The sequence below is a fragment of the Platichthys flesus genome, chromosome 15 (genome assembly GCF_949316205.1).
Source record: "Platichthys flesus chromosome 15, fPlaFle2.1, whole genome shotgun sequence".
NCBI classification, from domain to species: domain Eukaryota; kingdom Metazoa; phylum Chordata; class Actinopteri; order Pleuronectiformes; family Pleuronectidae; genus Platichthys; species Platichthys flesus.
The window spans coordinates 14,512,545-14,656,723 of NC_084959.1; the positions used below are offsets into that span (position 1 = coordinate 14,512,545).

The 144,179-nt window shown below is 41.4% G+C and overlaps 1 protein-coding gene across 1 annotated transcript; it reads left to right on the plus strand.

Annotated features, from left to right (window-relative positions):
- The first annotated feature begins 14,269 nt into the window (after nucleotides 1-14,269).
- Nucleotides 14,270-92,030, plus strand: pcdh1a (protocadherin 1a). Its single transcript, XM_062405758.1, has 4 exons — nucleotides 14,270-15,073; nucleotides 15,932-18,118; nucleotides 68,180-68,399; nucleotides 87,830-92,030. Exons 1-4 carry the CDS (start codon nucleotides 14,279-14,281, stop codon nucleotides 88,201-88,203), a joined length of 3,576 nt encoding a protein of 1,191 aa, XP_062261742.1. The 5' UTR covers nucleotides 14,270-14,278; the 3' UTR covers nucleotides 88,204-92,030.
- Nucleotides 92,031-144,179: the final 52,149 nt, after the last annotated feature.

Here is a 144,179-nt window from a genome sequence, read left to right on the forward strand (position 1 = left end):
GCAATTCACAAACAGACATTCACTGCCATCTTGTTATTGTTATGCATGCACAAACACTGTTTCTTTATTGTTATTATTTCATGTGCGTTATCATTTGAAAATAATAAACAGAAGTGATATCCTGCTTTAGCCCTCGCCTTGATTTCTTCAGAGGCCTGAATCTGATTTTGAACATTATTACAGTCATGAGATCTCATTTTGCTAACATATAATAATGAAAATAACAATGCAGTCAATACAGAGGCAGCCATATCTGTCCGAAGTCGTTCCCCTGGCAAACCCATGTATTTCCTCAAACACATCTTAAGTCTTATATTGGATTTGGTGCCAGGTCAAAATGAAAGCTTTAATATTAAAACCACATCAGACCTGATCATGAATTTAAAAGTCAAAATACTTTTGTATCTAAAAATGTGAAAAGGGGGCTTTTAGTTTAGTGTGCACGGTAGCTCCTCTCCATAGTAAATCCCTATTAAGATTTTACAATACCTAGTCCAATTTATGGTTATGCTATTCTTTTATTTACTACTTTGCTAATTTGGGTTTGGACATGAGTATATGCAAACAAAAAGTAGATGGCTATTTCCATGCATTTTGTTTTTCATTCCAGATGTAACCCAGTCAGAGTTTATCCAAGTTGCTAAGAGCTTACAGAACTGTGCTATTTTCCTGCAATTACTTCAACTCAAGCATAACAATCCTCAAACCCTCCCAGCCCCATTAGAGCGTGAGTGTAATCAGCTGAATTGTTTGGCACAATACACAGAAAATAATAACACAAAAAAAAAATTAAAAAAGAGCAGTTTGGAAAATAAAGCAAAATAATTCCATACACCACCCAATTAGATGATCCCTTAATTCAGCCTACTAAACCAGATGAATGCTATTGGCCAACCTATTCCAATCTACATTATTTATGCATGAATTTGTACATAAATTAATCATTTTAAAAACAATAAGACCAGAACAGTATGCATCTTAATCAGCCTCCTATCTCTCTCTCTCGCTCTCTTTCTTTAGGGTTAGCGGTTGGGCCGTGCTGCAAATGACTGCAGGAGTTCTTGAAGCTCTCTGTTCCCATATCTGAATGTTATTGTCGCTGCCGTTGCATGCCCGACTGTCGTGGGGTTATAATCCCAGCCCAGTGGCAAACATAAACAATGAGCGAGGGGAAGCAAATGCAAAGTAGTGTAGCTCCTGGCGTGGTTAGACACACTGCCGCAGCAGCAGCACCCCCCCCCCTCCCCCTCAGCCCCCTATAAGAGAAACAAACTGACATCCAACCCTGCTACATGGAACCTGGAGTATACGCACGGAACAAGATAAAGAGAGTCTAAGACAGAGACGTATTTACATGACAGTAACAGGATTACTCATCCCTACAGTGCACAGTAAACTCATTGCGCACAGTGTTGTAGAAAATTAATTTGAACTCATTCTCGTTGGTTTCCAGTTTGGAAGTCCGTGCTTTGTGAACAATGGAGTCGAGCCGTTTCCAAAAATCCCCTCATTTTCTCAAATTCACACATTGCCTTTTTTTTTCCTACAGGAGAGAGGGGAGTGATGTAGAGCCTTCCCCCCTCTTAATACTCTCCGCTTGATGGAGAGCCCATTCTGTTAATTAACCAAACCACACAGGGCCAAACATAAGTCCAAATGCTCTCGCTTGTTTTGATTTAAGTTCACTGTATAGTCTCCCAGTAAATAATAGCTACGAGACGGAGGCTGCGCGTGGAATCTCTGTGAACTTACACCTGCGTGTTTGATGCTGTGAGGGAAGCTGAGGGTCAGATCTCACTCAGGAAGAAGAAAGGGACTGGGTGTTAGTACGGTGTTAACCCATGGCCATCACCAGTCTTATCTTTCTACTCATACAAGGTTTAGCACAACCCCTAACCCTTTATCTTTATTTATTCTATCTGAACAAAAGTACCTGCCTTGTCCCCCCCTTACACACACACACACACACACACACAGTGAAGGCTAAATCATGACAGGACAGACCGTGACTTGTTAATGTGGTGCTGACAGCTTTGTAAACACCTTTTTTAAATCTCCTTAAAAATGCCAGCGTGCCATTAAGAAATCAGTTGTCAAAACGTTTCAGTTGAAAGATTAGACCTGCCCTCAGAAAAATATTCTTCCTCTCTTTCTTTCTCTCGACAAGAGATTTGTGATATTATCTACAGAATTCGACTCGGGTGTACAGCGGCTGACACATCTCGCACGAGAATCAATGGAAAACCTAAAAGGGCCGCAACACAAATGCAATAGGGACAACGTGACTCCGAAAGCCACAAAAGCAGTACAACGGAAACGCAGCCGCAATGTTGAAAATGAGCGGAGTTACTTACTGCAGTTGAGTATTTTTCTTTTTACTGCGTTCATGCGAGCTGTAGTTTTGGAAACCCTGGACAATTCAATCCAATCTGATGCTTGTGTATTTACGGGGCTAAAGGTGCATGGAGCAGCCACAGAGGAAGAACACACCTGAGCCGTAGCGTCTCCAATAAACAAGCTTCACACTTTGAGAGTAGACTGGCTTGTCCATGTTTTCACAAACAACGGCTAGACTTGTTTCCATTGTGTAGCATTTGCATTTGCGTTTTCCATAATGCGCTTGACGTGAGATGTCTCGGCCACCGTACACGTGAGACCAAAAAACATGAATTGGAGATACCAAAAAAATGTCTGTCCTATTGTGATATTACAAAAACAATATTTCCTCAGCCTATTGGACCATGCACGATTATGTTATTACATCATTTGTGCAGCAGAATATCAAACCAAAGCAGAAGTTAGTCATGTAGGAAATTTTACTGGAATTGGGCCGGCTACAGAAGAGACTTGCTTTTATGATCAAACTGTTACAGCTGAAGAAGTACTAATTAAACAAGGAATTAAAACTGAAGAAGATGAATGGATGTGCATACCCCATTACGGAATGAAAGGCCTAGGTTTGGAGATATTCCATAATTATCAATATATTTATATACATATTTAATGTATTAATTCACAAAAAACTGTTGAAATTACTTCAGTTAGGATGAACACATTTCGTAAATCAGATTTAAGGCACTTTATTGATTCCCCCCCACACTTAAATGATGACTCTGTATTGCTGGGCTTTCAGTCTCTGCTGAACTGTTCAAGAATCATAAAGTTCCTTTTCGCATCACTGCTCCTTCAATCCCTCGGTCAACCCATCTGTGACTGCTCCCGCTCCACAAGTGGATGTGCTACAAATCCGAATCCAACACGTCCTTTTACCCGCTGTCTGCCTGAGTAGAGAAAAGGAAATGTGAGGCAGGTAAAGGATGTTTCTCTCCATAGCTGAGGATGAAATATCCCCCCTGACTGGATTCATTCTCTATTTTTTTTGTGATGACATTTAAAGAGTAAATCCACACCGAATCACATTATGGTGGAAAACTGCTGCTGTGCCGGTGCCTGTGGGCTTAAAACGTCCAGCCTTGCTTCCCCACGATGTTTTCAATCACCTGTCAGAGGCACAACATCTGCATCGGGCATCGCTGACTGATGTGACCAGAGGCTACAGCATCCTTGACTATTCGTATCTATAGAGAGCAGATCAGCAGCGGCAGATATTTGCCCATTCTCATTCAGCGTGGATTTAGTCTTCAAATTGTGCTGCAGCTTTTATTTTACCTATTTTTTTCTCTGTTTACATGTAACATATATATTTGCATTATATCCCTATATATATGTGTGGGTGTATCTTTGCATCAGTCTGTTTCGAAAACTATTTGTCTTTTCTCCTTATACACCTGCAAAAATGTGTGTGTGTGTGTATGGGTGATAGGTGTGTTTGTGTGTGTGTGATTGTGGGGTGATAGGTGTGTGTGTGTGATGTGTCTGTGTCTGAGTGTGGGCACGCAGGGGGGGGGGGGGGCTCTTCCTCCAGGTGTGGTATGTGATAAGAGAATAGATGTAAATGTATACAGATCACATTCACACACCGTGTTACTGCGCACCGCAATGGCATTCAAACCATGAACTTGGAATCCTGCCATTCTGTCTGCCTCTATTCGAGAGCACTGAGCTTCAAAGTTTCCGGCAACGCTCGACGAAAATGCAGATGGGTCTCAGAAAAAAATTGCAAAACACTTAAGGGATGATTATATTTGTTTGTATGACTGATACAGATTTGTGAGAAAAAGGGAAAAAAAGGCAGAGCTTGGTGTGGACGATGTGCTGGCCAGCGTCTTGCATGGTGGGCAGAGTCTTCAGGGGATTCAGAGTTTAGGGGCATTCTCTCTCTCTTTGTCCCTGATGCACTGATTCCCTTCGTCTTGTCCTTGGTTTACCTCTCTCATACTCAAATATGGCCACAGAGAAGCAGATGAGAGGGAAACAAACAGACGTTCTTTGAGGTGACAAATAAAGGCTTCACATGACATAGGATCTCCAGACACTCTTGTACTGTATAACTGAAATGGCAGAGCTATTGTGTGGTTGAAGAAAGGCGATTTTTTCATCCTCGTGCTTTGTTTATCAATTTTCACACAGATTCTGAAACTTGTATTTGTCATTTAAGGTTTCGTACAAGTTTCGATTTGCTGTGATATTTGCATCTGTCAGAGGAGCTTCAGGGAGTTGCTTGAGCTGTTCCGGATCCATTGGCTCACAGAAATGTTTTTTTTTTTTTTTTCTTGGAGTCTCAGTTCCGGTTAGCGAATCTACCTGGACTACTGACATCCTGAAATAGACTTGGAAGTGAACTGTTGCAGATCAGACGATGAAATTCTCCTTGTTCCTGACGGCATCTCAAGATCGAATAGTCCCAGTGTTCTTCTTCTTTTTTAAAGAAGTGAGAGGGTTCACAAAATCCTCCTCCTTGCTCACTTTATCTCGTACAGTGACTTTTTGGAATAAATAGAATAATGATGCTCCTCTGACTGAGTGTGAAAGGTTTATTGGATGACGGATTATAAAACACATATGGGAAGTACAGGGATTTGGTTTGCAAAGACCTGAAGTGTGATTATATTAAAACATTGCCTTGGTTTCTCATTTTCTTTAATTTGATTAGTTGCTCAAAACACACGGCTAAACGATTTGAGAGAAAATATTCAATTAAAAAGCTCAAGATCGCCAAACTCAATTTCGGCTAACTGAAAAGATGATGAATTTAAAATTGTTTGCAATCACATAACCCCCTTTTCTAAATGAGGCTTTTGAACATGTTGATGTGAAATGTAATAATTTGACTCAGACGGCTGGTCACTCAGCACCGGAACGCCCTGTTTATTTCATTCCTCTAAGTGGTACCGTCTGTTGATGTGTTTTCTCACCACCACCACCTCCTCCCTTTCTATCTGCCCTCTTCTTCTTAGACTCACGGGCCACCTGTGAAAATACTTAAATGGTAGTATGGCTGGTGAAGAGCAGCATAGCATGGCAGTGCGTGGGCGGGAGCTCTCACATGATTGGCTCAGGGACGCGGCGAGCCTGAGTGGCAGCTCTTAATGGGAGCCCTGGAGAGGTAACCCAACAGCTGTGTGTTTGCAGCTAATGAGAGATGGGGGAGGAGTAAAGGATCACAGACTGGAAACACTCTGATAAACTCCTTGCTGGGGAATGGCTGGGGAAGATAGGAAATCAAGTTTTCTCCAGAGGACATTGCTGAAGGCTTTCCTTTGTGACAAAACCCGTGTTTGACTCATTGTTGCCGGCTCGGTGCTCAAAGCAGTTATGCTCACATGGCATCAGTGTTTGGGGAGAAAGGGGAGAGAGAGCAACCGTGGCGTGGGATGGATTTCACCTCTTACTGAGCCACACTGAGTCATAACCCTGAGCAAGAGCATCTTTTTTTTTTTTTTTAAGTTGGTAATTACCCTTCTGCAGTTTTAATAGATGCTGCCAGACCTAACGAGTTTATTCCACACACCAAGAGCATCGCCTCTTTCTTTTCCTGTGCAGTTGATAGGGGGTTATAGGGGGTCTCCACTGAACATTTCAACATGCACATCACTCCAACACCAGTCAGTGTTAAGATCCCATTCCCCCTGATTCCCCCCCCAGCTAATGCACAAGACTGTGATACTTCCCCTCTCTTTATTATAACCGCCTGAGGGTGGCGCCAAATGAATAAATAGTGGCCGGGGCTGCTTCCATTTTTGGCCCTCTCGTGTGGCTACATGGAATGCATATCAACAAGTAAACTGTCAGTGCCGGCATACCTGTTACATCACATTAGGACAAGTTGGACATTTTTACATAAACGTGATGGTTATTTGGAGCAGGCGTAAAAACAAGGAGTGAAGGATGCGCACTGTGATTACACGAGACGCTCATTTGAGGGGGGGGGAGAAGAAGCATCGTTCTCCCCTCATGTTTATGCTGACCCAGTTTGAGGAGATCTCCGTAAAGCTGTAGGAATCACAGTATTTCCCTGGTAAGCAGCGGTGTTGGAGGGTGAAGTTAGTGTGTGCTGCGGTGGATGGGAGCCCCACCTCCTCCCACGCTCTGATGAGTACAGAGAGAGAGAGAGAGGGAGAGAGAGAGAGCGAGAGAGGGGGAGGGAGGGAGGGAGGGAGAGAGAGAGAGGGAGAGTAACTAACAGCATCTCACCACTTGCTCTCTGGAATAAGCTTCAGATGGGCTTCTTCTTTAGGACCGCTCAGCTGTTTGCAGAATAAAAAAAAAAGCCATTTACGCTGCCATCGCTCAGACACGCGGTGCGTCCGAGGAGTGCGCTCTGAGGCATCAGGGGGGGAAAGCGCTTGGAAGAAACTTGGGACCAAAGGGATGCGCCAACGCGTGCGTTATTATAATCTCGGCGGGGATCAATTGGAGGACTGAATGAAGGATGACACCCGGTGGGCTCTCCTTATGGAATGAGACTGCTCGTTTTCCAGCCCTGTCTTAAAATAGCCACGCAAACCCGCTCAGAACTTACGGACTGACCGATACCGACGTTTCCACAGGACGACTAAAAAACGGGATCCTTACATTTTTTCGACGAGTAAAGTTCATGGATTTTTGGAAGTGATTGTCGCTGCCAGCGCTGTGATGGAGGTTTGAGGGTTATAGACACCTGCCTCTGGGAGCACCGGTGGCGGACGCATCAGCTGCGGACGGTTACGCGACGAGCGCACAACGAGAACTCTCTGGATCAGGTACTGAAACGACACCGCAGAATGCCCAGAGAAAGTTGGTCCCATTCTGTGGGGAATGTGTGTGGCGATATGAATGAAGTTTCTTCGGAAATCGCGTGTGACTTGAATGGAGTGATGCGCAGACCGCGCATGGTCCCGAGGGACTGTTATTACAACAAGTTGTCCGCGGTGCACTTTGCGATAAGAGGAGCTGACACACGCAGCAGCTGCTCGGTGTTACAGGTTGATGCGGGAGGCAACAGTCCAGGTCCAGATGTGTCTTAAGCGATAATGACTCGCCTCGCGATTGTTAACAAAAAAAAAAATCAGGCGCAATTAAAGCGCATCCGACTGGACTGGAGGTCGAGCCACCGTGCGTAATGGCCTCAAGTCCACGTACCATTGCACTTCATCTACAGTATGAATGTACGCGCTGCAATGTGATCTGGACCGGCGATCGCGTAATTGCATTTGATTTTTTATATTTCTACCGCTGTGATGCCGTGGAGCTGATAATCTGATCCATTCGTATCTAGCCCTCTCCAACTCGCCCCCATCTCCTTGTTATACTTACTGCAAACATCATCATACTAATTGCCTGTATCAGTGGATCTTTATTTGGAGCCCTGTTTACTCACGAGTAACGATTTCTGCGCAAATAGTCCTAATTTTGAAGTATAGTCTGCCGGCGTTATTAACCAATCGACAGTTTTCCTATTGAGGGGATTGGTGCATATAATTGGAGAAGGAATAGAATAGAAAAAAAAGAAAAGAACAACAAATCTTTGATCAGCGCATCCGCACGGGTAATCTCCTCTCTCCTCCAGTGAGGGTCTGGGGTGTTGCTTCTTGCCACTCCACCGACCACCAGGCACATTATAATGGTCTGCTCTACATAGAGATGTCGGAAGTTCCCACACACACTATAGACCGTCACAACAGAGCGGATCAGAACAGGCCTGTGACCCACTAGTAGCCCATATATGACAAACTGTCTGTGAGACATGGATCCATGAATGGGATGACCTGGGCTATATCTATCTATCTGTCTGTCTATCTGTCCATCTATCTATCTATCTGTCTGTCTGTCTGTCTGTCTGTCTGTCTGTCTGTCTGTCTGTCTGTCTGTCTGTCCATCTTTCTATTCATCCATCTATATATTCATCTAGTGTCATGTAAACTGTTTGACATTTGGTAAAGATCCTATCACAGAAAGGGCTTGAATGGTTTTTATGACACGACTGCCCTGACTGCTACTTGAGAGCACCAGCCTTCACAAACTAACACGAAAGCAGCCAAATATCCCTGTGAGGAAATCTAACCAAGCCTCTGCTTTTTAGTAACATACACAAAGCAACCAAAAAATCCAAAGTGTATGACCTGTGACTGAGTTCATATCTCCCTTCTAAACACGCCGGCAGTGCAGCCTTTTTGATAGCGGTGCATTCAGTGGGTGTTTTTATGTGCTACTAGTGACCCTCCATCAGTGTTTCTGTGTGTGGAGAAACCTGCACGAATAGCTAAATCAACTACCCATACCCATAACGAGTGTTTTCAACCAAAGGCCATTACTTTCTCATTACCAATAGCCGGGGTTTACAGCCACTAGAAGTGTGCAGGGTAAGATTTTGCAGTAAATTCCATTGGCAGATTAGCTGTAAGAAGACCCAGAGCTGTGATACCTCCCGTCATAAATCAAGCTAGTGGGAGGGAAATGGATTTCACCTGTTAAACTAGCCAAAGGCGCAGAGTCAGCCAATACATCAAATCACATCAGTTGAGAAAATCATTAAATTATCCGTTATCTTTCCACACTGTGGCGGAGCCGACGAGAGCACATCCCTCAGCAGAAATTCTTGGGCTTGAGTTGTACCAGGTAACAGGTGAAAACTCTGGTCCTGCAGAGGAGGCAGCCGACTGTTCCTGCTCCTGAATCAGAGGCTCCCCTGCATTCAGTGCCAGACCAAGACAAACAGTTTGCAGAAAACAGGCCATTTATTTAATTTACCTGAAATTGTTTAATCTTGGAGCTACAAGCCGTTGACACATCGGTAATTTCACAATTATGACTCGATTAATTCTACCCTGGCGTCATTTCTGCCGGACCTGCGGAGCGGCCAACTTAAAGAGCAAATGTCACCCAGTCGGTCCCTGAGTTGACTCAGTAGATAGTCTGTCTCTATGGTAACCAGGACAGGGGCACATTCTCAGCAACACAATTATATTGTTCATGTTCTAAATACCTGACTTTGAACATGTGACAGTTTTTCCTAATTATGTGTTATAACGGCATACAAAGTATACAGACACAAACTTCCACATGCTTTTCTAGCTTTTCTGCTTTAAGCCAAAAACTGACATTTAAATCTTAAAAATCAACAATAAATCTCCCTCAATACCTTCTAAGGAAATACTGATGATAGATTGATCGTGCTTTATAAATGTAATTTTTTTCATATAAATCTCCTATTCAGATTTACTTCAATATTTTCTTCCCTTCATTTTCCTCAGTAATAATTAAAATAAGCAAATTATATAATATCCAAATTGGTCTAAGCCAATATATTTGTATTTATTTGATAAGCACAGAAGCTGCATTAGGATTCAATTAATACAGATGCCTTGTGGCCAACACTGAGATTACAATGCACCAATTAACCTTATACTATGCACTCCTCTAGTCTATTAAATGTCAACATTCCTGCCAACAGTTTGACAACTGCCTGTGGTGGAAAGGAAACACACCAAAGCACTGGTAGATGCCGTTTTAGAAGACCGGCGGAACTAACAGGGTCTTAGCATGGGGTTGAAGACCCCTGCCATCATTAAAGAAGGGGATTGTATCCCTCTCGGGAACGAGGCCAACTGTGCGCAGTTTGACACAGGAAGGGATGCTAATTGTAGACATGTATAAGTTTAAATGATCTCTTGAACAATGGGGTCAGCTGGGGGGAGCACGATGTGAGGGCTCCAGGCAAGTTTCAATCAGACCTTGCAGTTTGACTGATGCTGAACTGCCACAGGAGTCTTTCACCTTCGGCACTGGCACTGGGTTTGGAGCCTTTAGGGGAGATGTGAGGCTAAAGGATTGCCTGCAGTTGCTAGGAAGAGTTTGGGTGTCCACTGTCATTCAAAATGGGACTGGAGGAAATTGGCAGACCTGTGCGATAAGGAAGAGATCAGAAGGAACAGGAGAGTAGGCTTAATGTGAGGAGACATCTGCCTACCCATTATTACAATTCAGGTCTTCTATATTTTATATATACAAGGGTTTTTTGCATCTTTCTTTTTATTTAAAAAAAAATCGAATGCAATTTTTCAGTTTTTATAGTGTACGATAATATCTATTTATCTATCTAGCTATGTATTTGCTGTTTATTTGCAAGACTATATTTAACAGTAGAGAGTGGAGCATCCATACGTCCTTCATCCATCAAATCCCTCCTGCATTTGACTGCATCGCCGACCCCCAGTGACAACACACTCTGAGGCGACAGGGTGGACAGGAGTGAGACCCACTGTCTCTTGGGGACACTCTTATCTGGAGAGGTCATTGGCAGGTGAAAGGGTATGCTCGGGTGAGCTTCTCCTGCCGCTTGTGAGTCTGAGGACTAACTGCCACGCTGAGCATGAGTCATGAAACACCAACTCTCCAGTCCAGTGTTGTGGCTCTTACACTTGGCACCCCTCATGGTCTTAATCAGCTGGCTTTTGGTCCCGCAGTGGCAGGCGGACTTCTGTGATGTTTTTTTTAAAGCCTCAATTTCCACTGCTGAACAATTTTAGCTTGACTGCATTCCTGCGCTGCAGAGCTAAACATCTTTGCATGAGGAGAGATAGCAGTGGACCCAGTTTTAGACGGTCTTTGAAGGTCCACTACCATACTGTGGTACAGGCTGCCTTCACTTTCTTTCTCTGTGCTGGAACCATCTGGACTATTGCATGATCACAGCGTGAGCCTATGTGCTGCATGATTTTTCACTGGTGGAATGTATGTCCTCTCTCCACACAGACAGTGAAACGCTTTGATTCTATTTGGAAAGACATTTCTTCAGAATATTATTTGTTGCTCCAGTGTCTGACTGAGTGTGCATGTCTGTTTAAGCAGGATGTTTTTTGCAGTATGCAGTGCATACGGAAATTACACCATGAGCTCTGTAAGGTCTGTAGAACTCTTATAGCTCGGCATGAAGGAGTTAGAGTGTAGGCTACTCTCATAAAACCTGTTGTACAGTTAGGGTCACCAAATAATTAGTCCGGTCCAAGTTGTCCTGAGGTGAAGCTACCACAGAGTTCTGTTCTGTAGCTTGCCATTTTCTAGTTATAATCTGTAATCACTGCTTAAAGTGAGCTACAGTGTTCGGGAGTTATTAGGGCGATTTTTTTTCATAGCCAAAAGTATTTCAATTTCTCACCCTCACATGTCCCGAAGATTTGTGTTGCAATGCCATATCCAGTTTGTAATATATGCCTCACTTGTTTGCACTCTTATTGTATAATTCAGTCCTAACAGACGCCAACACCTTAATCCTGGAAACAACAGAAAAAAACAGTTTTATTAAGACTGGTTGGCCAGGACTCTAATATGACACATACTAATATAGTAGAAAAGTAACCTCTTGTTCCTCCCTTGGTTTTTATGCTGAGTTATGTATCACATAACTCCCTGCATCAGCGTGTAGTCTTGTGGGTCTACCACACCATCTGGGATGGCAGATGATAACCAAGTTTTTCAGAGAAAAAGCGCTGAGATGCAGGAAACGTCACTCCTAGTTGTGTTCAGCAGTTTGAATTCACCCATTTTTGCTGCTCAGGTAGTGAATTTTGGTGAGACACGGAGATGCTCAAGGAGACCCACATCCTCCAGTGGCCAAAAAATCCCCTTTGTCAGAGATAAGAAAAAAAGCTAAAACCATCCTGTCAAGTTTTGATGAAAAAAAAAATGGGAGATAGCTGAGACATGTGAGATAAAACAAATTATAGGCATTGTGTCAATAATGTTGTGTCATTGTGTCAATAGCGATAAGAGTGATGGCAAAACCCATACTTTATGAACAACATGAATTTTAATGTAAATGTAAACAAAGGAAAAAGGAACACCAATTCGCTGTGGCTGCCAGGCACAGTGCCATCTGGAAGACAGGCATTAGGCCAACTGGAAGACATTAAGTCATGAGTGTCATCAACCATAACAATCATGTCCCTATCAAAGGAAGCCTATTCATTCTGGAGGCGGCCGTAATAGCAGAGGAATACTTATATCTAAACTAATTAATTAAAGTCCGACTACCGGATCCTCTCTAATCTAAAATACACAGTGAATATTGAGGGAGGAAAAAAAACAAAGGGTTGGAGGTGTTAAATATGATTATGTACATGTGACCAAATCATACAATTATTCTTTTTTTTTTACTAGATTCGTAACATCTCAGTACAACGCATGCCAATTTGAGTGACTCCGAATCTAAATGCTTGTATTTAATAGACATGTCTGCATGTTGATCTTTACGCCGGGACAGCAGTGTTGAAGATGTTACAGTTTCGTGTAGAAATCCCTCCACACACTTCTTAACTGACATCACGACTGATGATGTTTGGCTGTTAAGCGTCAGTTAGGTATAAGAAACGTTTCTTCATGTGAAACCTCTGATCTCGTTTTTTGCTCCCGTTTGCCTTTTTCCCCTCCGTTTGCACACATGTACCAAGAGAAAACACACCAGCTTTTCACGCCACATCGACTAGAGGCTCCCCTGAAAATGTAAAGAGGGACGCAATCGATATCTGCACAATTAGTACATCAATAACCTGCACTACCAAATTTAATGTATTCAAAGGGAATTGAATTTCTCATCGTATTTCTGTATGTTTGTGTTTTGCTGTCTGGCTTAATACACATTTACTTTGCCCCTCTCTGGATTATTATTTCATGTGAGGACCAGCAGGATGCAAAATTCAGATGTGAACTCTGAATAACACTGGCTGCTCATGCTCATGTATATTTCTATCTCTCTCAAAACCACACAAAGAAAGGATACAGTGATCCCACTGCTTACTCTCCAATCCCTACACTTATGGTTTTGGCCAGTATTAGATCAAGTGCCTGTGCATTATTTTATTTTTCACTTTTTTATGTTAAAGTGAGTGGATCATTCCTCTGTGTAACATAACGCTCTAACAGAATGTTACTTGCTCAAATAAAAACCAATATGTTAGTACCCCAATATTCTTTGAAGGCTTATGAAAATCTTCCTTTGACTGCGACAAAGGAACATTATTTAATAGAGACTGGTCTGGGCTGCAGTGGACACACGCACAGGAATGAACTCTACATGATCAAAGAGCAGGCACTCACAGATGCGGCACACACACTAGACTGGTAAAATGCTGCACCACTAAGTTTTTCAGGGCACTGGACTTTGATACTTAACCTCATGACTGCTCCCATTTCAATTACCAAATAGAACAACCCCCCCCACACACACACCAGAAATAATTATAGCCTAAAAATCACTGCAGCATGAAAAAAAGCCAGAATTCTTTAGCTGGAGGGAATACAGATCAAAGAAGACACTAAAATAATGGATCGTAATTACATAGTTGAAAAGTTCAAAATCAAACAATGATTGCAGTGTTTGAGCTCGCCAGTAGCAAAGGAGCATGGAGGGGGGGGGGGGTTCTTGCATTGCGGATTGTTGCAAGCCGCATGTGAAGCTAACGGCCAAGTTGCATAATCTGCATGAGGAGAATTGATCTCCCTGCCTCTGTGACCCTTAGTGTGCAACACCATGTTGTTAGAGGCCTGACTGGTAATGAAATAGATGGAGCAGTTTAGCTTTGTCAATAGGCAACATCACATGGCAAGTTCATAAGGATCTATTTCTGAGAGTGGTTTCATAGCGTTTGAACTACGAAGCTTCAACTCTAAATATCATGAAGTGGTATACTGAAATAATTATTAAAATAAAAATAATCTGCCCTTTTTTGCATGTAGCTCACTATATCTTCTATTTCCCCTACATTAACTTCTTTTCTGAATTCATAAAGTTTAGTTTTTTTACAGGTCCCACATGTTCGTCTAAATGTATGAATGTGACTTCCAGATAACATTTTGACACATGCTCTCTTTGTCGTTTACAGGCCCTTCTTCTGATGACCTAATGGAACTGAATTCACACGTAGTGCTTTTTGGGGTCCTGGTGCTGTGCTGTGGCTCAGCTAACGGCAGTATCCTGTACCGCGTCCAGGAGGAGCAGCCTCCCAACACCCTTATTGGTAGCCTGGCAGCCGACCAGGGACTGCCTGACTCGGGTCACCTCTACAAGCTAGAGGTGGGTGCCCCTTACCTCCGTGTCGATGGAAAGACGGGGGACATTTTCACCACAGAGATCCCCATAGACAGAGAGACCCTGAGGGACTGTCGAACGCTGGGTAAGGGTAAACCCTGCTACCTGGAATTTGAAGTATCAGTCACAGATCTGATACAAAATCAAAGCCCACGACTTATTGAAGGACGTATCGAGGTACAGGACATCAATGACAATACCCCACAGTTTCCCTCTTCTGTGCTCACCATCTCTGTCCCAGAGAACACGATCATGGGGGCACTGTTCTCCATACCCTTAGCCACAGACAGGGACTCAGACAGGAATGGGGTAGCTGACTACGCGCTGACGGCCGGTCCAGATGCAGCAACCCTGTTTGGTTTACAAGTGGCCGACGACAGGGGAGGGAAGCTCCCACAGCTGATTGTCCTGGGCAACCTGGATCGTGAGTTAAAGGATTCCTATGACCTCACCATCAAGGCAGTGGATGGAGGAAACCCTCAGCGCTACAGCAGTGCTTTGCTTAGAGTCGTGGTCACCGATGCCAATGATAACGCCCCCAAGTTTGAAAAGTCCACGTATGAGGCCGAGGTTTCTGAAAATAGCCCAGTGGGGCACTCTGTATTGCAGGTAAGATCTGTTCAATAACTAATTTTGAGTCATAATTTCCATCTCAAGTGCACAGTTGAACTGCAACCAATATTATTCAAAGAACATTGACGTACTGCTGTGAATTTTATGTTTAGCTGCTCAGAGACAGCAAATATCTGCCAATTTATCAAGATGATGTAGAAAAAGATAATTTTCCACTGGGTTTATTCCCTTGATAAAGTTTTAATGAATGAAAACAAACCAAATACATTTTACTCTTGTGTTATTTTAGAAATACGTTTTTATCCAAAATATAACCACCAGGTTTCTTGGAAAACCAAGCCCTGGTAGGTTATTGTTGCATCACGTCTTCCTATGTGTAATTTGATCCCCGCCAATTGCTATAATGTGCATTTTGAATATGCGCATTAGGACATTATGCCTGTACAGGTAATTAAACTGATTATTGCATTTGAGTTGCTACTCTACATGCAGATATAGAGCTAGAGATAGACAATGCCAGAGTGTGGGAGTAAGATGCTCTTTGTAGGATTTGCTCTGCCTACTGCTGCGACTGTCATGAAAGAAAAAAGCAGCCCCAATATTTCATCATGTTTTCATTTGCACATTTTCTCTGGGCCATAAAAGAAACAAGAACAGGGGGAAAATGCTTAGTGACATAACCATCGGAAGCAGATGGGAATAGAAATAATGAAATATACCTAAATAATGATGTTAACATGCAATGCAATTAAAGGATCAAGGTTCATTGATTAATATATTTATTCACTGGTCAATCGTTAGTCGAGAAACTCTTTCTCTGGCTTCCTTTTAATTATAACACTAAATTGTTGCACATTATTCATGCCTTTAACCATGGAATTCCTTTAATTGCAGGTCAGAGCAAATGACTCGGACATGGGCCCTAATGGAGAAATTGAGTACACCCTTCATCAGGCGGTAGACCCAGTGCCGAAACTCTTGCGAATTGATCGGTCCACTGGTGTTATCTATGTCAAAGGGTCACTGGACAGGGAGGAAATCAGCAGCCTGTCCTTCTATGTGATGGCAAAGGATAAGGGTCCTCAACCTAAGAGCTCAAAGACATTTGTTACCATTGAGGTGACAGACCAAAATGACAACGCACCAGCTGTGGAGATCCGTGGGATTGGTCTTGTGACACATAGTGAGGGAGTGGCGAATATTTCCGAAGACATGCCAGTGGGAACAGCCGTAGCTTTGGTGCAAGTGTCTGACAACGATGAGGGAGAGAATGCTGTGGTGACTTGTGTGGTTGCAGGAGATGTGCCCTTCCAGCTTCGCCCTGCCAGTGACTCGTCCAGTGACAACAAGAGGAAGTATTTTCTACAGACCACAACTCCTCTTGACTACGAAAGGGTTAGGGATTACCGAGTCGAGATCGTGGCCGTGGACTCTGGAAATCCAGCGCTCTCAAGTACAAATTCATTGAAGGTGCAGGTGACTGACATGAACGACAACTCTCCAATATTCTCCCCAAACTTGTTTGAAGTGAATTTTGCAGAAGAAAACCAACCAGGGGAAAAGGTATTGGATGTTATAGCGTCGGATGCTGACAGCGGCATGAATGCGGAACTCCTCTATAATATAGTGGCCGACTCATCCATCAAAGGTCTCTTCGAGATTGACCCAAATACAGGTGAAGTCAGAGCCCGAAGCCCACTTGATCGTGAACATAAAGAAAGATATGAGTTCCGTGTTACAGCAGCAGATAAAGGTTCACCTGTTCATAAAGGATCAGCGACAGTTGTGATAAACGTCCTTGACCGCAACGACAATGACCCCAAGTTCATGCTCAGTGGCTACAGCTTTTCAGTTTTGGAAAACATGCCTCCCCTCAGTCCAGTTGGTATGGTGACAGTCTTGGACCAGGATAAAGGTGAGAATGCTCATGTTCAACTCTCTGTAGAGCCTGATGGAGGGAAGTTTGTCGTTCAAAATGGAACGGGCACCATTCTCTCAAGCATCTCATTCGACAGGGAGAAAGAAAGCAGCTACACCTTCCGTCTAAAAGCAGTAGACAGAGGAGAGCCACCCAGGTCTTCGTATGTGGCTGTAACTATCAATGTACTGGATGAAAATGACAATGACCCTGTGGTTACTAAGCCCTCCAATTCCTCCTTCAGGCGTCTGTCTCCTCTGGCTTCCCCGGACAGCCATGTGGAAATAGTGGAAGCTGAAGATCTAGACAGTGGGCCTAATGCAGAACTGGTCTTCGGTATTGCTGGTGGAAACCCTTACCAGCTATTTCGCATCTCTCCTTCCAGTGGGGAGATCACTCTCGCAAAGGAGATGACCAGCAAACATGGTGGACTGCATCGCCTAGTGGTGCGAGTTAGTGATAGGGGCAAGCCTGCTCGTCACGCAACGGCCTTGGTCCACATCTATGTCAATGAAACCATTTCAAATGTCAGCTTAGTGGAGGCCCTAGTAGGACACAGTCTTTACACTCCACTGGACAGGGACATTGCTGGGGATCCTGACAGTGGCTTTGCAGCACAGCGTAGTAACATTTTATTTGGAAGCCTTGCTGGTGTGGCAGGCGTCGTCATGTTGATCTTGGTGGTGGTTTTCATTCGACACCGCATCCAGAGAGAAACTAAAAGTGGGTATCAGGCTGGCAAAAAAGAAACAAAGGACTTATATGCTCCCAAACAGGTACCAAAGAATACCAAAGGCAAACGAGGGAGGAAAGGAAAACCCCAAAAGTCCCCAAAACCACTTGGAGAAGACGAGGAAGTCAGCCTACAAAAGAGTCTCAAGTTCAACCTTGATGGAGTCAATGATAGCCCCAGGATACACCTTCCCTTAACATATTCACCAGGAAGCCCAGACATAGGCAGGCACTACCGCTCCAACTCTCCCTTACCTTCCATCCAGCTGCAGGCCCAATCACCCTCTGCCTCACAGAAGCATCAGGCTGTCCAGGACCTTCCTGCTGCCAACACCTTTGTTGGAACGGGAGGAGATGACAACTCTACCGGATCAGACCAGTACTCAGATTACAGCTACAAGACCAGCCAACCGAAGTACAACAACAAACAGGTAAAGTCATGCTTTCAATAATCTAACTGCTGCCTGAATGGTCTGTCAGTGGACTGGATGGTTGATTTGTCAAATTGTTTTAGGGCATTGAAGAAGGACAGTTTAATTTGAGATCCCCTAATACATGGTATACTTTTGAGCTCTCATTTAGGACTGTGTTTCAGCTCCAGTAGTAGTGCCATAATATACCAAAGAGAGAGTAGTTCAATACCAAATAAAACGTGTTATTATTGTGCCTTCAGTCCAGATTGTAAAAGCCTGAAATGATACTTAAACATTTAATGTGATGAGATGATGCAATAAGAAGATACAAAATGTCTTTCATCCCCCAAGTTGTTTTAACGTTAGAAAAATTACATTACCTTCCTTTTTTGTTGCTATCGTCACATTGGTAACACAAATATGCTCTGGGAAAAATGTAGGGACTCATAGACTCGTTATAGTATCAATGAATCACTTTAATGCAGTGACTTGCTGTCTTAGTATTAGATTAGCTTCCACTCTGGAGGGTGAAATTGGATTCACAAAAAGTTGCTCCAGGTATGTAATTCAAACCCAGACGGACCTTTTTTTTTAGGTTGCTAGTGGAGTTGAGCAAAGTCCATTTCTCAGTGACTTATTTCAGCTCTTCTGCCTGACCTCTAGTGCTCTGATCTCTGCGGGTCACTTGGTCTTATCTCCCCACTCCTTATGCTCTTATCTCCTGTTATCTTAAGGACATTTGGCAAGGTTTGAATCGCCATGGAAACAGAAACATTAATAGACACACAGGGGATTACGAGCAGAAAAATTGTCTAGGGACAGGAAAGTAGTGTGTCTGTAGGTTTCTGTGTCATCTGGAAGTGTGTGAATGTGCGTCTTGGACTAAAAAAATGTAAATGTGTATTTTTGTGTGAGCAGGAGGATCAAGCAGACTACTATAATCCTTAAATAGTATAATATTCTGTATAGTACTACAGAATATACGTTTATCTGGATCCCGTCAGTTTATCAGGACAGATATACCCCATCTCGATGCATCTCTTTTTTCAAAGTGATGACTCTACTCATTGAGAATCCTACGGATTCTCAAGGCCTAGAATCCGTAGGAAGCAAAAACAATACAACACAATTTCGAACTACCCCCAAATCCAAAGACTGCCTCCTACAGGGAAATACCCTCTCAAACAAACACAGTACACCAATGATCAGTAGCATAACTTAACTGAACAGTGACCATTACCTGTAAATCACACAAAAAAGAAGCAGCTCTATAAAAGCAATAGTCATGTTGCTACAGTTCTATTCAATTGATATCATAGACAGTTTGTACTGAAAATATGACCGTGATGCATACAATTCATTTTAATTCACCAAAACTTGACAATGACATGGGCTTTCAAGATTCTCCCATAAATTACATTGCAGTGCCGTCCAAACAAAGGAGTTTGACAGTTTCTCTGCAGACACAATTTGCCACGCAAAAATTAACAAACTTAAACGTGAAAATAAAAGATGCCACCGAGTTCTGAACGAGAGCAGGTGACACATTTTCTGTGGAGACAACTTCAGAGCCAGTCACACAGTTGGCTGGTTGGTAGTTTCAACAGATGCTCGCTGACAGCTGAGGTGATCACAGGCCTTTGTGGGTGGAGTCAGTTTGGAGAACAGTCACCAATGTCTCCTTGATGGACAACGTAAGGGACAGAAATGACTACGAGCCACAGGGTGTGCCTGGGTATTTGTGCGAGTGTGGTGCCAATCTCTGTATATGAGTGTAGATTTGCAGCTTATTGTGAGAGTGTTAATTGTAACTGCGGCGCAGATGTAGGCACTCAGCGCTTGACATTGTTCTCGTCTCCTCAATATGAAAACATGAATGCGGATGAGACATGACTCAAATGATTGACAGGCCTTGTAAAAACACGAACAGATGCTGAAGCTCATGTGACATACCTCAGCAGATGTTGTCTCATGTATGGCATCCCCTCTCACATCAGGAAGAACAGATTGACCAAAATATATAATTAAAGTAACTGCCAAGTGATGTGACAGATGCAGAGTGGTGCCCTTGCGTTAATTAACCGTGCTACTCACAACAATGGCTTTTCATTGGGAATGTGGTCAGGTGTCTGGATTTGTGCAAAACTTCTGTATATTATGTCTGAAATTCAATTCAGCTTCGAAACAGATTGTGAGCCTATGAATGGTAATGAGCTTCGTTTAGTTAAAATGACATTACAATCCTGTTTCAAAAAGGATTTGAAGAGTCGTACCACAAACACAATTTAGCTCTGTAACGATGTGAAGTATTATCAGTCTTTTCCTCCAGCGCCCTTTGGGCTTGAATTTAACACAGTTCACTTATGAACACCACTCTACTGTTGGGTGACGTCTGTGTCACTGTTTGATAAACTAAAGCAAGCTGATCTAGAAACTGTAACAGGACCCTTTTGAGCGGTAGATATTCAAGGTGAGGGCATGTCTAAAACATGATGATAGTTTTTTACAGAATTAGCAGGTATATACCGGAAGAAACAAATTCTTGCCCATTTCCACGCGAGAAGTTTTCTCCTCTGTTTTTTTTCCCCTGGTGCGTCACGTTCACCGTCACAAATACGACAAAAATGGAGGCGCTCTCTCACCTCGCTGTCTTGCCAAAGTCACACATTCACCCGGGTGTTTCATTTCCATCATCATGCCAATTGGAGCTGGAGCTGATAAAAAAACCTGTGTCTATCTCTGTGTCATTTGACCCAGGAGGGAATACCAATTGAATCCATTCCCATTGCAGAAAAAAGCCCAATGTAGGTGGATGTCGGTACGTGTTTCATCTAAATTCTACAAATTGTTGTTTTCTTAACCCTTGAGTGGGCCCTTTATATTTAAATACTTTATAGTAACATCAGGATTGGGTTCTCTCTACGGGGGCCGCCATTTTTTTAACAGTAGCCCAAACTGGGCTGCCAGAGGTTATCGTTCATGTTTGGAAGGGGATGGTGAGGTGAGGGGTTCTCAGCCTCAACATGCAACTTCACCAGTAGATTTCATTAATAAACACTGAAACTTTAAGAATTAAGGTTACAAGTAGTTTTAGGTTATGGTTGGAGTTTGATGTTTCGTCATGTGGGCTCAGTTAGCGCCTCAGGACCAGTGAAAGCATCATTCCAGGGCTCACAAAATCCATAAGGAGACCATACATGACGACATGTTTGCAGTATTGTGTTATCTGTCAGGGGTCTATAAATTATATTTCAACATAAACAAGAGAGCAGTCTTACACATGCATTATTATGGGTGGGGCACAGAGCTCCAATATTTATTTGGATTTAGCCCTGTTTGCTGCACCACTTTCACTTTGGACTAACTTTACAGTCATCGGTTGTTTTGTAGAAGTATACATTTACATTTTAAAGAAAAATCTACATGTATTAATGTTAGCCATGAGAACAGCTCGGGGGTGGATAGTGGAGGGTTTAAAAGCTCTTCAATTAAGAATGGCTTGTTGAGATTGCCAAATCCCAACAGATGTTGTAGATGTCCTAATTAGATTGCGGTATTGTCTCAGCACTTGCCAGCTATATGTGTGAAGCCATATTTGTTATGTTTTCTACACAAGGAGATAGCACTGTTATCAATTCAGAGACGTTTTCATATTCTCCCAGGACTCAGAAGGGAAATTTGCAGCCCTCTAATTGCTTTAGATTAAACCACTTTGGCACAGAATTCCTGAAATGCAGTTTCTGGGATATTGCATATTATGGAATCTAACACAGCTGGAGGAAGTCGGGCAAAAAATATCCATTGCTTCACAGCAAATATTAAATAATACTATTATATATATAAAAAAAACAGCAATTATGCCAGAAACTGACTTGAAAATCCAAATCCTGAACCACAGTTGTAACCGGGGCCTGTCATATGTTGTATGTGTCTTGAACCAATGAAATTCAGCTTCATGGACAGAGCTTTCTGCTGCCAACTGTTCCACAGCCTCTGTGCAGATGGAGAAAGATGATAGGCCAGAGTGAGGCTGATATAAATGGACTCTTTTTCATTGTAGTCCTTTGTCAACACCCTTAAAATGATACCACAAACACATTTGAATATGTGAAATGCTTTTTTAATTAAATTCAATTGAATTTAATTAGATTTATAAAGAGCAATATTAACTGGTAGTTTAGCATTTGTTTTCTTCTATTACCAATAAGATAAGAAAAAAATAAGCCTTAGCAACTGCAAATGTATTATCGTACAAAGCTAAAATATTTCTATAATAGATTTAACAAACCTGATGAGCCCACTGGTGATACGAGGGCTTTAGCATCCATGTGCTGAATTGAAGTCCTTACAATTGCTTTCACACTGCTTGCACCTGTTCGGGAAGTATTGTAATTAAAGTGGGGACATTGGGAATTTTCCTCAGGGTCTTGGCAAGTTACACTATCCTCTGGTGTATGTCACAATTGTGTTGTTGAGCCTGGGTAGGCAATTACAAGCAGCAAAATGTGCATATTTCATAGGAATTATTGTCAATGTGGCAATAGCCTGCACAGTTAAAATGCATGATGCACAGCATGTCATGTGCAGCTTGGAGAATCTGAGTTGACATTGCAGATGTTCTTCCTGAATTATGATTAAAAAACAACTCTATATTATAATATATTTATATAAACTAAAAACATGCACCCACATTTACTCAAAATTGGTGTGATGGAGTCATTGTAGAAATACATGAGTTGTTTGTTCATTTAAACTCGTATGTTGTTTAGTTAAATCATAGATACAGTCCTAATTGAAGATGCATGTCTTACCAGGTTGTCAAGCTGCTGCTGCTGCACCGTTGTATCTAATCATGACATAGTTAGCTTTACTTATTTCAAACCAGAAAGCTATAGGTCTGTGCACCCTTCTAACATTATCTTTCTAGGTTTGCTCCTTGTTTACTTCACTCCCCTTGTCAGTTTTGAATGTGTGATATTTTCATGATGGTTGCTGGAGAAACCAGTGACTTACATAAGCCATTAGAGCTGTTAATTAGCCCTGTTGGGTCTAAGAGCTGGCACCTTTCTTTCACACCTCACTTCCTCAGAATCTTACATTGGATGGAAACAAAGAGCGAGCGGTGAGGACCACTCCTGTGTGACATAGAAATTACGACTAGAAAGTCTTGTGCATCCACACTTGTAAAATCCATTTTTGAATCCAAAATGTTGTCTCCCGTGGGCTGTTTGTTTATCACCCTTCCAGTGCGCGGTTACCTATAAGCAGTCCGGTGGATTCTCCTAGCAGGAAAGTGGGAATGTTGAGTCAGTGCTAGACTTAATTAACCTGCTAATTTGTTAAGCAAGGCCCACACTTTGTGAACTTTAGGCATCCCTTTGAGCTGGGATTAACCCAATTTAGGCCAATACTGCTGTTTGAACTCAATAGAGGTGTATTACAGACGAGGCCGGAGGCATGATTTGCATTTGTTCTACAAGACTGTTACACATTATTCTCTGTTCCGTGTACTCACGACCGGAAAATCCCCCAAAAAATAATCAAAAATAAGTCATCTGCATTTCAGCGGATAGTTCAGAGAGTAAGGAGTGCAGTCGACTTATTCCCCCTATCTTTTCCCATCTCAGTTGCCAATCTGCCTTCTAGTACTTTCTACAAACAGGCGCGACACACACAAACATACACAGCTCTTTGTGCACCACCTATTTGCCCTGGTTGATTACCCAGAAAAAGAAGGCTTGGAGGAGAGTGTGGTGAATGGTATTGTTGATGCAGGAATAATATGCTTTTACTTGTATCACATGTTTTTCGCACGATTTTATGGCATAAAAACAGGATTTAATCATGACTTACCTTCATCATATGACACACCTATTGCTCAATTGATCTGTATAATTAAAACATCATATGTATTTGTGAGCTCCAAATGATCGGTTTTATGATTTATTTGGGTGGAAATACACATAGGCTCACGGCTATCAATGCTTATGCGAACATGATTCCATTTTCTTCTTGTTCTCACACAAAGGCTTCAGGCTATCTGCTGGAGGAGACCAGCGGAGGAGACCACCGGCTAGGTCAGGGGCTAGCCGCATCCAGATTGCTGCATTAGTCCAGACCAAAAGGATGGCACAAAGGGCTAGTCAGAGTGGAACAAGGGAGAAGGAGGGTGGGGTTGGAGGAGTGGATTGGTTAGCATTCAAGTCTTGTGTTAGTTTATTGTGTAAGTATATTTTAAGAGTTCATATATCAAATCCGCCCAGACAAAATGCAGTTTTATGAAAAATTAGATCTAAGATTCATTGCATGAGTCACGTAATTTAGTTTTTGATAATATTTGAAGAAAAGGATAATATTTTAGCTTTGATGAGGTGACCATTCTGACCCAGAAACAAGCACTAAAAGGCTGCTGAAGCCTGAAAGAGCAGAAGCCAGGGATGAATGTATGGTACTTTGATCCAGACCTGTTTGAACCAAGCCATGGCCGGATCAAACAAAGCCATATAGATAATAAGAGTAGATTCTCTACAGGAAAAGCTCTCTTAGGTTTGAATAAATATGAATTTGAATTCATGCACTGTAGCAGGAAGCACAGCGGGTGTAAAATAATGTGCACAGTGGACATTATATCGCTTAATACCTCATTTCCCTTTTCGGCTATAGGAGTGTAGTAAGGCCAGATCATGCTGTCACGTTCAAGTAATCGAAAGTTGGAGGCAAATACAGACAACAATGAGTAAAGTAATTTCATTACCTGCAACAGGAAGAACATGTCAGTCAAACACAGCAGAACTGGCAGACAGGCAGGATATCAATACCTGGTAGTCAGGCAAGTTGCAGGAGTAAAGGGCAAATCATGGAGATTTTTTGGAAGGTACTGCATCAGACAGATATATAACAAGAGGAGCGGGTGAAATGCAGAACAGAAGAGGAACCTGGCGGTGATCAGTCCTACAAATACTCAGACTAATAGCTGATGAGCTCAGTCGACAGGTGATAGGATGAGGTGAGGCAAACAGGGGAGAAAGGAGAGAGGCAGTAATATTCCTGAAAACTCGAGACAAGACGTAGCTGAGGCTGTGTCTGGAATATGACTGTGGGACGCTCAAGGGAAAAGGGAGGAAGGCTGCGAGGAAGGCGCTGGGACACTCGTAACTCTCCTGCCTTTAAACACTGAGTGCTTCTAATTTAATTTTGCTTAGGATGGCTGAGCAGCAATACCGACCTGGCAATTTCCCTTCTTTTCCTCGGGACAATAAATGAATTACAGCATAATGAAGTATTTGTTCACATCCTCAATTGATTCCTTGCATAGAAGTGTTATCAGGAAGTGTCACACCAGATAGATGCAAGAAGAATCTGAAAAAGTTGAACAATCTATCAAAAGGCGAGACACTAAAAGTAGCTGCTCTCCTCTGACAAGTAACTCCCTCTTGTTGTTCATCATGACAACTATCTGATACTAAATTTGGGCATTATCGACAGACTACAAACATTGTTTAATCACAAGCAATCAGATATTTACTCAAATAAAATGACCACATGCCGGCATTTGACGTCACCCATGTTATTTGGGAGGCTTTCAAAATGATGCAACTGTCATTTATCCAGAAATCTCAGGTCTCGCTGATATCAAGAGGGAAAAGGGAGAACATCTTTTGACAAGCAACTACGCTGGATACCTGTTTTGTTTCGGTGTCAACCTGTCAATAGCAACTAATCCACCGCAGTGTTGGCTTCAGGAAGAAGCACAACAGGAAAGACAAAGAGACCCTGGAAGTGAACACAGTAATAGAACAGTGTCAAGAGTATTATCTTTCATCGTCAGCTTTATCGTATCACCCAGGAAGAAAGCTGAGATGGGTTTGGATATTTTTTAAATCTCAAAATCAAGATCAGGTGGGTATTAAAGTCTTAATAAGAGATATTGATTGTAAGTATTGTGAGTATTATTATTTGGTGTAACCTGCGGAGAAATATCTACGTTTGCCACACAGAGCAACAAACGCTCAAGTGGAACATTTATTAAGGATTTCAAATATACTCCTCGTAGTTTAATATTTTTGATTTCGTTTCTTCACCCCGGAAATGAAGGCTTTGTCCCTGACCCATGTGATGAAGCTGGTGTTACAGCTCCAGAAGCTGAACAGGCAGGCATGTGTAGTGGACACTTTACAGACACAATTCACCATCGCCTGTTCGGTATGGATTTTTCATATAGGTTTCGGTTGGTGGCATATTTTGATGTGAAGTGCTTTGCACTGTTACCTGCTCGTTTAAGGAGAAGAAGGGCTACTATTGTAACAGGAGTACCCGGAGGGGTTGGCAGTGGATGTTTTGATAACACCAAGTAGTTCTGTTGTCTGTGAAAAAAGTTAAGTGGCCGATTACATTGTGGCCGATTACACACGGTATTATTATGTGGCCTCGCAGCCCTCGGTAGCTCTAGAACGGGCAGAATGATGACAGTAGTAATATATATATATACAGTAGATGTTAATATTCATTTTATATTCATAGCCACTAACCAGTATAATAGCAAAACAACTGTTTTTATTGCAAAGGCACCTTTCCTTCCATGAGAGATACTGGGTGTAACATTCTAAAATATTTCTGCGTAAAACCTGAGACACAAGATAACACTGCAACAGACACAAAGTGGATCTTATCTAAACCTCCTGATTCAAGCTTATGAAATTTTTAAAACTATTAAATACTGATCGGGCTTTTTTTATAATATTTTTTTATAGTAATTTGACTGTAGATGTCTAGTAAGCTATAGTCAAAATACTTGAACTCCACTCCCTCATATCTTCTGTGGTGCGTCTGCTCATTGCCCATTAAAAACCTGAACTAGGCAGGTGGAGATAAAGAGGCCAAAAATATTCGCATGACATCCCTAAACATCCTTTGAAGTATCTTGCCAGGGTGGAGAGGATGTGTGTTACCTTGAGTTACAGTCGACTGAGACGGATGTCAGACGCGCGATCTGGCTCCGCGCGGAATAAAAGATGGCACAGCTCAATAATCAAGGCTTATGCGGGAACGCTGGATGCACACGTCGCCCGCGATACTCAGCACATTTACAACATCCTGGCACCTTCCACGTAGCCCCTCTGATGCTGTCTTGTTTCATGTTCACTGGACCGCGGACATATCAGGAAACATCCTAATTATTCTGAAGCCAGTCGACACAGATTCTTTAAGTAAAATCCCATTTGATGCATGCGATGCTCATTAGTATGAAGTTTTCTGGCTCAGGAACAGCAAACCCAACGGAAGTGCCAGACTTATTGGCAGGCTCCAGGTAGCTGAGGAGGAGAGGATTAAATATTGACTGAGCCAAAAGTCAGAATGCGTGGATCAAGTCATGAAGTTGGACATGCTTGGTTTTTCACGTATTCAGCACCTCAAGTGCACAGCTGGCAGGAGGCTGCCTCACAGAGGGGCAGACTGAACAACTTCTAATTGGTCTTGCATGCAAAAGTTATCCAGTTACTACATAATTTAAGAATAATAGATTAAAATTACCATACCAATAACATATGCCACTGATTGACACAAATTACTGCACTGAAAAGCATATACGGTATATATACATTAATATAAGGTCTTACTTACAATGATCCCATTTGTATTTTCTCTTATTTTGTCTAATTTATTTGAGAAACTATAATATGTACTGTTTATACATTTACTAAACTTATATACATTGGTTTGAATGTGTGTACACAGTTAATATTAAAATGTTACCTACTATGGGTACCTGAGAGGTATTGAGTCAAAAATGTCCAAGTAAAGGAGCCTTAAACCGGAGGTATGATCAACATGGGGAGGCCAACAGAGACAGCACAGAGGCAAATGACTTCAATTAGCAGACTTGGCCTAATGGGCGAAGCATTCTTTGAACTAGGACACAGGGATTGATTTCATTTGCACCTCACTCTCAGAGTGAACGATCAGAGCTGGTCCTCTGAGACTGGTTTGTCCAATCTCATGTCTTGGTGTGGCTGGGATGACGTGTGTAGAGAATGGGATAAGACCATGTGCAGGAAGGAGTAGTGAACTTTTCAATATGTAATGAAATATATAAATATATATATATAACCTGAGATCACAGTGGACCTATATATATATATATTTATAGGTCCACTGTGATCTCAGGTTTTTGTAAAAGGCTTAAATCTGGCCTCTGCAGAGACTAGGGGAATTTGTCTTTCTTTGATTTTTGCAAGACATCAACAAATCTTAGTAAATGTACCAGCAAAGTTTGACACCAGTGGTCTTGCTGTTGAAGTTGATGCATGGGGACATTAACATAGTGTGAAACCTTTTATATTGGTATTAAACGCCATTAGTATGCCGAACAACTCAGCAGCAGGCTGATAGCGACTGTCTCCAAGATTTTAAAGCGATAATGACCACTTTTCATGAATAGCGCCCGATTCATCATATGCACTTTTAATTTAATAGTTATACATGAAACGTATTTTAATAATGTGATCATGTATTGATCTAATCGCTAAAAAAAGACCCATGCTGAAAGTCCTCCTGATGAATGGGCAGAAGTTTCTGTGCAGCTCGTCCCTGACTGCCAGCCACGGGTCCTCTTGATGTCATCAAAATGCCCAGCAATGCTGACTGGCCCTTTGATGTAAAGGGAAAATAATTAAAGTGTTGCTAGTGATCTATATACGTATTAAAAAGTCATGGTCTCTGCCTATCGATCAAGTCTGATGAAATGTCTGATGAAAAGCCCGCGGTTCAGAATGATCCGCTCTCATTTTTTTTTCCTAGGGCTCATATGTATGCGTTTGGCACATGGTCAGATTCCGTTTTTTATATTAATAATAAAATAAAATGAGTAACTCCTTAAAGTAAAGCTGTGTCGAGGCTCAGCTCCATGATGGCATTGCCGTTAGCTGAGATATTATATCTCCACACATCCCAGCCTTCTTACCTTCTGCCAGGCAGATTAGTGCTTTTATCAATAAGCAGCTTAGCACCAAAGTGTCCCTCAATAATATGCCATGGTATTTTTTTATTTTTTTCTCCTGCTGCTTTAACTCCTGGGCTTCTCTCTTCCTGTATTTTGCTCTTACTCATTCCCATAACCTCACATTTTCCTATTTCCACTCACTGAAATTCTCCACTTTCTTTAATTATATTAACCTCTGACTTGGAGAAACACTGATACGTTATGCATTCTCTTCCTCGGGTCAATTCAGGAACCTAGACACGGCCCAGGAGGACCAGGGAGCACTATCCCCTTTAGACATACTACCCCATTAGAATCCGGCAGTGCACCATAAAACCCATTAAGGTCCATTAGGGAAGTGCTCTGGCCCGCAAACACCTTTAAAATCAGCAAGCAACAAAGGTGCACTGTTACAGATGGTGTAAAACTTATTTGATTGGTCACTGGATTGCCATTTCTGTCCCTGAGGACGTTCGTTCGGAGCTCTTTGTCGGATATGATTACAGAACAAGCAGTTTTTCAAGCGTTTCTGCCTCATATTTTCGGACATGTTATTGCGATAAGTCACATGTTAGTAAATCATATTCATCCCTGACAGCTGTTTTACAAATACAGTGCAGTCATTCCATAATTTTTTTCTTCTCAGCAGACCAACGCATAATGCACATTACCCCGATAAATATGAATTAGCATGAGCATTATTGAGCTAAAACAGGTCCCCACTGAGATTGTACTCTGCCTGAACAGGCTCTTTCGCCCTCCCTCGGTCGGAACAATTGCATACAGCTGTGCGGCTTCACCATACTGCTTCTCATGTGATTAGCGCGCCGCTTATTACGCTTGATGAGCCTGACCCAAATCTTCCCGAGGCAGACACATTTCTCTTAGCGAGCTTGAAATTCAATATCCTAGATCAAGTCAAAGGTGAATCCCTGACTTGGCCGTAAATTGCTATTTCTGGTGCCTTTCAGTGAGGAACATCCGCCAATGTTGGTCCGTGACATTTAATAAACATTGTTAAAACGTCTACCAGTGTATGTGTATAGTGAGTTTCAAGGCAGTATGATGTGTCATATTCTCTTATTAAACTAAAAGTTTGCCTCGCTCCGTTTTGGAGCGCTGCCGAATGAATGGCAATTAATTAACGACTCTTTGTGACAATCTGTTGTGGGGCTATGATTCATTTCATGTATTCCATTATTCTACAACACACTACACACTCACAATCCACATTTTCTTTTTCTTTGGTCATACTGTTGAAAAGCAATTCTTTCAAAGGACTAGAGTATATATATTTTTTAAATTATACTTTATATACACATTATAGAACTATGTAACTAATTCTTCTGCAATGGAAATGAAGTGCTTCAGTTTTCCTTTGCATGACTGCTGCTCTGAAGAGAGCTGTGAACTTGTCCTGTAGGACTACGCTCGATGTGCTTCAGGGACAAAGACATTTAAGATTTTCTAATGTTTTCCCCTAAAGGGTTACACGGCAAAACGATCCATTCATAAGCCTGTAACAGAAAGAAAATGTAGTCTAAGTGTGAGAAATCGAATGTATTCAGTCTTCAAATGAAAAAAAAAAAGAGAGATGAACTTTGAAAGAATGGAAATCACTTGAAAAACGTTGCCTTAAGTGTTCCACTCTGCAATTTACTCTTTCCCATTACAGGTGGTTGTGCTCTCTTCATTCCTCTGGTATATTTTTTTTATTATTTTATCTCTGTCTCTTCTTTACACCAGGAAATTTGCAGATAGATAATGTCACTTGTGACCCTTTTAATTGTTTGAATATTCCAGTCAAGAAAAAAAAATTAATCAGCTTATAAGCAAAAAATAAACCGTGATATGGTCCTGGCCCTAGCAATCAAACTAAGATGTTGGATCAGAATAAAAGTGAAGAATTTTACAGGTGACGACCAGTTTGACTTTGTACAAATATCGAACACAAACAGAAAAGTGTTTTTTTGCCGTCAATGAGCTGTTGAATGCATCGTAAACCAGTTTAAGCCAGATGAGAGTGGCTGAGACCAGAGTAATGTCACCGTGCCTTTTACATTTCTGAGTAGAGACGTCTTAACAAAAAGGGAGAAAAGATAGAGGAAGAAAAAGGAAATATTCACAAGGAAATAATCTCATTAATTTTGACGTTCTTAACATTTTAAATGTTGCATCCGAGTTGTTTCAATAGAATCTCTCACTTTATTAGTGGCAGTGCTGAGATTTGTATTAGCAGCCTTGACATTGTACGACTATTGCTGTTCTGTCAAATTTCCATTTAGCTGCAGAATGTTGTGACATGGCCGGCTCTTTCCACAGCTATTCAGCAATTAGGCTCAGTTCATTTTACATTTACATACAACTGCACAATTCTTGAATAAATTGTATTACTCTTAAACTTGTTAAAAGGTGTCAGAGCTTTTGTGTTTACATGATAACAGACTACTCACCTGTAAACAAATTAAAGGACCATGTAGCTAGTCTAGGATGTTGTTATCAGCTATTTTCCTGGGAGTTCATCCGACAGAGAACGCCTAGTTGATCATTTGATGTATGGGTGACCAGATAAAAAGCACTGATAAGATAGTTTCGTAGTCTTTGGGTCGACATAACTATGTTTTAACTCTTTCTTCTATAGCTCCAGCTGAGCTAGGCTAATCATCTAATAAAGATTATTTTTGGTTTACTTAGCTAAACATTAGGCTATTAAGCCAAATCTAACACAATCCACCTTCCGCCTAATTTGCCTGCAACCTTACAACCCAACCTGGTTTGTTGTTCATGTAAAGGTGAGAGTATTTGTATTTTCCTCGTTTAAGTGTGTTTTGTTTCAGGTTCCTGAGGGCGATAGAAAAAGAGTCCTGTGGCTCCACACAACCCTGCAGCTCCGTCTTGTGAGGCAGGTGTGAGAGTCTTCAACTGGCTTATAGGCCTGTTCCGTCTGGGCTGCTGGTTTATCCTTTGATGTTGGCGCTTCAAGTTCCCTTCCTTTTGGGATTTCCTCGGCATGACAGCTGAACACCTCTACCGTTACCCGGCTGACATCTCCTAGATGTGTTGCATCAGTATCTAATAACAAGAAGGGTATTTTGCTTGGTTTGTCAAGGGCTTAGGTGCTGTCTGGGTTCCGAGGGGTTGGTGGTAGGTGAAGGTTAAGGATTTTTGGAATATGTGAAAATACACACAGTGTATATTTATTCTTCGTTGATAGAAATTAAAATAATTTTCTTTTGACAGCTGACTAGTCACAAGCGGACCAACAAACCCTGTCATGTCCTATAGCTAAATTGAAAGTGGATAAGATGGGGGAAATTAAACAATGATGTTTAAATCAGAGCAGAGTGAAATACAACATTTTAATTTATGGACTAAAACTGGAGAGGTCCAAAGAGGTTTTGGTTGTTGCATGGATTTGTTTTGGTTGGTTCCAAAACTAGCCTGTTACCTAACAGCACCTTTTGGTTACTATATGTGAGAGAAACAAACGATACTCTCAATTGCAGTTTGAAGTTAGCTACGTTAGCAATGTTTTGTAGCATAGGCTACGCTAGCTGTTTTCCCTCTCTCTGCCAGCTGCCAAGAATTGGTCCTAAATAAAAGTTGAGCTTGATTTATTGTTTGTTGGGCGTCAGCTTCCTGAGAGCTTGCAAATTGCTCATCCGAGTCAATGGTTACAACTGCCATCTCGAGACGACAAAACAGAGAAATGTCCAATCAGCTGTTTGATTAGCTTGGCGATGAGCATCTGTCACACAAGCACTTGTCCAATGATTGTTGATTAGCACTTTATTCCCGTTGCCAGCTTTCCTTTTTTCCGTTTTAAATCAAGCCACCGTTTTTTTCTCTCCAGCACAAAGAACTCTCCCAATAATTTTTACCCTCCCCATTCAGCATACAGGGACTCAACAGAAACGCGATTGCATAGCACAATGCCCTCTGACAAATTTGAGTAAACCCATGCGTTTCTGTTTTACTGTGGCTGCAGCAATCTCAGTCTATTCTATACGTGAAATATACATAGCAATGTGGTTTGGGTAGAAAATAAAAGATAATGAGAGATGAGGGAATCATCGTGCACGATGAAAAGAAGTCAACACCACAAATAAAGGAAATGGGGGGGGGGGGGTAATACGGTGAAGGAAAGAAAATAATTAACAATCCAGCTGTCGTGAGGCAAACTGGCTTGGCAGGGAAAACAGTTGCAGACATTGAGAAGAAAAACTTGAAAGTAAGAAATAGCATCCACATGGAGACCATACTTAACGTTCGGCAACTTGCTTGTCAGATAACTGCAAAAGCGGCAGAAACATCTCGCAGTTCGGTGCAGTAATTGCAGACTTACCTACGCACAGCGCACAGACAATTCAGGTTTATTACACCCGGTGAAGGATGCGCAGACACATTACCCTCAAGGGACTCAACATGCAATACGGTTGCCAACTACTCCACACATCCTGAGCCAAGGAACGTGTTCTTTAACCTCCGACTGATAGATGTTGTAGCGAGGAAGCAAGACCACAGTTGTCATTACAGGGACCACGTTTTGGGTAGACACTGAGCCAATAAAAGTTTGTTGAATTCTGCCTGTGATGCATCCAGGAGTGCTGTATCAGCATGCTGCCTCTGCCTCTTTGCAGGAGGTACATAGAGAGAAGAAAGAGGGGCCATGGTCCAGCTGAGCTATAGGCAACTATCTTGTATTTGTATCGTGAGTAGAAGTAAAAAATTCATCTTGTTGTCTGAACCCAAGGTTTGTAAATGCTACAATTGCGCGGATACACTTCCCGGCTTATAAATGTAGCTTCTGGGCAAAATGCTAATATCATTCAGGCATCTTTCCAAAGGAGATGCTTTTACTGCAGGCTATAAGCTGCTACCGTTACTGGGCCATACATTCGATTAAGTTCAGTGAGCATGTCCATGCAGGCAGACGAAATTGTGTGTGCGGAGAGTGCACCGTGGCTCGGGTTGCATCCTCATCTCCGGCGATAGGGGAGAGGGCAGGTGCTAGCAGAGGTTGGAGGATAGATGGTGATGGGTGGTTGGCTTAAGAATGGGGAGGATCGGGGGCTGGGTTGTGGGCCAAATCTGGTCCTTGCAGTTACGAAGGAAAAGCAAACTGATCTGACAGTGACAAATGAACCGTCTCCTCTTCCCCAACTGCCAGTGTTCTGCCTCTCAACCTCATTCCTCACTCTCTGTCCCTTCCCTATTCCCCACCATTTTATTCCTGAGCGCCCTCCACCCCTATCTCCTTCATTCTCACCTAGCAACCTCTTTTACTGGCTCACTTTCCCTTGTCCTACATATTTTGCTTTTCCTTTTGTTCTTCCTGCAACGCCCTTACTTCTCTGCCGCCCACCATTAGCTTCCCAATTCTATCTTTTCTTCTGTGACTTAAGAAGACTTGCTGGTATTTTGCATCTGAAGAGGTACCTGCTGCATTTTCTAATATAGTTCTTACAGTAGATCAGTAAGTCCATTTCTGATTCTAGTGGACAATAATTACTTCTCTGCTTCTGTTTCATGTCACCGATGTGACTAACATGGCATTTAAATGCTATAAATTGCCGCGGATGTATCAAAACTTTATTGCGTTTGAGTGGACTTGTCATAGCCAGGTGCCATTAAGCAGCATACACTGAAGTACCACAGAGGATGAAGGCATAGCTCAGCGGTGATTATTGTTGAGGTTTAATGACTGCCTTGCTCCTGTAAAAGACCTTCTGGGGTGCTGAAATGAGATGCCAAGTAGAGAACACAATTAATTGCTTGGCTTGCTTTTGTCCCTGCCCCATCCCCCTGTGTATTTGACTGAAACCTGATAAGATAAGGGCTTAGGGCCACCCTAATACCTTAAGTGACATGTCTATGACAATGTTACATATATTGTGGGGGCTTTGTTTGCCTTAAGTCTTTCATTCGTTGGTATTGGCCATGCCCTTTGAAACTTCTAATGCCTTGCAGGTAGATTTGCAGGGGTATTATGATTTCACTGTATATGGTATGACAATTAAAGATTATTATTTCATACTTGTTCGCCAATTGGTAGTGGGTAAAAAAGGCAATGGAATATCTGTGCGTGTACATCTCGTTACCTCCTCAGATACCTGTCAGCTCCATGCACACACACCTGCAGCAGAGGACATGGCAGAGAGAGGAAATCACCAATCTTTATTCTATGAAAAATATGTTAAAACCAGTAATGTGGGATTATTCTGAATATCCCCAATGAAATGGTTGTCCCTGCAGAACGGATATCCGGTTTGCAAAAAGTGCTGTGACTGTCAAAGCAGGATAGGCATCGGATATAACTTTCATCTCTGCGATGATAAAAAAAAAACATGTTAACATCAAGTCAGTCTCACTTAATGCACTATTGAACGTCAAAGCTCCTGGCGTCATGTAGAGTGTGTGTCCGTCACCTCTGACGCACAGACAGATGCACACTGACCTCGGTCTGACCTCATCAAGAAACACTGTAAACTCCATGGACACTGGGGCTTGACATAAGTGAGTGTTTGAGAGTTGAAAAGTTCAGAGGTCCATTTGTCACTATTTTCAGAATTAATACAAACCAGACAAACAATAAATGAACAAAGGAAATAATCCACAATTTAATCCATATTAAAAATATCCATTAGCTGCAGTTGGACACTAAAGACTTTATTATTTAATATTCAGCAATGTAAGCAGTAAACACCATAGCATGAGTTATAATAATATATTAATATAATAGTGTGACTGTCCCAGAAGATACAGTGCCACTTGCGTTTTTTTTCAAATAGACAGAATTACTGAGAGCACAACAGTCACTAAATGCAAATATCAGGACCATGTGCATGTGCACAGTCCCATAACAATACTATTATAATAAGACTGGTTGGGTTGTGTGTGTTTTTTTCTGCTTTTCCGCTCAGCGGCCAGCATAAATTTGATTTAATGTATGGTGATATAGGAAGGAGCGGGCAAAAGAATAGCAGGATAAATGTATGATATATGTTGTGTCCTTGTGCAGCCTTCGGTGACAATCGGGGATAATCAAAAGGAACACATAGGCTAATTTGTCCACATCAAAAACATGCTCAAGTGCCGAATTGACATGCATCATTCAGTAAAAATTCAGTCAGTGATGTCTGAGAAATCGTTTGGGATGCTTGGAGGAATGACTGAATGAATAGTGCAGTGCTCCGCCTTAAGCTAATCAGTGTAATTTAAAAAAAAAACACGAAAAGCCAGCAGAGACCTGCCTAATTCCCTGAGGTTTTGTCAATAGCCGATCAGCAATAAAGTAGCAGGTCTTCTACACTACGATAAGACTCGCACTATCAATTAAGGAATTTCTCCCACAGGCGAGCTGATACTACACCCAGAACACAGCTGCCCAACGTCTATGACAGTAAGTCAGTATGATTTTCATCCTGCATCTGACCGCTGAGGCTCAAATCCTGGCTAAGTGTCCATCTGGGTTTTCTGCTTAGACACATTTTCATCATGATTACTTACAGCAGACTCAAATTCATACCAAGGAGCTGCTGGAAATGTCACGACCATATACACTGTTAAATGGTGGAGTAAACACATTCTGTGAAGAAAAGCCACAGCACACACTCCTGTTTATGAGCATTAAAAATGCATTGGTGTTCTAAATCATTATAATGCAAATTCTGAGTCTGTTAAGCAGCAGTACCCTGCACACATTAGATGAGTGCAAATCCATCAGGCAGAGCAGAAAAAAAAATGTGTACCGAATGTAATTGGAATAACAAATAGTGGGCTATATTATTCAACATATGGTCAATACCATACAGATTGGAGTCAGGGTAGAAAAAAGCAAAATGTGCATGTTTGCGACACCATTTCCTTTGAGTAGGCACAATGTGCAGTGCCATTAAGACAGCACCTCACCAAGGGTAATGGAAAGTGTTATGAATAATAGAAGCTCAAATAAATACTGTTAATCAGTTAGAGGTAAAGATTAATAGTAAACAAGGCGATCCTTATTCCCTCCATACAATTTCAATATTTATTATTACATATTTATATAATATTTGCATATTTTACAAAACAAAAAATCCCTGCAGACAGCGTCGATTTAAAAAACGTGATATCCATCTCGTCTTGCTCTCCGTCGAGTGTCAGTACAAACAAAGCACTTAGAGTGAAGACTAAAGCATCGCAGTGTGGAATTTCAGCTCTCAACATAATGACTCTCAGAGGCTGCGGCAGCTCATATGGGGAGGGATTGTTTCTGGTTCGCAGTCATAGGAAATGTCATCTGGAATTTGACAAGATATGAAGAAGCAATCCCCTCTGAGGGCTCCACTGAACCGCACATTTTCCTATATTGTTCTCTTGTTATAATCAAGCCCTCGCGGATGACCCATGTCATTGTGCGATAAAACTAATTATTTGCCACAAGAATTATTGCGGGCTCGGCTGTCTCGAGGTCAGAATAACTGGCAGCCTTTATATACTATTAAACTGATTATGCTGTGTCACTGGCCAGGAATTTGCAAACTGTTGAAACAGAATTGACATCACTTTGCCAAGCAGATGACATTATTGTTATTTGTAAGCTCTGCATTGTCATGTAAAGATATTAACCAATATTTAATGTGTATTTGTGTATTTCCCCTCTAGTGTGGTGATAAACACAAATAATTAACATGACTTTAATAACATTTTGCCCAAATAGCAATTCATTAAACTAATTTTATAATGTTTTTAGTGGAGCTGCATAAAAAAAACAAATAATGATAATATTAATAAAAAAACATCTACAGTTCCCTTGTTACATTAACCTCCACTCTCAACCTCTTCACAAGAGAAAACAGATTAGTATCTTTTTTCATTTCTGAGTTTATTAGCCCCTTTGTAACTGCGTGTTCGCTGTGGCAGTTCAAATTAATTAGTTTGCTCGAAATCATAAAGCTAAAACGTTCCTTTTCCTTTTTTTCACAGTTGCTCTTTACAAATGGGCATGAAAAAAGTGGCCTGATCACAATGCACTCATCAGCTAATAATAATACGTGTTATATTCTAAACGCATGTTCGCTCATAGACGGCAAATCAACTGAAGACATAGCTTTTTTGTTTGTTTGTTTTTCCATCCAAAACGTACAGCTCAAGACTTGAGTTATTGTGGCTCTGCCTGCCAAAAGTCCATGTTTTGTGTTTCCAGCTGCCGAGAGGTTCGGCGGCACAGCTGGAGCGGGTTTCCAACTAAGGCATCTATTTTCCTCGGCACGTTGATATTTCCACGGCCGCACAGTTTCAGCTCCAGGGCATCCTACAGTAGGACAATTGTCCAGCTTCCACTTCAGTTCAAACAATATGCATCCACTGCAGCTGCATCCACCGCCGCGTAGTCGACCACTCGTGAATAATTCCATCATAATCAGTGAAATTTGCATCTCATATTGTCAACCTGAGATTCCCCTCACATTTCAGGCCCATGTGTTTATTGTGTGTTTGAGTATGTGTGTGTGTGTCAAGTGTCCAACATGGTAAGCAAGCATACTGTTACTGTTTTTAACTGCAGAAGACGAGCCAGATGTATTCACGATCACAGAGCATCCTATGTTCCCGACACTTGAGTTGAATGGATGCTGGAATAAGGAAAAAATACATTTTAACCAAAACATTTTTTCTACGCCAGCAGTTTGCTGCTTCTTTCCTTAATGCTGCAGGAAAAAGGTTATTTTAAAGCCACGTTGTTCATAAAGTGAAGTGAAAAGCCTGAAACACTTACTGCATTTTAAAGCCTAGTATAAAAAAAAAACAGCAGAGAGAAAAAGATCTGCTACACTTATGGATTTGTTAATCATTTTAACAGTACAACACTACCTTTGGCATTTGATGTTCTGTCTCCTACAGTTTTCAGTTACATTTGCCTGGCTTGTTGTTTTTTTTTATAGTTTTAGCACAAGCATAGCTAGCTATCAAATCACATTTTAGTTTTAATATACTTTGCGTTTGCTTGCCACCCAAAGGACTCTAGAGTTTCAAGCCACACAATGAGATGTTTGGAGACACACTGCTGGTCCTTTTTCAATTTTTTCACTCTAGGGTTGTGTTTTAGTTTGGAAAGGCAGGGACGGGCACTTTTGGAAATGATTAGGCAGAAGGCCACTTCCTGATTGTATCTTATCAGCAGTGAATGTAAAATGGTTTCCAAATCAACATTAACATTCAGCAACAATTCTACCTTTTCATAATGAAGAATGTTTTGTACACAGAGAGCGGTGACACCATGAACATATTTTTGTGACCTGGAGCTCCTTAGTGCCCATGGGTTGAATTTGCTCGAATCAATTTTGAGAAGATAATAGGTCTGTGGCCGATCATATCGTCTCCTTTATGCACTTAAAACACATTGGCAGTTTGGTAATGGAGTGGAGAGTGATAAGTGCCTTCCTTTATTGTTCTAGGAGAAAACTGTGCAGTGGCAAATTCTCACATCCTGCCGAGAGAATATGGTGCCAGAGGCAGATGATGTATCTGTTTAAGATGGATTCACACTTGGTTTTGATAATTCATTGCGTGTGGGCTGTCGGTAACTCGGTTGGTAGAGCAGGTCAACACCTTGCATGGCAGATCCATCAGCGTAAAATGTAAGTGTATGTTTTTGTGTGAGTGCAATGTAGAAAAAATCCCACTACCTAAAATAACCACATTGGCTAATACAATATTGAAAAAAACACCCCAAAGATCATTAATTAAGTAATTAAATGTAATTGGTGGTCACAAAGTAGTTTCTAATGTTGTTCAAGTTATTTTCCTTTTTTTGGTAAAACACTATAGTAACAATTTCTTACACATGATTCACACGTTGCCTTGTCTAAGAAAGGTTACGGATATTTCCCTTTTTTAACTGTTGACAGTGACACAACAGTTAAATTTCCAACCAAGGCTTGTGTTTTAATATCTGCTACAGCTCAACTTCTGCAGTAAAAACTGTTCTGTTTCAGGGAGTACATCCGTTGAAAATTGACAACACAACATGACATTCACAATTTAGGAAGTGTAAAACATTGCAACACTGGAAGCCAATAACTCATTTTATCTTTTACCGCTATACGATCATTCATTTTGCAGGTATCTCCAGCTGTTAGGTAACAGTGCCCCACCAGGGGCAGTTTCATGAAATTGATTATTACAAAAAGTTATTATAAGGTTCCACTATCTGGAGGAGAAAACATAAGCAGCTATTGCCCTTCTCCCCCTGTGGCTTGTTGAAACCAGAAATGCTTACCTAGGATATGAAGTAAGTAATCTACTTTTGAGCTGCTGAACAAAAAAAAAAGGAAGGGAAAACTGATTACTTGATTCGCAGAAGTGATATGCCCTTGTCAAGAATAAACCCCGACCACAGTATATTGGTAATCTGAAAGAAGCTTCTTATATCCTCTCTCTCAGTTATGTGCTTCCTTTGGCTATTTCCACCTTGTTAGCTGAGTAGCAGACAGCCTGCAGAGATGGATAAGCTCAAATACAAAATATCGCAAACCTGAACATTCTTTAGCCCCGACCCACGAGTATGTTAGAAGCAGTCTACACGTCGTTCTGTATGTACTTGATAAGCATATGTCCTAAATCAATATGCTGCAAATGTGTGATAAGCCTTACTGTTGACGGTAGCCCCTCCACAAAGCCCATGTCTTTGATCTTGTGGTCTCAGTGAATTTAACAGCAATGCTAACACTTCTTGATCCGAAGTCTTTGTAAATGTTTTAGGCTTATGGTTTGTTTGGCGAGAACTGAGTATCTCATTGCACGACTTCTGTTTGTGCTGAGCAAGAACTTGGTATCAATCGGAAAGAAGGATTTTGGTTTTGTACGCGAGAGAATTTGTATTCCCTCAACCACATTGTATCTGATCAAAGAGAGCCCGAAGCAGGCAAGTGATAACGGGGAATGTATAATATGTGATTGTGATTCATCTTTATTTTTATTTATTTTTATACACATTTGAGCCCCACCCTTAGCTTAGCTTTGGAAACTGTACATTTTATTCCCTCAGAAGAAGAGCTAATGGTTACATATTGTTTATTTCTTGTTTTTTCCTTTTGTTTAATATTTTTAAAAACACTGCAAAACCTACTGGATGAATGTCCTAAAAACTTGGTGGAAGAATGAGAATTAAAAAAACCATCACATTTTGGTTTGGATCCAGATCAGATGGCAGATCCAGTAACGTCTCATCACTTTCTTTAACACTGCAATATTCCTTTTAATATTTCAACTTTTTTGGCATTTTTATTGATTCAGGAGGGTAGGCACTGTCCCTGTGTGCCACTCTAGTTGTTCAAGTACCCATATCTTTCGAAGTCAACATTTCCACTTTATTCAGTGTGAAGGATGGTGCAATCTCACTCAAATTTGAAATCACCTTTTGTTGACCATGGGACTTGGGGAAATACCTTTTCAGAATCCATTATCGCCTTCAGTAACTGTTAAAAAATGTCATGTAATCTATACACGTCACAGAACTAGCCCCTGTCTTAGGTACTTGCTCCTTGTTTTGTCTTGACCAGTCCTTCCTCTGTTTGGCATTATTCCAAAATGTGTCAAGTTCACTGTCCTCCATGTTTGTTTGTGTGGCCTTCATGCAAATTTCCTGCCTCCATCTGTTGTGAGTGGATAAAAACAAAGCAAAGGCCAAAGGACCCCCGTTTCAATTTGATTTGTGGTACAACAGAATAAATGACGGAGCATGATATCATCAAGTGATATTGTTAGATTGCACAGCAATACCATAACCAGACAGGTTACACACATGAATGTTTTTAGCACTGTCAGAATACCGTATAGATTATTTGCAATCAACTAATTTCTGTGAATTGCTGCATGTTTCTCTCCAGTTGGAAACTTGTTTGTGTCTTTCAGCTTGTCTGCATCCCTGCCGGAAAAAAAGCCATTGACTCAGAAACAATTACCCTTGTGACTTGAAAATAATTCAATTAATTTCCTTCATTTCACATGTAATAATGCAGAACAGAGTTCGTTTTCCCCAATTCCTATGAAAGACGTAAGGTTTTCACAAGAGAACGCCATCGCTGTTGGCCTCTATTTTCTCTGCTTTCTTGGAGACGCTGTTCCATGAAAGTCCTTAATCTTCTCCACTCATTTGGGATGATTTATGAGTTTGCAGTGAGACCTCACGTTGTTCATCAAATTGTCCAGTGGACAGTGGGGTGGAAAAATAAGCACGCTCTAAATGTTTGCATGTGTTCTTCTGTGTGTTTCTTCTGCCAGTCACAATAGTGATGATTGAATGGGTTTGCGAAAGAGAAGGTGCCTCAAACATTTAGTTCCGATTTGACATGTATTCAATAAGTGCCCCAACCCCACTCCTGACAGCTTGACACCTCTAATCTAGATCTTGATGACATTTGCTGTTATGTCAAGAATCCCTTACCAACAGGATATATTTTAAGGAGCGGCGCTTTGATGAAATGCAAAAAATTCCATGGGCACAGTCTCTCACCTCCTCTCAGTCTCTTCTTCTTATCAAATGGTCCTTTGGTATGTTATTTTCTCCAGGAGAAGATAAGAGGTTAGATGATATCAGTGCAGTGCCCTCGCACCTTTCACAGTTATGGTAATGAGCGTCTCCTTATTGCAAAATAACTCTGCAAAGTCTTAATTGTTCCGCTGCCTTGAGCCTTTCAGCACGGATTGCAGCCCTTCCTTGGGCTTTCTCTTTGATAATTAAGGGTTTGTGTAATGTTTTCAGCAGTTAGGTCAAAGCTTATACCCAGAGCTCCAAGAGATATAGGGATCTCAGAGAAGCATATGGGTCAGGAAATAATATCCTGAAAAGTGATCTCCCTCCATTTCTGTTGGCTGTTGAGCACAAATATATATATATATATATATATATATATATATATACTACGTAAAGTCTTAAATTGTACATTTCAAGCACCTCTGCTCCCACATTCTTGCACATTTTACGTTAAAGTTCTCTGCCAGTTCCTGCATCTCACAGGGATTCTGTTGATTCCCCTTTGGACTTGAAAACTCCGGCAAGGATAAGAACCTCATAGTATGGAAAGAAATGGGTTTCGTCCATCTCATTCCAGCTTTTTACGAAAACACGCTGTCCCTCCAAATTAGTGCAATCCAGAATGATTTTCGTAATGAAAAGCTTGTAAGAAGGCTTGATGTCCTGCACGAGTCACTGCTATCCATGTCTGCCCTGGTTGCATCCTTATTACATTGGTAGCCATGCGGGGTGGCTAAAGGGCAAAAATACAATTTCATAATTTTTTGACATCCATATGTTGGCTGCTGATGGCCTGGCCTGGATTTGGGACTGTCTACAGATTCACTTTTTACGTAGCTGTCTGATGGTCAATCTCATCCTCTTCTTCAAACTCACTGTCAGACTCTGAATTGACAGAAACATGATCTTCATATTCTCTACTCTTCCCTTCATTGACTTCCAAAGATTTTCTCTCTTCAAAAATCATTTCTAAGGCTTGTTGTATCCCGCCCTTGTTGTATATAAAATATATATGTTTCATGCAAGACAGAGGATCTTGCAGGAAATCCCGCCCCCGATATGCAAATTGGGGCCGGATACAACAAATAAATAGCTTTGACAATCGGGCTCCTTATCACAATCCTTGAAAATGGCAAAAAAGAGTTTTCAGAATATGAAGATCAGGTTTCTGTAGATTCTGATTCTGACAGTGAGCTTGAAGAAGAGGATGAGATTGACCATCAGCCAGCTATGAAAAAAATCCATCTGCAGTCAGGCCCAAATCCAGGCCAAACGTTTTTTCCAATCATATCTTGATTGTAATTGATGTTTGTTTGTTTTATTGCATTATTTCACAAAAAACGAAAAGCACTCTTTTTCATAAATGTGATTTAACAGGGGTAAATAACAAATATTAACCATGTATGCTGTTTATATTGCTTGTAATTGGGATAAAGTAAACATCTGTTAAGTATTTTTACGTAAATTGTTGTAGCTGTATTGATTGAAAGACCGAATAATGCAGTGGGTCCACCAGACCCGCGAACATTGGCTGAGGGACCAAAACACGAACACCATACAAGGGTTAAGTGAAATCACTGTGGGGTGAAGCCCACTATACCACACTGAACTGTATGTGTCAAAGTGGAAACAGCATCTAAATCCAGACTATGCAGTTTACTTATCAAACACAGTTAAAGGAAAAACAGAGGAGCATCAATATTTGTGTTTATTATTTAATTTATGTCGCTACAGGAAAGAAAAAAAAAAAGCACAGCAATGAGTGGGTTGGGGTGAAGGTGAAGAAAAACTTCAGCAGGAGATAGGCGGTGACTGCTCACCTGGGGATTGGGTCAGGTGCAGATAGCAGAGACAGAGGGCAAGTGAGAAGTATGTGGGCTTGGCGAGTAGGAAGATGTGTGAACGCTCCTGTGTCGTTTGAAATGGAGGGGGGTTGCTAGGATACAAGGGAAGAGATCAGATGCTTGTGGAGAGCACACACACAGACACACACACAGAGACAATTTGTCGACTAGATTTGGTTGCACAGAAATTAGAGCCATTACTTCTTCAAGAAAACTAACAAGCCTTTAGCAATGTTGTGAAGGACCACTGCAAAATTAGCAGATAACCACCCAAAAACATGTACTGTAAATTCTACAGCCCGACGAATTTGACTCTCCTTACACTTAAAATGATTTCAATGGTTGCCTACAACTTTGAAGCTACGCCACTTGTTGAAAAAAGGCTGAAAATGTCAAGCATGACTTTGAAATCCACGGGCTGAATAGATATTTAAAAAATGAAACAAATACGTAATGTCCTCTCTCTCTCTCTCTCTCTTTGAAGAGACAAGTCTGACCCAGCAGACCACTCTGCAACATGTCAAAGGGAGAAATCACTACACACAACCTTATCAGCTCTGTGTATGCATAATTTAAGGGGGAGATGTTCGGTAATTGGCAAGGTTTAAATATCTTGAGCTATGGTAATTGAATAGTCTCCCCACTAATGGAAATGTGTCAGACATGCTCTTACACCCAGCAGACCGCAGACTGTGAGTGACGGAGCACCGGACCAACAGACTGAGACATGGGAAGGAAATTAAAGGAAATTTTGTCTTATTATTTGCTTGGGTGTAGAGAAGAAGATGTCATGATGAGAAGTGGTGGGTCATGTTGTTCTGCTGCCGTCGAGCTACTTGGAATTATTCCATCTCTTTCTTCTAATATTTATCGTATGATAAACCCACTGTTACCTCCAGGGCTATCAGAGTCCTGTTGGGTTTGTTCTCATCACAGCCCTCCTGGCTATTTAGTTAGGTCTGACTGCCGACTGAGGGAAACTGTTCTATTCTATCCTGTGAGAGTTATCTTTTCAAAAATCAAGAATTTTTTTTCGAGATTTGAGGTTAGTCTGACATTAATTTTAGCAAAGCTGCCATGGTTACATGTCAGTCAATATCTGAGGAAACCACAACAATATAAAATGCACTTTTATAAAATGGAAAAAGTCAAGTCAAAATCTTGGCATTGATCCCAGTTCATGGTAATGATGCCATGTCCTAAGTAACAAATCAGCTCAGGGCTAAAATATCTATATTTTGTAACAATAATAGCAATAATAGTAGTGATAAAACATAATAATGCCACTGGCTTTCTCACACACCCAAGGACAATATATATACTAAATGAAGAAAATAAATGTACAACAAGATGTGAAACTTAAACACCTTAATAAAACATATATAATACAAGACAAGTTATGAATTAAATCAAGGTTAAAATCTGATTAAAAGACAACCCCTCATTCATTGAATATTACGACAATGACAACATGACATTTGTTATCTACTCATCAACACTTATCACCACAATAAGTACAAAGATAGAAACTTTTGGCAACAACAAGTGAGATTTCTTTCTATAAAGTCTCTTCGTCTGTTGAAGTTGTTCAGACACAGACTATTACTCCTGTGTTTTTTGTAACAGTGAAAATTGAACCTGTCCCATCAAATATTTCTGTGTGATGAAGAAATGATCACAAGGTCAAGTGGTCAAGCCACAGTGCTGTTGCTGGTGAAAAAGGTATTTATGTTGCGTAAAATGTCAAAAGCACCAAGCATGGGCGCATCCAGGGATGAAGCCGGGAGGGGCCATGCCTCCTGCTGAAATCTGATTGGCCCCCAAAGTGTACCTGTTCTTTCAATAGTCAATTTTTATATTGTGACTATAAACTAGTCACAATAGTAACAATGCTATCAATAAATAAGATAATGTGCTTAAACAAAGACCGGTTTTCAAAATATATCAATGTTCTGTGGCTGATTTAGGAAAATCCTAGATCCTTTATTTTCACCCTTATAACATAAGAAACAAAACTCATGGGCTTTTTGTTAGCTCCAGCTTCCTCTACACCAGAAGTGTATCTTGTAACATTGACAGTGTCAGAGATGTGTATCACAAAATTTCCAGGACATTTTCCAAGAAAATTTTCAGGAAATTTCTGACATTGTTTGAAAGGATAACGTGAAGCTGAGCTGCACTGCTTTGATCTGCTGAAATGTTGCGATAGTCTCACGATATGTCACGCTCACGAGTCAAAATAGAGATTTTCCACAATGACTGCCGAACTAAGAGAGAACAGATTATACTCAGAAATAGGATTAGAACGCAAAGGATGTGCACAGATCTGCATCTGTTTTCTCGAGGATCAAAGCTACACTGTGGCACTAAATGGGTTTCTGTGGGTGCTCACAGCGTTTCTCTGCAGCTATTCTTTACAATCCTGAGTAATTGCTAAACTCAATACATCTTGTTCTTTATAAATCAAATTAACACATTGATCAGCCAGGAAGCTATCTAATAACAACCAAGAGAGCGATTAGAAAAAATAGCAACACCAGTCTTTGGTAAGTCTGCAGCACTTGCTTCTTTATTACAGTGGTTAATGCAAATACATTTTTGGGCCTTTAGAAATAATTGTTCTGCTAGAGATCTCTGGTTGATGAGAGCATATAGTTCACATCAGATACCTGTAGGGTAAAGTTAAAACAATCTTGTTCTATTATGTATGACTTATTATGTATTAAATTCCAAACAAACACATGAAGTGGTATTGCACAGACCCACATACTTTCTAAATAGGTCAAAATCCCCTCTGTTTGTAACAGAGATACACAAACACAACCTTTGTTTCTGAATTTGATGAGCTGAATATCATTAGTATGATGAAGAATTCTAGCTGGAGGTCTTTGTTGAACCATTTGTCTGTGGTGAGGACGAAATGCAAAATGTCAGCAATCTCTCCCGCCAGACAGCAGGAGTTGCTTCAGAATCGATGTCGTGAGGACGGCTGAACCTATTTCTGTTGTGATTGACTGGCACGTCAGCAGACGAGCAACCACCAACAGCTGCAGAAGTAACCCCACATGGGGTTAACGCTGTTTGTTCTGTGGTTAGATTTTTGTGGGTCAGGATGCAGAAGGCACATTACTTAGAAAGGAATATTTAACAATCTGCCAAACTGCATATCTGGGGACGCATACTGTTGAAACCAGGACATATTCATCTATTTCAAATATTCCTCTGGACACCTCCTGTGTCAGGGAAACCGGAGACTCGGGCTATATTTCGAGATAACTGCTTATCAGATCCAGCTGTGACAGGACGGGGCGTGATTTTCGTCATGTCAACGAATGAAACGGGGTTGGCATTCACAATACGATCATCGGGACAAAAAAGATTCATCAATATCAATATGCAAGAAAATCCTACCATGGCCAGGATGTCATTGAGCCTAGCTGAAGAAGGAATGTTTGTCTCCCTCCTCGAACTTTCGATGGTGTCACCTCGCAGGCTAATAGGCCCATTTTACACTCTGCTCTGGTCCAATATGCAAGCAATGAATCCCTATATGTGCTTAGAGAACAAGCCCAGATTCGACTGGTGGTGTCTAAATCATTACCACCAACAACAATATAATATATACTCCAGTATATCAGAGGGTCGCTCTATCGTATTATTCAGGCCATTTGTCAGCCAGTAGACAAATAATTGTGCTTCACGCTATTAAACTAAGAAATGGGAAAGTCATTGTAGATGGAGAGCAAGAGAGATGGGTTTGATGGGGGCTGGGAATAACAGTCTGACACGGAAGAAATTAATCCTCAATATCCACTGCTCCCAGTGCACCTCTACAATTGCAGGCTCCGTCTGTCTAGTCCATTCATGAATCACTGGGCGTACGAGACACGCAGGAGAAAACCACCAGCGCTCATAAATAAAGCAAGAACCTACTACTGTAGTGCCAATGAGTCATCCAGGTCTGTTCTCATTCAGTTTTGGAAAGGGGTGGAAAAACCATGACAAACCACTTTCAACTCTGGTGCAAAAAATATGCCGTGGGTGTATTTACTGTAAAATGGAACTTGCCTGCCTCCAACAGACCCAGGAGCCAGCGTGAAAGCTTAACTTATGACAGACACCTCATGAAAATGAGATAAAGAAACACATTTAATTTCCTCATATTGATTTAACGCGGTCATCTGGACTTTAGATTTAGAAATCGATCCGAGACAGATTACACTAGGTGGTTATGAGGCACGGAATGTTTTTTTATTTGAACATGTATAGACTAGATTTCCTGCCCAACTCACCAGAGACGCATCACATCAAAATGTCACTGAAATGCCAACAGGGAAATAGAATTTTTCTAATGTCTGCTAGAAGAAAACACAGCTTCATTCCTCGAGTGGTTGTTCATTATCTCCATCAAATAACACGGCTATTAAGCCGAGTCTATCTCATGATCCACACTCTTGAATTTCAAAGGCCATAAATGAGTTCAGATTGATACTAAGGAAAACTGAGGCTTTATTGTCAGTGTCACGGAAGATTTATTTAACCAACAGAAGTTGTGTAGTTGTGTCCCACTTTAGCGGCTTTGCACTCAATATCAGCAAGTCAAAAACTAATAATTAACACTGAACATCAGGAGTTTGTTGTTAATGGGCTCGTCATCTAGAGGTGAAGGTATCCAACTTGAATATTTAAGGACAAGCTGCAAGACAGGCTTGTAAAAGGGAATTTTTCCACTGGTCAAAAAACACACTAATACTCACTAACTGGCTTTTGGTTGCATGGGAATGGAAGCAATCTGCATTGACTCCTCATCAAATGACTCTGCAGTAGACACAGGTTTAATTTGGCAGTGTTGCAAACGAGACAGCAGGTAAATGTGTTAATTTAAGTAGACAACCAGATGAAGGAGCGTTTAAGTTTTTGGTGCTTTAGTGACGAACATTACCCCTCGGGGGGAAAAAACAACAACAATAGAAAGGCATGTTTTTCTACTGGCATTGAGAAAGGAGTCATGATATGAAATATATTGGTCGACACTGAACACCGAAATTGGAAGCAAGATTTGAAAAATTACTCAAAAGGATTCCGTAAGCAACTATCAAAATTTTAATGAATGATTGAGGAAAGCAATTTTATTAATTGTTTGATTCTTTTTAGCTTTGGAATAGTTATGAAAGTGGATTACTTCAAGAACTCGCCGCAACAATCAAAGAGATTAAGACTCCTATAGAATCCGCAGTCAGCAGGTCGCTACATGCTACAAAGATTTTGGATGGCAAGTCGATACGACCTCATTATTCACACGTTCTCAAGACATTAAGCACAACAACTTTCATCGACTCCGCAATGCTAAACCTACTGTATCTCTAAATGTTTTTCTAGCCACGGCTTGTGCTCAGTGACACCGTGAAACCTCCCAGGGTTCTCTGGCTCAGTAACTCAAGGAATTTTTCTCAAATCGGCAGATCGATATGTGGAACTCTTTACTACAGAGTTCACAAAAGGCTCACTCCTCAGGCCAGTGAAACGCTTATTTAGCACTGAAGCATAATAACACAGCTCCTCCTAGAATTTAATGTGGCTAATTTTTTGTTACTCTGATTGTTATCTGTTAATATCATGCATTAGGTACTGTAACACCTTGCTACATTACAGACAGGAGTCGCAAACTGTAGCTTCTAAATGGTACAGTGCGTGACACTATTCTGTTCAGTGAATTTTCTATTCTGTGTTTCTGTCACATAGAAGAGATGAATAAACATGAGTCGTCAACACATGTATGATTTTTTCACATCAACTTGAATTATTTAATTCCCACCTGAAAAGCCAGTGTCAGTCTCCTTGATAAGGAGCTGTTTCTTCATATGGAAAGAACTCAAAAGTGTGTTAGGTCGTCAGAGCAGCTATTTCGAAGATACAAATCAGATCAATGAATGTGCACAATGGATATTTAAACAGTTAAGAGACAATGCAAAGTCTTCCAATGCACGGGACACAAAGGCTGATAAAGCACAAATTCACCCTTAACAATCACTTCCCTAACCATTCATTACATTCATTAAGATGAGAGAGCGTTATCTCTCCAGGAAAGCAGAACTATGAATTGTGAAGCAGCTGTTTACTTTGAGGAAACCCTTTTGTAGGGATAAATATCAATACATTTAATTGATCATCTTCTGCCAGATATTATTGAACAGCAGGTTTTTTTCTTTCTTCCTGTGTAAAGACTCGGCTCATCTATCCAGTTGTTCTCTTGTTTGTATTATTAACTTAGAAGCCCGTCGTGACACATTGATCGAATAAAGGTCACAGGTTTCATATTACCGTAGGAAGGCCTCGGAAACATACCATGAGTTATTGGCTTCTGCAGCAACAATATGCCCATGGCTAGAGGAGCAAGATCCGTGCCTGTGCTGCCATCGGATTCCTGTAATCCTGGGAAGTTAATACCTCGAAGGTAGTTCTGAAAATGTCTAGCAGATGGTGATCAGCATTGACATTTAAGGTTGTTGTCGAATGTTATGAGCGAACAAATATGGCGTGCTGGTTTTTAGGGAGCCTATCGATCATTGTGACATATAACGCGTTTGACAACAAACTCTGCATTCAGACTTTTTCAAAGACTGGGAGCATGTTTTCATTTATAGATCAAATAAAAGGTCAAATAACTGAGCAAAAATCAAGAAAATTGAGAAGTCATAGTTGACCTGCCCCCCAGGTGCTCCCGGGGGTCTCACAAACCGGCGCTATTATTTAGGGTTATTGGAGTGTAGCCCTCTATCTGTTAGCGACAAAGGTTGGTCTGTGACTCTATAGTGCAGCAGCCACAAGGCTTTCAATGCGCTGATGGGCAGGGTCAAATACCATGATCTGTATTTATCAGCGGGATGCTGCTCTTGTGCTGTAAATGTGATTTTAAAGCTTCTTTATCCTCTTTATGAGGATTTCCAGTATTGCAGATCACATGCGGTTCTCCGTGCACTTAAGCTACTCTATCAGCAGCCCAGTAGGCTACCCATAACGCATACACCCATACAGACACACTGTCTCACACACACACACACACACACACATACACAACCTCTTTTCATTTTTTTTGCCATATCATTCAAAATCATGAAACAATCTGCTAAGTGCCTTTACGTTACTACTTTAGGCGAGGGGAAGTATTGTGGAAGAGTGCTTCATCTATCTTTGGTGCCAAAGAAGCTCATTCGTAAATCACTTGCTCGCTCTAATATAAGATTAGATCATATAAGACACCACACCATGTTGTAGATAACAGCACAGTGTGGATTGTATGGGAATAACACACGTATATTGGGCATTGAACTGCCAATCCTTTCCAGATATTTTAGAGCTGCTTCGGCGGTTTTATGAAAACAAATGGAGACTACAGGGAACAGTGTGTTTATTAATTTGATGCTGGAAGCTTCAATAAAACTTGCAGTTTGTTGGTAGCATCAGGGGAGGGATACTACAACTAATACTTCCTTTGTGGTTGAGTATAATTACAGAGAACTCAGAGATTCCTCTCTACTAATTTATGTGAAGACTAAAGCTTGGATCTCTAAAGTCAAGTTCAAATCAATATCCCGCTGAAAGCACAGAAAAATCAAATGGAGATCAATCGAGATCATATGCAGGATTGCGTTGTGAGGTTGCAGGCCTCTCATGGTAATTTACAAATCACTTTATGCCAAACTTGTACTAATGAATATCCATTTTATTAGACCGCGATCCAATAAGCCTCCTGCTCTCTTCTTGCACGTAGGATTCATCGATGTTGTCCCCTGGTACAAAAAGTGATGGCTGGAAATGCGTGGTTATAAATATCAGCTGATGTCAGAAGAATATGGAAATCTCATAAAACAAAGAGTTTGTTGATCGGGGCTTCAGGTTACTCTTGTTGCATCCCCCCCCCCCCCCAACCCCCCCCCCCCCCCCCCTCCCGAGCCTCCAAAGCCCCGGCACTGTCATCTTATTGTAGAGATGGTTTTCTAACATGACATTATACAAGCGTACAAAAAGCAAAAGGTAATACGTAAGTGAATCTACTTTGGCAGCATGTTCTGTAACCACCCAAACAGACTTCATAGGGAATAAAGAAAAGTGGGGAAGCTGGAGGGGGAGGCAGACGGCAAGGAATCATGGGCTGTCAGAACCGTGTCTGTCTAAGCTTCAGGAATCCAGGAAGCTAATGCTGTTTGATGTATTAACCATGATGGAGGGGGCAGCGTCTCTGTGTTCATGTGCAAGTCCTGCAAGGATTTGGGTACATTTTATGTGCGTGTGTGTGTGTTGGTGTGTGGGTACAGTCACATTATGGGGACTTCCTTGTGGCGAATCGTTTAATTTTAAGGAGACTTGTTTTAAGGTAAGCAAAAGGTTTATGGTTCTGCAAGTAGTAGTCACAATTAACGCTAGATTTATGCTCCAGGAAATGGATGTAAATCCATGTAATGTCCTCTGAAGTCAGGGGAGACACAACTCTGTGTGTGTGTGTGTTTGTGTGTGTGTGTGTGTGCGTCTGTTCTCATTGACGAGTGGAAGAGCAGGGAGAATTGATGTTGTTTGATGTATTAATCATGCATATGTGGGATTGAGTGGAGCTGTGATGGGTTGCTTGGGCACTGATTCTATCTGCAATCAGAGGCTCATTGGAGTCCCTTTGTGTAAATGCTTAACATTGTTAAGCAGAAAACGAAGAAGTCCACTCGTAAAACAGTTTATTTATTACCGAGTGTGTGCGGCATCTGAGACAGAGGGGCTGGCTACTTGCATCTCGTCCGTACATAAAGCACATGAGAAGCATCGTCTGCCATAAGCGAGTTTTTTTTGTTTTTTACGATTTTAGAGATGAAACGGGGGGAGACGGGGGTGTGTTTTCAAACGGCATCACTGTGTGTGTGTTCATCAATAATTCAGAGGACAAAGGTAAGACACTGATGTACCGTGCGCTCTGATGATTTATCCTCCTCTTGTCCACCCTCGTGATATTTCATAGATATCAGCTGGGGGCAGATGAATAACTGCATCCGTTCAGACAGCCCATTTATAAACGTGTGCAGTTAATTAGTTGTGCTTATTCTGTGCTCATTCAACCATCCATATCCAGGTACGAGCCGCTGCTCTGAAAGTTACCAAGGCGCAGGGAAATTGTTTGCCTTTCATCCAATTCACTTTGCCCACCTTTGCTATTGAAACCTTGTCCAAGAGGCACTCCTACTGTCTACAATTTAATCCATGTTGCCCGTGGATTACAAATGTGTTTCATTTGACACTTTAATTCACTGCCGAGCTCTCGTTCGGTTGCCAGGCAACTCGGTTAAGGTGCACACAAAGGATCATTATAGATTTCTTGGATGCAACTTTTAACTTCTTTAAATATATATTGTGCCACTCTGTATCCAGATAAGGCCCCTATTTGTTGTGTTTTCCAATGGCATCCAGTATCTCGCTCCCTCATGCATTCCCTATAATATAAAGCAGTTTTTTTTTTTTTTATTCAAATAAATAGGCTGCCTCGCAAGAAAAAATCACTCCTGCCAGTAAATTCACCGACTCTGGACTCAAGCCTCTCTGCGGTGCTATGAAAGAATCAAGCCGAGTGCCTCTTCTTATGCATCCATCAGACATATGTTACTAACAGGAGATGACAGCATGGCCCACAGTATTTAAATGGTTCATGGTGCTTGTACTCTGATGGCTACGATATGACATGATGAGCCATAAATATGTCAGATATGACTCAAATGAGCTCTGAAAGGAGATGGCAATAGACGTTTCATACTGGATATTCTGCTTTTGGGCTCTGTCTAAAGCCCATTGTTGGGCGCTCCACCAAAAAATTGCATCATTGGACTAATCAAATCTGTCATCAATATCATACCATATCTGTGTCAACTGTGTCTACTGTGTTCCCCCCACGGTAAAACCAAAGCTGCAGAGAGACTGTGACAAACACAAATCTGCTCATATTCCCTATGTTTTTGTAGTTGCGACTGTTTAATTAAGATTTCTTAATAACTTTCCTTTTATCGATATGGAATTTAAAATGCAATGCTACAGATGCACGCACTTCATGTACCTTGAAATTGTTTGTAACAGCCATGCACTCCCATTTGCCTGGAAATGGCAGATCAGTATGTTCTGGCTTTATCAGCAGGGAATCTATTTTTTTCCTTTTTTCTTCTGGATGGGAGTTGTAAGTCATCTTTTGTTTGAAGCCTGCAGGAAAGATCATTGCTCAGCTGCAGACCGCGGTTGCAGGAGGGAGAGAGCAAGGGGTAGTGGGATTCAAAAGGGAGATACGACCGGAGGTAGGAACGAGAGATGCGGGCGGATTACGCGCGCATGTTTGGCAAATGGGCGACGGCGCGGAGGGCAGGACTCTATACTTGTGTGTGAGTTTGTTTGCACTATCGTTGAGATGCAGTAGGTGGATTATAGAGTTCTCCTCGCAAAAAAAACAACAACAGACCAACTCTTAAAGGCCTCAACACACAGAGCAGCTCACTCAAACAGAGTAATCTCTTCATCTGATGATTTTTGATATGTTGTTTTTCTGCCTCGTTTCACTGCGCCGGGCTCTCCTCAATCCCCGGGTCTGCAGAAAGATCAATGTCGAGAACACGTCTTGCCTCGGCAGTGGCTGGGCACTTGTAGCCAGAGATGAAAAAGGTCACTGTGAATCTAATTAAGCATGATTTTTTTTTCGGTTCCATGATAAGATGGAGGAGCATGAGAGCTCCCCATCCACTTGCATCCACTGGATTACTTTGGGCGCAACAATGAGATGCAAACACATTTCTGAAATTGCTTAGCTCTCGGGAATCTATTGGCAATCGGTACATCTCGGACGCGGGGTAACAAATCGAGACAAGCAAGACCGTGAAAGATGCTATTAATAGCAGGCGCACACATGAGCACGCACACTGAAACACAGGATTGCGCGCTCTCATGCACGCACTAGAGGACAGCCAGAAAAAAAAAAAAAAAAAGTTTTAAGTAGGGTTGAAGGCTTTTTCATCCCTCTCCCCAATCCAATTATGCTCCAGTTCAAACAAATGGAAGTATATGCATGCTTCTCAGCCAGATGCTGCAGCAATAGAGATATTAACTCTGAAGATGGGAAGTTTGAGAGGCAATAAGGTACCCAGCAGGGAGTGGATATTGAGGATTAATTTCTCTCATGTCTGATTCTTTACTTCCCCCATCCACCCATCTTCCTCTGTGTCTATCTTTCCCTTCTGGTGTTATTAACTCCTGATACGTCTTTCAGGGAGACAGTTTGGAAGACGCTTATGTTACAGTATATCATAAGAAGCGGAGAATGAAAATGCATTGAAGACGCGAGCTGACAATCTGCAATGGATATACACTTCATGGAGTATCAGAGCCTCTGAGTGGGTACTTGACAAAAACCTTGCTCAATTGAGCTTACCCTTCTTTGCTGACATGACTTCACTGACAAAGTGTATACTGGCCCACAGACAGCTATTAAGGTGTGGTGACTGTGCAACTTCTGCTCTGGGCTTAAAAACACTAAATATTGATTGGTTTTCACAGATCTCGAAGCAACTGCATCTTGCAAGCAAGAACAAGTAGAGACTGTATTGTAAACTCCATGTGAGACAAGGCTCACAACTGATACCAAAAAAGCATTTTAGGGCAAAAAAAAACGATTTATTTCAGAGACGAGTGTGTTGTGGGACCTCTCTCGCCCCACCATCAGCATTGTTTGAAATCGCACCATTGACTTTATTCTTTTTCATGCATTTCCTTTTAAATTTATCCTGCCTTTAAACTGCGCTCGCATTTGATTCAGTTTTGTTTAGCGCCGCGGCTCTCTGTGATTGAATTGGAAACTTGCCCTCTGGATTTTATTGAGATATGAAAAAAAAAATACATAGCTGCAGTTGACCATTAGTGGGCTTTGAACCCATACGCTAAACATACAGAGATATCGCAATTTGCAATGCTGCCAAAGCCTCTGCTCAGCAGATGTGATCTGACTAACTGTGGGGCACATTCCAGACATTTAGGTAAAAATTTGGTTTCCGTTGCTTTTGGCATAGAACATTAGGGCCTCTCAACTTCAAGCCTGAATTCTGGCACAGGTTGAGAGTGTTGGATAATTTTGGGTATTTTTTTTTTTTTTACCTGCAGCACAGTATTAGAGGTCTGATTCATGTAAATGATATTTCATAGTTGTGGTAAAGGTTGCCTGCTATCATAGCATATTAACGCAGCTCCTCCTGCTGTAACCAGTGTGTTCTCTCTACCCACCAGTGAAGCACTCACTCTCTCTCACCAAAGAGGGAGTGTTTGTAGGATGTTCTCGTTTCAGAGGTGCCAAGTCACCAAGTGCAAATATATGCCACCTAAAATATACTTTATGCCTTAAAAACATACATATAAGCATAACTGCAGTGGTTCCATTGTGCAAGCAGTTTGAATGTTGCTGTATATAATAGCTGATGGTGAATACGATATTCTATGCAACATATATGAAAGTTAAACAAGATTGATAAATGAAAGACACTTCTAGTTCCCTTGAGCTGCTGCTCACTTACCCTGCATCCTCCTGGCCCGGTACCAAGATGCAATGTAGTCACTCTAATTCACAACACTTCTCTTCCAAGTGTAACCGTTGTTGTGGTTGCTTGGAAAAAATCCGGCTGAAAATGTTCTTTGGCCTCTGAGGGAGTGTTAATGTTAGGGCAGAGGATTAAGCAAAATAAACCAGAGTTTTCACAGTTTAATCACTCAAAGAGAAAAATATGAAACTTGCAATGGGAACGCGTCAGCCTGAACTTGGACCCTTTAACTGTGGGGAAAATGAAACATATAAAAAAAAGATTAAAATGCAACAGTATTTCAATAATTACCGAGAAGATATTTAAGCTCAAATTATGATTTAAAGCTTGATGCCGAATGGATGAAATGGTAGAATTAAACAGGTATTCAACCAACTGTCACTCTCCAGCTGTTTTCACTTGTTTATTTGGGAGTCTTCACCCTTCTTTTGTTTCACTATCTTTTCTACCAAAAAGTGGTATCTTCCCCTATATTCTCTCCTCCATTTATTTTTCTCTGCTTCTTGCTCGGTACACTGGTTTCTTCCCAGAGTGCCCCTCTGCTTGCAAACCCCAAACTCAAAAAATCGTGTTCATCCTTTAAGGTTTCTCTTTTGGTCCTGTGAGCTCACTCATATTAGCATATTTAGTCCCCTCAGCTTAAGACAATGAGAGTGTCTGTAGAGACACAACTATCTAAACCCTAAACCAATCAAAGTTTTAATCCTGTGCCCTTCCCAATTAAAATCTACCACTGATCCCTTCTCTAAAGCCCACCCCCCCTCCAAATTTCTCTTGACACCAAAGAAAATTACATTTGTGTTTTTCCCCCTTCCATCATCTTGTTTCATTATTTTAGAAAAATGCTAATTTGCTACTGGTGTAACGATACGTCATGGTAGACCATCATGGTATACTAACATTGCTGGTATACTGGTTTGCTGAATGCAGTCTTTCGGAGAATATGTGGTCCAGCCTGAAGATTGATGAACGCAATGTGAGGCCAAACTTCACAACAGGAACACTTTAAAGGGATAGTTCACTGAAAAATTGAAATCGTCTCAAAAGAGCATAATTTACATCAGGTTTTTAGCCTAAAAGTACCGTAAGTATTAATGCTAACGGAATTAATGATGCTATGGTCCAACTATCCCTTAAAGCTTAGAGCTGTGTTAGCAGAATGCCATGCTAAGCCTAGCTCAAGCTGTAGTGAGTGCAGAGGATGCACACATTTCAAGAATTAAGTTTTATTTTTACAAAAACAAGGTCCTGATATTATGAAAATAAAAAACATAAAAACATTTCTTTAGGAAAAAAGCGGCAAGGAAAACATTTTGTTGTCTCCTCCACAAAAGAGACAACCTCCTTCAAGTCTGTGTGGTTCTTTCTTCAGAACAGACAGTTTCTTATCTTTTCAAAATCCTGATGCTAGTGATAGTCTAATGCGCTGCTGATGCGCCGAAATCTTTAGCACATTATTTTTTAAACCAATACTAAAGAACAACAAGATGCTCATTCCTCATTCAGACGCAGGCGACAGGCTGATCTTCTGATATGCCCCCTATGAATTATGATTTTATTCTCCTAATCTCCCCAAAAAAAATCATCAGCATGATTTACGACAGCAAAGGAGAGGGAGTGGTGGATCAGATGTGCACAGTGTGTCCCCCAGATTTGCCAATCACCAGGGCTAGAAAGGGAAAACGTTTACAATTTTAGATGGAACAAACTTCTATTAGTGTCTGCTAAAAATAATTGAGGAGACCGAGCCACATGTAGTTGGAATGTTTCCTGCTTATTCCCTGTAATTAACCAATTATCATCATGTCACCAAATATCTTCTGTTCGTATCAATCTGATCAATCATCTCTGACTTGATATATCTTCTTGACATCCTTTCAAAGTCAAGGAAAGTATGTTATTGTAATTCAACTGAGGGTCATACACACAACAATTATTTGATCATTAAATATTGAGCAAGCAAGCTGTGAAACTTACAGAATGTATTATTGTGTCAGGTACATTAAGCTGTGGCTTTGAAACACCAGTCAAATCATGTTTTTTTTCCCGTTAATGTGGTTTTGGGTTTTGTCTATTTCCCTGTCCTTGCGTGCTTTCGCTAACCGAAGCCATTCAAATAACACAGAAAAGAGTTCAACAATTTATGCAGCGTAGACACAACTCTCCACTGTCTGTGTCAGAACAAGTGAAGTCATGGCATGCCAGAGTATTACCAAACTGGTGCAGGCAGCAGGGACAAACAAATACCCACCTTTCACAATAAGACCTGTGCAGATCCAAGATTGCTTTTTTGGACTTTTGATTTATATTTTTTGTTGTTGTGTGTTAGCCGCGCTTCCCACTCTCATCAGACGCTAAATGAGTGCAGCTTAGGTCAAACCAGTTAGGCGGGAGGTGTGTGTATGTGTGGCACCTGTGGGAGGGGCACAGCTGGATGATGCCCCGCAGCTAACAGCGGACCAGAAGCAGTTTCATATACTCTCTCGTAATGAAAAAAGAAAAAAAGAGAGACATCAATAGCTCAATGTGGGACAGAGGGGCTGACGGAGAGATTTTTGTCAGAGGGTGATGCATTCACACCAGCACTCCCACATCCTGTCTTATGGAATGGCGTGAACGGTCAGATTTGTCATTAGATGTGGCAGCTATATTCACACATGGCGGGTCCTGCTGCAGTAATACTTGGTTTTACTGTGACAACGTATTTCCGGGGCCTGTGCTCCCAGTGAAATGAAAGTCCCGGCGCAGGAAAACTCCACAATGTGCGGCAACGCAGACGGTGAAGAATGCAATTCCATTCTCGCCCATCAAGACCATTAAGGGCTGTGTGATTGTGTTTTTCATGCATTTGCTCCAGCCTCTCTCTCTCTCTCTCTCTCTCTCTCTCTCTCTCCATTAGCAGGACGTGAACAAAAGGGACTCCTGGTCTTTATCCACCCCGCTCGCCCCCCACCACCCCTCCCCTGTCTGATCACTTCATCCTCCACCCAAACCCATGCTGACTCCTCTGCACTCTCTCCGCCTCCCCGCCTCTCGCTTATGTTCTTCCCTCCCCCTCTCTAGCGTGTCCCCTAGTTTTCTGGTAGCTGTGTCTCTTTGATAATCCAAGACTCTTTGAAGACTCCAATTCCACGCTGCTTGCCTTGGAGCTATTGCACCTACAAAAACAACTGTGTGTGTGGGTGTGGATGTGGGTGTGTGTGTGTGTGTGCACATGTGGAGAGAGACACCGAGAGAGCGAGAGAGCAGGAGATGGGTTAAGAATGGAGGACATAATAGAGGAATGGAAAATAAAAATCAGTTCCATATGCATTTCCTTTGCGACTGCCTCAGTCCGTATGGTTTTATGCTTGCTGCATACACTGAGAGGTGCACTCGTTCATTGTCATATTTGTTGGTGCAGCTCATTTTTTCTGTGCCTTCAGAGGCAGCAGTTCATTGATTCCTGCACACACGCCCAAAATGCCAGAGACAGGATGTACTTGCAAGCGCTCTAACTAAATGGAAATTCTAGGTCCCACACTGGGGGAATTCTCGGGGCTGTCGAAGATGCTCATTTTGTAACTAACGCTGCAATTTAAATAACAGAAGATGGAGATACTATAGATTTACCATCTAACACCACTGGTTTGGCAGGTTGAACGACGATCGACTAAAATCAACACTTTGTCCTGTTGGCTTTCAATGAAAAAAATGATTTTTCTCTCTGCTTCTGTCAAACACTGCGGTGAAGTAATTAGAGGAAATTAGTTGGCTGTACTTAAAATGCCACCGTGATCAAAAAAATCATTACTAAAACATTTTTCTTCCATCTGCTTCCCCTCCACTTTGTATCACCGTCTCCTCCTCTTACCTTTCAGCGTGTCTAGCCGACTCTCTCTATTTTCCCCCCAGTGTTTCAGTCTCAATCTTTAGTCGCTCTTCTTCCATCTTGGTCTCAAGCCCTCCCTCCTCGTCTCCGTCACTCCGCCGCTCTTTGGCAGAGGAGCTTGCCACTGGGATTTAGACGAAATTGAATTGAATTATGAAGGAATTTCTCCGCAGCACGATTGGCATCATTTCCTCCACACAATAGAACATCATTCTCATATCGCTCAGTGTGGGGGAATGAAAATAGGCCGTGCACCATTCTTTCTCTCATCCTTTTAAATTGAATTTTTCATATCACAGGGGCACTGAGACATCAGCCGTTTCCTTTAACATGGGCAGAAAACCCATTTCATAATATCTGAGAGACACATAACTGTGATTCAATAGGAAAAAGTCCGGCTTCCAGCTCCAGTTCACAAACGATATACCTCAGCTCGAAGATTGATAAACAGAGCCACATAGGATTCCTTCTGCTTTCAAAGTTGGGGGCACTCCCACAGAGTAGTGTGGCTTCCCAACCGGTGAAAAACACTCCCTCGTAAACGAAATAAAAATCGGCTCGGATTTGATTCCTTCGAGATTCCTTTGTCTCCACTCATACACACTTTATCCTTCCATTTCTGCAGCCTCACATCTCACCACTTTATAGTCATTAGAGGAAAAGATAGGCCACCCTGCCTGCACCCCTAGCTCATCCTATTTTATCCCCCATTCATGTGTCTTCTTCAAAGTTGTGACACCCAGCCGTCGTGCTTTGCTAACCCAACAGAATTTTTCTGAATATTCAGCAAGTTTTGCTCGGCCACAGTGACTCAGCTTAAACAATACCTCTGTGTAATAAAAGATTTAAGTAAAACCATTTGGCTCCAAACTAACTGTGACAAATTGCTTGTTACCCACTGGAAAACAAAATGAAATATAACTTAATGCAGCGCGAGGGTACTTGCTGATTATTTCAGCTTTGGGAAAAATTGCATTTTAACATAACAATGAAATAGAGTGGAGATTAGTTTTAGATTAGTTTTAGAAGTAGCACATCATCTATTTTTCACTGCTCTGCACTGATCTACCACATGTGTCATCAGAAGAAAACGGATAAGTGGATTGATTAAAAGGGATTATTTAGTGATTGATTCATAAAAAACGATGCAGTTTGACTTTGACCCAGATATATTTTAGCAGGCTGTCAGGGAAGCATAACTGGAGACGCAAACAGATTGGCAGAAATATGGAACCACCCGTTTTTTTGTTTGAAGTTGAGAGGTAATAAATAATGTAGTGTTCTTTAAAATTCATATCAAATAGAGGGGAGAGTAGAATAACCACTTTCATTATTATTTGTATTAGTATTATTATTATTATCATTATAAGCAGTAGTAGTAGTAGCCTTTACTAACTAGCACTAGTGGAATTCTAAGTATTATGAGTAGTATAAGTATACTTGTAATAATAGAATCATCCCCTGAATTGTAATATGTGCTCTATTATTATTATTATTATTTCTAGTTGTAGCAGTAGTAGCGGTATGAGTATTACAATTATCTTCTGAGGTATATTTTAAAAAAGTGTGCTTGGAAGCAGGAGGCAGAAATTCAATTGCCAAATCTAACTCGCCTGCGACTCTGCTAGGAGTCGGCTCAGAAAGTGGCAGAGGAGATGGAAAAGCTTTCCCATCTGCATAAGTACCAGCAGCCGTGTGCACTGGCAATCAGTGAGGCTGGGCTTGATGACAGGGCACCTGACGGCAGAGTGGTGTCAGGTAGCCCCGGGGCTTTCACAATGGACCGGGGGGAAGTCTGGCTGCTGCGGGAGGCGTAGCACGGGGTTCCACTGTCCCATCAGGAGTCAGCGGTGCAAATCAGCAGAGGCAACAGAGATGCTCCACATTCACCGAAACGCTTTGCCTCTTGTTGCTTCGGCACAGCTATCCGCCCCGGGAACCCCTCTTTGTTCCTTCATTCAGGCTTGAGGCAAACGCATTATTTTCTGATTTCAAACCCAATCTTTAGGACAGACTGTCCACGGCGTTATCCGAAAGTGATTAGATATAACCGTTAACAATAACCCATCTGTGTCAGTTGCTGTGGAAACGACAAATTCACATATTTTCCAATACAGACACAAAGGGGCGAGTCGCGGGGCCTGGGTGAATAATGGAGATGTATCCTCGTACTCTTCACACCATAGCAATATCTAGTCTGGGTGCAGAAGTCCTCCATCACAGCAGACAACATTAGTGACAGAGGTGGTTGAAACACGTTTTTCTGCAGCAGCAGCAGCAGCAGCAGCCAGCTAACGGGGCCAACAGCTCTCTGGACACGACTTTAACCAAATATGTCGGCTTCCAATTGATGTAAAGGGCAGTACGGAAGCCAATTTTTTTTTTAATCGAATATAAAATCCACCCATGAATGTTTTTTTTTTTCTACTTCTTTTTAATCTGATTTTATAAATGAAATATTCACTGTGATGTCTCAGAAGGCCACAAATCTGATAGGGCGCGTCGTTCTCTACATAACCTTAACTGCACTCTAAAGTCTCTTTTTTTCCCCTCATGCCTTAAACCTAATTCACTCAGATTGTCGCTTTTGATTATCTCCTTATCACTTTAACCATAACCAGTTGTTAGCCTTGGCTACCCTGTTGTTTCTATATCTGATTTGGCAACTCTCAAGCAGGAACTAGTAACTGCAATGCGTTGTATAATCCCCCCCCCCCCCCCCCCCTGCATGTGCACTGAATGCGTGCGCCTATATTTTATGTTGACTTGTAGAAATCAATTGAAGGATGAGAGGGTGAGAAGGTCCAGCTCTTATGAAGTCAAATGTCTTTTATTTTTATATTACATCAATAGCTCCGTTAATTAACAAAGACTCCCCTCATCTTACATAACAACCTCAAACGCGAGCACATCAAAAGGCTTTTAATGCGCCGTTATTTTCCTTTCCTCCTCGCTGGGCCTGAGAGTGCCTAAAGAATATTTGTTTTCCGTGATGGCTTTTTAATTTCATGTTTTGTCACCTAAAAATGCAGAAGAGGCGACAGCCTTAACAGTGCGAAACTGAAGGGTATGTATGCAAGTCGCTGTGTCCACACGTAGAGGGAAATATCTATAACAATCAACACTTTGGCCTCTCCGTGTGCAGTTTGCTGCAAAAGTAACCAAAGCTTCAATGGTTTCAAAAGAAGATTTAACGGTGGTGACATGGAGCTGATTTTCTTTTATCAAGTATAAAAAAAAAATATATCTACTTCATCCGTTTATTGTAAAATACAAATACAGGAAATGAGATGAACTTGCTTTTGTGCAGACGGCTCATGTAATCACGATGTTGATTGGTTCAGGTACTGACCCAAGTCTTTTGAAGTATCGCAATTGCGAGTTCACAGACGGGGGGATAAAGGCAGAGAACTCACGTTCAGTGGCGGTGTACAGTACGTGTGCTATTTTTTTCAAGTGCATTATGTTCAAGGGAGTAAAAGCAGCACAATCCGAGCTCTAAGGGGACGCGGGTATTTTTAATAACTTAATGCAGTGGAGGATAGATGGTTTGCTGTTGTATAAAAAGGGGACACAATTGACCCAATTCATATTAAAGTCAACTTGATTACTTTTCATATTACACTTGACCATGAGATGCTCTTCATACAGTGGATAGTTATTAATTTCCAAAAAAGAAGACCTCCATTTGAAATTGGTAGCTGCTCTGACTTTTTTTTTGTTGCCCCAATCGATTGAAATATTCAGCTCTCAGCATGTGCAGCTGGAGTTGTATTTCTCTGGGAGGCCAAGAGAAAAATCAGGATTCCAAAGTGCTGCGGGAACTTTAGGTGGGCAGTGGATGATTGCAATTTTTTTCACTCTGTTAAAATGTGTCTTGCTCCCATTGTGAAGACAGAATCCGTCTGTATCTGCTTTAGCATTGCAATATTAGGCGTACAAATTAGGCCACTTTTGCCCGATCTAAATGGGGTTGTGTTCAGATGTCACCATAATTGTCCCCTCTTTCATTCCTCGCCCCGTAGCTTCCTACTCCTACCCACAATGCCCAAACAATCCCGCTCTCCCCGCCTCCAGTCTCCCAGAATCTAATCCTTCTGCTTGTCCCCTCCAGCCAAAGCGCCGTCCGTGTCTGCCTGACCAACTCCCCACTCCTCGCTCAGCTTCCCCCTTTTCAGACCGTCCGTCTTGCCGCATCTCTGCAGCCCCCCAAGGCCTGGCAAAGGATTTGTGCTCCGACTAAGAGGAGAATCTATTTCCCATCTCTGCAGCCCCAGCTAGTTATCATACCCAGGAAACATGCTGACTCTCTGGAGTGATGCCTTGAGGAGAAGTTTAAGCAAGAATCCATATTTAAACAACTAAATCCACCCCCCCTCACATTGAAATAGTGGCGGAGTCTCAGAAGCCTGCGATCATGTGTTTAATAATGCACCATTGAAATATCCAGCCGCATGAGTCAACGGCAACTTTATTGAAACAACACGGAAGCGACTGAGCAACAACTCAGTCTTATTTTCTTTTTGATGGAGGAGTTGCTCCGAGTTTCTCTCAGACTGTGACACTTGAAATAGATCAATTAGTCTGTTGTAAATCCTTGAATGAAAGATAAATGTTTAGTTATTATTTAGTATTTTTCAGCGTAGCACGTAGCTGATAAACACATTCCCAATGTAACTGAGTCTAGATGCACCAATCAAAGTGCATACTGCCTAAAACAAACTCCTTCCTTTTGTCATTTTAGTGAAAACCATTGCAGAAGCTAAAGTTAATATGCAGCCCGTGTTTGTAATTGTTCATTTCAGCCACCGGATATTGGTTTTCTTTTTTTGACTTATGGGTAACGTTCGAAGGGATGGGGTTTCTCTTTTCCAAGTCAACGTCTTTAAATCCAATCCAATCTGAAGAGTGGAAACAGTTCAAATATCCAAGAATCAAATTAAACCAGATGAGCATTCCATTTGTTCCATGTTGTGAGCGCTGCTTTATTTCCATTTACTAAAAGGTAGCAAGAATTTTCCATTAAAAAGAAGAAACATATGCCACTAAGCAGGCTCATTCTTGTTATGCAAACAAGGATTTGTAAGTCCATGATGCTTTCCGTTGCTTTCATTAAAACTTAATCTTAGCCTAATATAGTGAAATTTAAACTCAAATGTGACCATGTCAAACAGGGCCTGAGCGGGATGCGCTCGACGAACTTTGGATACAAGTTCCTTTAAATCTTAAAGTTTCAAAGAAACCCAAGACAGAATTTTATTATGACTAATGTAGAATCACCACGGGAAGAACAAAAACACATGAAGCAGCCCAGATCTTAAGATTTCATTATTAAGATGAAAGTCCCCGAAATGCATCTTTCCTGTGAAAAAAAACAGAAAAAAACATGACTTGATTGAAGGCTGATGGAAAGATGAATGGGTTTCTGGAGCCATTTTGAAGCCTCTTAATGGTATTAAGACCCAGAGCTCTAACCTAAGCTCTAAAAGCACTTCTCAATATCTGGTGTGTCTGTACTAAAAGGCTGATGGTTCCAATGATTTCTGGCATGGATTTGTTTGCCAGAAAAGTGGTTGAACGGTAGAAAGCACGGACCCGCGGTATCGATCTGGGTGGGCTCGTGCAGCAGAGGCAGGGCCCCCATTCTGCTGTATCAGTGCTTTCCTGACTTTTACAAGAGGTTGCTCACGTGCAGGGGGACGGGAGGACGGGGGGGGGAGTGCAATCGCATGTGCACCGCGAGGAGTCTTCTTTCTGTTGTGGATCGGTGGTAAGTAGCCATTAGTAAACTGATCTTCGGAAGAGGAAATTTAATGGTCTCCTAACTGTATTTACAAGCCATTCAATTTGATAAAGGGTGCGATCTTGAATGATTTATCATAATGCCGCTCTGTTTCTTGGTCTTCAAGCTATCCGATTCTGGATTTCATCAGTGCTTTTATTCATTCATTTGCCCTTTCATTCTCTCATCAGATCTCATCAGTGTGCAACAGCGAAAGCAGATCCAATGATATATTCTAATGTTTGCAAAACAGCGACTGTCACAAGCCATAATTCCAATGCTCTGTTTTTTTTGGTCTTCCTCCTCTCTTCTTTCAGTTACCCTTATTTGGATCTCCTTGGGATTCGTTCATAGTTAAATTGCATAAATATTGTCTAGCTTTCTGCTCGGTTAAACATCAAAAGCTGTGGAAAGGGGAAATATTAAAATATGGAGATAGGAAGTAGCTCAGTGGGGCAACTGATTAGTGTACCAATCATTGTCATCAGAATTCATTTGGCAGTGGCGGATTTAGGAAATTAAACTTTTGTCTGTATAATCACGGTAATAACAGCAAGAAAAGTGTTTTTTAACAACACTGGAAGACTCCCTTCGATATATGTACCTATAGTGTTTACTTCCATGTCTGCACACATGTATTTATTCATTGCCTCAGGAGATGGAAATCTGTTTATACATCTATATACAGACTCTGCCTCTATCCAAACAAATGTTATTGAGGAAATTACTGAAAATAGTGTTGTTATTTTTTGCAATACATTATCTACGCCACTTCCATCTGGAGCTCATGATAAGATTGAAAATGAATAACATAAATACACGTCTTTGCATTCTATGCCGTGGATCAACACCTGCTAATTTAGTATATTAGATAATGTATCGACGTGCCAGGATTCAGATTAATGTCTTTACAAAAATACCCATTTTTGTAAAGACATTAATCTATAAACTCAGTGTTCATTTTGTACACAATGCATACACATAATAAGATACAAATTGTAATCATTCTTTTCACATGCAGGATAGAATCATACAGAATATACAAACACATGCCCCATTTTTGAGATATTTACATTGTGGTATATTAACTTTTAATTGTGTGCGTGTGTGTGTGTTTTGTCTCAATTTGCTCAATTTCTGCTGCAGATAATTTGCGCACTTCTATTATTGGATTCCATAGCCTCGCTCTGTTCATATAGTTCCACTTTATGGAATCTTCAGAATAATGATAGAGCAAAAGAGCTATTTAATATTTAAGAGTTTTGAATATTTAATACTGTTTTCTAACTTTAAAGAGTGAACTTTTGGAGGCCAGAACTGCTCAGATGGCAGCGTTAAATTGTGGGCTTCCGAGGTGTACCTGTTGCCACACGCGCACAGTGAAGCCATCAGTCAATAAAACGAAGAAAGACAGAAAGTGTAGTTGAAACAATACTTCCCTCGTTCTAAAGACATTAATACGTTGTCACATTTCGTTCCTTTCGTCCAGCATCCCCATCGGCGAGTGACCTTCTCCACCGCCAACCCCGTGCAGGACCTGCAGGACGCCTCCCAGCACAGCTACTATGACAGCGGCTTGGAGGAATCTGAGACTCCCAGCAGCAAGTCGTCGTCTGGTCCCCGCATCGGACCCCTGACCCTGCCCGAGGACCACTACGAGAGAACCACTCCAGACGGCAGCATCGGAGAGACCGAACACCCGGAAAATGGTACGACGACAATCCCTGCCTTTCTGCCGTGTTCCCCATGAATATGTATTTAAGTGTCAATGGCTTTTAATTGGCTGTCGTCGTGTTGTGTGTCCGCGGCGGTGTTATTGTGCGATGCCTCTGTGAGGCTTGTTTGTGCTCTGTTTTTTTGGAGTGGAAGCCTGTGACGTTGTCCTGCTGTGTTTGTTGATGACTGTGTGAGGGGCTATTGGTTTTTAAGCGGACCTGTGCTTGGCTAGGTGCTTTGTGTGTGCATGTGTGTAGGTGCATGTGTGTGTGTGTGTTTGTGGTATCAAGGGCTAGCAAGAATTAGCAGTGCCTTCATCCTCCTCATCAGCAGGTCCTCTGTCAGACATCCTTAATGACCCTCCCTCACAAGTGTGCTAATTAAAAGGCCCAACTAATGGAGCATTTGCCCTCTAAATAAATCTGAACCATGACATCTGTGCAGACAACGCTGTGTTTACTCAAAGCAGCGCCTCGCCTCCAGTTGGATCCGAGTTGTTCTGCAGCTTAGGTGTGCAGGAGCCATCAATCCACGGGGTGACCACTGATGGTCCCAGCACAGGTCCATATTAGGGTGAGAAAGAAAAGAAAAAAAAGGAAAAATTCATAGCCAACGCCGTAGCTGCCAGGCATCTGCCAGCCATTCCTGCCGCCTTAAGCTGCCAAACATAATTCATTACCTGCCTTGTAACACACGATGATAAGTGATTCACATGGTGCATTTCCAGTTATTATAGTATTTTGTGCATTGCCCCGCTCTCTGGATTAGTCACTTTTACATGGTGATGTTTCCCTGCTCACCTTGACCATCTCAACTTTCTTCCTATATTTGTCTAGTGTGGTAGTTTGCTCTTTTAACGCACACTCTTCCTTTTTCCCCGAGCACAGGGTATGGATTTTGGAGGTGCGTAACAAGGCGCTCACTGCCCTGTGCAAAACGGGGCATGTATCAGCATGGACTTGATAGAGCTGTTGATCAACACTGACAGTTACTTTGTCACTGTCCGAGTGAAAGAGACACAGATTTATCTTTTGTCAATGGGACTGTACGTTCCAAGTGCGGAAAGATTTTCTTGCTTTTTTCCTGTTTTAAAGTGATGAGAGAAGGGAAAAAAAAATCCTATTTCAGTCTCAAGCACTCCCAGTAGCAAAGTGTTGCGGTATCAAAGGCTAAAATGTGTCACTGTCACGCCAAAACAGCAGACGACAAAGTTCTATTATTAGTGGTGTCTTGCATTGTGATGCATTGCCTCTTCCCTCGACAAGTGTGCTGGGTCTCATTAGCTGGCTTATTCATCTCTATTGCAAATGTTTACTGTTTATTCGTGGATGTCAATTAGTGACACCATATTTCAAGTGCATGCGGGGATGGTGGGCGTGTAGGTCCTGTCAATGTTCCCTCCGGCTCTGCAGAGGTCAGAGATTTCTTAACATCCCGTTTAATGAATAGTTTTATGTTTATAGCCCAGAAGCCAGCTGTCGACCGCATTTCTTCCCGACAACGTGTGTCAGATATGCATTTTCTTCTTTTACCCCCACGTTTCTACTGTTGTAAGTGTTTATTGTGCTTCTCTTGCTATCTGCCGAACACAGGTTTCTGTCAGACGAGGTGATCTTTGTTGTCAGCAGCACGAGAGCAAGATTGTGAGGGAAGATGGAGCAGTTAGAGGATGAAAAGATGGCACAAGATGGGGGGGGGGGGGGGGGGGGGGGAGATGTTAGATAGCCAGAGCGAGGACTCCGACAAGGAGGCAAAGCCCATAGGTAGAGCACGTAGGGCAGCGAGATGCAAAAGATGAGCCACTAACTGAAGGTAAACCTAATTAAAATGTGATTCCGACATCGGGGAGATAACAGAGAGCCTGCATAAAATGAGGGATTAGACAGAAAACTCAAACCCAACAGAGGAATCCCTCCCCGGCTCCACCTGAACAGTGACGTGACGTCTTTTTTTTTTAAAGGGTTTGAGTGACAGGGTGACAGGAGGTACTGGTGCGGAGCTTTATTCATTGCAGTTGCAGATGAGTGACAGGCGAAAAATGGGGAGGTGAGCATGATGTGTCATTCCGCTTAAGTTGGATAAAACTCAATATATGAACCTCAGACTGTCAGTCTTTCCATCGCTTGGCCTGAGAAATATTGACGTGGACGTTTGTTTTGTTGTGGGCTGACAGCGCTGAATCTGCATGTTGAGTGAGTGTCAATGGCCCACAGCAGAGCGTGATGTACAGCTTGTGATCCATTCTAGTTTCGTCGCTTGGTGAAAATATGGAATCAGTCAGACCTTCATTGTCTGCAATGAGGTCAACTTCTGCAAGGGCATGAGCCCGGTCCTCCCACTGGAAGGGCATGCCATTATATGCAATGTCTTTATTCTAGATGTTCCAAATTTAAAGTTAGAAACTAGTATATATATATGAAATGTTCTTGGTTCCAATTCAACACACAGTCCAAAGACAAATCCATATTGGATGTTGCCGGCTTGTCCAGTGTGAATTGGGATTCTCTCCCGCAACCCCAGTAACTCTTAAAGTATAAACAGTATAGCTGATAGAGGGGTTTATTGATTTATATACCGTATATATTCCTTATTATACCTTTGCAGAAAGAAAAAAAAGTCAGACTTCACGGTCCACTGATGTAGACATCAACGTTGTTCCCGCATGATTACTGGCTTTGGAATTAAGAGTAGTTTCAAACAACCGTAATGAAATTTCTAATATATGACATCTATGCTGCCGGATCTGCAGCAATTCATTTCTGGACTTCCTTTTTTCCCGTACGCCTGAATGGCTGCTTCCCCCACCCTCTCCTTTTTTTTTAATTTTAATTCCTATCTTCAGGCTTAGTGTTAGAGTGCACTCCATTTCAGTATCCCCATGTGTATTTTCCACTCTCATGTTCACGCGTGTTGCATTGCTCAACTGTTGGTTCATCTCATCGGCAATGTTTATTCATCAGGGGCACATGCATGTGTGTGTGTGTGCTTACATTTTGTGCGTACAGGATTGTGTGTGTGGTCTGTGTATTACTTATGTTCTGGGGACCTAAATCTGTTCGTACACTCACGTTATTGGGATTTGTGTGCGTGTCCTTAATGAAAGAGGTTTAGGTTAATTCTGGTTAAGCAAGTAGTAGTTATGGTTAATGTTAGATTGATCTCTAAGAAATGAACTTAAGTCAATAATGTCCTTTGAAAATATGGACATGACTGTGTGCGTGCATGAGTGTGTGCATTTCTTCCTATTGGTTGGTGTTGCACCGCACCCCGAGTCGCTAAATCATTTTGATTACAGTGCTATTTTACTTTAATAGACTCTCATCATAATCACTGAGCTCTGTAATTCTCTTTAAATTGATTGCTGTAGACAGCATGAAAACTGCTTATCTTGTATGTCTGCTCGCCGTCAAGATGCATGATTAGTCGTCCTCAGTGAAATCAGAAGGAGGCTGGTTTGTCCAATCTGTCCATCCTGTGTGTCTCAGACTTTGCTGATCAGATTGCAAATAGTGGCCGTGTCAAAGTAATTTAGAGTGTTTGTCACTAGTCCCATTCATGGCTATTAAATTAACAAAGCACTCTAAATAGATGCTGTTCTTGCGTTTATATATTTATATTTATCCAGCAAATGACTTAGAAGTCTGCATCAGAAGTCCCAAAATACTGGTTGTTGCCCCCCCCCCCCCGAGGCTAATTTACAGTAATTTGAGAGTAAGTAGACTGATGTTTAAAATTGTGACTTTTATTCACTGCAGGGCTTCATGGGGCTGCAGTTATATTTCTACCAATCAGAGGGTAGGGAAGAAGGGATTTCGCCAGTCGATATTTCACAACAACTGATAAAAAAATGTATTCCGCATACTAAACAATATTAGCCCAAGCCACTGTGCGTATTTTGAGCTCCATCACTCAGAACCGGTTTAACCTCCAGCTGCCCCAGAACCCTGGGTATGATTCAGCCGGGACCTATGATAGGCCTCCCCTCTGTTCTTGGGACACAAGTTTGACCAGCAATCCTGTCATGTCCAGTCCAACCCACATAATAATCACTCTTCTGGGGATCAGTGGTTAGGCATCTTGGCTGTGATATGGGGGCCAGCTCTGATAGGACACAGGTGGATTGAAGACTGGTACCAGCGTGCAAACACAGACACATACACATTCCCACACACACAGTCAACTGGCCACAGATGGAGGAATTTGGATGTGGCCGGTTGCCCAGTGTGAGGTCCGCCTGCATCTCCCCCTGCACGGACTCGCCGCCATATGGGCTATAGAGAAGGCTGAGATCAAATTGAATAAATGTGCATTTACATTATAATAAAGTTCTTTAGTAATGCTTGTATTTCCGGGCCTTAGATCTTCTTGACAATGCATGTAATGTTGTGTATTTATTCTTTGGAACTGAAGTCATCCAACATGGTACCACCATCACTTAGCCATCACTTCTATAATATAATGAGGTTACAGTGAGAGAATTATTTCAAACAAACAAAAAAATGTGAGGAAAGCGTTTGCAGAAACTGAGAGTCGTAACATCAGCCTAATGGGGCTTGTTTGTCCCATGAGTGGTGGCTTGGGCCCCTGCCCGGGCACCAATACAGAGTGCCGATGCAAGGGTGTGGGTTTCCTCAAGAAGATGTCCATGTTCCCTGTCAGAGTCCCTGTCTGTTTGTACTTTTGAGTGGAGCAGACCATGCCAGTCCCGAACCAGCAGACCGGCCTACCGTAAAAGTGAAAGGTCAAGGGACTTGCAGTTTTGTGGACGCTTCTGTGGGAAAGAGTCCCAACAAGTGCTCCCTCGAGGCAAGTTGTCACGAGTAATCCGCATATATCCCGAGCTTATTGTTGCACACGCATTATGCTCCGCTCACATCAGCTGCCGTTGTTTGCCTCCCCATCACCGAGATTGTTTGTAATTTTATTTTGGAACAAATAGGTTAATGGACGAGCCTTACTGGAGCAGAATTAAACTCTCTAACCTGAATACGGCTTTCACACCATGAACAATGGTTTACTGTACCAGTGGTGGCTTTATAGGACAATGCAGCTGAATCCAAAATGGAACTGATGATGTGTCAACTTGTCACAGTTTTGAACGTGCATGGATTTCCCTTCACCCAATGTGAATCTGAAAATGTGCTTTCGCCTGTGTGGTCACTAACAATACGACCGACATCCCAAAACTTTGGGTGCACACATTACGGCTTTTGTCAAAGGATCTCAGCTGGGCCAGACATTTGAACAGGGCTAGATGAAAGAAAGGACATGGTATCACAGCGCGGACCATTAACTGCAGCAAAGAAAGGAGTTTGCTTATTGTCTCTTATTGCGCGGTAACATGTGAAATGTGGATGGAGCCAGAGCAGAAATCCTATTATCTCCTCGAATCCACCTCTTACATTCAATTCCATATCACTGTCTTTTGCACATAAAGGTGATCTCTCTGTACTTTCATCATTGTGACCATCTGAGTCGAAATCTTCACTGTTAATAGCATGATTGTATCAGGACCTGCTATATTATTGCGCGTGGGTACCTGCCCTGTTAATATATAGTTTACATTTGGGTATTTTACATTAGGGAAGAAAAGTTCCAATGTTAAATATTAAAAGAGATATTTTAATGTCTTGAATAATTTTTTGAAAAAGAGAACAGCAAAACTCTAAAGAGATTCAGTGGAAGATTTCTTTAACATTTCCTCAGGACAGATTCCCTTTTGCTCTTTTGTAATTGAGGTCTATAAAACCCACTCAGTTCAATTTGCATGTACGAAAAAGCCATATGAGTGTTCTGAGTCATGGCCAAAAGGTAGAGTACACACATATAAGCGCACATTAGGCTCCATAAATAGTGCTTTTAACGCCATTGCTGCCACAATCTCCAGTTTTAGCACTAAGCTTGTAAAATGAATGAGCGAGCCAGTGTGGCTAAGCCAGTATCCCTAAGCTTTAGATGTGCTCATGTATTACTCTAACAAAAGTGGATGGCTCTCTGTACTTAGGCAAAAATTGGATAGTACACTGCCTTCTCTTGCCACGCCAGCGAGTCCGGGCAACAGCATGCTGAAGCAGCAGGTTTGGAGGTGGTAATGGGAGAGACTCCGGCTTGAAAGTACAAGTTTATAAAGACACCGGAGAAGAAAAATGTCTTAATTAGCCCGGTGTCAGTCGCAGCCATGAAAGACACTCCTTTTAACAGTGTCCACTCGTAAAGGTCCACAAGATCCCGAGCTGAAACTTTAATGGAGGCAGAAATAGAAAGTGGCGGTGGGGCTCTGTGGCTCTCAGTGGGTCTTACCCAGTCTCACCCCAGATGTGATTCGTAGAGCAGGTAGAGCGATGTGCATTGGGCAGGGGATGCTGGCTGGGGGCCAGATCCACTTTAGCCTCAGATGGTCGGGCAGCTGAAGCCGGCATCAGAGAAAGGCCCCGGGGGTCATCTCTCCATCATAGTGTGATGGGGACCGAGAGCCGCTGAACCTCCCTCTAACTAGTGTTCTGCCCTTCAATGATGGATGGCACTTGAGGGACTGGAATTGTACTGTATGGGTCTGACATGCATTTCCTTATTTCCAGTGAGTCACAGAGGAATGGAGCCGCTCTAGCTTTAAAGCTTTCTCACAGTCAGTTGAGGATATCTTAGAATTCTTTGCCGTTTAAGGACTTTGCCAACTCAGTGAGGAATACATCCTGTTAAAGTGGAAATTACCTTAACACCAAAATAGAGCGGCCCGATACTTTTGGGTTTGTTTGCTTATCTTTGCATTTCCCCCGTTTGTTTAGAAATGAAAATATCCTCCTGGTGAGAGGATCAATTCTTAATTTGCAATTTTGTGTTAACATGGTATATCATGCAGTCAATATCCTGCGTGCCTTCAGCAAAGAGAAAATCACTGGAATCTGTCATGCTTAACCTCACGGCCAAGTGTTACTCATTTTAGATGAGAGAACAGTTTTTTTTTTCCTCACTTCTACACAAAGACATCAACACATTTTTACAATGACATGACAGCTTCTTTTTTTTCTTTTAAAGCCACATCTTGATAATTATTTCCCAACTTCGAAAAATTTCCGGCTTTCCACGCTCACTTTTAAACCTACTTTCTGGTGCGAGGCGTCTCCTAAGAGCCCTTGTTCTCAAGCCAAAAGGAGAGTAATTCAGACAGAATACTGCATGATGATGCGGCTTGTTTCTGCATTTGTGCTCTAATTAGAGAGCGCGCTTGACTCTATTGTGAAAATGTAACTTTCGTTTTTGTCACTTTGAGAATACAGAGCTGCAACAACAGACATTTATCACCGTGCAAATCCATGGTCACCGTTTTACGTAAAGCAATCATGTGTTTTTTCATCTTTTCCCTTAACCTTTGTGTTACCCTGTCTCAGATGGTCATGTTGCAAGGCCCTAGCACTTGTCACTCATCTTGATGAAGTGTCCAGTTTGATGTGTACCTCATCTTCAGGCCAGATACTGTTCCAAACATGCAGCCACCGAAGGCACTGAAGAAACAGATGGCGCGAGCAGCCACTTTCGTAAAAAAAAAGTGACAGCAATGTTTAGTCTTGATGTGCATTTGCTGTATTTATTTTTTTCTCTCCATCTCTTACTTTCTCTCCACTTTGTTGTTGTTATTACGATGGCTCCCTTGCACTTGATTGCCCCGATGTAGCTCATCAGCAGCCACATTTACATGGCCCAAAAGCACAGTGAATATACCCAATTTGTCAAAAAAGAAAATCGCTGAAAGGTCTGTTTTCTGCCAAACATGCACATCCGGGGCTGCAGACATGCCCAGACTACTCCGCTGTGTGTATGACCTCATTTAGCCATCAGTTCATTAAATTTTCATTTTATTATCTGATAATGCTGCATATGTCCTGTCCATTGATGTTATTTTAAGGTGATAAAACATTTATATTGCCATTCAATGCCCCATTAATACACTAGACGGCACTTAAGTGCAGGTGTGGTCCTCATTCAATCAACCAAAATAGGCGGCCCCCAGATATGCCAAAGTGCCCCCTCCCCCACACGCACTCACACATCTTAACAAATATCAGGTCAAAGGTGTTATTGTGCCGGGTAATTATTCCTGCCGGTGGGTTTTGACAACTTCAAAGAACAAGAATGTTGGCTCTTTCTACATCAAGCCAAAGCCTGTAAAAGTCAATCAGATACAAGCGGCTGAAAGCAATAAATCAGTGAGGAACAACAGGGGACGGCGGAATCACGCTGGCCTCCGAAGCCGACATGATGACCCCCTGCTGCCTTCTGTGCTTTGCATTCCTCTTTAAGTCGGTATTTAAAGACGGAAATGTGCGATTTCCCTTAATAATTATACAGTACATTGAATCATGCTATTGATTCCATGTGATGTTTTTTCTTCCATTCCTTTAATCAAAAGTCTTGTCAGAACAGCTATTGCCTGCCACAGGATATATATGGGTAGAGCGGCATGGGAAGATTGCCATGGTGGCCTCTCTGCTACACAAATGGCAATTTTCATTATTCATCATGTTGTGTATTTGAATTGTCCTGCTCCAAATGCATAGCTGTATTGTTCAGAGCATTGTGGGAAGAGAGCTTTTTTCCGTCTGACTGCTTTAGTATGCTGACTCTACCAGAGAATTGTCAGTCATGCAGCAACTCTATCTACAGACGACGGTCAAATAAAGCTCTGCCTCTGCAGGGTCATGATTTAGCCGCTGCACGGACTGCTTACATGATTCTAAAAATCGGATTTTGTGAGATTACATTGGTGTTTGGCCATACTTGGCATGAAAACCATGCACCTCCTGTGACAGTATTATTTAAATCTCCGTGTATTACCTTTTACATCAGCTATCTTTTCATATCATTTCTGGTTATATAGCAAGCATGTACTTTGCCTGGAATGCCTCCAAACTGCGCAGCTCTGTTAAAAGATACGATGTATGATCAAGTGATAAGTTGTGCTAGAACAAACACGGCCGTAGGCAAGGCTGTGTAGTCCACCAGACACAGAGAATGTTGTCAATACAGAGTAGAGGAACCCTCTGAAGCCGTGTTGATCATTTCAAGTTTCTGTTTGGACGTCTATGCAGGTATAAGATAATTAGCAGCTAATGTCCGTTAACAAGGCCTCACACTGCAGCCTGTGAAGATCAAAGGCAGAATTAGCGAAGAGCTAACTTCTTGATCGAAAGGGGAGAAAGAACAACAAAAAGATCATGGAAGACATCAGTTGTACATGTCAGTACATACAATTATTCACTATTACTAAAAGATAAATCCAAATCAATCAGGTTAGACTTTTAAATAAGAATGAGTAAATTAGACTAACATCTTATTTATCATGAGCAACAGGAATAGACGTTGGTGCTGAGGCCCAAGCAGGAAGTAGAACACCATAGTAGCAATGCTGTGAATTAGGTGTTTCAGATACAGAGGAGAGTTCCCACCCGGGTCGGAACCCCAATGGTTATAGTGAGGAATGTTGCAGGAAGTTGCGAAGTCTCATGAAGGTTTCTAGTTGGACAGTTTAAAGGGAGATGCCTGGGTATTCAGAGTTGAGGGGTGCAGGGGTAAAGGGTGGGTCACTCATTGATCGTTGTACTGAACTGACAGCTGAATGACAGGAGCGAGAGCAGAACGTTTTAAAGTTTGACAGCTTACAAGTGACTGACTCAGGGCGAGAGTGTCAGGTTGTGATTGGATGAAAGGAGAGAATGAGTTTGTAGAACCAAGAGTTTTCGGGAACTGTGCATGACTTGAGGAGGCATATTGAAGAAGACATTATTCCTTACTGAACCTTCGCTGGGCTTCATTAACGTCCGGTCCAAATGTCAGTTCCCTTTAAAGTCATTCATCCTTCTACGTTGTGAAAACAAAAGAAAAAGCATTTTCTACTTGAATCGACCAATTCTGCAATGGTTTGAATGGAGGCAGGATGTGGCCGGCTAACGGAGATAAAAACTGTACCATTTTAAGACCTGAGTAGAAAAGTCCATTGCTCTTAGTGTAAGTAAAAATTAAACAGCTTAAAATACAATGAATATGAACAGTGGGACCATTTCTGCTGTTACAAAAGAAAACATCTGCTTTGTGCTCATGTAGTAGATAGAAGGCTTGGGTGTGAGACGAGAATAGACTGGTGACTCCTCAAGTCAGTGTCATGCAGTAATAAGGGAAGGGCTGGGTGATAAAACAAGCTGTTTAATTATCAAGACAACATTTACCAATACATTTGTCACAGTCTTGACAAAAAAACATATTTGATGTTCAATTTTTCCTGATTCCTAACATCAGAGCCGTCACCAGTTCTTGAACGATTTCTTTCCTTTAGATGTACAGAATTTGTAATGGAGTAACAATGGAGTCCAAACAAAAAAGATTAATTGAGCGACCACACACAGCTCAACACGACAGGATTTGAGTATATATTTTCTGTAGCTTTTCTCACACACAATGAATGCTTTGTTGGCCGAGTTTGTTTGTACATAGAATAAATCTGTTTCCATTGGCTCTCAATGTAATTACACAGTACATGATACTGATAATAATGTAAAGGGAAATACACTTTGACACGCAGTAGGAATGAGAACAACAAAGCTGAGCTAAGGTAAATAAACGCAAACACACAGCAATTATCTTGAAACCAGTACAACCAATCACGGACACAACATACAATCAACAAATCAAGAAGTAGAAAACTGTGATATAAGGTGTGAGAATGTGCTGAAATAGATATAAATTGGAAAGTGTAATAGGTTACTATCATTTGTTTATGTGCATCCTACATGTGCATGTCCATATACTATAAATAGACTGTACTTCTATTTAAGTGATTATTAAGTGATAACAACTAATTAAAGGCTTTTCACAATGTGAGTTAAAAGTTAATTGAATAAGTGAATGTTTTAGTAATACTTGGTTATTGTGTGTGATAGATTGTTTATATATAACTGTTTATCTGAGTGACTCTTCTTTTGTCTGGCCGTATTGTTGTTCAATGATCTTCAACACCTACCACACAGTCAGAACGGGTGGAATCCAAGGTGTGAGAATTCTGCAGTGGTGCTTCCTGGACACTTCTGATTCTGGAGGTGCACAAGTACTAGATGGTGGGCAAGTCGGCACTAATGGCATTTTCTGCAAGGCTACCTGTCTGTTGTAGCCTTTACTTGTCTTGTTTAGTGGCCCAGGCAAACCAGACAGTAATTGAAGCACAGATAACCTACTAAGTGACTGCAGTGTAGAACTGCAGCAATGGTGCAAGCACATCCCTTAATAATAATTTTTGGAGTACTTTTGATCCCAGGTACCTGATCAATTCCACAGAGGACAAAGTGCTCCATAGTCATCTAACCGGTTCTTAAAAGCGTGTTCAATGCCATGTTGTTGTGACCATGTCAGAGGGCCAGCTCCCTTACTTCCTGTCCGGAAGCAGACTCGTCACTGTCAAGGACCGGTCTGATGACTGTTTTGTCATCTGCACATTTCCAAAGGTTAACAGACAGGTTTTCTTAGGTGCAGTGGGGAAGGCAGTGATCCCGGGGGGGCACCTGGTGCAGGCTGTCCAGCTTCGGGATGTGATTTTCCCCAGTCTCACCTGCTGCGTCCTGTCAGGAGGCTGCTGATCCCCTGACAGGTACAGGCTATCACCGTGAGCTGGGGGAGTTTAGAGAGGAAGATTTCTGTGATGATAGTTTTGAACACTGAACTGAAATCTGCCTGATAATTCCTAATTTGTCTGGAGCATACCAAAGTGTAGAGCGGGGTCTGTGTTGTTTTCATTTCTGCTTCTTCGTCTTTTTAATTTCTGACACTCTGGGCATGGTGAGTTAATTCCTGTCTTCACTGGTTAAAAAGAGCAATGCATTTGGTCCTTGCAAATGGAAATTATGTGTTTATTTGCATATAGAGTGGGGAAAGAAATCCAAGATCGGATCACAAGTTGTCAGTCAAGACACATGTGGAGTTGCATTCTAATGCTACATGTGAACTGGTGTAGGAAGACCTGTCCACTTGTGATTGGGTGCTGGGACCCAAGAAGCATTTTAATGCCTGGTGTGAACAGAGTCTCTGTGTCTCTGGCCTCCTTTTAAATCCCTTCTCAAAACGCTTTTCAAAATCTTTTCAGGAAACCTACTTATTAATTCTGGTTCACCGTTGTTCTGTTAAGTGCAATCTGTTTCACTTTAGTATAAACCCCAAATCATTGTTGATATTGTTATATTTGATTTTAATAATGTATTATTTACTGCTTTATTTCCCTCTCTTCTGTGGTATTTTGTTAAGTTAAAACCGTGTAAAGCACTTCGTAACTTTGCTTTGAAAAATGCAGGATGAATAAAGTTCATTTTTATTTTTAGTGGTCCCCCCTTTGGTAAGCCTCCTCGGTGACGTACCTGCTTTCGTTTAGCTGTAAGCTAGAGATTATGTTGTCACAAAAACTGATGTACAGTGTCAGTGTGAGTGAGTCAACGCAGGCCAGTAGCTCCAGCTTCGCCTTGTTGATCCATCTCCTCACAGTCTCTGCCGCAGGATTTTTTTGGTTTGATTCTCTGTGTGTGAGTCAGGAGAACATGAATGAAAAACAGATTGGAGTCCCGAACAAGAACAGAGTCCTTTAATATGGTACGGCTCTGGTCCAGTTTGTTTTTTTCCCATGTGGTGTAATGAAGTCACCTGAAATAATCTGTCTGCATGTTTATGTCCCATGCTAGTTATCAGGTCAGCCAAGCGTTGCACAGCCTCACTCACACAGGCCCAAGTGTGTTTGATGTAAACACCTGCAGGAACCGTGGAGGATAAGAGGGTTTACAGTTCATGATGAGAGTTTCTAAGTTTGGATTCCTCGTCTTATTTTCTCAACATAGTTACATCTCTACACCTACCTTTATTAATGTAAAAGGAGATCCCACCTATACTTGTTTCCACCTATTGCTCTGTTGCGCAGTCCGCTCAGTGGAGATGAGAACCAGGCAGCTGTAATGAGCTGTCTGGGCTGGACTCGCCGAGGCAGCTTTCAGTGAAGCACAAGGCAGCCGAGCGTGAAAAGTCCGAGTTTGTCCTGATGAGCACCAGTTCCTCCAGTTTGTTGACGAGAGGAAGGAGATTGGCCCGGTGAATGGACGCCAGCGGCACCCAAACTTAACGTTGTCTAAACTTCACTATGGCAGTTTCCAGACCTGAGTCTTTACCTCAACAAAACGATCACATTTTATTCTCTGGAAATAAATAAGTTCAATTACATGTTGGTATAGTACAAATTACGATAATGTTTTTGTGGCATATGATAGATTATTAATATTGCACCGTACATATTAATAGACACATATAAATATACATCAAGTACTAACTCTACTAATACCCTATTTAAATTCTGCTTGGTAGATTTCCTTCTGGATCAATTGTGGCCTCGCCCAAAATAAAGATTTAAATGAGCAGCATTAATAAAATACCTGCACTGGCCCAAGGAACAAATGCAAATTTCTAAATTTAGGTACTGATGTCTGACTAATGCGTTTTAGACTCAACATGCACATTCTACTGAGAGTGTCCCCGAAGCCCTCTCTGCATGAATATGAGATAGAACACAGCATATAGAGAAATGCTGTTTGTTATCCAAGCTGACTCTTCTGTTTAAAGATTCAGGCAAGATGACGTGGCCATCTTTTCTTCTCAAGGCAAAGGTCACTTTAACAATAGACCTAAGGAGAAGGCAAATTACATTGTAGTCCGGGTTCATTTGTTTTTATACCATTATTATTGTAAATATATTTAGTGTATTTGGTGTTTCCCTGCAGCCCCATTTTGTTAATTGCAAAAAAAGTGTTGTTTACATGATAATCATAAACCTCAGTCTCTTATGTTCATGATTCATATTTTTGTACTATTGCATTTGCAGGAGATCAATATTCTGTTGTAAAGTTCAAAATGCAATTTCCAGTCAGTAATTGGCCAGCAACCCTGACATATTGCTGTGGGCAGAGGCATGAAGCCGTTCTCCACACACGCTTCTCACAAACACCTGCGCGCACCAGCAGAGAAACAATTATATTACTTACAAAAGTGACTATGTTCTCATTTAGCCCCGTTCCCTCGCATTCCTCAGCCAGGTTTCTGAAATCTATTTGATCCTACAACGCCTCGCGCTCGTCACAGTTTGACAAAGCCTTAGAATTGGTTGACATATCACACCGCGTATCAACTTCTCAATTGGAGGAGCTGGTGCATGGTGTGATCTGTCAGCAGGTGCTAAGGCTTTGTCAAATGCAGTGATGCAAAAGGCAGTCTTCAAATAAAGGAACTCCGCTACAAAATGGTGAGATAACTGACAGGAGGTGTACCATCACCCACTGAACCATCTACAGCGGCTCCTCCTGACGGGCCGCTGGCCGACATGTCCACTCATCAGCCGTTGTCAGCGAGAGGGCTCGACTGCTGGAGAAGAAGCCGTGAATTCGGGGCCTTACCAAATCTGTGAAGGAGACGTTGATACATGTCTCACACTTAGACATCCATCTCACCTGGGCATCACGTTCTGTCGACAGTTTAACTCCGTGATTAACTCGTTACCACCATACGATTAACAAGTTTACGAATTATCAACCTGCCTTTTCAAAAAAACATGGCAATATCCATTAACAATGCATTTATGATAGGATCATAAATAACCTCATCCAAGGGAGGCAGGTGAACTGTGGTCCACAGAACATGCTTTGGAATAAATGCATATCAATTACCTGCGGAATAACACCGCACTATTGTAACGCCGGTTAACTGCAGCCTTATCTCACATCTCACTTTCTGCAAAGGGAATGTGACAAAGCCTTCAAGCCTACACATTGTAATTTTGCTGGTGAGATGTGAAAGTGCAGGTCTAAGGTTTGTATTCCATTACGACGAGCAAGGAAAATGTGCATGTCAACACTGTGTTTGTGTGCTCGTGGCAAGTTTTACCCTTAAAAAAAAAAAGCACCTCCGGATATAAAAAGGATTGTTTTTGGGATGCTTCTGCTTACTGTGAGAAAGAGCTCTGAGCTCCTGAATAACAAGACTTGACATTTCATAGCTAAAGAAATACAAAACCCTGGTTTCTTGTTGTTTTTCCTCATGGAGAATGACAACCACAGAATGCATTCGCACAATTATTATACTGATAGCCAACACCAGACTCTCATGTGTGCAGAGATGTGGGGTTATTTCTTCTATTTCCTTTAGTTTCCCGGAACTTTTAAGTCATTTGCCACATAAACTGTTTGCAGGGACCACAAATACACCATTAATATCGCTCATGCACTTCCAAACGATAGTCCCTGCTCTTCCCTGTTATCCCTCCACAAGCTCTGGGTCTCTCATATTTGTTCGCCATCGATCATAGCAGTGTCGCGCGCACACTGGAAAGCAGCCGGTGGGGAGAGGCTGCAATCAAACAGAGAGGAGCAGTGTGAAATCTCAGGAAGAGGCAGCTTCCCCCATGCCCGTGGGCAGGGGATCAGACGATGAGGAAGCCTGCCTCAGACACTCAGCACCTCCCATTGGCACCCTGATGCAAGCTGCATGCAAACCCACCCCTCGCATGTATCTGCCAGCCGGGGGGTTAAGCTCTATGTGTACCTCCACTCTGTAAGTGCACTGTGGAGTGCATGCTATGCTACTGCTATTGGTGGTACTTTGAGAAGCTTCCCTAAGCGTCACTGAGGGCTACTGATGTGGTACCGAAGGTGGTAGAAGGTGGAAATTACTATTTTGCTTTTTCATTTTTTCATTTTTTTCATGATATTGCTTTAAGCAAGCAGATGGAACCGACAAAGTATATAAGGAGAAAGCTGCAGGTGCAATCTTTCCCCCCCTAACACTGGAGGAAAAGAAATGTGGTGTGCAGAGAGGAAGTGGACATGTCATTGAGTCATTGCTCTTCAAAACCAAATCACAAGCTCTCTAAATCCAGTCAACCTGTTCCAGCCACTGGCATAATAGTGCTGTGGTTTGCCCATCTGTTCTCCACTGTCCACCTTAGCCCTCCATCCATGACATGCAAGACTATAAACTCTAAAGGAGTTTTTTTTTTTTTTCCAGAGTGCGAGCAGATTTATTTCAGGTCCCGGGTACAGCAGAAAACAGCTTTGAGAGGGCGAGAAAATACCAATTTTCCCACTGTGCCTTTGGCTCCTCCTTCACCTCACGGTTGACTCATTTGCCTCGCCCGTGTCCATCAAATATTCAAGCGGCGATTGTTGCAGTGAGGCGTGAGCGTGTTTTTTTTTTCTCAGACAGTATTCTTCTCCACAGTACATGGGTACTACAGCTACAGTTGGCTAATGGCCACAGCAAGAGGCAGACACAAAAGTACAAGAATCAGTATTGACTATTGAGTACGTCTTTGTAGAGATGGATTTGAGTTTGACAGAAAGGTCAGTGCATGCAAAAGAACAAACTGGACTCTTATCATAGCATGCTGTCGTAACACAGATGAACTTGATTTTAAGTTGTATGCACTATTATGCTAATGATAGTGTGTAGTGACAATGACTCTGATGTGACGGGTTACAGTTGAATCTAGGCCTCTCGTTTGTAACTTTTTCTGGTAGGTATACATAAAATGCCAAAGGTAGTTCATAAATACAAGCTCACAAAATTTAGATGAAATATTAACAGACAAGGTAATGGCCTACTAAAATGGCTGGCATGAGAGCGTCTATATTCCTCCTCTCGATGACGCGCGACTATGTGCGTTGGCGGCACTGGATGAAAAATGGCAGACTTTGGCAGGCCAGGCGGCGCATTTAGCTGTCAATGCTGATTTTCTGGCCCTTGATGAAGATGAGCGAGGTTCAGAATGTGCTTTAAGTCCTGTCACCAGTGCTTGGTATCACGCTACATTGCATGTTTTCATCCGCGTGGCATTCCATAAAATAAGTCCAATTACTATTCTAAAAAAACACCTTCGCCCCAAAGTAAATTAACAACCCAACTGACAGCGAAGATGTGGCACTCAGCGTTAACCTTTTATGCCTTTTTATCTCCTGTCTGTATGCCTGAATGAGTCTATGCATGCATTACGCGTTAAATAGGCAAATGTGAGCATTTGTCAATTTATGTGAGTAACTGGGAGTTTTTTGTGCATGGGTTCACACCGAACCCTATGACATCCACACACTTAATGGCCATTCCTATTTCATAAAGAAAGAAATAGGCCCCGTTGTGACATGTGAAGCGTTTCAGAAAACCTGTGTAAGCGTACCTTCTTTTTTGTTTCCGACACACTGGTTTTTATATGTGTAGCTTCGCCAAATTTTTTACACGAGGCCCGCTTGGTGTGGCGTAAACCTCCTGGAAGCTGTGGAGAGGTTTTAATCAAGTGTGAAATCCTGTCGGAGTAGATGCCTCCACGACTGTGCTTGTGCTGAGGAGCGCACTCCTCAAGCCGCTCTCCCCGACTCTTCCCCCGTGAACATGTTTGGTAGCGAGAGTCCATTTCACCGCAGTGATGCATACAGACAATGCTCTTAGCGGAGCTGAGAAAATGAAACTCCAGTTATTGTGCATCCGGCAGTGCAGACACACACACACACAGAAACACGCACACTTGACTCGGTTGCCCGTCGTTTCATAGAGCTCAAAATTCAGTTTCTTCTCCCTTAATCAGGCGTAAAAATGTAGTTCATTCATCGACCTCGTAAACAGAGAGAAGATTTTGCCACTTAAGCATAATGAAATAATTAAGCATGAATAAAGCTGAACATTGCTCAATTGTGAAGTAAATGTATTAAATAGCCTAAACATCTAGCCATTTAGGATTACAGGAACAATGAGATTAACTGCAACAATAGATCACGCAGTCCATTCTTCTTTTCCAATTATTATTTATCTAAACAATGGGACAGTTGTGTAGGGGATTATCCAGGAGAAATTAATATTTTGGACATAAATATGTAGAATAATGAAACCTCCATTCATTTTCATTAAGTAGTTTAATAGCTCAAGTGGCGCCGAGCACACACACACACACGAGCTGTCTCACTTTGCCTTCTGATAGATTGAAGCCTTGTTGGGCCAGATGCAGGTTTTTTTTTTCTTTTTTCTTTCTCTAGCCTCAGAGGTCTGACATTTTGTGGGATAATTATCTTGCCAGTGGTCATGAGCACAATACTGATGGTCCGTCTCGTAGGCTTACTGTCAAGCTGGCCTGTCTCTGTTAGCTGCGAACTCTCCCCGCCGCCACCTCTGATACGTCATCTGTGGCGGTTGCATCATTCGCATGCAGCAACGTCTTTGTGCTCGTCTCATGTGCAGCGGTGAATACACTTGCTCTCGCTCGGACTCCCATCCTGCAGCTGCGAGACGAGACGCCGAGCACTCCGTGATGGACGCCTTTCTTTCATTGTGACACTACAGTTTATCAGAGGAATCAAAACTTTACATGTCGGGCACATCAAAGATGTCAGGCGTCTGGTCCTCTCTTCGCAGACAGAGAATTGTCTGCCGCAGTCTGAGACTAAAGGCATAAGAAAGATGAAGTGACTGCTGGTATTCCCATTTAATCCTGGCTTTATGTTTAGATTGTCAACCGGTGGGCTGCTTAACAAGTCCATTGTTTGACAGCTTAACGTTTCTGGACAAATAAGGCTGGGTTCCTCTGGCACAACTTTACTTTCAGACAGAGTGTGATGTACTTGAGTGATGGTTAGAGCAAACTTATTTTGGAGCTTTACCAGATTGTACATTAGAATGAGGTCACTGGGTCGTGGACCCATTTATTTAATTAGGAGCTGCTGAATAAAAAATGGATGATAATCAAGGGCAGGGAACTCATTTCAGCTCTGTCAATCAATAACTCATTCAGCAATGGTTTTGCCCAAAGGGACTGAGCCATTCTCTTTGTAACCAAATGTTGCATGTCTACAGTGTGTGTGTATATGGGTGCGCGTGTGTGAGGTGTGAGGTTTATTCCTGCAATCATTATTTCACGTTGACACATGTTCCATGCACCATTCGCTGCTTACAAACCCCATATAATATAAATCAATATGTTGCTGCCGAACACATTAACAATACAGAGGTATACTTTATAAAAAGCAGCGGACAAAGTGCTCTTAGATACTTGTAAATGACACAGACACAGCATGCTATCTACTGAATGTAGCACATCGGCTATTGGACTACACACACTCACACACACACTCTCTCACACACACACACACACAGAGTAGTGCTCATTACACAGTGCATAGCAACAGCTACATAGCAACTGCTGCTGACTGCTTAGCAACAGCTGCAAAGACCTCAAGGAGGGGGGGGGGGGTTCATGGGGTGTTTTAGATGACACCATTTCTGTTCACAAATGCCTTTTTCATGAATTCGTCTTTCATGAATGCTGCTCAGACTTCTACCACGACGAGGCTCGCCCTGACGGTGCTGTTTTCTCACACAGATATCCGCTCCCTCCCCGACGTGGCGATGACCGGAAACTGCACGCCGGAGTGCAGCGAGCTGGGCCACTCGGACGCCTGCTGGATGCCCGGGCATCCCTCCCCCGTGCGCAAGACCAGGAACCCCCCGAAGCTCTCCACCTTCGTGCCTTACCAGGAGAGAGGGAGCCTGGGTCGCCTGGCGAACGGGAGTGCCAGGCTGGGTGGCGAGGAGCAGCACCGGTCGCGCCTTCCGCCCTCCCGCAGTGCCTATTCCAACAGCGGTCACGACGCCAGTCAGGACTGCCCCTTAGAGGAGATGCCCCTGAGCGCAGCCTCTGAGTTCCCAACCCCCTCCCCGTCTGCCCACACTCCGAAAAGGGAAATTTACCTGTGAGATTTATCATTGTCTGATTGGCACACGAATGAGGAAAGATACGCCCACTATCAGAAGGAGAAACAGGCTGTCCCCTAAAGCCAATGCCCGTTTTTGTAGGAAACTATAGTCTGTGACTCATTCAATCACTGGCATGAACACTTGTTTTTGTCATTTTTCCTCCTTAAATTATTAATTTATTAGCATATTTATTAAGAAATCCACAAAGTTAATTGATGCACTCACTCACTCACTCACTCATTTATTTATACAAAATCTTGAAGGATACAATTCAAACAGATCCACAGGAAGTGCAGATGGTGATTGCTACTTTAGTACTAAGTGGTTATTGTTGTAGTTAGCCAATTTCCCATTCTGTGAAGTGATCTCTTTAAATCTGAAAGTTGTGATCAGTGCTCTTGTGCCATCATTAGCTATTATTTCATAGACAGCCAGTCAGGCCCTTACAAAAGGCACGACTTATAAATCAAGTGAAACGGTCTCTCTTAATGTACAGTGCTGTAAATACATTTGAATGGTGTGTTCTACATATATTTTTGTCCGGCTTAAACAAAAAAAAAAAAAAAAGTTTGCCTCAGAATTTCTAGCATATTTAAGCTTTTCTTTGCTGCTGCTGTTTAAACTTGATTGAAACCGTCTCCTGAGGTGGAGCTCGAGATTGTGGAAGGCATTTATCCGCTCCCCGCAATCACACACACCTTCGACCCCTAATCATAGCAGAATGGCCTTTACCTCTGCTCCCTGCAGAGCTCTGCCGCTGGTGGAGAAAGCTATGTGGAAACATTCCAGCTGACATTGTGTATTTCCACCGACTCTCAGCACTGTGACCTATCGTTCGTCATGAAAACGGTTGACTTGGCCACAGCACCCCCGGAGTCACAGTGACCAAACGCAGGGTGCTCACCAGACACGTTCTGATTGGTGTTTCTTATAAAAGCGTGTGACTCACCCCGTCGATTAAAATCATGACAGTGTGTCGGTTCCGGAGCGCTTTCCTCTACTGTGACAATCAGACGGGCTCCACGTGCCGGCTGGCGGCCCTTCCCTCTCGAGCTCGAAAGTCCTCTCCCCTCGTGATCTATAAGTGCATCAGTGGATCTGATGAATGCATGACTTATTTACATGAAAGGGCACTTGAGTGTTGAGAGCCACTGGAGAGACGGAGTACTGCTAAAAGTTGATATCACGCTGGTGTAACCTAGACGAGTGCTCTGCATTCGGAGTACGTCGTTGTTTTTCAAAGTGTAATTTCTCACGATATATATATATATATATACAATATATGCTTCTTCAGAGGTGAAGTCAACACACCACACTCACAGAAACAATTGGATTAGCCGATAATGTGCTTTTTTTTTACCAATAGAAGGTTTTAAGAACTTTTTTGGAATCTATGTCAATAAGGTGAAGGATTTCAAAATGAATATTTGTTTAGTGTCAGTAAATATTTTCCGCAAGAGTAGACAATTGTTGAGTCCAAACTTAGCTTTGGAAAACGGGACTGAGGCCAGATTTACCTCAACCCCAGTAAATGGTGATTATCCTTGTATTGAGGACAACATGCTTAATAAGTTATTAGGCATTTTTTTCTCCTCTGGCTACTGAACACAGAATAAGAAAATGGGGCATGCCCGTGGGCTTCCTTCCTTTACAACGATTTTCCAGGCGAATGTGAAGGAATGCATCTGAAGGACACTATATATTAGTCAGTAATTGGATGTTAATGATGACTACACTAGGCTGCCGCACAACATCGCAGAGCCAGCCACCGCCTTTGAATTAAACATTGATTTGATTAGATTTGTAGATACCTTTCACCTCTGCGGAGTGTTTCCACAGTGAGATTGCGTCTCTGAGTGAGGCTGGAAGAGCCCAAAATGGACATTTTCCTAATTAGGGTGAGTAATGAGTCCTGAGCTGGGGCATGTGTGAGAGCACCCCCAGGACAAGGCACCCACCAGATAATGCAAATCCACCCGCAGAGCTACAATCAGATGAAAGGGTTATTTTTATCAGCACTTACCTCATCACGCCACCATTGAAAACTGCATTTAGAATAATTAAAGTGAAAACATATGGAAATTACTAGACACGGCCATGATTAAATAAGGTGGGCGATTATCCTGCCTTGAGGGGGAGAAAGCACATTATGCCGTTTTCAAAGCCATTTAGCGACTGAAATAAAATTCAAACAACAGCCATGATACACTGTGATTAAACCCCCCACGGCTCCCCCGAGCGCCCCTCTCAGTGCTGAGAATAGCCGCTTCGCTAGCCGAGAGCACCGGGTAGGACCGCTGACCTGGAATTAATGACAAGTGAGAAAGATGGCACTGAGTGATAAAACCAATGTCACGTAGCCGCAATCATAACTTTATCTATTTAAAGGCTTTTGACTCCATTCGGATTCACAACCAATCTCTCGCAATCCTGGGGTTTATCTCCGGCGTTAAGTCTTAACCTGATTCCAGCCTGTTGCGCGCTTTATCGTGTTAGTGAATCTGGGATGTATCATCAGATTTGTCTTTTTGATCACCAGTTCATTAATTGAAACGAGCTTCGCTCCTCAGCAGATAAGTCATAATCGTCGGCTTGTTGCACCGAATGGAATGACGGGAGTCTGATTTAAAAGTCCGCCGCAACACAAAAACAAGCCTGAGCCTATTACCCACCACCACCCCCTCCCCCCTGCCTCCCTGCCCCCCCTCTCACTCTCTCTTGATGAGTCGGACTCTTTCACTCCGGCCGGTAACGACCTCCCGCTACTCACCCCTGGAACAATATATCACCGGGTCTGACCTTTCTTTTGAACTCATGCTGAATGAACTGTGTTTACTTCTCTCTCTCAAACACAGATCGGTCCTCCTTGACCGAAAACAGGAGGACGTCATGAAGCACCAAAAACGCACTCGAAAAGTGTGTTGAGTAATGTTTAATTTGTACTTAACATTGATTTAGTGTTGAGTTCACTTGAGTATATTTTCCCTCTCTGTGGTGTGTATCGTACGGTGATCATTTCTGTGGACAGATGGATAAATTACTATAGTGAAATTGGCAAAGGGTTATTTTTTTTTAGATTTTCCGTACCTATCAAAGACTCTTAGGAAACTGGTTGTGTGAAAAAATAAAGAAATCCGTCGGTGGTGTAGTGTACATAGATCTCCACAACCATGTGTCTGCTGTCAGGCGGGCAATGATTTTAGCATGAATTCCAAAGATAATTGGTAGAAACTGTTTACTCTTCTGTTTTTTTTCCTACCCCGTTTTTAATTTCACTCTCTGAAATGTCAGTGCTGGTTCATATTAAAAAAGCCCTCTCCCAAACAAACTGAAAATTAACTGAACATTTCGTCTTTTTTCACTGTTCATCTAGAACAAAGACAATTGCCTTGAAAATATGTCTTTGCAAGAAAGAAATCTAGTTGTTATCCTAATTGTTGGTATATTTATATAGGATAAAAATGCTTGTGATGCCATGTTTTTGTACAGTTTTATGTACATACAAGTGAAGCTTTCTAAAAGTTCTGAGAAAAGCCGATGGCATATAAAAATTGTAACATGTTTTTCTTGAGATGTGCACATCTTGCCTTGGTTGGATTGACCTTTGCTGAATCAGTGTGAATGTGGCCGTTCTATGCCTGCACTGTAGTCATTCACCGGCTCCCACCTCCTGAGGACTTAATCAGTTTTTATGTTTATCGTGAACAGTGGATCGTCTTATCTTACCAGTTTGTTAAACTCCTGTGTTCTGCTTCGTTCTGTTTTCGCATGTTGACAAATTCTCTTGTAATACTGTAAGTCCTCATGAACTTTGTAATAAAAATCACTTCAGGGAAAAACAAAAGGCTGTCAGTTTTTTTTCTTTGCTTTCTATTACTATTCATCACTTTTCAGCATTAAACAAGGTTTTGGTTGTTACATTTTCATAAGAGGCTTTGCAGCCTTGGAGCTACACGGTGTAAAATGTGTCTCAGTCTAGGACCCAGGCTCATTAAGAGGACCTAGGATTCTTGTCATGTGGGGGAACAGCGCTTCATTTCATAGTCAGGGAGCTCCAGAATATTGAGAGGGCGGCATTCCAGGACTTGAAGTAGTAGAGTCCCAGGACCTGTGTTCACTACTTCAACTCAGAAAAACAATGTGCCAGAAGTACACAGTCCCCATCATGCACTTAGGCTTACTACAAAAACACTTCTTTAAAGCATTGATGAGCTGCCCGTTGCTACACATTTAGCGCGTAGCTTACAAGAATGTTGTGTTGTGATGTTAATTTTGATACGTCTAAGTGCCTCTGCTCAAAGTCAGAGAATGGAAATTGTGCACTGGACAATGAGCTTCGCTTGAAAGCCTTCGATGAAAGAGTCGAGCTCTTTCTACGTCTCCATGTTCACACTCCTTGCATATTTATCGGTTTCATCATAAGCACATAAGCTGTGGGTTTAATTGACTTAATCATTGTTGCACGGGTACCATATTATTCAACAATCTGTGAACTGCAGTTATATAACGAGTGATGAATTTTCAGCTTATTTCCTAAACATTATCCAAGACACTCATTAGTATCGTAGCCCTACTAGATAGTAGCTCACATGATGAGAGAGAATATAAGGCTACATGCTAATAAGCCCTGAACGCTTTTTTTCTAAATAAAGAAATTCCAAATAATTTTAATGGCAAGAACAATATGTCTCCCATAATCTAGCCATGCTATCACCTATCACGCTATACTTTTACAAATTTTAGAAAGGTGATAAAAGTACTAACTGGCCTGGCTAATGTGTCAGAATAAAAGTTTTTGATATGTATATGGAAAAGGTTTATCATGTTGTGGGCATACAAGTGTGAAGTAAATGTGCATCGCGGTATGAATTCATTTGAAAATGCTGTTAGCAGAAAGGTTGACATGTTCAATCACGTGTGAGATCTTATTATTCTATCATATGGAGGGTAACTAAAGCAAAACGAGCTAAATATGTGTTATAAATATATGTTTATGTATGATACCGATTGTTCACACATTAGTGTTGTCAACAATATTTATCACTCATATTAGGTTTGCATATTAGAGCACAGTATTTGCTAATTAGCACAAAACAGAGCTTGGTCTGATGGAAATGTCAAAGACCTTCAAGGTAATTGCTCATAAACTTCATATAATCTTCATTTATCTTTACCAAACCCTACGGTTTAGTACTGACTTCAAACATTTTCATGAACACAATGAATGTCCATAGTAAGTTGTTGAGGCGACTGATTGACTGACATAGCCATCTCTTCATTCAAGCCCAAAACTGATAATTCAAATGTATAGTTAAGCCATAATTATGACTTTTGGAATTATTAATTATTAATATCTTTTCCTAACCGCGTGGTAGTGCAACCAAACCTTTGTTAGGATTACATAACCATCTCTTCATCCGTGCTGCTAGGAAGTCTCAAAACATATAATACAACAGTGTATAGTACAGCATTTTGACTTTTAGAATTGCCTCTCACCTAGTACCAGTGGACCAGCTTACTGTACCTATATTACATTTGCTGCAGAGATCAAACATGTGCAATGCGCACCCTGAGACTGCTGAGCAACAGAACAGGAGGTATTAACTCGTCTGGAAACAGATAAAGGCAACAATCTCCCTTGTATAAGCCGGTTAATCTACACTCATTAGTCACATCGTCCTCCGTCATAGCTGGCAGTGAGCATTACGGTTTAGACTTCACTCAATGTATAACAGTGTTATATAAATCGTTGAGCAGTCAATAATATTATGCTTGTTTTTTCACACGTTATCTCATGGATATGGGTATTGTGCTCGGCCTCTTGCTCCTGCCGGCCTCCCTGGTAGTTCTTTGTACGGGCTGAGGCAGATTAATGTAATAGAGTTCAAACTAGACCGTCAGAGACATCCAGAGACACCTGGCATTTAAAAGCAAAGAGCCCTTACACAAGCCTGTGAAATGCAAACGCCCAGCCCCTCTACCAGCTTCTCTGACAGCACAGCAGAGAGCTGCTGCAATGTGGTGCATCTGTTGAATGACTATCATGATTCTGCCCCGGTATAGAGCTATTGATGGATTTATCTTTGTGAAACGTTGTGTTGCACTCATTTTGAATTTATTGACTTAGTGACCTTTTTGCTTTTTGTCTGCAGTTCTTGGCTTATGCAATCTCCTTGAATGTGTATATTTGGATTCATTTTAACTTCCTGTTTTCTGTCCTGTTTCCTGCTCCTGTGACTGTGTGCGCCTGCCCTTTAGTGTCACAGCTGTGCCCAGCAGTCCCAACGTTTCCCCTCTGTCTTTGTCTCTTTAACTTTTCAGTTTTCACATTTAGTTCCTGTTTAGCTCATACTTGATTTCCTATGTTACCGAGTTATTTTATTTGTGTATTTTGGTTACCTTGATTTTTCGTGGCCGTCTAATTGCTTTAGGACCATGCTGGGATAACTCTCCATACGTAGGAAGGATTGGTTCTGCCTGATCATGGCACAGCGCTGGTCCATTCTTTCATCTTCTGGACCAATTCTTGTGAATCAATGGCAACAACATGTCTTTTTAAAATATTTTTGAACACCATTTAGAATGTTTGGAATGACACAATTAGCAGTGAAAACACTTCACAGCAGAGTACTCAGACAGCGAATACCTCTGTCAAGGCCTAACAGTCCCATAATGAAACCTTAAATTCACTAGATCCTGATTTTTATGTGGATATGCACCAAATTGCAAGGACTCATAAATATCAGTCCTCTAAACAGGCCAGATGTTTTTCATCAAGTCGCCCACAATGTTTTTGAATGCTTAAAAAAATCCTGGATTCGCTCACTGATCTAAATCCAATCTAAAATTGAAGGGTTTCTTCCCATACCACATTTTTCCTCCAAGTTTTGTGGTAATCTGCCCAGTACTTTATTGCATAATCCTGCTGAAGTAAATTTAATATATGCAGACTAAAATCTAAAGAAAATCCATTTGACTGCACACGTGTAATAAAGTGATTCCTCATTCTCATTACTGACACAATTGCACCTTTAATTTTGAAGCGCTAACACAACTACAGGCATTTGTACGGAGGTGTAAGAGCTAAAGAGACACAGCTGTCTGCCTCGGGGGTTCAATGCTCCCCTCGGTACTTGCATGAGTAACTTTACTGACTTTATCAGCTCCGATGCCATGCTTAACTTGCTGCTAATTTTAGCCTGCTCTGCTTCCTGGTGAGTGAGAGAGAGCCAATATTATCAATAACAAGTAACCTTAAAGGCGGACATGAAGCAGCTAGCTTGCTGTGCACAGAGCACCATCTACTCCGGTGATAGAAACAGAGGAACAAGTTCATGCTATGAACTGTAGAACATTAGAGTGCTGCTGCTGTTCCATATCTTCCACAAACCAACTGTACAAAGTAATGAAATAACAAGATATTACAGAATTTGCTACTAACTATTTGCCTTACTACAAACACGCTACTTTTACATTATTTCCGGTCGCCACAGAATTTTAACTCAGGGCAGGGGGCTCCATTTTGTAAGTTATTAGCCTATTAGACCCACTCGGCATTTCGCTTCACTTTTGTAGTGAAAGATGACATAACTGGCACCTTCAAGACCTATTTGCTGCTGGAAATTCCTCCTGTGGCACCCACTGGCCTTCTCAGAATTGCAATGTAGTGCTGGCTTTCTGTCTATCAATTATTCATTTGTCTATGTTCTGCCGGATACCCTCTTACTTGAGGGATGTGCTGTCTCAGTATTATGGTTATTATCTAGCTTTTGACTCATGGAAGTGTTTCTCTATTCAGGGGAGTCGCCCACAATTGGGCGAGAGAGACCCGAGACCATTTGGTAATTGACAACGCAATAAAGATGAAGCCAGGAGGATGATAAATTGAAGATGTTAAATTGAGTCAATAACTCCATACATATCTCATGAGCAGCCTGACTTATAATTCAGTTTTAGAGATCATATTATTTTACTCTGTGGCAGGCTGCCATCAACTGTGGTATCATTTAAGCTTGTTTTAAAAAGTGTAAAAAATATGCAACTAACTGAGACCTTTCGATATAACCAACAAGAAAGTCGGTTCAGGGGTTTGAACTAAAATCAAGTCAATTTTCCACTGCTCAAAAACGCATTAACATCTATTGTCTGCATTTAGAATGGATACAATCAGCATTCACTCAAAGTTTTCAGTGAGGGAAACATGACACCCAGGTTTTATGTCCTTTTTTCTTCTTCTAGATTTTAGTGGATCAGACGCTGACTCTGCACTTTTAACAGCATGATGTCATTCAATGTCGTTTATTGAGCTTTTGCTCGTTGGCCTGTAACTAGCCATGGATGTTTGTGTATATTGTTTTGTACATCTTGGGAACAACATGCAACACCTTAATCTTGAGATGCAATTCTGGCAAGACAGTGTTGGTTTCTACAGGGGGGGTGGAATCCTCTACTGGCAATGGCAAAGGACTAAATTCCCTTTTTTTAATGTCGGGTTTACCCATGTTTAAAAAAGCTGCTTGTACCCCCTAACAGAGGTGTAGGAGTGAGGCCCTAAACTGGCCCATGAGTCTGACTGATATGACCAAATCTAAGACTGGAGACTGACCTGACATTATAATTTATTAATGATAACTAAAGTATAATCTAGGAACAACCAAAACTATGTAAAACTTAAACACAGCAAACAGCAATGTCTTACATTTTCCAATGCCCAAATACAGTTTGTTACATAAAGTGACTCACGTCATTAAACGATGCTATCTGATGATAATAGACCATCTTTCCACCATGTCCCTCTCAGATAAACAAATTGCTTATTGTTTGTTCAAACCACTTAAAGAACAGTGCTTACAATCAGTGGCAAACAAGGTGCTAAACCATAGGTACGCTGTGCCTTGGAAACATGCACCTTTATTTTGAAGCTTGGTAATGTAGAATGTAGCATCAGACAGGAGTGTATGCTAGTTACGCGTCTTAGATAACATATATAATTTAAATAAGTGTTTTTGAGCTACAGCAGCTAGTTGACCGCTTTGCTGCTGGCGGAGGAGGCAGAACCCAATGTCAGTCATGAGTTGGCAGGTAGCATCGCGTAGTATTAAATACATTCAGACGACTTTTCCAGGGATGGGAGTGTACAATTAAATTTTTCAATTTGACTTAGTGCTTCAGAGACCACTGCTCAGGCAGTCATTAATGTTACGCTGGTGCGCAGGGAGGAAGATGGTGTCCTTAGAAAGTTATACTGTGAATAACAAAGGTGCAGGGAATGCTGCGCCACTTTCATATTTATTCATGTTAGAGGTTGTATGTCTTTGGTAGTTCAGTCGTTTGCACTGGAAATAGATTTTAATGATCCACACAAACACATTGTGAGGTGGTAGAGGAGACTGTAATACACATCAGTCCTTAAAACTACACTTATTTGCTCTGAATGGCAATAATGATGTTCTATAAAAATGCATTGAGAATAACAAGCAGAGAAGCATGCACTGAAGTGGATGTGCACAGTAAACATACATTGTAAATAAATGATATGAATTGATTCTATATAAACAGAGTTTCTTGCAGACCGGAATGAAATTGTCCTCGTAGATGTTAGATTGGTGTGGGGGTGTACAAGGCACCTGCTATACGCCAAATGAGAGCAAAAATATACATTGGCAAATAGAAATGATAGCTAATTCGCTGGTTGCTGTAATAGTCCTGCCTCATTACAAACTGTCATCACTGCAACACGTACGAGTTAAGATGATTCTGTGATTCTGTGATTAAACTGCTGCTATGGGTTGACGTCAGAGGCATCTTGATGATATTTCCGTTGCTGGGGACAACTGCCAAGAGTCTGCAACTATATGGAGGCATGCTGAAGGCAGCTTATCACTGCATATGCTAAATTGCACATGACAAGAATAATAATGATAATAACACTACTTCTACTAATGATAATAATATGAATAATACAATAATAATAATAATAATCATGATGATAATAATAATTACAAAAAACAAAGCCGGTTGAAAAGAAATGACTGTAGATATAAAGTATACTTCATAATTTCAGTTTGAAATATAAGACACTCCTCATAATGGAACATTAGATTAAGGATAGTTAGTCATGACTTATCTCTATGTATTATTAAGAGGCCCTCACTACCTCCATGTTTGGTCCTGACCGTCAAACTTTTCAGTTTAGGCTGAAACCAAAACAACAGGTGGGAAAGGTGCCATGGAACAGTGGACCAAATGTAGTCCAACCAAATGCGGTGGTCCCTGTCCGGATGGCACTGAACCCTTATTTGAATTGTTTGCATTGTGAACAGAGTTTGAGCTTTTGGACCAACTGCAGAAGGTTGAGACATCAATAAACAATAGAAGAAGAAAATCAGCAGCTTGCAGGATTGCTCTCCTTCTTGGCCTCCGACGATTTTGCTGGCAGTAAAACCATAATGACTTTACAGTGGCAACGTACTTAACAAAATGAGCTGTTTCATTGATTTTCTCCATTCAAACTGAAAGACTACTTTTTTCCTATTTCAATCTTCACTGTCCAAACCAATCGAAGTCGAGTAGACACCTCCCAAAACTAACCAGATGTAAACAACGTAGCAAAGACATGATCAGGTTCTCCTCTCTTCCCTTCAGTATACCCCTCACATCAACCCTAAGCCTAACCCTGACTAAAGTGAAGTGGCCGGTGCTTACGGCATAAACTTCTCTGTGGCCATGACAGCGAGCTGTTGGGAGAGAAACTCTTCGTCCCCGTCCCACACACTCAGGTGCTTTTTGGCTGCTGTTAAAGAGCTGGAGACGGGCAAACTGTCTCTGAAAAAATAACCAGCCTATATTAATTCATGTATTATTGAGTGTTTGTTTACCTCCATAGACAGAGACGGAGGACGGATTAGGGATGGATGATAAAGCTCAGGGAGGGATAGAGGAGGAGAGAGAAGGAGAAGAGAGCCGAGGAAAGAGAAAGATGAACCAAGAGAGAGAGAGAGAGAGAGGGAGAGAAAATCCAAACATACTAATGATTCAAAATTCAAGGCCTGGTTCCACCACACTTCAAATGGTAAATACAAAATATAAAATGACTGCGTTAAATATTTAAATAAAAATATTCTTTATTAATATATCCATCATTGAGCTGTCCCCTCAGCCCCTGCACGGTCACATTGGCCCAGTGGCAAAGTGTTTGATCGATAGGAAACACAGATTTATGCAAATGATGGTCAGTTGAAATATATCTAGGCAGGCATTATTTTTTCAATTTTAAGTTTAAGTTTAACTCTCCAAACTTTAAAATTAGAGTTAATTATGGTGTACGACTTGTTAAAGCTTACCAGCCAAATAACATGCTGTGGTCAGCACTATGGAAATGCTTTTAAATAGATTTTAGTCCTAATAACATGGGAATGTATATAGATATGGATTCATGTAGTCACTTGGGGAAAGTAACTTTCTTCCAGCTTAGCAGAGTATATTCAGAGATCTTTTTTTGTTGTAAAATGCTTGTTAACTTCCCCCGTTTCTTTCATTATGAAACAAAGACACCATATGAGGAGCCAGCAACAGTTTTTTCCATATATTACTGTGCCTTAAGTTTTTTTTTAATCAGGTTAGAGAAACCATCTTGCACATTATTGTAGTGTGTGGTTTTAATCACCTTAGCTTTCTTGAAATGAGCAAATATTCGTGTGATGAATAATAATTTTAAATAGTTTTACATTGTAGATTTGAGTGTACCCTACACATTTTGACACTTTCACCTTTGTCTTACTCTACTCCAGACTTCCTGGTGGTGCAGTGCGGACCGACATTGTTGTGGGGATTTGCTGTTTCATAATGACATCCCATCCCTCCTGTATTGTTTTCTTCCTTTAGGCCTACTATTACGGTTATAATTGAATGGAGCATTTTATTTCATGCATAGTAATAAAGAATATATATATTGATACAGCAATCGCTGGTTCCAGTTTATTCTGGGTCTTTTAAATTGACAATCACCAAAGAGTCACAAAAAGCTAATTTAAATGAGAGCAATGATGACATGAAAATCAAAATAGAGAAATTATAAAAAGACGAATGAAATAATTTCTGCTTAATTAATGATTAATCTTTGACATTACATTACATTTTATTTCGCTAACGCTTTTATCCAAAGCGACTTACAATAAGTGCATTCAACCGTGAGGGTACAAACCCAGAACTAAGAGAATCAAGAAAGTACAATTTAAAGCCAGACTACAAAGTGCTACATGTAAGTGCCATATAAGTGCAAATTTTGTTTTATCCAAGGGGTAGTTGGAGGGATGTGTCTTTAGAGTGCAGCAGAAGATGTGTAGACTTTCTGCTGTCCTGATGTCAATGGGGAGCTCGTTCCACCGTTTAGGATTCTGCACTTTTGTCTTGTCCTGCTCAATACTCAATAATAATCCCTTGTCATTAGTGAGTCCTCCTCAAACACTTCCACAATATACTGTCACTTTCTATTATTTGTGTGCAGGATGTTGTGGGCAGAGCTTGTCATAAACAGTTTATGTTGCAGAGTGAAGGTGGAAACTGAGTGTTCATGTTTATCTGCAGTGAAGATTTTAAAGTGTCAATGTTTGTTGATAAAATGAGAGTGAATGTTCTCTTTTTATATTTACTTATGATTGACTCAACTGGTGTTATGTTTCCATAGAGTGCATGTCCGCTGCTTCTGGGGTCTGATAACAATCGACAGGATCCTCGACCCATTTCAAAACTTTTCAGCTCTAATCCTGCTCAGTATAAAGCGCTGCAGCAACACAACGAACATTGTGCTTGAAATGTGTCGAAAAATGTAATTTAAATGTTGTTTTATTGTATCAATTAAACTAAACACTAATTAGGTAATTTGTTTAATGTGGCTTAGGGAGGTCTGATAACAAATTATTGCCGTTGTATTGTCCCAGTACTTGCTGTAGATCACAGCTTGTTTAACGTCTGCACGTCTTTCCCAGCTGAACTTGACACATCTATTTACCCACATAATCTTGGATCACACAGGATTGTACCTACTGAAGAATCCTTCCTTGTATAATTGGGGATTTTGAGACTTCCCCTGTATCAAGTTTGTTTTATTTATTTATTTTCTTCTCCTTTATTGTATCCATTACTAAGTGTAAGGCAAATACAACGCATTAGCTATGCTCCGGCTGTCTTTCTCCTCTCCTGCTGGGCGTAGTGTGTCCTACTTGAAACACACGCCACATGTGGATTCAGACCATAGGCGGAAAAAAAGGGGCAATTTCTTTATAATGATATTTTACAACAAAAAAAACTGAACGCAACCCCAGGCTGAAAACCCACAGACCTGTTATTTGTTTCTGGGGCCACCGGGCTTGGTTTATTGTGTAGTACACAGTAATGATGATCCATCACAGGCATCTGTGGTGGAAACAGTGCAAATGGACCCCTTCTGGATTCAAAGATGTTGCGCTGCTATGTGTAAAATGCTGCGAGATAAGCCCGACTAAATATATATTTTCTTTTTTCCAACCTGACGACAGAAGGCTTCAGAGCTCTCTCACTGGTTCATGTGAGAAGTACTCATGTCTGGTCCTGGGGTTTCGAGCAAAACCGTTCATCCGGTTGGATTGCACTGACCTTGCTCTACAGGTTTGCGTGCGTTTTTCCCGGCTCTGCAACGTTTCCCCGAGTATATATCTATTAGTGTATAGCTATTCATTGTAGAGCTGCAGGAAGCACTGCGGGGAAACACTGCTCTCTTGTAGCCTTTTCCTCAAGATGAAAACACTACTCGGCTACCGCTGCTGTTGCCTTGGAAACCTGGTCACTCTCACTCTTTTACCCACACTCTTCACAGCTCGCTTCATTAAGTGCATTGCTGCCGGCAATTAGAATAAAACCAGCGGCGGGGCTGGCTGTCTTGAAATGCAGACTCCAATTAAATACTTTCAAATAGCAATGCTTCTTCGAGCTACATCTGCTCTCTATATAATAAAGCATGCACCTGGGAGCTATGCTTCTAAAAGCCGGCACTGTACGCTGCTGTACCGACGAATGACTTAAAAAAAACCATGTCTTTTAGCACCTTGAATCAAATCTAACACGGATCAGAGCACCGCCTTGTCGCTCGTGACGCTTGTTCAAGCCTCTGCGTTCAAATAAGCAAAAAGGAAACAACTATATCCCAGACATTTTCGCGGTTCGTTCTCAGACGGGGAAACACATGCCAGAGTGATCAATTCAAATCTGCATCCATGTGGGTACAATACTGTTTCAAGTATTCATGAGGGGGCAGGGGCAGAGACACAGAGCATTTGTTGTGCTCATCCATTCATTCAAGGCCATTCCTATATAAATGAGTGATAACAGGAATGTAGGTGGAACAAATGGCAGTCACAAGCCTTTAAGTCTGATCACACTCATGCGATCCATGTAACCCCAGGTTTTTGACTTTGATTAACCGAGGATATTATTGCCACATTAAACCTGATGAAGTCAATGTAAGTGAATCCTCATCACAGGACATTTGCTTTTAGTGAATAAGTACTCTTGAGGACAGCACCCGGCGTACAGTATTTCACGTGCAGCGTCACGGCTACTATGATCTTTTGCGACGGTGCCCCTCACACATAAACAAAAGGGGGATAAAAAAAACGCACTGTGTGTGTATCAGGCTGCTCTTAAAGCTGCCAGGGCAACCTCTCCCCCCACTCGGCTGTGCCAGTGACTCTTTGCATCGCTCATTTAACACTCTATTACCTCCCACCTGAGCACCCACTCAGTCATTACTGAATTACCTACAAGCCATCCATTTGCATTGACAGACCTTCAGTAATCCAGCAACAAGCTCCGCAAACACACTCCACATCTATCTCAAAGACAATTTACCCAAACCCATCTTTTTGGGGGTTGTTTCTCTCATTTGAGCAACTGTTGCTATAGATAAACGGAATCAATCCATCACATAACAGCAGACGCGCTCGCTCTCTGCCAAATCTACCTTACAAATATAAAGCCTGTTCGACGTCCACAGTGCCAAATTAGGCTGTCACTCTCAGCTCTTCAAAAAAACAACAACTAGTAAACACATTCCCCTGTTCATATCTTCACTTCAGTAAATCTAAATGGAGGCCACCGGCTGATTGTCTTAAAATTAATTCAAGCGACGAGCCGTGCTGCCATCAAGATCGAGGAGTTGATGAGGCCACAAATGTGAGACCGGATTTAAAGGGTTGTAATTATTTGCAAGGTTAAAGAAGAGAGGGTTTAGTATAATCAAGGATTTCAATATATACAAAAGAAAAATCGCTCTGGTGCACTGTGGCTACGTTTTAATCGCTTCAAAAAATAACTCGTCAGATTACAGGTCAGAAATCCTCCTGTGCACGTTCTCAGCTGGTAAAACTGAGCGTCTTATTTTCTTCCCAGGCATGTTGCTCTCCCCGAGGACTCCGGTGGGAATTGCTCTTTGACTCTCGCTCCATGTTAGTTGAAAGTGGTTCGTAATATAAAGAGAACAGAGTGCTCTTCCTGAAGATTTTTTCTCCCTACAAAACAATCCCATCAATACTCAAAACCATACAGCAGACAGATTTATATGTCTGATCCCACAAAACCATCCCTTTCTCTGTTTAAAATAGAAATGTGCAAAATCTGCAAATGCATTAAAGCCGCCTGTCTTTTGACGGCGTCACTTCTGTTTTAGACACATAAAAACCTTTCAGCTTTTTAAATTGCATACTCATGAAAATACCGAAAAACATAATTTGGCAATAACATCTAATTTGCTACAGTGACAGGATGAAACTCGCCACATCATTGGATGGCAGCGTCTATTACGTTAATGGGAACTGTGTTATGCTGCAATTATGATTATTATTACACCATAAGCTGTAAAGTCCTATTTCATGCGCGGTTTATGATTTTAATGTGAAATGTAAAACATTAACAGTCTGTTCTGCGAATGCATTTTCCCAGGCACGTCCTTTTAAAGCAGGTAGCTCCATTGTTCGGAAACACAGCTCCAATTTCAACAAAAGTCTCTGCCACAGTCGACCAACAAAACAAATCTCCTTTCCCTTTGACATGAGCCAGGCCATGTCCACGGGTACCAGCGAGCCTTTGCTCCTCTCCCTCACCCACCTGCTGTCCTCCAGGGTTCGGGGGAGCCGGCTAGTTAATGCGGCTCAGGTGTTGTAACTGAAGATTGCCACCAGCTGGTCACGGTGTAGCTTGGCAGGGGCAGAGCAGAGCGGAGTTGGCCATCAGGAACGAACAGGTGAGCGGGCGCGTCAGTGCTTCGCTGGCCCCCGCTCACAACAAGCCCCTTGTTCACCGAGGGCACACTCATGTCTCCGGGCGCCGCATTCACAAGACAGCTCGAACTGTAAAATAAAAAAAAGGAGAAGGAACGTGCGCTTCATTCAGTATTAATTTGAGTGTGAAGACACGTTGAAATTTAAACCAACTAACCTCATTAGAATTATCTGGTTGAGCCGCTGGAGTAGGCAGGGAGCAGGGCCCAAAAAAAAATCAAACAGTGTTTCATTGTCCAAATACTTTCTGGGCCGAGTGGAGCACCAAATATTCATTCAGTTTAATGTAAACCACCCACATCCTCAAAGGCTTGTGGGCAAGTAACGATCTGTATTAGATTAAATCAGCCACAAATTCTGTTCCAGAACTCTGCACAAGCTCTCGGTTAGGCATGGAGCGCTGGCTTTCTACCTCTTTGTATCCTTAAAGGATATGTTTAATGCTCTCCATTTACATGTCTAAACCTGATAAACATGACATTTAAGCTGTAATCTAATAAGCAGCCACTACAAGGTCCAAATGGATTAACACAGTGTGCATTTGCATAAGATATATTCAGCGTACACATTGATGTCTTCAGATGTCGGCGCTGCATTCACACTTTCTCCCCTTCTCCCGTTTCCATTAGACGCCTAAGCTGCGCATTTACAATATCTGCTGCTCTCTGCGACAACTAATAACGGCTCCTCACTTCAGAGGTCACGGTGGCATTTCAACCCACTCTTCACGGCAGCTCTTGAAATAGTCGTGGAAATTTAATGAAATTGTTCAGACACAAAGTTTCCATTTTTTTCCGAGACGGCAGGCACAACTTACCAATATATTGTGTTTCACCTGAAAAGGGCCACATTCAGTGGAGTCATACAGGAGTTGTTTGATCGATGGATGGCATAGAATGTACATCGTTTTGGGAATGTTTGGGCTTGTGGATACTTGTATGACAACACACAAGCAGTATTTTTTTTCATTATGTCTGAAGAAGCAGTCGCGATTGACTTCAAATCTTCTGTATTAAGCTGTAACTCTGTTTACCCCTGAAACTCCAGAAGCCTTTTGTGGACTCAAACACTTCCCTGACTCCTCCACCGACTCCTCCATCGGCATAGTGGGGGGTGGATAATGATTGAATTTTCATTTTTCTGTGACCTATCCCAAGTGCTCTAAGATATTAAACATAGCCTGACAGAATGGCACCCAGTAGAGTGCATACCCAATACTCCCCTTAAGTTCAATCCAGTTGCACAAAAGTTCTCACAATTTTTTTTTTATCAAATTCCCTTGGAAATCTGTGAGAATGTAAAATAAAAGCTCCATCTCATCCTTAAATCTTTTGGATCTGCCACCAGATCTGAATCCTGAACCACGTTATCTCTTTTTGCTTATAAATAAAACAACAACCAACCAACAAACTAGAAGGCTCACAGGAAAGCACAGCAATCCCCATCAGCTCCATAAATATGATTGTGGTTTCCATTAAGAAGCAGGAATTATTCCCTGTGAAATAAGTGAAAATGTACCAAAAAAATTGCCTACATCAAAATGTGAAAGAAAAGATCCCTGGATCCTGTCCCTTCCTTGATCCTAACCAGATCTTTGGACCACGTTCCATGGTAATCCTAAAAAAAAAAAAAGAATATAAAAAAGGAGGTAAATTTGTTAAATCAATACATTAAATTCTGTGACTTTTTCATGAACTGCAGTGAGTCGCAGATTCTCCTACTTTTCAGTTAGATGTAAGAACTCCATCTAATTATGTTGACGTTCATACTGTTTTGTTCAAATGTGGATGAAATGTGGATGAAAACTATCTACAAAACTTTGATAAGCATAAGTTAACTAATATGCAGTAGGCAGGCTCACAAGACCACTCGCTGTACTTACAAACACAAATACACATTCTATTCATCTTTTTTTTCTCTGCCTTTTGTAGCTGCTGCTGCCGGAGGGACTGTGAATATGTGAGCAATGCAGAGTGAAAAGTATCTCGCCCGGTGCGATGCTGCGGGGAGAGGAGTTTAACTTCCGTGGCTATATGGGAAAGCTTGGGGGAAACACCACCAGCATCCCTCGCAGCTCTCACCAAATTTGAAATCAATCATAGCGTTTACACACTCTGCTACCTGGGTGGGGATGGGTGTGTGCCAGAACCTCGTGCCTCTTGAGCAGCGACAGTGGCACTGCACTCTGAGGAGCAACGCCGCTCCGCAGGAAGACCAGTCAATAAACATTTACTTGGGCCAATGGTTTGTTTGTCAAGTGCAATTACCAAAAAAAAAGGGAGCATTTTTTAGAGTGATGTTACTCCCAGTTCAGTCCAGCCACCGATTTGAATGAGCTGCTGCAAAGAATCACAGAAGCAGAGGATGAAGGAAGTCCTAAGAAGAAGAAGAAAAAGAAGATACCAATAAAAGATACAAATTTGGTAAATAAATATATATTATCCATATGATTTGAATTAAGGGTCTTAAGCCTGCTTCCTTATTTCTCAAAAAAACAGAAGAAGACAAATCACATATAGGTCACGGTATCAGACTGTAATTATTCATTATGATTCAACATTCACTGGCGAGCGAAAAAGCATGACACATCCACAACCATCTGGAAGAACAGAGGAAATCTCACAGCAAATGAAATGTTAAACAAGAGCTATGTGTAGAACACTGTAATGCCTGAGGACATTACAGTCTGTTGTTTGGAGATAGTCCTGGCCTATTATCTTTTACAGGCCGTGATTTGTAATTAAATATTAAGTCTAATTAGCGGAATCTTCCTCGGTGAAGATGTCCCTGTGTCTCCGAGTAAAGCCCGCTGTGCTGGGATGTGTTTTATGGTAAAGAAAAAAGTAAAGAGAAATAGTCAATTTTACTGTCAAAATAAAGATATAGCACTTATTCTGTTCTCTGTGGCATCATCATGCCAGGTGCAGCAACTGCAGTGTAAAAAATACTTTCCAGTGTTTGACAGAGGAAGCTGTTCCAACATTTGAAGTGGTTCATTGTATATATTTAAACTAAAGTAAAAAAAATAAAAAAGTAAGCAAATGTTTGCTAGGGGAGTTTTCGAGGAATATTAGCCTTCCTTCAATTAGCGTGTGCAACAATTCTTAGAGTGCAGAGTTCACAGCCCAATCATCTGACACTTAAAACTAATCACCTGCCTCATGCAATTCCGTCAACCTTTTATAGAGGCCTCTGGGTGGTAGAATAATTGGTTGTGGTTCACTTTCTTCCGGGAGGGAGACGTTGTAGTTCGCTCTCTGTTTTATGCCTTCCCCTTTTCTCGGGGGGTATTTAAGTCTTAAGTGGCGGCAGAATCTCATGCAAGATGGAGGCACCTGCAGAGACGCTACGCAGCCAGCGAGTTAACTTGGCCGAGCAGTGAGTGCCAACTGTCACTTTAGCAGATCCAAATAATTGATTGGCTCATTATCCTAACGGCATATTTTCTCTGTGTAACACTTGACGTTGTTTGGTTGCGGCTGCCTATTATTTCACCGGGGGATTTATTGCTGAATTAATCTGTGAGTGCTCACCGATCTCATAAATAACATGCTGACTGCAATGTTTAGATTCGGCTGATTTTCTTCAAAACAAGTCCGAACTTGACGGTAAGCAGTCATTACTCGGGGCTGTGTAAGTCCTGGAGGCTCCGGGTTTTACACTTTCTGAACATTTTTATCGACAAAGTCCACAATTTATCAACTGGTACTTTCTGTGCTGAGCAGCTCTCTCATTGTGGATAAATACAAGACACTGGTAATGTGTAGATTATCAGATTATTCAGAGCACTTCAGATGATATTTGCACACTTAAAGTACTGTTTCACCCTGAAGAAAAATATTGATGCTGTTCCTGTCATGAATAAGCATATTACACGGTTGCATATATTATATGTATTTCCCATTTCTTTTAAAAGTTCCCCATACAAACGTCTCTCTCTATCTCCCTCTGAGAAATCTCTACACAAACACACATCTTCTATACAGTAATCACTAGCTGGTTGTAGTCCTTGTGAACGTCTGACCCTCTTCCCTGAAGTGACAGAGCGTAACCTTTAGGAGGAACCGACCCGTCTCCTCGGGGACAGTCAATGCAGACAGCAAATTCATGGAGACCAAGTCTTTTAAGAGGCAGCTGAAAGGGCACTGGCTTTTGCGGGGCGGGGGAGGGGAGGCGCACGCACACACAGACATGTCAAACCCTCAGAGCTTTGCCTGCTCACCGCTTGATAATTGGTCATCCATCTACTCTCCTGTGATCACCAGTTTAGTTCCACCTCCGTGGGTCGGTCATTTATTTCTGGTCTCATTGCTGCCTGTTTGTTTCCAGCTGTGTAGTCAGCTGTTTACTTCTGGTCCCGTGGTCAGAAATGCATTTCTGGTGCCGCAGTCAGTGGTTTACGACTGGTTTCAAGGACACTGGCGTGGATTTGAGGCACCGCAGCTATTTTCTTTCCGACTCTATTAATTGGCTTTGGGCTCTTTCAATGAGAGGGGAAACATCGTCTTGGTCGTAAATATCAAACAGAGCGCGAAACACTGTTTGTGCTAAATATCTGGGCGTCATCCTAGAGTGTAAATGAACATCTGTGCGTCACCTCTTGCCAGAAACTGGGCCTGCGTCGTCCCATAAATGTGTGAGGGCCTTCGAGTGCCTTCGCTTGAGCCTGTGAAATGGAAGTAGAAAAAGCAGAGAGAGGTTCTGCTGCAGCGAGTGAGCTGTGGTTGTAAAATCAGGTTGAGTAGGACACCCTCATGCAATTATTGAATGGAGCCATGGGAGCGGAGTGGGATCATGGCAGGATGAGTCAGCTCTGTAAATGCAGAGAGAGAAGCAAACAGTTGCTTACATATTGATTGGAGATGGGGTTGACGTCTCTGGTGGGAAAGATATGAGATCTATATGGCAGCAATACCTTGACGCCCTTGGAGGAAATCTGTCCAGGATACAAAGTGCTGGTTAATCAGCAATGGTGGTATCTCCAGATTTACTAATTTGAAGTACATTTGGGTAAATGTTGCTCCGGCGTGAGGAGAGAATATTGATTGGCCTGATATTGCTCTCCTATTGTGAGCAATTTTAAAAAACAAATTGCTTTGAAATCACTACGGGGGGAAGATTTCAATGTTTCAATTACAGATAATAATTGCTTCGACTTATAAGAATTCCAAAATGGTTTCAAGGGAGATAAAGATGACTCTCAGTCACTTTGAAATCATTAGCCACTTCTGTTAGACTCCTTCAAAACTATTTAGACTCAATCTCAGATAGGATCCAAAGCGAGGGTGGAATCTTTGTCAAAATATCCATACTCTGTGTCTCTGTGTGAGGAAATCCATCCTGTCAATGCTTTACCTCCACAGGAGAAGGCACAGGTCAGAGTGCCATTATGATCAGCTGGATATGAGTTTAACGTTGCTATAATCAGTAACAATAGATCAAATGCCATTGTAATGTTAAAGGGGTTGCTGGTGGGGATGAAACCACAGGGAATTATCACGTGACTGCAGTTTCCCCCAGCTCGGTAGAGCTTCTTTTAACATCTCTCTAGTCATTGGTTTCATTTTGATCATCATTTCTGTTTTGGTTCATTCTCACTACATCTTGTTTGGGTTTGCAGCAGGCAGCTGATTTGGGGACAGATTTCTAAAAAAACATTGTATACAATGTGCAAAACATCAAATGGCAGACAGACCAAGCAGCTGGTGGACATAGGGGAGCATTTAACAGCTTAAGAGAGAGATTGTTCCCCCGAGAGCCGGTGGAGACAAAAAAAAGCAGAAAAGATGCTCAATATTGGACTTAAGATTGTCTGGAAGCTAGAGAAATGCCTCAAATAAAAGGTAATGTTGTTCCTAATTTTAATCACGTAATCAATTGAAGTAGGAGTCTCTATGTGGATTTCCAGTTCACAAATTGTGGCAGCTGCCTCAAAGAGGCCAAAGACATAATGTGCTGCCTGTTTCAATCTTATCAACCCAAGTGCATAGCATGGCCTTGGATGAGTCCTGCCCCTTAGCTGCTAAAAATCTAATTCAAATCAATGGTGTGTATCTTATTGTACCTTTAGGAGAACCATTTTTTGATCATAATGGGTTCATTTTATCTCTTTAAGGTATGAATATATATGTATATTTGATTTATAAACAATTATAATAATATTTTTGAAATATTGTTTGATTTAATAAGTAAATAATAATGATTTAAGAAACAAGTTGATTTTCCCCCCAAAATATTAGCCTATAACAACAACTTGAATGGAGGACAGTGTCCTTGCCGTTGTTGTTCTGTTATTCATCTTTCAAAGATACTTGAACTCGTCCAGGATGACGATCTCCTCTCACGTGGGCCGCTGTGTTTTTGTTCCATATGTTCCATATGTCCAAATGAAATGCAAACCATGGCAGTGATTAAATAACTTACTTTTGATTAAAATGGATGCACATTCTCTACTGGCAATAGTTGGTTAATTGCTAATATAAAATGATAAAGAGCCTGTTGCTGACTATTTCATTTTTGGGCCACATTCTCTATTTACCTCATGGACTGCTTCAGGTTCACATCAGGATTACAGCTTCAACAGAGCACCAATTTTAGGCTCACATTTATTTTGCCCGGGCCTCAAGAAGGGCAGTCCGCACCATTGCCTGAAGTGGCCCAATCCGTATGTTATTCGGGGAGAACTTTATTATTAACAGTTTAGGAGTGCAGATTGCATACTATTATCACCCTGCCATCTGCAACCTTCCTGTGTGGAGTTTTTCTATTTTCTCTATGTGTCTGAGTGGGTTTTCTCTGGGCACCCTGATTTCCTCCCATGGTCAAAATACAAGCAGGCGACACGGAGACTCTAAATTGCCTAAAGATGTGAATTTGAGCGTGAATGGATGTTTGTCTCTATATTTCAGCCCCACAGTATTCCAGCGACCTGTCCAGCGTGTACCGTTGCTCTCGCCCAATATCACCTGGGATTGGCTCCGTGCAGCTCCCCGGCAACCCTATAGGGATAATGAAAGGATGGATGGATGAACATAACATTATTCTAACAGTGTAAATCATGTTTGACGTTTGAGTGAATATGGCAGCTATTTGGAGAATTTGTACAGAAATAGCTGAGAAGTCGATTTCCACATCACTGTGTAATGCTGTGCCGTCCCCGGCTCCGGCTGAAGAAACGGCACAAAATGGAAGCCATTGTGCCGAGACGCCGGGCCGCAATGCCAAATTACCCAATTTGTATTGACACTTCCTTTTAATGTGCGCCCCGCATCTTTTGTAACTGCTAATGTCACGGCGGGGCATGGAATCATACCAAAGGGGCGCAGGCAGGAAAAATACCTGCTTGTGTCCAAAGAGACTTGTCACTTTACAAGGTCACTGAGCTTGATCTGCTTTGGTAGCAAATTAGGGTGCTCAGTATCACGGCAGTCCGATTGACAGGACATTTTCCGCTAATGAAACAGACAAAAGGCCTTATCATTTGTTATCTGAAATGTTGCCCGCAGCGAATCCAAAAAAACATAATATATACACAACCATCCCTCTCTCGCCCGCTCTGCTTCTTTTCAGCTCTAATGAAGTCTCTCATCCAGTTGAGTGATCTCACTTTCAAAACCGCTTTTTTTTCCCCCAAACATACCTAATTAGACTTCCCAACCTCTCACTGTCGATCTTGTCTAATTAAAGTCTCTCATTCTTCCCCTCACCTCATGTGTCGGGAACTCGTCAAATAAAGGTCTCACTCTCTCCCTTTTCCATCTGCTCCCAACTAAATAAACCCACCTCTCTCTCCCTCCACATTCATGTCTTTAGTGAATTAGAAAATCGGTAATTGAATATCACTGTCTCCGTGCCTGGGCTTTCAGCGCTCTCCCTGCTCCTTCAGCCCACCTCTCACCTCAGTTCCCGGCTAATAGGGCTCCCTCGCTTGTTTGCTACCTTCCTTCCCTGCGACTCTGAAGCGTTTTTTTTTGGAATCATGCCTATATTCCTTCAGATGTTTAAGATCTCAACATCTCGTCTATTTCGTCGCCCCGTTTGCTGCAGACGGCTCTGGTTCCCTCTCAGGAGTCCTCTCTTTAGTAGGTTTAGAAATATGGGACACAAACATGCCTGGTGAGGAATAATCGAGCATCACATCATTTTTTTTTCCATAGTTATTGAGAATATCATGAGCATTGGAGGTATCCTGTCTCAAAGAGATGCTAAAAACTATCTGTTACCTCCAGACTGGACCCCAAATGTCCCCCCATCTCCCCCATTCTCTCCTTTCAACTCCCCCTGAGTGTGTTACATATAAACTCTGGACATTACTCTGATTTGGCGCGATAGAAATAAACTTCCCGAATAGTGTATAGCATGCAACAATAGATGAAATAATATTTGTATCAATATTACATAACCTGAAATTAGTGCATTGTAAATATGGAACAAAGGTAATTTATACTTTACATATATATAGACTGCAGCAGTAATCTATATATATAACTTTATTAGAAAGTGGAGAGATATTACATTTCTGTATTACTTGAATGTAAACTTGAACTGTAATGTAAGTTATATTTTATGTTTGTAAACTCTTTTTCATATTTCATATTGAAAACATAATGGTCAAATGACCACAAATGTGTTCCGTTGCTTAGATAGAGGGGGTGTCTCACATTACCCGAATGCCCACATTACCCCGCTCTCCCCTACAAACATTTAGATGTGCTAGTCTTCAAGCAAACCTCTGCTGTTATGAAGCTTTTAGCTGAAAGCTTCTGTGGGGCCTTGTCAGAGGGTTCCTGACCTGGTTTTTTCTTGTCTCATGTGCAGCCACCTGTACACAGTCAATCTTCCAATTTAATGGGGCTCTAACAAAATTGTTTTTGCTGTAGATTAATAAAATCAGCCGTTCTTGTGCTCCCCAGCTCAGCTTGGGGCCCCTGGTACTTGCCTGCCTCGCCTACTCTGTTGCAATGCCCCTAGGCCAAGGTTGTAAGACACTTAATATTTGGTTCAAATTTGACATTTGATAAGGTTCCTACAGTTCAGACGGTCTGGTGAGGACATTGTCTGGTATTTAACCTCCTGGATGTCGTCCGCAAGGCCGTTGGTGTTTGTTATTTCATTGCTGACATTTTTGGAGTCACATTTTGGAGTGTCAACATGTGGCTAAATCTCCTGGGAGGCAGCGGAAGGACACTATTGCAGGTGGGACATACTTTAACTTGTTTATTTGAGAGATGACATCAATCCCCTGAGGTTTGTTCGTCATGTTGTGCACGTGTAGAGGGCATGTTAGTGGGTGGCTGTGGCTATAGTGGATGGAGGATGTAAGGTTAAGCACCTGCTCACATTCTCGAGCATGGCGGTTTATCTCCCACTGAGCCAGAAGCATCTCGGAGAGGTGATGTAGTCTAACAGCAAAAAAATGTAACTTTACCTCCGGCAGGATTTATGGAACCTTGAGGACGTCTTATTCTGCGCTGCCTAATGAGCCCGAGTTAAGATGCTGCTTAGTGTGTATTTGTGCCCCCTATTCCACCAAGGATAGCTAGGTGTAATGGAACGTTTGTCGAAAAACAGTTGGTGGCACAGTAGGCGGCTGTGGTTCGATACCAGTCTTCTCCTTTCCGTGTGTCCAAGTGTCCTTGAGCAAAATACTGAATCCCGAAATTGCCCCTTCTCACATGGATGCACTGTGCGAAAGTGAATGGAATAACTGAACTTTAAAACACTTTTAGTGACCATCGAGATGAGAGAGGTCCTACGTAGGTACAGAACATTTACCATTTATGGATTGTCTGAAGACATAGCCACATAAAAAAGCATTTTGAAATACACCTCTGTAATGTGAGCAGTTGGTGGACGCTGTTTGCCAAACCCTGAATGGCAGCAGTGTGTGTGTGTGTGTGTCTGTGTGTGGCAACAGTGCAGCCAGTGATGATAACTCATTACACAGCATTACGGACCAAGTACCTGGTGCTGTTTACCAGGATTACAACTTGTTTTTTGGAATTACTTGTCTCCTTATCCAGCCTGAAAGAAAGAGAACAAATCTTTCCCCACTCTGAGGTACATACTTGTGGAGGAGCTGAATGTAGACATTGGTTTTAATGATGATGCAGTACAGATAGAAGTAAAATTGTGCAATTATATTTTATTAGTTGTATTTTTTATTTATTATTGTGAGTATTTTCTGTTAAACTTGTTTTTATTTTAGATTTTCATACATGTTTCTCGCAGGACTCATTATTGGCAGCAACTCCAGTGTTTCTGGATGTATTTCAGTGGATATTATATTGAGCATGCCAGAACACATAAAGCCCTTTTGGAAAGAAACTCCATATACCACTGCCTCTATATAGAACATGCAACAGCAGGCTTTGTGTTTGTTTCTACCTAAAAATTCCACAACGTCTCTCTATCTGTCTCTATGTGAAAAGAATATATATCACAAACTGTCCATCTGATCAGCTTCACACTTGGCTTGTGTTTTTAAAATTGGCTCAGTGTCGAGTTTGGTGTGATTTGGACACGTGAAATGTTTGATTAAGATGCATTTATTTGTCCCAAACACATGCACAGACATGCACAGGCACACTCATGCAGGTAGGGAAATTTAACCTCTGCTTTTGACCCATCTGGTGCAGGACACACAGAACAGTGAGCGACCATGTACGGCGCCCGGGGAGCAGATGTTGGGGGAACAAGGTGCCTTGCTCAGGGGCAATAGAAAGGGTAGGGAGAATCCTCTTGGATTTTTGGACAGATCAATCCAGGTTCGTCTTTTTGTTATTTCTCCGTGGAGTCGAACCAGAGACGAACCAGAGACCTTTTCTGCCCATAGTCCAAGTTTCTGCCACCAGTCCACTAGTACACTGTATGTCCCCAAATGTCCCTGCTGTGGATTTCAATCATGGCAACAACAATCACAGAATCACATCCTGTTTGGCTATTTTTCTTCAAAGAAACAGCACAAAGTTCACCTTGTTGCTGTAATGCTTTAAATTGGGCAGAATTACCAAGCCTTTATTTTGAAAAGTTGTGAACTTTGATTTGAAGAATGTGACCCCTGAAATAGACGACACACATGATCAGTCGTAAAGGAAATTCTGTCAGTTTCTATAAAAAACATAGACTATAAAATCATTGCAGATAAACCAGGTAGGATGAATAAACTGTTTCGAGCTTCAGTCTTCACCAAATACTTTTTCTAAAAAAACAACCTATAGCACACAAACAATAACAAGTGACTGTTTGAGGAGGACTCGCTGATGACAACGAATAATTCTGATGTAGCTTCAGAGCGTTAACACTGGACAACATGTAGGTTTACAACGGCCGCTGCACTAGATTTATTTATTTTTTGAAAAACATTATTCTTAGTAATGGTGGCATTTTTGCACTACACCTCTGCGGTATCACTTAAAAAACTAATCTTGCTTTCCACCTTGGGGAATCCATTTTTATATTTTTGTGTAGGTTATTTCTCTCATTGCTCCTCATTATTTTCCAATTTAAATCATATTGAGAGTAAAAAAAGAACAAAATAACTAATGTGGCCTACTGCAGATGATTTATCTGCACAGATCATACTTTTTTATGGTCTTATCTCCAACTGGTGTGTTCACTTAGTCTGCAGCCGCTGGCGCATAAATCAGATCTCGTGGTGTGCACGCCACATGACACGTTGCCAATTTCTTTTTTTTGCAAATGCAAATTCTCTCACTGCATGTATTCATGACAAATCAATGTACCCTTAACAGAGAGTGTAACCATAACATCAACTCTTATGTGATATTTGGAACAGCAGTTGTTGAGTACATCGAGTATCGCCCATATTAAATCTCTCATTACTTAGAAGGCCAATATATGTGATTGAGAGTTGGAAAAATGAACGCATAGAAGCACGTAAACCGGTGCCCAGGTCCTCTCGGAATAATTAGTGATTGAGAGAGTTTACCGTTTGGAAGCTGCCAATATAAGATATTTCAATTTCATAATGAGATGTTCTTTCACACTTGACTAAACCTGTATTTCCCCCTACTGCTCTGACATTTTCGCCCGCTTAGGCCATCACAGTAACAGTCGGGAAGATTTGACAAGCATGGCAGGTTTCTCCTCCTCAGCCTGAAAACGGAGGACAAGAAAGCTACAACTCCTGAAGCCAATTACTTAAGTTTTGCCGGTCTTCCTTCTCTCTCCCCTTACGAAGAAGGATTGAATGTGGGCTTCCCACAGTCCTCGGATCACACGGTAGTAATGCACAATGGGCTGTATGGTTTTTAGGAGGCACGTCATCCCACATCATTTATCCTCTTTATTTTTGCGGTGCGTTCTAATCTCCCCCTCTCTGTCGCTCTCTCTCTCAAAAAAAAAACATACTTAGAAGGTCCTTTTTTGCAGAATTTGAGTTCTCTGTTGCTGCTGAAGTGAGCCAACGGGGGGGGACATTCACTCAGAGATCCTTTGCTGTGTTTAAATGAGACTTTGGACGCTGGTGACAAATCAAATGCATTTCTGTGGGAGTGTGAGAGGACGGCGATACAGCCAATCATGCAAAGCTGCGCTGCCTCTCTGCCAAAATGAGATTCACATCGGGAGTGAATAGCCGCTTTCTTCAAAAAAAGGACCAGCACTGAATAGTACAAAAATATCCACTAAAATGTTGAAGAACATGTATTCATGCCAATAACTGCTCGATATATAAATCAGCAAGAGAAAAGAAATAATAGAAAAGCTCAATTTAAATGGGAAAAGTGACACCTACTCCTGCAGCTCCCACTCCTTTATTTAACATTCAATTCAAAAAGGGTTTTTAGTACAAGAGTATAATTTGTTGGCGATTTGACTAACCTGTAGCCATGGATAATAATCATGATTCATGTATTTAAGCTGATTTAAAGCAGCGCACAGGGGAATAACTAACATTACTGTGTTTCATGCAATAGTTCAATATTTTTCACCTGTAGTTTAAAGAAGAAATATGATGTTTGTAGCTTCATAAGGAAATGATCTACTTTAATTTCTGAAGGTGTTATGGTCCCTTCCCCATTCTCTTTTGTTGGCACGCTGTGTGCGTAGCCAGAGGGGATGCAGTGAAGGAATGGTGGAGGCACAGCCGGCTGCATCTCATCTGTCTGTGTCCTCCATTGTAACAAAAGGTCTCTCGTGGTTCTGTGAGAGTAGTTATGAAAATTATAGCCGTGCCTCAAACAAATCACTTGCGTCAAAAAGCTCCCGGGATGAAAGTGTGTTTGGAAATTGTGTTTCTGATCGGCACCAAGCATTCTTGATAAAAAAAAGAAAGAAATGCTCTCAGAAAACTGACTCCTCTATCATTTTTTTATAGATGCTACTCAAGTGGCAAATAAATAGGAATATGAAGGTTTGAAGAAAATCTATTTTATCATGTTTCTATATAGTACTCAATTTCTTCTTTAAATATTAAGGCTGATGTTATAAATGTGTATTTCTAGTTTATTTGAGACATCTTTAGTATCTTATTAAAGGAGATCTGATCAAGAAAACAGGGGCCGCTCATTACCACAAATTTAATAATCACATGGAAATGACGGAGGCTTGGATCCTGCAGTTATTGATACTGCTGCACAATGTTTGACGCAATGCTTCGAGCTTTAAATAGATATAGAGAAGGTATAGACATGTTTACAAAATAAGGAGGTAACATGTCTCACTGGGACCAACCTCAGAGAAGGGATGAAATAACATTAAAGATGCTCTCAAAGAAAAGAAAAAAATCAATGGTACATACAAGTGGAAGTAAAGAGAACAAAATTAAAACACATGTCAAATGTGTTGTAATATATGCAATAGTTTATATATTGCCGTTTTTTCTATTACTCCACCAATTCTATTATTTTTCCTTTGATTTGGCGCAGCATCTATGAACTATAATTATAATAAAAGGATGAGCGAGTTGTCATGTAACGAACAGAACGTAGTCTGTGCTCTTGGTTGATCCTCAATTCTCACACTTGACAAATCTTTGATGTCTGACCAACATTGTCACCCACTACCAACAGTCTTCAGAGTATATCATTTTGTCCGTTATATCTATATATGAAGTATTTTACATTATTCAGATTGGCTTCTAGCAACCCCCGTGACCCTGAAGAGGAAAGAAAGCAGTGCAGATAATGGATGGTTGGGACGGATGAATGTTTCATGGTAAAGAGTTTCTGTGGCTCTTCATTTTCCGTATCTGTTTTATGCTCATCACGTGCTACTCATTACATAACCAAAATGTTACTCAACATAGCCCAGAAGCCTTTCATAAATTATTCGGTAAACTAGTGAGAGTGCAAAAAAGATATATAAAAGGAAGAAGGGCACATGGCAGAGCTGTACAAAAACAGTTTAGTGTGTAATGTATGGTGGCCAAACATTTGTAGGTTTAATGTAATGTTACTGTATGGTGGAAAATAACTGTTTGTGACGTGCTAGTTCTCAGGTCCATATGCAAAACTCAGTCAATATAAGACAGAGAAGCATTGCATGTGATAGACCACTCCCACATACATGTAAACACAGACTTGTTCATATTGTTTTTTTCCATGTCACTGATATTCGCCACTAAAGTGCAGTAACGCATCTATGACGTATTTTTGCAAGCAAAGAAATTGCTGAAAAAAACATTTCATGTTTTCAATGTAGTTGTCGTAATATATTGTGATATATTGTTAAATCACTGATATAAAAATGCAGAATGCCTCAGTTGGTAAGTTAAATACATTGAGATCAGTCACCCGTTTTATTGAGTCGCTTTGTGAAGAAGTACCATGCTATTATAAAAAAAAAACAAGAAATGCCAAAGTAACGATATAGAACCGTCTCATAAATGTGTTTATGTAAATATGAATTCAACTAATTTTGCTACAAGGACTTGTCTTTTTACTAAGATCATGCAAGGGAACAATAAGCATCAAAAGGGACCATTGGACAACTGAACTCGAATGTGTAACACGTTAAAGGGATAGTTCATCCAAAAAATGTTTTAAGTGCACACCATAGGAGTCAACAGGAAAAAAACATAACGTGCCTCCATACTGCTCATGTCGATGTCATCCAAGTGTTTGCAAGCCCCGACGTTATTATTCCACTCGAAATGACGTCATTTACACTGTGTTTTAAGCCTAAATGTCATCTTCCGCCAAGGTGCAATCAGGGAACGTGAGAAATGCTAATGTGCGCTAGCTCAGCCACTTCCGGTGGAATTTTAGGCCTTCAATTGTATTGGATTCGGCTGCTACACCGTTTACCCCTGAGACTCCAAAAGTTTTTTGTGGACTCAGAACACTTCACCCTTTCCCCATCGGCATGATGATGATGAGTGAACTACTCCTTTCAAGTTTGACCACCTACCCCATTGATTTTGGATTTACCGCCCTCCTTTATCCTACAGCATGGTTCCCTTTATTGGTTGATAAACGAGACGCTCTGCCGAGACCGATCCAGGCGTCATGTACATGAGAGAATCCAGCCGCATACACGTTGTTTAATGAATCATGAAACTAAGACTGATGATGACTGCTTTCTCATAAAGATGCCAATAAAACTTTGCTGAAACTGATTGATGGTTGGCACTAATAAAGTTACTAATAAAGTATATTCTCTTTTCGATCAGACTGTCACACAACTTGTCAATTTTCATTTTAAAAATCTCCCCGCTGGCCTGTCAAAGTCGATGACGCCGTATAGCGTAAGTCATCCCAAACCATAGAGGAGCCGATCACTGTAGTTGTATATGGCCTTTTTCCTCTTTAGATTAACTTTGTAGACTTTGGGATTTTTTTATTTCAGATACACAAACACAGAGTCCGTTCTAAACCTGCCCGTTTGGAATGGGACGTTTGCTTGACCTGTGTTATTGGTCCGGTGCTATTCCTTGTCATAAGTGAATCCTCCTTAAACAGTTAAAAAATATATTGTCACTTGTGATTATTTGTGTGCTGGACGTTGTGTGCAGATATTTTTTATAAACAGTCTAAGCTGACGAGTGAAGCTCGAAAAACTGCGTTCATCCTACCTGGTTTATCTGCAGTGAAGATTACATCTGGGCTATTTCAAAGGTCTGTTAAACAACTAAAACAATCTTGGGTTCACAATATTTTAAAATAAGAGCTCTGTAATTCAACTCAATATAAAGCATTGCAGCAGCAATAGGAACATTGTGCTTTCCCTTTGAAGACAAACGGCTAAACAGGTGATTCTATGAATGTTGTTGCCATGACCGATATCATAACCCGTTCATGTCCGAGTCAGTATGCTATGGTTATTGTTTAAACTTTGTTAATATCGAAGATGTTGTATTTTCACAATACACATGCAAAGTCTAAAGCCAACACACAGTTTGCAGACAGAAAGATGTTTGTGGAATACGTAGCCCTAAAAATCAATATGATATGAAAGAGGTTGGGGAAACAAAGCCCACTACAGCTGTCCACCTAACTTTAATGTATATGTAAATACATTTGTCACAAGTAACCCATGAAAGAATGAAAGAGGTAAAAACATTGTCAGGGAGAAGGATGATGTAATTATGCACTCTATACTTAGTTTGTTTTTACATTAAGATCAGACTTCATGTCATGAACTAGATAGTCTGAAAGTAACTATATTCTGCTGCTGTCTCTTTGCATTTTAACTCCAAAAATAATGGTTTGTGAATCTCAAACGGCTGAAGTCATTTGTCAAGTCAACTGACAATTTTTTTTTTGCTCCCTTTGACTTGTTTCATGACTCACATGCTTTTTTTCCCCACCTGCTGTTTTTCTTTTTCCTGCATTCGGCTCCTTTCTTTTTCTCTGTGCTTGACGTTTGCTCGGTCCTTTTAATTATCTCCTCGTCTCTGTGCTTGTTTCCTCTTATCTGTTGTGAGTTCTCTGAGACATTATTCTGAGTGTGTTTGTCAGACTTGCCGCTGACAGTCAGGCACTCCACACCAAAATATTCAAGCTGATACACACAGAGTTTGCACATATCGGCAACTTAACGAAAAACTATTATTTGGCAATGTACAAAATGCTGTTCGCTAATTTTTTTATCACAGTGTGCATATTTGCAAGCTCAGTGGCCAATACAGCCTTTTTGTGATCATTTGTATGTTTCTCCAAATAGTCCTGTTGTCATGGTTATTGATTAACAACACAGGAATACTTTGACACGTTAAACCCAAATTATTGTTTCACCATAACCTCTAATTGCACATATTCCTCACATTGTCAGTATCTAGTTTATTTTGCATGGTTTAATGTTTTTCTTTGGAAAAGAGCCTTTCAAGCTGCACTGCATTATCAGAGTAATTCAGTGGAACTGTCTGCCTTTTGTTATTTGATTCCAGTTTTGTGATTGATGCTACTCATTGTATCCACTGCCCTTCTGGTTTGAATTTGTCGGCTTGACTACGATCATTTGAAAAGCAGTTCAAATTTGAACGTTAGCTGTTCGAATAGCAGTATAGTCAGACAGATGTGAAAAAAACAAAAAGACTGATTTGCTTCTCGAGTGTCAGGTGAACCTGCGGGCTGATTGTTGAACCTCATCACGGAGAACATTTGTTTGCACAAGTAAATGCTTCCAAACATATTGGGCACACAGGCAGGCTCAAGGCAGAGTTGTGGCATTGTGTCTGAGATGAAAGAGGCAAACTTTTTAGCCTGCAGTGATTCAAACTTGGCCCTCAGTGGGCTGTTCCGCCGCTGTGTCGGTATTTGCGGAAAAGAAAACCTCTCCCCATACATCAACTGCACTCGGTTATGTAAAACTCTCAAAACTTTATATGCATCAAGATTCATAAAACAACCTCCTTCCTGAATTTGTACCTTATTTCTGCATTTCCGCTGAATTATTCCCATTTTTTTGGTTCGAATTGCCATTTACTTGAACATGCATATTCATGATTTATCTGGTTTGTGTCCTTTTAGTTTCACATTCAGGAGTTTGGGGCACCGCAATGCTCTGCTACTTCTCGCAGTAAAAGAGTCAACACGTTTTTTTTCCTCGAGCTTCACAACGTTTCTCTCGCTGGCCATGAAACTTTTAATCTCCTCGCACATCTCACTGAATTTCATTTCTACGTCTAAATCATCTTTCCATTTAGACACCCATAGCAACAACTGACCTTTTGTTTCTTGTTTTCTTATTCAGTGGTCTCCTACAATTTCACTTCAATGCCTTCAAAGTTTCTTGAGAGACCAGTGGTAAAAAATATTCCACTCTAAATCCGCACTCTTGGTACCTGTGGTTTGATTTTGCTGGTGAACCTTTGCGGGGAAACTAATGTGGGTTTTTGTCTCTTGTGGTCAAATTTCACTTCAGAATGTGCGAGGAAATCAAAAAAGTCATGATTTATGTGCTCACAGTGTACAAACAAGACCCGGCTGCTCACACTGTGCGTTGCCGTCGGCGCCTCCGGACCGGCTTCACAGTTTTGATTTAGTCAAAGAAAGAAAAGTCTGAAATCTTTTGCTAACAAAGGAGAAACATGCTGCCTTGATCCCATCTATCATTCTGACTCAAACAAGTTGGCACATGGACAAACAGGTGGCCTGCAAGACGTGGGCATTTTGGTTTTTTCGCTATTTCGAAAAGTTTCAGGTTACCAGATTCTCTGTTTACCGAACTGTTTCTCTTTCATTCTTTGTGCAATTTGCTTCATGCCATAAACTACAAATCCCATTATTGTGTGAGGCCATTTCGCACAGACACAGTGAGGAATAATGTGTTGATATTGGGGGAATCGACTCGTGACGTCAACTGTGAGAGAACGGCCGAGGAAAATCTGATCGGCCCTTGAACCCTCCTGCACACTGCAGGATAAGCGACCCACTGCTCAGATAACGGGTCAGAATCGGGGTCAAACTTGTAAGCCCTGATTTACACTTAGTTACAGGAAGACTACGAAAATATTAGCATATTTTAAGGTTCTATCGTCTTTATTCTTTTTATTTGTTTGTATTGGCTTTCATTTGATCTCGTCTTTCTATTGTTCATATTATCTTTGGTATTAAGTGTATAATAATATTGCTGATTATTACATGTGGCCGCCTGCATCCACGCTGCCGTGGATTGGCCTCACCAAACCGGAGAGGAGGAATAGGGCTGGGGGGGTGGGTGGGTGGCTGAGGAGCTGGGGCGGGGATGGGATGGGGGTTTAATGAAGTGCGTTGGGCTGTATGACAGCTCTGTCTGGTTTGCTTGCACAGTGCAATTATGTACTATGTGTGGCAACTGGGACGAGTGCTCCGACGAGATGGGCCGCGAATGAACTGACAACGCTGATTCTTGTTGTGCACGTGCCGGATCAAAATGTGAGATGGGGCTGCATCTCACCTTTGCCTCTGGAACAATAATGGTCAGTTCAGGTTGACAGTGACGATAGCTACCAGACCAACTGAAGGCAAAAAATAAAATAAAAATACATTTGAGACAATATGCGGTTTTTAAAAAAGCGTCAAAATGAGAGTTTACGATCAGTTTTAATGAATTTAATCACAAATTTAAAATGGACCCCTCTTAAATGATAAGGCTGCCACTATGTCTGTGTGCTGACGTCCATGTGAGAGAGCTGCTGGGTAACCTGATGCAGTCGTGTATGTTTTGTTGGCAGGCAGGCTGCTCTTCCTCTAATGGTCCTGCGGTGTGGATTCTGGCACAGCGGCAGCACAAACATGTTGCGGTGGAAGAGGCTACTTCCTCCGTAATGTATTTACTGTCTAATTTGTGTCTCAGCGAGAGACCATATATCCTGTTTAGGGAGTGACACCTCGCCTCCTCCACTTTATGGAGCGGTGCAGGCATTTGATGGGGACTTGAACATGCTGCGCTGATGGATGGGCTTGTCAGGGCGGCCCCATGATGCTCCGCTTCCCACAGAACGCACGGGGCTGGAGAAACTCAATCATACGGGAAGGCATCGCTTGAAACGTGGTTAATAAGTCGTTCATAACACCTGAAAATAATCTTCTTAACAGTACATGCTTCCCTTGTGCGGATCGGTTTACAGTCAGCTTTTATATAAGGCAGTTAAAAACATGACATTTGGCAAATAAAATGCTAATTTATTGCGTCGTGACAACACGCTTTTTTTCCCGGCTGATAAACACGCCCAAGGTTGAGGCTCTACACATGTCAGCAAGCTATTTTTTTTTTTAAATAACATTGTTTGTTGTTAGCACTCTTCCTCCTTGCCTCGGCTCGTCTGCGTCAGCTGCCAGTGGTACAATGTCGAACACTGTGCCTATAATGTCAGGAACTCAGCGTTGAGACTGAGAGTTTGATTCCCCCAGGCAGAAGTTCTGAATGGCTGACGGCTGTTTCAAAGTATTCAATTTGTGCATGTTCTAAAACAATTTCTTGAAACACTGCGCTTTAATGTGTCCCTCTGAGTGACTTTCGGCACTATTTCTGTGACTCTATTTTTGCACTCTGTCTTTTTTTTTTTAAATGCAAAAAAATTCCAATCAACAGCCTTCCTGACTGGTGCCCCAAGCTATTCTATGGGCCTGAATAACTAACAAGACACATTTCCAATTATAATAATTATAGCTTCAGCCTATTACAGTGCTGTGTATGACTTGTATTGGCCTTAACTATATCAGAATATACGTTACTGTAGGGGCTATAGAGCATCATGCTACGCTTCAACCGTGAGCTGATGATGTGACCTGCATGACCAATCAACCTGAGGCAAACTGTATTACACTAAATTGTTATTTGTTCACCAACAAAGACTTGAGAATAAACATTAATACAGATGATAAACCAAGTACGGACCTAAGGTACAGGGCAGTAGTATGGAAGCAGCCTAAAACCTAATAACAAGCTGTGACTCAAAATGGAGTATTTATTTGTTAGGATCCAAATTAGCTGTACCTTAAAACTTACATAAAAACTCACAGAGATGTTAAAACAAACAGTAGATTTGTTTAGAAAAAGACTCAATCTGCTCAATCTGATCGTCCGAGATGTTTCCTTATTTGCATTTTTATCGTGGATTTCTGTGTTAATTCAGTCAGAAACTGTGTTTAATGCTTTTCATGTTTCCATTGCTCTATATATCACTTAAAGGAGACATATTATGCAAATTCCACTTTTGTAGTGCTTCTACACGTTCCATTTGGGTATCTGGCATGTCTACCCTCCCAAAAACTCTGGAAAAAAACAACTCCCGTGATTTGTTGTGGTTCCTCTGTTAGAAACGATACGCTGCGAGTGCGTTGAATGGGATTACGACTGAAATAACCATCATAGTCACACCATGCCCATGTGAGGAGTCTTGCTACATGGCCTTGAATGAGAGACTCATCCAAGGCTCGTCCAAGCAAATGTTTGACGAGCAAGCTAACTCTTGCCGGCTCCGAGGAGCCGGGCTCGTGAGACCGGCTCCCCTAGCTCCCTAGGGGCTCCCCTCAGGTCAATCTGAGATCTGAAAGCCTTTTTAGACAGGGTAAAAAGGTGCTGTTTTAAATGATACTTGTGGTATTTTTACCAAAATATGTTACACACATTTCATTAAGACCCCAAGGAACCATATCAACTGTGGTAAAATGGGCATAATATGCCCCCCTTTAAAGGAATCAGAATTTGCCTTTGAGAGTGAAAATCCCCCCTTCTGTTGCCTTTCTGGTATAAATCTCATCACCACAAAGTATCAGTTTGTTTACACATGAATCTACATATTTTGTCATATTGGAGCATGCACCATAATATCATATACAGTCTCTTATACATAACCTTGCAGGTTAATGTTATTCATGTACGTTTGCTAAGTTGCCACAACAACAGATTAAAGGTCCTGTAAACACGTGCAATTCACATGATTTTTTACATACAATACAGTTTCCCTACCAGCCTCAGTAGACCTCAGCTGAAAGATGCATAATAATGTCGATCCAAGGCTAAAATTTGTGCGTGTGCACAGATGTCAAACATACAGTAGTTGCTTTAAACAGTTGCAATTTATCATAATAATAATAGCACTTCTCTAAACCAGGTTACAAAGTGCTTCACGCAAAAGTCCATGGAAAAATTAAGATTTGAATGTAATAAGAGATAATCTGTTCGGTCCAATTGAAGAGCTAAATCATGACATAACAAGGTCAAAAGACCTTAAGTTTACAGAGAAAACCCAACAGTTCCCACCATGAGCAAGAACTTTGGCGACTGTGGAGAGAAAAAACTCCCTTCAACCGCCAAGGGTGAGCAGAGAAAAATAGGGAAGAGAGGAGAGGTGGGTGGCAAAGAGGGAACAGAAAAGAGAGATCTGATGGGGGGGGGTTAGGAACATCACACTTGAACTCTAAATGAATATAATTACAGCCTTGACTTAGGGACAGCCAACAGGGACAGGCTGGGTCACTGTGCAGCTGCTGTTTGTACAAATACAAAAAGAAAATGCTTTTACATATTCTGAGTAAAGGCTTGGACCTCGGTCTGACACTGGATATTTCCTGTCACGCTGACGCCGTGTACATAGCAGTTTTTTGTTGTTATTAACACTGTGAGCTGAGATGTAACAGCAAACGAATCAGGGATGCACAATCAGAAATGTAAGCTGCAGTATTCCCTAGTTAATGCTACTTCAACTGTGCAGTTTAAGTGATTGCATGTACAACTACACAAGTGTCAGAATAACAATACATAAAACATGCTTTATATATTCCTCAGTATAGGTTATGGCCGAAGGAATTGCTGCAAGTCAAAATGTCAGCTGGCGTCAGTGAGAAAAGTGGCACGTGCATGTTTGCAGCCAGCCGCCCCGATGTCGACTAAAGCTCTGACAGCTGACAGGTAAATTGCAAAATATTACACGCTTCCGTCAAACAGCTTGTACCCGCCTCCTCTCTCTCTCCAAGCATTGAATGTCAAGTGCCCTTTTCCTCGGTGAACCCATATAAGGTCTTTGAATTGCAAAAGAGCAACATTTAAGGAATTACGACACAAAACAGACTTTCAAATTTTGTCCTTAGGTGGACTCTGTTCCTGCGCAATGATCCACTGTGTTTCAGCGTTTGACCAGTTCACGTTTTTCCAAATGAAATCACAATAGGACGAAACCTATTGATTTTTTTATATATATATATATATATATATATATATATATATATATATATATTTATTTCTTTGCCTTGTCTGTCATGATGTGAGTGCAGCCCTGCTCTCCTGCCAGACACTGGTGAGTGCTGTCACCTAAGAACACCTTGTTTCCTCTCAGCGATGCTTTTACCGAAGCATCTCTCGGCGCCATTTGAAAGGCTAGGATTACTTCCAGGACACGTGAGGTTTTATGGCACAAATAGAAGTTTGAAAAAAAAGAAAAGAAAAACATTTAGATCACTCGACAAACACAAGTCTCACATCCATCAAATGCACAGCGGTGCTGATTTCACCCCTCTTGCGTGAGCTGGCTCTGAAAGAAAAAAATAAATAAAAAAAGCACACACACAGGGTTTTTCCCAGTGGCTGTGTGACCCTGACAGTATATCTGGGAGATTTTATGACACTCACAAAAAAGATTTGCCACTTTTTGCTGACCGCATGTCTTACACTGCCAGTGGTGCATAACGGATTTCCCTATTCAAAATGGCTAAAATATACCGTCTCCACACAGTATCTCCACCCGGGCACGCTATAAGGAGAAACAAATTCATGAAGTGTAGCAGGGATGACACACCAGCAGCTGGTGTGGAATCAGATCGGGCAGCATCCCATAAAAACACACTTGCTGATTGATTTATGTCTCCTGACATCGGGGAAGAGTGTGTGTTTTAGTCTGAGTGTGTCCTTTTTCCCCCTTTGTGGTCTTATGCTATTACTATTCTGGTGGCTAAATAATTCAGAAGCTTATACATTTGTCAGACAAATACCAACTCTTTTGGAGATGTGCTTTTTGTTCTAAATGTTTGCTAAGACGTAGGTAAAGCTGGTTTACAGCATTAGATCGACAATCGGTGATCATCTACTGCCTTTTGGTGCTTTTACTCATTATATCACTGGCCGAGGACTAGGTTTTAAACGATGCTACAATTCTACAAACATTCAAAAACAGAAATCTTTGAAAAAAAAATTCTATCTATCCTTAAAATCCTGTTATTAGTATTTCAGAGATTTTTCAGTTTGAGATCAATAAAATCTGTCTCTGTCAGTGTGTGTAAACTAATGCCGGGAAGATCCTTTCTGTCCAAGTTTGCAACAAATATAATTATCCAATTAGTTACTTTATACCCTTTGCATTCACAGATGAGATGTAAAAAGTTCCTGTTCATGCAACATTATAACATCGACCCGTTACCACAGACTTACAAACAGAAACACTGAGACTAGACCGAGCTAGTGTTATCTGTGCCCAAAAGGTCACATTAATGGTAGTTAATGTAAAGAATGTCTGCTTTAGCTTCAGACGGTTGCTCATCGGGAAAGTTTCTCAACTCGTCTGCATCTCATCATCGCTTCATAAATCAACTCGACTTTTTAAATTTCATCAACACAAACACTCTCTTTTTAAATTCATTGAAATGGTCAGAGTGTTCTTCCTTCAACCATTGGGCTAAATTTGAGGTGCTTCCTCCTCTGGTCGACAGTAATGTCTGAAAATGTTAGAAATTGGCTTGTTAGAGTGTCTCCTTTCCTTGAGAATCTGACTCATAGGTCAAACTTCACCAATCAGTCCTCTGATAATTGTCTTTTTCAACACTGCTCGATTCTTCTTCGGGATTCGCCATGGTGATGGTCTCTTACTTACTTCACTACAGCAACAGGTCGCCCACTGGCTGCTGCCGTCCTGCTTTCTGCTTGTGCTTAAGCATGCACAAGATGGTTCGCCTCTAAGGGGAATGATATCACCCCAACAAGGTTGAGGATGAGTGTATTTTCTTCATTGTAGATCTCCTTCGATACTATTCTGTGATTCTATCAAAAATGGAAATGAACAGAAAATGCTTCACGTTATACACTGAAAACTATCTATCCTTTCGACGGCCCCACTGAGGACAATGCTAAGAACAGAGTGAGGGGGTGTGTGAGATGCTCTTTGTTTAGTCAAGACGTACGGCTGCATTGTGAAGCGCCACTGTAACAATAGCGTCACAGAAATCAAGGCAACAAGGTGTCTCAGACTCATCCAGAGCAAAAACTAAGAGCTGATTTTAAGGAGTCCTCCAAAGTATCTCCATCAGCTCTGGTTTTATCATTTTCCTTTATGCTCCCATCACTTGTACCACTAAGATCCTCGCCGTGCGGGTTTATGGCATCCACAGTCAAACTCGCTTGTTAAGAGTTGAAGGCGGTTGTAAAGTGAAGTGACTCCTCATCAAAAGAGTCTTTCAGCTCCTTAAAAGAAACAAACGGTGTGTGAACTTCACAGGAGTCAGCCACTCCAAAGAGGACTAGCAAGTATTTATCGGTGGCCTTTCCTCCGCCACAGATGACTGTACATATCTGCTGGAGGTAGGATGCAGCACAATGACTCTTATTCTGCCTTTCACACTAATGTAGCCTCCAAAAAAAACTGCACTGGAAGGCCCTTAAAATGTGAACGACTCCGTGACAGCTCGCACAAAATCTAGTGGAATAGGCTGAAGACGCGTGCTCCACATCCAAATGGCAGACAGTGGCAGAGAAAGTTACCTGGACACCTCCAGCCATTCAAACACGTTTTGGATCACTGTCTTGTTTTCGTATAACTGCAACCAATGGTCCAGGTCCAAATCCGCCCCCTCCCGTTTTCACTCCGAGGCATGGTTGTCTACACCGTGGCGTCGGCATGCTTGGATGCAGATGTCAGGATGACAAAATGTTGTGCTTCAGTTAAAACATCTGACCACATGATTCATGAAAGTGCATCACTCAGTCAAATGGCAGAGCCGAAAAGCTACGTTGAACGAAAGCGGGTCCACCGCCAAAAACGGAAGCGCCATGATATAATGATGTCCTTTTACGCTGAAGATAATGATTGTGCATTTCTATGCAGCTCAGATAAGGAATGTGCGACCTTTCCACAAAAAGGAGATAAAACTTTAAAGTTTATATATACGTGTTGAGAAAAGTCAGTGAGCTTGGTTTTTGACTCAAGACAGGTAGGAGGTAAATGGCTGCTCGCAACCGCAGGTGGGAATGATCAATACACAGCAGCATTTAACAAATATTGGATAAACATAAACTAATTCATCCTTATCAAAAAATATAAATTGGGGCATTCAGTTAGTTTTTTTTTTCACATCTCAACCCAGCGTCTGAATCAGTCTTTTTGAAAAAAAATTAAAGGACTGATTATACAGATCTTTAAGTTGTTCAATAAGTCCAGTTTTTTTATAAATGTTTATTTTTCCCATTCTTCTCTGTTATTTCAGTCCAAGCATGTAACGGAGCAAACAGTGGTGAAAACAACATGAATCTCATCATCAATGCTAAGTTAAATATCAGCAACAATCCTTTTTACTTAAATACAAAAAAGTAAAAAATTTTAAGAAGACGTCCAGGGGCTTTTACTCCTGATGAGATTTCGTTTTTTAGCTGTTGCATCTGAGTTACAATAAGATGATGATAATGTTTAGAAATTGATGCACATTTCCACAATGATGTTCAGCGTAGATATACAATTACATTTTCCAGACAAATTCTGGTTCACTGCATTTCGTTGCCATCTCTCTCTCTCTCCCGGTCTATCGGTGTGTGTCCAGGAGAAGCTGGTTAGCCGGCAGGTAGAGGACAGAAAACGCTTCTCTCCTGAACGGTAATTGGCAACATGTCAATTTGTTTTTTTCTTTATTTTGTCTGCAGCATCAGATTTGTTTTCAACCCCACAAAATGCTCTAACTGCTTCTTTGCCCCAAAAAATAATACCTGCATTGATATTGCTTTAGCCATTAGGAGACTGCTTGATCCAACACATCAACACTTCCATATCGATCTGCACATTTTAACACTTTGGAGGGGGGGGGGGGGCACGTAGATATAGACAAATGTATTCACACTCATATTCACACCTGTGCTCGGCTTCCAGTTTAACAGTGTGTCTTGGGCGGATGGTGAGCGACTGACTGAGCTGACGGAGAGAGGAAAAAAAACACACACCCGGACAAACAAGCACTGAAATTCCAACCTTTGGACTCATGTTGCTGTGAGGCGATAATGATAAGCAGCAAAAAACCTTGATGCTAAACATAAACAGATGTCAACATGCACAGCGATCAGGCAAACAACTAATCCCTAATGGTTTTTTTTCTCCCCCATGCATTCAGTAGTAATTGTACAGTATTATGTGTCATTCACAAAGGAAATCACAAACAGTCACACTTCAGCGCTGACCCTTATACGACGCTGACATGCCCTCCGGCTTCTACTTTCTTTCCATGTCATTAGCGACAGAATTTTTCCATCGTCGCCGTTATTCATCCCGCAGTTATGTCTTCGATCATTGCATAATTTCCGCTTCGCTTCGCCTCCCATCGCATAGCACATTTGTGAAAAGCCCCCCAAAAATTAAATAATAATCATTTCAGCCCATTCCTTACACCAGTGAGCGCAGAATAACAGGATCAGGAAACAACCAAGCCTAACTTGTCAGTAATTCAATGTCTCCATTAAAGGATCATGATCTGTTTTATGATTCATGATGGCCATGCAGGAGAGTCATGTAATTGGAATATATGAAAAGTGATGGCTCTCTCAACAGGATTTCAGCTCTGTTACCAGGGCGGTTACCCTTCCAGTGTCACTTCTCCTTTCCCTTTCTACTCGCACATCACACACACACATCAAAGTCATATTCCAGCAGCGCACTGCAGTAATGAATGTCCTACATTTCTGCGGCTTTAATTTAATGATGTCTTGCCGAAGTCTTTTTCCTTTTTCCACCTTTTTCTTTCACTTCATCTTCTAATTGCATCGGTTTTCTGATAATATACTGTCAGATTTTTTATATTAAAGCAAAAAAAAATCCAGTTATTTACCTTAATTAGATTCCCCATGTCTAAAAACCTAGTAGAAGCATCTGTTTTGTTTCATTGGCCTGTCCAGCAAAGTCTAAAAACTTGTGTGCAATAAGCAGTGACATAACGCAACACTCGGAAAGTATTCACACATTGTCGCCTAATTTCTGCTGCAGATGCCAAATCGTGATCAGTACAGACCAACAGAACACAGAGACGACATTGCTTTGCATTTTGAGTCCAACACTCCTTTTTCCATCCACACATGGAAATTGGACAATCACTCTCTCATCTTGCAAGTAGTCTGAGGAACAGCTGATTTGTGACAGATTAGAATGATTACATAAGGTTTCCACCATTATAAAATTAACATTGTATGGCAAGGTGCAGATATTACTATGTACAATAAGTATACTGAATGTTATTAAATTTAATTAACAAGGTTCTGTTTGTAAAAATGCTCACTGTGGTTGATGTCTCCACTTGAAGTTGCAAAAGGCAGGAGCCCTCTGACAGGGGTGGGCGGAGGTTCGTGCTGAAATTTTTGTCTGGGTAATTTTCTTCATGTTTGAATTTCTTTAGAGACTGTATTTAATTTAGCCTTTTAAGTAGTTCAATTAACCAGGAGGTCAGGTAGAGAGCAGGAGATATTTCCCCCAGTTACCTACTATTACATTATGATGAGCGAGGACCCTGTGCTGTATTGTGACTCAGTCCGACGTTCACTGCTGTGCTGCTGCAAAATCTCACACAAGCGCCAAGTGTACTAATTAAGATCTACATGAAGTTATTCACGAATGCACAATATTATCTGGTTTCATGTGCATATTCTAATGAAATAGTGCTCGGCTGTTTTAAGGAAATATTGAGGCTGAGCAGAAATCAATTGGCTGGAGGACGAGAGCCTGACAACAGGGTGAGAAAGTTGTGTTTCCTGACTTATTTTGTTGGTTTGTGGGCTTTTCATTGGGTTGTTGACAGTAAACATATACAAAAATGCCAACCTTATCATCTGCAGTCTCTCTCCTCTCAAAACAGGGTGCCTTTTGCTACACGTGAATGTTTGACCTTCGCCGGGCAGAATGATGCATGTACAGAGTTGAAAACGAGAAGGCCGCTTTCACATTCAGCCACTGAATGGAGAACGTTTACTGTTGTGCTCTCTCTTGTAATCTGAATTTAACGCATTCACGTACAAATTGATTTTGTAAAATGGAAGCTCATTTGGAAACCAATCACAAAGCCTGATATGATGCAATGTGTAAATGTAATAACTCCTGAAAATGTTAATCTTTTGAAATTAAAAACATTATACATTCACGGTTTCTGGTGAAATTTAATTTAGCAGGAAGTGAAGATTTCATTTCTTTGTTTAAATGGAAATTAAACTTTGTTTGTAGAATACATTTTCAGGAGATTGGGCTGTATGTTTTATAAATTGTGAAACATTTAAGGAGGCTATATTTAAGATTTTTCATTTAAGATTTTTTAATATAAAGAGTGGGTTTATGCAATATAAATTATTGCTTGATGATATTTGATGGTGAATGTTCCTGGGACTGGATCCTTATTAATAATAAAAATATATATATTATGACTTTTATTTTTATCAGTAAGTAATTATGTTGTACTTATTTGAATGAGCCATTTTTAAACATCTTAAACAGTCATAGCGCTTGTTGTGCTCAGCTTGAAAGTAGATTCCAGGAAATGGAACAAAACATCGAAACAGAACGAGATTGTTTTGACATGGGTGATTATGTGTGGAGACTTATGGGCATTAGATTAAAACTTTTTTTTTTTTTAATATAATATTTTGTCAGTCACCCGTTTTTTGTGTTTGCACATCTCTAGTCGTAATTAAAAAAAATAGCCAGTATCAAAAAGGAAAAATATGTCAAATGAAAATTTCACAGTAACACGTCACTGCCAAATACATGAAATAGATAAAATGAATGTAAACCAGCACCTGCTCTTCAACATGGATGAAGATAATTAAGCTGTCGTCAGGTCGCGGCGCTGAGCCATTAGTATATTTTGGGTTCTGTGTCAGAGCAAAGAGAAATCTCTGTGATTCACTCTGAGGGCAAGAGTCGAGTCTCTGCAATCTGACGAGGAACAAAAGGGAAAATTATTTTGCACAGAGGAGTGAAGTTTAAAAAAAAAAAAAATAAAAAAATAATGATAACTAGATGGCAGCACAGCTTCCTTGACCTCTTTAGCTCGAGAGTTAATTTAAAAAGATGAAAGTGAAAACAAGCACAAGTCATTTTTGAAACCTCAATAGACCTAAAGACTCTGAAGCGCCACATGCGAGGCTCCAGCTGCCACCGCGGCCTGAATCACCTGCGAAACATGTGTTTTCCTTTTCATTTCTGTTTTTTTTTTTTTTTTTGTGAGGCAAAGCAAACTTCTGCTCACTTTTCCAGTGTGACTCACTGACCCTTTTTATTTTTTTGGCACTTTAGTCCTTAGTTAAAACGTGTACAACCGCTCTCATGGCACTCTCGTTCGGCAATAAAATGAATACAGCCCAGTTTTATGTCGCTGTCATTTCAATTCAGTGGCAGTCTGTGTCCCTGGCAGCGGATCTATAATAGGTCAAAGAGTCATTTGGGGGATCAAGGGTGAAATTAGCCAGTGATCTGTGGTTTTGCTTTAACGCTTATGCTTCGCCCAAGCTGCCTGATTGCCACTTACACGTGAAGGGCCTGCGGGCTCCCACTCACTTCTGGTCCCTCTCCCGTGTGGAAAAAAAAGATAAAATAGCTTTATCTCCTATAAGGCAACTGTAGTTGGAGATGCATGATGATGCACATGAATTCATTCTAGGTTTGCTGGGTGAATTGGCATGCCGATAGGGCAATGTATGTGCCAGTGCCATATTGTGCGATACAATGCAAACCATTACTGGACTCTTTTCAGCATTTCTTGCCTGACACTGCATCCACATGCCTTTTTCCTCGCTTCAACCATTGTAGCGGTCTGTGATGAGGGAGCGCGTCAATGCATTTCTTTTCCCGAGGTGATGAGATCAGCAAATAGGGTCGTCAGGCCAAGGCTACAGCGACCAACCTCTGTCCCCTGGGAGAGAGAATTAATGTGATGAAAAGTTGAGAACACACAGGTTCGAAGTTGCTAAATGTCAAATCTACTGCTTACCAACAAGACATCAATGACCCGAGAGGCATCACACAGTGACCACAAGTCAAATCGTGCTTGTATACTGCTAATATGAATCAGCAAATGGTTTTGACTGAAACATAATGCCACATGGATTATATTCCCATCATAAACAGAAGGAGGGAGTGTTTTTCTAATTACTATCTGCCCTAGGTGCACAACGTATTTGCAGGAGTGTTCCCTGACAACGGAGTCTGTGCCACCTCAGTCGCTCGCAGCATTAAAGCGTGACCGTGGCTATGTTGAAGTGGTCGCACCTTTTGCATAAGGACAAGGTAAAGAAAATGCGGATGTGTGTTTCACTTGAATCTATCTTCTGATCCTACAGACATTTCTAACCCTCAACCACAGTGTTCTGTACTGCTTTATTCTCAACACATGCTGGATGAAGGCTACAGTCTCCAGCACCAAAGTAAAAATGAAATTTCCTACACCTACTCTCTCCGACCTCCTTCCCACGCTATGTGTGCAGTACACAAACACTTTACACCTGTCCAAATTTGTTTTACCATAACACAGGCAGAAAATAACTATGCTGCACATGACCATGCTAAAATTTAGTTTAGTTTCTTGGAGATTCTATCTGGTTGAATCTAGCCAAATGCAGAACACTTAAATTCAAGTGACATGAGATCAAGCAAAATTCAGGGATAAAGAAAAGCAGTTGAATACATTGTGAAAACATTGTGGCTCCACACAGACATCTCCAATTAAACAGGAATTTGTGAATTCCTGAACATGAATGGATTGCTGCACGTAGAGTGAGCAACACACAGAGTTTTAAACGGGCATTTTCCAAACTATTTATATCCTGTATATTCTTATGTTGCTGCAAATGGAAGTATCTAATTGAGTTGGGTTATGCCATTAAAATGATGACTCCCGATGCGTCAAGATCAAGAGTGCATGAAATGTACTCGCATGATGATTCTGGTCATTGCAGAAAAATTATTTAATGTGAAATTTGGGGTTGCTGACACACAATGGATGCACTCTTTTCGTTAATTATTGACAAGATCCCTAGATGTGATCTAGGGGTGGATTCCATAGTAAAATTATAACTTCAACATACATTTGTGTTATGTGAACTAAATAAAAAAAAAATATAAAATGTAGATTTAACTTTGGAATATCTCCCATCCACTAACATGGAGGAGGCTCAGTTTATGGCCTAAACTGTAGCTGGCCTCCAGGAGTCAGCTATTCTCTTTTGGCCAGCATCTTGTCGTCTATCGTCCGATTCAGTCAAACAAGTACAAATTGTGTAACTGCGATATATAATTAGATTGTGTTGACTTTAATATTAAAGTCAACAGCTTGAGCTGTTGTTTATTATTACTTTAAAATGTCTTCGCCAATTTGTAATAATGCTTCATAGAATGAATGCAATAACAATCTGCCATTTGCTGTTGACGACTCCTATTTTGAAAAGCTGAGTTGCAGTTATTAAGCAGTGATTTCCCATGCACCACAACAATTTTAATAAGGCTGAATATCGTCACTGCTAATGTCGTATAATACTGTGTATGATCTCTATTTTGTCACATATATATATATAACTTTGAGTTTGCAGAGTGCAAATTCCTTTTCTCAACTTTAAACTTTAAAATATCTCCACCGTATTAAAATGTAAAGATCTGATAAAAAATGCTCACTGTGTGCTTTAGTCACTTAGACCTCATGAAATATTTCCCACGGTGCGATGAAGCGGACAATATGAGGCAAGTGGATGACTTCTTCCAGGCCTGGCCACGGCTCTCACATTAGACAGCCCATCAACAGGCACATATTGCACAGGGCGGGAAACACTAATGGTGTGATTAGGCTGGAGGTGAATCTCAAGGCCTCAGACAGCCGTTTACATCTTGGCATCCGATAACAACTGAGAATGCATAGTGGCCAGTTTACTGTATTCAGCACTGTCTTAGTTTGTGGTTGAGGAAAAAATACCGACACTGTGTTATCATTCCAACCAAAAAAAACAAGTCTGAAATGACACTATCTTCATTCCAGCAGTAGAGACTCAGGAATATTTCCAACATAAGACACAAACCTTAAAAGCTGAAAAGAAGGCCACATGGCAAATCTCTTAATCCTCCGCAATCTGGGCCGCGATGTAAACCAGGGACAAGAGGACGGATGAAGCCGTTTCCAACCATCTGGGTTCAAAGATCCAGGGCAGCTGTACACAGTAAATCCACTACTTGCCTTGTATTATGGAAAGCAGGATGAGGGAATCATGACGAATAATAATGGTTTTAGAGAAGTACTCCAGGAACAGATGACGTAGCTCGGGAGAATGATCTCGTCCTTCAGTGTACTTAGAGGCTATTCAGTTATATAGGGGCAACCCCAGGTCAGGTTGGCAAGCAAACAGCCATGAAATCCCATGGCCTCTGTAATCTCACGGATATTTGCAATTATATAGGAATATATACTGCAATTGTACAAATGCCCATACAAATAGACCTGGAGCGGTTGGTCACTTGTCGAAAATCGTTAAAGACATTGAGCAGACAAATATGAATTTGTGTTATTTGTTCTAGCTTCTCAACACTGAGCTTTTGCTCCTTTAAAAAAAAGATATATGATTACTAAGATATACAGTAATCATTGCAGTGTCTGTGATTTTTGTACTTTTGAAGTGATTGACCAGCTGTTTAACTATGCCACGTGGTTCTGATACACATTTCCATGCTCCTTTTGTTATATTATGAAGTAAATCATTGCTAAAATGAAAACATGAATAAATGCATGTATAATCATTAGATTAAGGTGTAAAACCAACCATCATGCAAACAACTTCACTATTACTATTAAAGGCAATCCAAAGCCTGACCCAGGCCCAACAGTCCCCTTATGAAACCGCATTTAAATCTTATGGATCCGCACCAAATTATACAAGTCTCCTAAATATATTGTTGTTTGCATCAAGATCCGTGAATTATTCTCTGATAAATTTAGAAAAAGTTTCCTATTCCACAGTGTGAAAGAAAGTGGAAAACATTTTGGCATCCATCCCATCATTCCAGAGCTCGTGATCAATAACACATCTTTCCATCGAGGGTTTTGAGGAAATCTGTCCAGTCATTTTTGCATAATCTTGCTGAAAGGCAAATAATTCTACTAACGAGCAAACTGAAAAAATGTAATCTCCTTGGTTGAGGTAATAAATACATGAATAAATACATAAGCAGAAGAATTGTATGAAAAACTATAAGCCTAAAACTGTTCATCATGCAAGAGACATTACTATCCATGCAATGCGGTCCTTTTATTTTCATGCTAGTAAATTATACATATATTTTTTAGATTATATACATGTTATTTGATAATTCTGATGTAGAGTTTCTGCACCACTCTAAATTGTAATACACAAGATGTGATTTTTAATTTCTATTTTATAAAACATAGGTAGGACCAGGGAGTAAATCACGAAGCAAAGCAAAGGACCATGGCTAGAAACTGTATCTAGTGTTATTTACGATACAGCATGGTGAGTGATAAAAGTCAGTTTTAGATCTGAGGGTGTCCCCTTCCTGCGACTTGCTGATATGGATCATTTATTTTTGCAGCTATCGCTATTTCAGCGTGCAAAAAAAAGCAGGTATGTTTCCTATTGTTTCAGGAGGCACAGTGCAGTGCAAAAGCTGTCGACAGCACTTTCATACAATAATAGCTGCAAGGAAGAAAGGGAAATGGATATGAGGTGCCACACATGCCTTTGTCCATTGTGCTCACTTTTCTGTCCCCCCCGCATGCCCTCGACAGTTTCTGCCGCGTGGCACACAAAGTGCTGACTGACTGGAGTCGCAGCTCTAACTATAGGAGAGCACTTTGATGGGAATCCAAATACTCCCGGAGAGGAATCCCCTCTTAGCTATTGTTTCCCACTCATCTCCCTCCACATCGAAATGTAACCGCTTCCCGAGAATCAACCCTGTGAAAACGTGGCAATGTCAAAGACTATGGCTTGTAGAAGGGAGACATTTCTTTCAGCTGCGGATATCGTGGCAGGAGGTTAAAGAACAAGCTCTTGCTAAGAAATGGTGCGGCAGATCTGGTCAGGAGAAATATACTCCGGTCGGATTCTGGTCGCCGTTGGCACATGATGTCCATAAAATAAGTGGTTGTTAAAACACAATCGATAAACTTGTTTTCTGTTTCTACCTACATTTCAATAGTATAATATGTAATATTAACCAAAACTGATGTCTGGATCCTAGATGATATAAATTATGGGTCAAACCTATAGACTGTACATAAAGACGAACGAGAACGCTGCCATCTTGCGCAATTGGTGCCAGAATCTGCGCAGTAGCAATCAGGTGATGAAGCCGCAGTATTGAGATCTGATCGTGTTTCTCTTTTTCAGCCGATCATTAAAAGGACAAGCTCCGAGATCAAGCCTTTCAGCTGTGGCAGATCTGGTCAGGAGGCTGAGTGAGGAGTGACTTCAACTCTTGTCATCCACCGCAGCTGGAATGCCCCCGGACCGGGGCATCAACACGAGACGACAGAGGAGCCCCGGTGGAAGATCTGCCCCCAGGCCGACCAAACGAGAGGGGAGTAGCGTTTGCACTCAGTAGCATCACGCTGTGAGTGTGGCCTCACGTCGACTGGACCTCCAGCCCCCGCAGCTATCACTGTAAATAGCTGCACATGCCTGGTTAAATAAGTGAAATTAATTCTGGTGTATTGAAAACCTCCTCTGCCCTGACATTAGAATCTGAATAGTCCAATTGTATTTTTAAAGCGACTGCCTCTCTTCACTCCGGGCAATATATTTTTCTGTGTATGTGCGGCACGAGCACATCTTTAGTCAGCAGTCTTGTAAATTTGGTATAATAGTGTGTCGCCATCCCCAACATCTTGTGCTCAGCAGGATGTAGCTCGGCTCCCTGGTGCTGGTCTTGTTTGGTTTCAGTGTTGGTGTGTGGTGTAATGAATTATATGCTTGTAGCTTTTCCTTACAAGCCAGTGTAAATGGCGAGCATGTGTTTTGTGCAGGGAAATACTTCTGCAGAGACAGTGTGGGAGGAAGCGACACAGAGCCAGCGGAAGGGGAGAAGGGGGTAATTGTTTGAGAGCTTGTTATATCATCACTGAGTAATAATTGCTGTAATTAGCGAGAATGTACATCCATCTCCTTCAGATCGGCTCATGGAATAAAAAAGGGGGATGAATTTGACAATAGGGCAAACAGATTGTTTTGTTGCAAAGCTTACTTAGAGTTTAAAATCATATCAGATGCGGGGAAAAACCTCTTCTGTATTCAAGCAGTCGGCGATAAGAGTCTCTGGCGATCCATAATGTTTGCCTGCAGTAATTAACTGGAGGTGAAGATTATGGGAGATTTCTCCTCCAGTGTGTACACATCATGCAGAATTCATATTCTGACCTAAGCCCAAAACAATGAGCCCCATTTATAGCTTCTGCTCCAGCTGATGGAGAGCGGCTTTGACAGCAATCAAAACCGCACAGTAATCTACCCAGCTGGCATTTGTCATTGATATGTATTTATGGCAACCGCACCATGCATTTTAATGCATGGTTGCATTATGAGAAAGAGGACAAAAGGAGACGTTTGCCATGGTTCTGAAGGAAAACAGGTTGATGGAGGACGATCATAGCATTGACTGGCTCTATTTAGGAAATCGTTCGATGTCATGTTGTCGTGGCTTTTGTTTCAACCTGACATTTTCTTTGCCTTTTTTCTGCCGTCTGTGTGTTTATAGAAACACAAGAGTATAGGTGAAAAAAACACCCATTTGCACGCACAGGTGCAGTGGCCTGTTAAGAATGGCCTGTTTGTTTGGCCTGTGGTGATTCTGATTGCAGCTTTCTTTATGAAACTGTGACCTGCAGTAATTGAGCCGCCGCAAATTAAGACCTGCTGTGATGAGCTGTTCACCTGTTTATTCAAGGCTTGGTGAAGCTGAACTGGAGAATCAGTTGCAGCAGTTGTACTGAACGTGCTGTTGTCACTGTGGACAACGGCCCATAAGCTGATGGGTCCCAGCCGCGGTACAGGCGACCAGCTGCTACAGTCACCTGCACATTTTTTAGTTTATTAATATTGATAATATGTATTAGTGTCAAAATTGCACCAAGTTCAACACTGCGCTTCCTTGGGCCCTAAACAATGTGCATGACAACTGTGAGGCAGATATTATGAAACACTTCTCAACATGTGCCAGCAGCAGACGGATAGAGATTTTTGACATTGGCAGATGGATGGATGGATGGATGGATGGTATACAGTAAATAGTAGTTAAGTATAAAGTATAACTGTAACATGTGGGGCTGACTAAAGCTGAACTTCGGAGCATTCCAATGTTCTTGTCTGTTTATTGTTGCCAAATTGAAATAAAATAAAAATGAGTTATTGTCTGCACTGGTTTTATAGAGCTGCGTATATGGAGGTGGGTTGGGGGGGGCTGCTTTGGGCTGGACGGGTAACTGTGGGCGAAGCATCCCATAAACTCTGCACTATACAACTTCTGATGTCATTGGTAGCGGGACGTGAGACAAGCACTCACGGCGCAGGGATGCCTATAGTGCTGCTGGCCTTGCCTGAGCAGCACTTGGATTTAAATATGAAAAGCCAAGACCCTTTTATGATTACACATTAGCGGCTTCAAGAACAATTGTAAACTGAATGTGCCACTTTCCAGTTAATCCATTATACATCCATCAGCCATCTCACAGAAGCCACCTCTTGTGCTCGCCGAGCACGGCCCGAGCCACGGAGAGGGTTTGACTGTAGAAGCTCTCGCTATTAACAGAATTAACTCCAGCCAGGAGCACTGCTCAGGGAGAACACACCAATTCCATTATCTCAGCTGGACGGAAGCCATTCTCTCTCCGCCGCTCGGCAGCCAAAGTGTGCCGAGCGTGGAGCCCGCCGACCCTCGTTGTACAGAGTCACAACATGCACCAACTCCCAAGTGCACTCTATCAAAGCCCTTCTGCTTGAAATATTCATCTTGCTGGAAAATCACATTTAAATCTTTTTTCGAAAAAAAAAAAGAATTTACAAATATTTAATTTGTTTTTTTCCTTTTAGTTTGAGTTAAGTTAACTGCAGTGAACTAAGAAAAATTTGGTAAGTTTCTATTTGCATAAATATCATCTCCCATGACATTCTAAACACAGTTCTACCTTTGAATAAATATGAGGGGCTGCACAGACCGACAGGAGAAAAATAATGTCAGTATGAAATACGAACTATACTGCAAATAGGCTTGGTTATCATGCAATGGTGGGGTTTTAATTACAATAATAGCAATAATACAAGTATTGAAAGTGGATAGAGTAACAGTTGGTAATAATAAAATAATGAAGTAATGATATTGTCACATGCATGGGGTTAATAGTGTAAGGATAATACAATCTACAGACATTGAACCAAAACTTGAAGAAACATTTAATAAAATATGTATACTTATAACATACTCTTTTACTGAATCCATAGAAAGTTCCAAAATATGTTTAGTTTTTTCAGTTAAATTGAGTTTTGTTATCCAAAGAAAAACCGAGCGGCTTGACCTTCCCTTCATGTCAGAAGGCGCAGGAGTTGTTTGTGCTTCACGGTCAATTTGACACAAACAAAGTCATACTACGGGGGGAAGACAAGAAACACAGCAAAGTGTAATTATTTAGACAAGTTGTGCACTCTGCGGCATACGGTTGTTTATAATAAAGATGTTATAATTGATTGTGCTTTATCTTATCGTCCTCCAGGTAGGATTCACACGTTCTAAACACATTTTAATTCACAGGAAAGAGAAGGTGAAATCTTCAAAAATTACATTTTTCTGACAAGAGTGAAAAGAGAAAAAGCTGCAAAGCTGCAGCTGCCAGCACATCCATTCTGGTGGGGGAGTGAAAGAATGTGAGATTGCTGTGTATGAAGGCAGTGGAAAGTGGTTTCTTTGATTAAACAAACAATAAAAAAAACACATTGCGCTGTGTTTAAAGGGCCGTGACACTCACAAAAAGGAATACACAACTGTGAAAGGGAATAAAATGGAGCAGATGGTAACAGAACAGCATTACCGTTCACAGCAGAATGAGTGAACACAACCTTGGTTCATCTATTCAATATTCATTCTCAGTACACTCTACAAAGAACCATATAGCAAAAATGTATTTGCTCCATTCATGTATATGACTATGGAGTATTATAGAAATATATACTGAATATAGAAACTAATATATATATTATTACTAGTATATTATATTATAACAGGAGCAAGGGGTGTAGGGGTTTAAACAGGATGGTTCTGTTCCATTGATATTTTCTTTGACAATATATGGCTTATAGTTTGATGCAAGTGCACACTCCAACACAAGAACAGTTTAACAGGAAAGTGCATTATGACAATTTTTATTCACAATTGATTATGATTACCTGAACACTGTACACACCTCGGTCATGGGACCATAAAGCATACATGTTGACAAACAAGTCTTTGGCTGCACTTTAGGAGTAGGGGATTTATTTATGAACTTCCTCATCATCATTTAAGATTTCCCACTT

Coding starts and splice junctions, on each gene's coding strand:
- pcdh1a (XM_062405758.1), top strand. CDS start 14,279: ATGGAACTGAATTCACACGTAGTGCTTTTTGGGGTCCTGGTGCTGTGC. Junction 15,074..15,931: donor TGGGGCACTCTGTATTGCAG/GTAAGATCTGTT, acceptor CTTTAATTGCAG/GTCAGAGCAAATGACTCGGA. Junction 68,400..87,829: donor GACCGAACACCCGGAAAATG/GTACGACGACAA, acceptor TTTCTCACACAG/ATATCCGCTCCCTCCCCGAC.